The sequence below is a fragment of the Salvelinus namaycush genome, chromosome 9 (genome assembly GCF_016432855.1).
Source record: "Salvelinus namaycush isolate Seneca chromosome 9, SaNama_1.0, whole genome shotgun sequence".
Lineage (NCBI taxonomy): Eukaryota > Metazoa > Chordata > Actinopteri > Salmoniformes > Salmonidae > Salvelinus > Salvelinus namaycush.
In genome coordinates, this window is record NC_052315.1 from 41,282,440 (window position 1) to 41,403,257 (window position 120,818).

The 120,818-nt window shown below is 43.4% G+C and overlaps 3 protein-coding genes and 1 pseudogene across 11 annotated transcripts; all 4 read left to right on the plus strand.

Moving 5' to 3' along the window:
* The first annotated feature begins 5,469 nt into the window (after positions 1-5,469).
* On the plus strand, positions 5,470-14,497 carry trabd (TraB domain containing). Of its 4 annotated transcripts, none has more exons than XM_039001456.1 (10): positions 5,470-5,533; positions 6,414-6,490; positions 6,842-6,911; positions 7,333-7,499; positions 9,539-9,679; positions 12,287-12,397; positions 12,623-12,762; positions 13,068-13,240; positions 13,613-13,709; positions 13,851-14,497. In XM_039001456.1, the coding sequence occupies exons 2-10, from the start codon at positions 6,467-6,469 to the stop codon at positions 14,029-14,031; spliced, it is 1,104 nt and encodes a 367-aa protein (XP_038857384.1). In that variant the 5' UTR covers positions 5,470-5,533; positions 6,414-6,466; the 3' UTR covers positions 14,032-14,497. The 4 variants fall into 4 exon arrangements, with proteins under 4 accessions (XP_038857384.1, XP_038857381.1, XP_038857385.1 ...); XM_039001453.1 differs by having other exon boundaries at positions 5,493-5,557; XM_039001457.1 differs by lacking the exon at positions 5,470-5,533 and adding an exon at positions 5,666-5,851.
* A 5,331-nt stretch (positions 14,498-19,828) lies between these two features.
* On the plus strand, positions 19,829-31,883 carry LOC120053277 (annotated as a pseudogene).
* mapk12a (mitogen-activated protein kinase 12a) lies at positions 31,101-62,525 on the plus strand. 6 transcript variants are annotated; one of them, XM_039001463.1, is made up of 13 exons: positions 31,102-31,241; positions 32,698-32,816; positions 55,813-55,942; positions 56,327-56,385; positions 56,631-56,742; positions 56,867-56,896; positions 56,980-57,027; positions 59,230-59,344; positions 59,674-59,745; positions 60,012-60,091; positions 60,180-60,258; positions 60,453-60,626; positions 61,096-62,520. In XM_039001463.1, exons 3-13 carry the CDS (start codon positions 55,928-55,930, stop codon positions 61,161-61,163), a joined length of 852 nt encoding a protein of 283 aa, XP_038857391.1. In that variant the 5' UTR covers positions 31,102-31,241; positions 32,698-32,816; positions 55,813-55,927; the 3' UTR covers positions 61,164-62,520. The 6 variants fall into 6 exon arrangements, with proteins under 6 accessions (XP_038857390.1, XP_038857391.1, XP_038857387.1 ...); XM_039001462.1 differs by having other exon boundaries at positions 31,101-32,816; XM_039001458.1 differs by lacking the exons at positions 31,102-31,241; positions 32,698-32,816 and adding an exon at positions 33,097-33,448 and having other exon boundaries at positions 61,096-62,523.
* A 9,967-nt stretch (positions 62,526-72,492) lies between these two features.
* LOC120053504 (protein MTSS 2-like) lies at positions 72,493-107,688 on the plus strand. The gene is made up of 14 exons (XM_039000634.1): positions 72,493-72,973; positions 80,019-80,080; positions 80,267-80,340; positions 96,245-96,329; positions 96,442-96,533; positions 96,646-96,720; positions 99,125-99,282; positions 101,241-101,348; positions 101,504-101,734; positions 104,660-104,734; positions 105,047-105,202; positions 105,612-105,785; positions 105,997-106,165; positions 106,308-107,688. The coding sequence occupies exons 1-14, from the start codon at positions 72,905-72,907 to the stop codon at positions 107,225-107,227; spliced, it is 2,448 nt and encodes an 815-aa protein (XP_038856562.1). The 5' UTR covers positions 72,493-72,904; the 3' UTR covers positions 107,228-107,688.
* Positions 107,689-120,818: the final 13,130 nt, after the last annotated feature.

Sequence of the window (120,818 nt, forward strand, 5' to 3'; positions counted from 1 at the left end):
AACTACAAATCTATATTACTATAACGCTCGTCTTCCTCCTCTTCTGAGGAGGAGTAGTAGGAAGGATCGGAGGACCAATGCGCAGCGTGGTAAGTGTCCATATTTTAATAAAGAAATAGAACACTGAACAAAAAAACAACAAAGTGAACGAACGAAAACTAAACAGTCCCGTATGGTGAAAACACAGACACAGGAACAATCACCCACAACACACAATGACAAACAGGCTACCTAAATATGGCTCCTAATCAGAGACAACGACTGACACCTGTCTCTGATTGAGAACCATATTAGGCCAAACACATAGAAACAGAAAAACATAGAAAAAGGAACATAGACTACCCACCCAACTCACGCCCTGACCATACTAAAACAAAGACATAACAACAAAACTAAGGTCAGAACGTGACAATTACCACTAGTGGTGTAAAGTACTTAAGTAAAAATACTTTAAAGTACTACTTAAGTAGTTTTTTAAGGTATCTGTACTTTACTTTACTATTAATATTTTTGACAACTTTTACTTTTACTCCACTACATTCCTAAATAAAATTATGTACTTTTTACTCCAAACATTTTCCCTGACACCCAAAAGTACTTGTTGCATGTTCAATGCTTAGCAGGACGGGAAAATGGTCCAATTCAATTACTTATCAAGAGAACATCCCTGGTCAAATCAAATTGTATTTGTCACATGCGCCGAATACAACAGGTGTAGACTTTACAAGCCCTGAACCAACAATGCAGTTTTAAGAAAAATAAGTGTTAAGTAAAAAATAGATAAGTAAAAACAAAAAAAATGAAAGTAAGTAATTAAAGAGCAGCAGTAAAATAACAATAGCGAGGCTATATACAGGGGGTACTGGTACAGAGTCAATGTGCGGGGGCAGCGGTTTGTCGAGGTAATATGTACATGTAGGTAGAGTTATTAAAGTGACTATGCATAAATGATAAACAGAACAGAGAGTAGCAGCAGCGTAAAAGATGCGGGGTGGCAATGCAAATAGTCTGGGTAGCCACTTGATTAGGTGTTCAGGACTCATATGGTTTGGGAGTAGAAGCTGTTAAGCCTTTTGGACCTAGACTTGGCGCTCTGGTACCGCTTGCCATGCGGTAGCAGAGAGAACAGTCTATGACTAGGGTGGCTGGAGTCTTTGACAATTTTTAGGGCCTTCCTCTGACACCGCCTGGTATAGAGGTCTTGGATGGCAGGAAGCTTGGCCCCAGTGATGTACTGGGCCGTACGCACTACCCTCTGTAATGCCTTGTGGTCGAAGGCCGAGCAGTTGCCATACCAGGCAGTGATGCAACCAGTCAGGATGCTCTCGATGGTGCAGCTGTATAACTTTTTGAGGATCTGAGGACCCATGCCAAATCTTTTCAGTCTCCTGAGGGGGACTAGGCTTTGTCGTGCCCTCTTCACAACTGTCTTGGTGTGTTGGACCATGATAGTTTGTTGGTTATGTGGACTCCAAGGAACTTGAAGATCTCAACCTGCTCAACTACAGTCCCGTCAATGAGAATGGGAGCGTGATCGGTCCTCCTTTTCCTGCAGTCCGCAGCCATCTCCTTTGTCTTGATCACGTTGAGGGAGAAGTTGTTGTCTTGGCACCTCACGGGCCAGGTCTCTGACCTCCCTATAGGCTGTCTCATCGTTGTCGGTGATCAGGCCTACCACTGTTGTGTCATCGGCAAACTTAATGATAGTGTTGGAGTCGTGCCTGGCCATGCAGTCATGAGTGAACAGGGAGTACAGTCGTGGCCAAAAGTGTTGAGAATGACACAAATATACATTTTCACAAAGTTTGATACTTCAGTGTCTTTAGATATTTTTGTCAGATATTACTATGGAATACTGAAGTATAATTACTTGCATTTCATAAGTGTCAAAGGCTTTAATTGACAATTACATGAAGTTGATGCAAAGAGTCAATATTTGCAGTGTTGACCCTTCTTTTTCAAGACCTCTGCAATCCGCCCTGGCATGCTGTCAATTAACTTCTGGGCCGCATCCTGACTGATGGCAGCCCATTCTTGCATAATCAATGCTTGGAGTTTGTCAGAATTTGTGGGTTTTTGTTTGTCCACCCGCCTCTTGAGGATTGACCACAAGTTCTCAATGGGATTAAAAACTTATTCTGGCTGCAAGCCCTAAGTCGGGATCAATATGACAACAGCCACTTCAAGTGCAGGGCGCGAAATTCAAAATATATTTTTTAGAAATATTTAACTTTCACACATTAACAAGTCCAATACAGCAAATGAAAGGTACACATCGTGTGAATCCAGCCAACATGTCCGATTTTTTAAATGTTTTACAGCGAAAACAGCACGTATATTTATGTTAGCTCACCACCAAATACAAAAAAGGACAGACATTTTTCACAGCACAGGTAGCATGCACAAAGCCAACCTAACTAACCAAGAACCAACCAAACTAACCAACAAACAACTTCATCAGATGACAGTCTTATAACATGTTATTCAATAAATCTATGTTTTGTTCGAAAAATGTGCATATTTCAGGTATAAATCATAGTTTACATTGCAGCTACAATCAGAAATTGCACCGAAAGCAGCCATAATAATTACAGACACCAACGTCAAATACCTAAATACTCATCATAAAACATTTCTGAAAAATACATAGTGTACAGCAAATGAAAGACAGGCATCTTGTGATTCCAGCCAATATTTCCGATTTATTAAGTGTTTTACAGCGAAAACACAATATAGCGTTATATTAGCTTACCACAATAGCCAGAAACACAAGCCATTTCCCAGCAGCAAAAGTTAGCGATCGTAACAAACCAGCAAAAGATATATAATTTTTGACTAACCTTGATATGCTTCATCAGATGACAGTCCTATAACATCAGGTTATACATACACTTATGTTTTGTTCGAAAATGTGCATATTTAGAGCTGAAATCAGTGGTTATACATTGTGCTAACGTAGCTACTTTTTCCCACAACGTCCGGATATTTTTCTGACACTTTTTCTGACACACATATTCTGACCAAATAGCTATTCATAAACATAACTAAAAAATACATGTTGTATAGGAAATGATAGATACACTAGTTCTTAATGCAATCGCCGTGTTAGAATTCTAAAAATAACTTCATTACGACATAAGGCTTACGTTATGGCGAGCGAGTGCCCAAAACCTGGGCGCAAAACTAATAGTACACAGTTCGACAGATATATGAAATAGCATCATAAAATGGATCCTACTTTTGATGAGCTTCCATCAGAATGTTGTACAAGAGGTCCTTTGTCAAGAACAATCGTTGTTTGGATTTAGAACGTCCTTTTTCCCTCTTGAATTAGCAAGCGCACTAGCCAAGTGGCGCGAAGCTCTCCTTCCTGAACAAAGGCACACAACGCAACACGCCTAACGTCCCGAATAAATTTCAATAGTCTAATAAAACTATATTGAAAAAACATACTTTACGATGATATTGTCACATGTATCAAATAAAATCAAAGCCGGAGATATTAGTCGTCCATAACGTCAGCTTATCAGAAGGCAAATCCAGGTCCCTCCTCACGCTCTCCAGAAAACAGGAAACTGGTGACACGTCATGCCAAGAGCTATGATTCGAGTCCAGATCAAGTTACACACTCAATTTCTTCTCTCACTGCTTGTCGACATCTAGTGGAAGACGTATGAAGTGCATCTAAACTAATAAATATCAAGGACTTTAATAGGCAGCCCCTAGAACAGTGCATCGATTTCAGATTTTCCACTTCCTGTCAGGAAGTTTACTGCAAAAGGAGTTCTGTTTTACTCACAGATATAATTCAAACGGTTTTAGAAACTAGAGAGTGTTTTCTATCCAATAGTAATAATAATATGCATATTGTACGAGCAAGAATTGAGTACGAGGCCGTTTGAAATGGGCACCTTTTATCTGGCTACTCAATACTGCCCCTGCAGCCCAAACAGGTTAAGGTCTAGGGAGTTTCCTGGCCATGGACCCAAAATATCGATGTTTTGTTCCCCGAGCCCCAGCTCCATCATGCTGGAAAAGGCATTGTTTGTCACCAAACTGTTCCTGGATGGTTGGGAGAAGTTGCTCTCGGAGGATGTGTTGGTACCATTCTTTATTCATGGCTGTGTTCTTAGGCAAAATTGTGAGTGAGCCCACTCCCTTGGCTGAGAAGCAACCCCACACATGAATGGTCTCAGGATGCTTTACTGTTGACATGACACAGGACTGATGGTAGCGCTCACCTTGTCTTCTCCGGACAAGCTTTTTTCCGGATGCCCCAAACAATCGGAAAGGGGATTCATCAGAGAAAATGACTTTACCCCAGTCCTCAGCAGTCCAATCCCTGTACCCTTTGCAGAATATCAGTCTGTCCCTGATGTATTTCCTGGAGAGAAGTGGCTTTTTTGCTGCCCTTCTTGACACCAGGCCATCCTCCAAAAGTCTTCGCCTCACTGTGCGTGCAGATGCACTCACACCTGCCTGCTGTCATTCCTGAGCAAGCTCTGTACTGGTGGTGCCCCGATCCCGCAGCTGAATCAACTATAGGAGACGGTCCTGGCGCTTGCTGGACTTTCTTGGGCGCCCTGAAGCCTTCTTCACAACAATTGAACCGCTCTCCTTGAAGTTCTTGATGATCTGATAAATGGTTGATTTAGGTGCAATCTTACTGGCAGCAATATCTTTGCCTGTGAAGCCGTTTTTGTGCAAAGCAATGATGACGGGATGTGTTTCCTAGCAGGTAACCATGATTGACAGAGGAAGAACAATGATTCCAAGCACCACCCTCCTTTTGAAGCTTCCAGTCTGTCAGCATGACAGAGTGATCTCCAGCCTTGTCCTCGTCAGCACTCACACCTGTGTTAACGAGAGAATCACTGACATGATGTCAGCTGGTCCTTTTGTGGCAGGGTTGAAACGCAGTGGAAATGTTTTTTGGGGATTCAGTTAATTTGCATGGCAAAGAGGGACTTTGCAATTAATTGCAATTCATCTGATCACTCTTCATAACATTCTGGAGTATATGCAAATTGCCATCATACAAACTGAGGCAGCAGACTTTGTGAATATTAATATTTGTGTCCTTCTCAAAACTTTTGGCCACGACTGTACAGTAGGGGACTGAGCACGTCTGCGTGTTATCCCTACTGCCTCTGATCTGGAGGACTCACTAACACAAATGTTTTGTTTGTAAATTAGGTCTGTGATTTGTGGTGTGCCCCAGGCTATATGTAAAAAATATGTCTTGTGCTAATTATAAGCAATTTGAAATAATTTATACTTTTTCTTTTGATACTTAAGTATATTTAAAACCAAATACTTTTAGACTTTTACTCAAGCAATATTTTTCTGGGTGACTTTCACTTTTACTTGAGTCATTTTCTATTAATTAAGGTATCTCTACTTTTAGTCAAGTATGATAATAGGGTGCTTTTTCACCACTGATTACCACAACGCACTCAAATCTCAATTGAACTACAAGTACCAGAAGACAACGTTAACAAACGAGTCGAACACATCATTGGTCGAAGTGCAGGTGAGAGCACAGGTTGGCTAACTTGTAAGTTTTATTTTATTAATGTTTAACATTGTAAGCTGTAGTTATTATATGTTGATTACAAATTGATATGACATTGTTTACCAAGTAGTTAGCAGCAGTTAGCCAGCTAACCGATATGTCAGCTGTTAGCTAGTAGTAAGCTAGCTGCTAGTCGGCGAGTAGTAAGCTAGTTAGCTTGGGCCAACTTGCTAACTTAATGAATAATGTTAGTTCGTTTGTCTAGCTAGCTAGATAATATGTGGAAACGAGGGGACTATCAACTAAGGGTGCCAATGTGTTGTCTCTAACCAGCAGGTTTGACAGCTTTAGCTAGCTAACGTGACTTTGTAGCATGTGGTTAGCTAGCAAAATAGTTAGCTATGTCAACACTCTTGTGTGAAGGTGATGTAATCGTGTTGAAGTACGCAGCTACATGCAGCAGGAGAGCGTTTAGCCATGACCGGGCTCTAAAAAGGGGCCACTAAGCTAACGTTAGGCAGTTTGCTCATGATATTTGTCTATACACTATAACGTTACTGTCACAGTAAAACCTGGCTCACAAATTGTCTTATCTACTAGAATTAGCTACCTGTGACAGGTAACGTTAACTAGCCGGTTTTATTTTCCAACCAACTTTGTCGCTAGTGAGAATGGGTAGTTTATTTATGGTTTGGTACACTGCACATACATCTAGTTAGCAAACGTCAGCAATTGAGGAACTTGAATTGGGGCCTTAGCTTAGTCACAAAATAAGCATCACAGCTGATAGCATTGCAGAGAAAAGCAATTTTGGTCAACAAACTTACTTGATGAATTTGGCTAAATGCATTAATACATTTGACCATACTCTTTTCTCCTGTTTTGCTTTCCTTTTCAGTAAGGAAGGTGGGACATAGCTTTAGTTTTTGCCCAGCTCTCAAAGGCTGAATCATGGACCAAGACAACAACTCTGAGGTAAGTTTGGGGACTGCGGGACATGGGTCACTGCATAATGCTTTGACAGCTGTTATTTTGATCATTTTAAAAAGGCACACAGAGTACAGCTTCCAACACATCTGTTATGGCCCATACAGCTGTGATATTTGAAGCTCTATGCTGATCATAATACATTAAGCAAAACAAACAAACATTCTTAGAATTTTGTCCTGTTCCTGTACTTAACGTTGATGTTAATTGTCTAAGATTCAGTGTCGCAATAAATCTGGCTACTAAGCCTTTGAGCACATTGACAAAATGTTTTCGTTGACATGTACACTTTTAGAATTACTTAATGACTACATATGCTTTTTAACTTCTTTTTTTTAGGATGAGTTGGTAGGTCCCTTTGAAGATGCGTCTGAAGATGAGTCACTGCCTAGTCGTCCCCCTGGACTCTGTGAGTGCCCTTATTTATGTAAAATGTATTTACTTTTCTCTCTGTCTGCTTGTCACCAAAAGCTCATATTGTTTCACAATGCCCATGTGAGAGAAAAAGGGGAACCGTCCTTTACTTTCCAAGCTTTGAAACTAGTATCTATGTTCTCTTTGTCTGTGAAGTCTTCCCACAGCGATGTTATGTTTGAAAGTCTGTTCTAACTCGTTCGTAACCTTTATTTCAGTAGGCTACAACATGCACTGTTCACTCTACCCATATCTGACAATCACATTCCTTTGGCATATCGAAGTATGTTGTATTTCCTGCCAGCCAATTCAGTGATGTAGGAACTAAAGGTTCTTTCCGTTCTTGTCTTTGTCTTTCGCTCTTACTTGCTCTATTTCTCTCCCCTTCCACCTCTCCCTGGCTGGTTCCTTTATAGCGGACTCTGAGGCGGTGGAGCTGCTATGGCAGGTGCGTGCCCAGCGGCGCCAGTCCTCCCCAGAACTCCCTGAAACAGTCACCCGGCTGACTGCCCCAGATGGCAGCCTGCTCTACTTGGTAGGCACCGCCCACTTCAGTGACAGCAGCAAGAAGGACGTGGCCACGGTGAGCACAACAAATCTGACATGCAAGCATTAAGGGCTGTTTTCCTTGACACAGCTTATCCTAGCCAGTTTGGCCGGACAAAGTTCAATTACTACTTAACGGATGCCCCGCCTCACTTTTCTCCACACACTGAAAAAAAGAAAAAAGATTCATATGTTATTTTTTGGGCCAATCTATGTGGCTCTTTGTTTATAATGCACTGTCTGCTCTCCCTTGAGGCTTTCCCAAGTTGATGCCCAAGAGACCAAACAACCTCAGATCACGCGCTCAGATCATTTTCGAGCCTCTGATTGGACAGTGAAATACACACACACTCGCACCTGCAGGAGACATGCAGATGTTTAATTTCTCTCTCATGCAGTCATGGCTGAAGCCAGCATAAATTCCTACTATTTATGTGTCCAGGTTAAACGTGGGATGTCCCTCATTATAAACAAACAGTTGGTTAAATTCATGGTTATTGCATCATTTTCAGATTAATAAGAAGCGATTTAATAGACGAAACAGCAATTTAACTTAACCAATTGAATGGCCAGAGATCAGGGCATTCATCAGCAAAGACAGAGTGCAAGCTGATAGTATTTTGGACAACTAAATTGAAGTCAAAATGATTGCTGAAATCGAAGTGTGTCAGCTGTATGGTGATTTGCGATTCATAACTTACATTTTACCGGTACTACCAGTAGTAGTAGGCCAACCGATAACACCACAACAGAATGCGTTGATGTGATGATGCGCTGCTGACAACAGCTAGCATGTCCAGCAAAATACATTGCCAGTGGCACGCACACACTTTGCAGATCAGCAGATGGGGGCTTTTCGTGGCAGCCAGACGAGACAATTGAAGGAGGATGCGGTGAGCAAAGTTACTGGGCTCGAATTTAGTCATGCTTGATCTATATAGATTGATGCTTCTAATTGTGCATGTTATAAACATTTTTTTTTTGTGATGATGATAGGTTATACTCTATGGCTGGATTTATAAAAATGTTCCCATGCTACATTAATTTGGCAGACTTAACTTGATTGACCCTCTTTCTACAAGGCCTACTAGTGTATGAGAGGCCTAATCATATTTGTATGAATATTTTGTTAATGCCTAGGCTATAGAGATGCATTCAGGTAATTAACTCATTATTATGCATCAACATTTTAATTTGATTACAATTATTTATTGTCAATCTTTCTTGAATTTGTTAGGCTATACAATTAAGTAGATTAATGAACTGATACATTCATACAACTTTTTTTTGAATAATTTTTGAATATGATGAATGAATATTGCATTATATTATACATCCTATGTGAATAATGTTCATTAATGTTGTGTATTATTAATAATCTGAAAATCAGTCTGAAATAGAATATTTATCCTATTGTTCATGTCCATATAGCCTAGGACAATGTGGTAAAGTACTGTTATTCCTTATCCACCTAATTATATAAAAAAATATATAAAAAATGCTTGCTTTTTTGGGGGGAAATCTGTTAAACAGTGAATACATTTTGTCTGGCCTTACTAAAAAGTATGCCGAATGAGGAATCTCCATTCAAATACATTTTTGAACTAGACAGAATCTGTGTCTGGGAAACCGGCCTTAAATGATTGTCATAGGTATCTCCTGGAATGGCCTCTGAGTTTGTTCAAATTCATGGGATTCATACATTTTCTAAATGATTGTCCTTCAGATACACCCTGAAGTAATGATTGAATAAAAAGTATTCTGAAATCTGCCAATCAGAACTATCTATTTAACCTTTTTTCAACCAGGCAAGTCAGTTAAGAACAAATTACTATGACATCCCCCTTATACATGTCCTGGTTTCCCAGACTCCTGTTTGTTTTGTTCCCTCAGGCAAAATCCATTCTATTGTCAGTCTTGTACTTCTACCTTTCTCTCTCTTACCGCCCTTGCTCCCCTTTCTCCCCTTCCTCTCCTTCTACCCCCTTTCCCTGTTTTCCTCCTCTCCTTATCCTCCCACTCTCTCCTCCCCCTTTCTCCCCTGTCCCCTTTGTTTGCCTTCTTCCCCACCCTCAGACGATCCGTGCAGTGCAGCCAGACGTGGTGGTGGTGGAGCTGTGCCAGTACAGGGTGTCCATGCTGAAGATGGATGAGAAGACGCTGCTGAAGGAGGCCAAGGACATTAATCTGGACAAGGTCCAGCAGGCCATCAAACAGGTACCACTATTGGGGGGGGGGGGGGGGGGGTCAGTTTGGCTTTTTTTGGCCCTGGAATGAGTAAAAAAAAAAAAAAAATCTCTAATCCTGTGTCATTTAAATATATCACAACTGATAAATCTACGATAATCGAGAATTTCAATAGGCATTTTTCTAACGCTGGCTAGTGGACCCAAACTGTTAGAAACGTATATCTATCCTACCCTGCCTTTCTAAAGTCTTCAAAAGCCAAGTGAACAAACAGATCACTGCCCATTTTGAATCCCACCGTACCTTCTCCACTATGCAATCTGGTTTCCGAGCGGGTCATGGGTGCACCTCAGCCACGCTCAAGGTCCTAAACGATATCATAACCGCCATCGATAAAAGACAATACTGTGCAGCCGTCTTCATCGACCTGGCCAACGCTTTCGACTCTGTCAATCACCGCATTCTTATCAGCAGACTCAACAGCCTTGGTTTCTCAAATGACTGCCTCACCTGGTTCACTAACTACTTCTCAGATAGAGTTCAGTGTGTCAAATCGGAGGGCCTGTTGTCCGGACCTCTGGCAGTCTCTATGGGGGTGCCACAGGGTTAAATTCTCGGGCCTACTCTTTTCTCTGTATACATCAATGATGTCGCTCTTGCTGCTGGTGATTCTCTGATCCACCTCTACGCAGATGACACCATTCTGTATACTTCTGGATCTTCTTTGGACACTGTGTTAACTAACTTCCAGACGAGCTTCAATGCCATACAACTCTCCTGCCGTAGCCTACAACTACTCTTAAATGCAAGTAAAACTAAATGCATGCTCTTCAACCGATTTGCTTCAACCCGCCCACCTGTTTAGCATCACTACTCTGGACGGTTCTGACTTAGAATATGTGGACAACTACAAATACCTAGGTGTCTGGTTAGACTGTAAACTCTCCTTCCAGACTCACATTAAGCATCTCCAATCCAAAATGAAATCTAGTATCGGCTTCCTATTTCGCAACAAAGCCTCCTTCACTCATGCTGTCATTTACAAAATAGCCTCCAACACTCTACTCAGCAAATTGGATGTAGTCTTTCACAGTGCCATCCGTTTTGTCACCAAAGCCCCATATACTACCCACCACTGCGACCTGTATGCTCTCGTTGGCTGGCCTTCGCTTCATATTCGTTGCCAAACCCACTGGCTCCAGGTCATCTATAAGGCAGGGATTTACCTAGCAAAGACTTATCTCAGGTCACTGGTCACCATAGCAGCACTCACCCGTAGGACGCGCTCCAGCAGGTATATTTCACTGGTCATCCCCAAAGCCAACTCCCCCTTTGGCCGCCTTTCCTTACAGTTGTCTGCTGCCAATGACTGGAACGAATTGCAAACATCACTGAAGCTGGAGACCCATATCTCCCTCACTAACTTTAAGCATCAGCTGTCAGAGCAGCTTACCCATCATTGCACCTGTACACGGCCCATCTGTAAATAGCCCACCCAGCTACCTCATCCCCATATTGTTATTTATTTGTTTGATCCTTTGCACCCCATTATCTACACTTGCACATTCATCTTCTGCGCTATCACTACAGTGTTTAATTGCTAAATTGTAATAATTTCGCCACTATGGCCTATTTATAGCCTTACCTCCCTAATCTTACTACATTTGCACACACTGTATATAGATTGTTCTATTGTGTTATTGACTGTACGTTTGTTTATCCCATGTGTAACTCTGTGTCGCAGTGCTTTGCTTTATCTTGGCCAGGTCGCAGTTGTAAATGAGAGCTTGTTCTCCACTGGCCTACCTGGTTAAATAAAGGTAAAATAAATATTGAACATGTTAACAGTATGTGCCCTATAGAATCAGTTTTGTTGAAATAACGGGCAGTGATATTGTATTTAACCAGGCAAGTCAATTAAGAACAAATTCTTATTTACAATTTTGGCCTGACAAGAAGTGAAATGCCTCCTATGGGGGGGCTGGGATAAAAAAAAAACACACCTCAATGTGAGACAAAATGGACAATGCAGACAGAAGACACTGGCAACAGCACAAATACAACAGCAAACAAACAGTGGGTGTGTGTGCGTACGTGCAGGCATGCGCGTGTGAAGTAACACAGCATGCTTCCTTACATAAGGCAACGCAAACTAGTGACATCGGGTGACTAATGGAAACAACTACGTGTCTCAACAACCGGTTCATCTATTTGTCCTTTGAACTCATCCAGGAACACCAGGTCCTAGACTTAGGTTGGCTTGGAGGGAATTCCAAGACCAGGGGGATGAGTAATGAAAGGACCCCTTTCCATGCTCAGTTCTAATTATCTAGACTGTTAGCATAGAACAAGATATTGAGATCTGAGCTTGTATGTGTTTTAATTGCTCTGCTAGAAGAGAGGATAGATAGGATGTTAACTTACAGTTCACCGTTTTGTCTCTTTGGTATTTTATTAGGATCCCCTTTAGCTGTTGTAAAAGGAGCAGCTACTCTTTCTGGGGTCCACACAAAACATGAAACATAATACAGAATGACATAATACAGAACATCATTAGACAAGAACAGCTCAAGGACAGAACTACATACATCTTTCTCCTCCTATCTGTCCTTCCCCCTTTTTATTATGTCCTCACAGAATGGAGTGATGTCTGGCCTGATGCAGATCCTGCTGCTCAAAGTGTCGGCTCACATCACAGAGCAGCTGGGCATGGCTCCTGGAGGAGAGTTCAGGGAGGCCTTCAAACAGGTGATACATTCACGCACTCACTAAAAATAGTTCATCTTGATAAGGGTCACAGGTTTGTTCTCGCACAAGGTGTCAGGTCAAGGTCATAAATACTTTCAAATACACACTAATGTTCTTATCTCGCACAGCATAACATACTGAACTTAACACCCTCTTACCTGTTACCCACTAGGTACAGTATTAGTAAGGTTGTATGTAAAGACCCTCCCTCTTCTCTCCACCCAGGCGGGCCGAGTGCCCTTCTGCAAGTTCCACCTGGGGGACCGGCCCATCCCGGTGACATTCAAACGGGCCATCGCAGCTCTCAGTCTGTGGCAGAAAGCCAGACTGGCCTGGGGCCTGTGCTTCCTGTCAGACCCCATCAGGTACAATAACCTGACAGTTACTCCTCTCTAGTGTCTAGGTTAAGTCAACAGCTTACTCCGCTATACAATTCCTCTCAGTATTTCCTTTGCTTAGTATGTAGTAAGATTAGAGCAGAAATATTATTAGGGTGGTACTGTATTTAGTAATATCCAATTTAATAATATATTTAATTTATATAGGGCTTAATTTATTTACCTGAATACAAATGATAGCAAGCAATTGGGAATTAATTTGGGGACTTGGTTAAACCCAGTTGGTACAATGCTTTTGTTATTGCAATATATTTGTTGTTGTTGGGTGTCAGTAAGGAGGACGTGGAGAAGTGCAAACAGAAGGACCTCCTGGAGCAGACGATGCTAGAGATGATTGGCGAGTTCCCCGCCCTCCACCAGACCATTGTGGCCGAGCGAGACATCTACCTCACACACACGCTCCGCCAGGCCGCACGCTGTGTGGAGGCGCCCCCCAATGCCCAGAGTGAGTATCACAGCATCTGCATGTTTCACTTTTCACCTGAGGAAGTCCAGACAAGTTTCTCCATTAGTCTGTTCAAACTGCTCATGGGAAAAACACTACCATATCATTGGTTGTAGTCTGCGCAAGATTGCAATTAAACCAATGAAAAGTTCTGGCATAGTTTTCCGTCAGCAGTTTGAATGGACCCTTACTCTGAAAGATGGACGAGCTGGGTTATTGTGTCTGTGTTTTGCACACTGCCTAAGATGCCAATTAAGTTTATTCTCAACTCCTAATGTATCTATGCATAATAGATGGACTGTTACAGACCAATGTTTTTTGGGAACATGGATGCCATTTCAGCTGGATAAATTCGCTTGTTTCTTGTAACAGAAGTGCCTGCTGTGGTGGTGGGAGTGGTGGGGATGGGACACGTCCCTGGCATCGAGAGGAACTGGGAGAAGGAGCTCAACATTCAGGAGATCATGAGGTGTGTGTATCTTTCTTAGCAGTCTAGACCAAGTTATTACTACTTATATTATAGAGCAATAGAATCATTGTATTTCGGCATCTTCTAACTTTTATGAGTTAATATTGACCTCTTTCTTTTGCTTTTCTGTGTGACTGTCAGTGTTGCGCCCCCATCTCGTTTTGGCTGGATGTTGCGCACGGTGCTGAAGGCTGGGGTGATAGGAGTACTGGGATACGCCTGCTACCGTGCAGGAGGGGGCATGGGGAGGGCTCTTCTTTCCCTACCCGCTGTCCAATCACTACTGGACAACCTGCGACCACTGCCCCCAGCAGCGGCTTGACCCCTCTCCTATACCTATGACATGAACGATCCCCTCTAGTACGAAAACAATGCATCTACCACCAATGGCCTTATTGACAGGAGGAGGGGTTAGAGGTCAAGGTTCACCTCCTACCCTATGAACTGACATGGACTTAAGGGGTTCGAGGGCTTGAACTGCCCTCCCTCTCGTTTCCTTCCTTCCTCTCCTCCATGTCCCTGTGGAACACAGAACAGTACTGCCAAAGAAACCATGACAGTACCCTTATTTTATTTTTGTATATTTAAAAAAAGAAATGGCAAAAGAAGGATTTTTGTAAGATTTACAAATGTTTTTCCATTTATATTACATCTGCTATCCCCCACATTCCAATTGATGTTACATTGAAATTTGAGATTTTGGTGCATATGGTCTTTGAAGTTGATATTATTGCCCTAAGTCATTATATATAAAAAATAAACTGGGTGGTTTGAGCCCTGAATGCTGATTGGCTGACAGCCGTGGTATATCAGACCATATACCATGGGTATTACAAAGCATTTCTTTTTACTTCTCTAATTACATTGGTAACCAGTTTTATAATAGCAGTAAGGCACCTCAGGGGTTTGTGGTATGTGGCCGCCGCGTTGCGCTTAAGAACAGCCCTTAGCCGTGGTGTATTGGCCATGTACCACACATCCTCGGGCCTTATTGCTTAAGTGTGTATGTATGTATATATATATATATATATATATGTATATATATATATATATATATATATGCACGCACAAACATATACAGTTGAAGTCGGAAGTTTACATACACGTTAGCCAAATGCATTTAAACTCAGTTTTTCACAATTCCTGTAAAAATGCCCTGTCTTAGGTCAGTTAGGATCACCACTTTATTTTAAGAATGTGAAATGTCAGAATAGTAGTTGAGAGAATAATTTATTTCAGCTTTTATTTCTTTCATCACATTCCCAGTGGGTCAGAAGTTTACATACACTCAATTAGTATTTGGTAGCATTGCCTTTAAATTGTTTAACTTGGGTCAAACGTTTCGTGTAGCCTTCCACAAGTTTCCCACAATAAATTGGGTGAATTTTGGCCCATTCCTCCTGACAGAGCAGGTGTAACTGAGTCAGGTTTGTAGGCCTCCTTGCTCGCACACGCTTTTTCAGTTCTGCCCACAAATCTTCTATAGGATTGAGGTCAAGGCTTTGTGATGACCACTCCAATACCTTGACTTTGTTGTCCTTAAGCCATTTTGCCACAACTTTGGAAGTATGCTTGGCGTCATTGTCCGTTTGGAAGACCCATTTGCAACCAAGCTTTAACTTCCTGACTGATGTCTTGAGATGTTGCTTCAATATACCCACATAATGTTCCATCCTCATGATGCCATCTATTTTGTGAAGTGCACCAGTCCCTCCTGCAGCAAAGCACCCCCACAACATGATGCTGTCACCCCCGTGCTTCACGGTTGGGATGGTGTTCTTTGGCTTGCAAGCCTCCCCCTTTTTCCTCCAAACAGAACGATGGTCATTATGGCCAAACGGTTCTATTTTTGTTTCATCAGACCAGAGGACATTTCTCCAAAAAGTACAATCTTTGTCCCCACGTGCAGTTGCAAAACGTAGTCTGGCTTTTTCTATGGCGGTTTTGGAGCAGTGGCTTCTTCCTGGCTGAGTGGCCTTTCAGGTTATGTCAATATAGGACTCGTTTTACTGTGGATATAGATACTTTTGTACCTGTTTCCTCCAGCATCTTGACAAGGTCCTTTGCTGTTCTGGGATTGATTTGCACTTTTTGCACCAAAGTATGTTCATCTCTAGGAGACAGAACGCGTCTCCTTCCTGAGCGGTATGACGGCTGCGTGGTCCCATGGTGTTTATACTTGCGTACTATTGTTTGTACAGATGAACGTGGTACCTTCAGGCGTTTGGAAATTGATCCCAAGGATGAACCAGACTTGTGGAGGTCTACACATTTTTTTTCTGGGGTCTTGGCTGATTTCTTTTGATTTTCCCATGATGTCAAGCAAAGAGGCACTGAGTTTGAAGGTAGGTCTTGAAATGCATCCACAAGTACACCGCCAATTGACTGAAATGTTGTCAATTAGCCTATCAGAAGCTTCTAAAGCCATGGCATCATTTTTTTGAATTTTCCAAGCTGTTTAAAGGCACAGTCAACTTAGTGTATGTAAACTTCTGACCCACTGGAATTGTGATACTGTGAATTATAAGTGAAATAATCTGTCTAGAAACAATTGTTGGAAAAATTACTTGACTTTGTTATGCACAAAGTAATGTCTTTACCGACTTGCCAAACCCATAGTTTGTTAACAAGACATTTGTGGAGTTGTTACACTTAGGTTGGAGTCATTAAAACTCGTTTATGTAAACTTCTGACTTCAACTGTACATGCATACAGTACATTCAGAAAGTATTCAGACCCCTTGATTTTCCCCCCACATTTTTTTTACGTTACAGCCTTATTCTAAAGTGGATTAAATTGTTTTTTTCCTCAATCTACACACAATACCCCATAATGACAAAGCAAAAACAGTTTTTTTTAAAGTTTTTGCAATATCACATTTATGTAATTATTCAGCCCCTTTATTCAGTACTTTGTTGAAGCACCTTTGGCAGCGATTACAGCCTCGAGTCTGCTTGAGTATGACACTACAAGCTTGGCACACCTGTATTTGGGGAGTTTCTCCCATCCTTCTCTGCAGATCCTCTCAAGCTCTGTCATGTTGGATGGGGAGCGTTGCTGCTCGGCTATTTTCAGGTCTCTCCAGAGATGTTTGATTGGCGCTGAAAAAAATCCCCACCGCATGATGCTGCCACCCCCCTGTTTCACCGTAGGAATGGTGCCAGGTTTCTTCCAGATGTGACACTTTGCATTCAGGCCAAAGACTTCAATCTTGGTTTAATCAGACCAGAGAATCATGTTTCTCATGGTCTGAGATACTTTAGGTGCCTTTTGGAAAACTCCAAGCGGGCTGTCATGTTCATTTTACTAAGGAGTAACTTCTGTCTGGCCACTCTACCATACAGGCCTGTTTGGTGAAGTGCTGCAGAGATGGTTGTCCTTCTGGAAGGTTATCCCATCTCCACAGAGGAACTCTGTCAGAGTTCCTCTGTGTTACCATCGGGTTCTTGGTCACCTCCCCGACCAAGGCCCTTCTGCCCCGATTGCTCAGTTTGACCCGGCAGCCAGCTCTAGGAAGAGTCTTGGTGGTTCCAAACTTCTTCCATTTTAAGAATGATGGCCAGTGTGTTCTTGGGGTCCTTCAATGCTGCATGAATGTTTTGGTACCCTTCCCCAGATCTGTGCCTCGACACAATCCTGTCTCAAAGCTCTATGGACAATTCCTTTTAACCTCATGGCTTGGTTTTTGTTCTGACATGCATTGTCAACTGTGGGACCTTATAAACAGGTGTGTGCCTTTCCAAATCATGTCCAATCAATTGAATTTACCACAGGTGGACTCAATCAAGTTGTAGAAACAGCTCAAGGATGCTTCATGGAAACAGAATGCACCTGAGCTGAATTTCGAGTCTCATAGAAAAAGGTCTGAATACTAAATAATGTACTTCAGTTTTACATTTTTAATACATTTGCAAAAATGTCTAAGCCTGTTTTTGCTTTGTCATTATGGGGTATTGTGTGTAGATTGAGGATTAAAAAAAAATGTAATCCATTTTAGAATAAGGCTGTAATGTAACAAAATGTGGAAAAAGTCAAAGGGTCTGAACTCTTTCCGAATGCGCTGTAATGGACCCCAATAGTTGAAGAATAGAGCTACCGTCCCACTAATGACTTTTCATTCTCATACAGTCTCTTTAATCCTGGATCCAGGACCTACATGGGACCATCTAGGCTTTAACAATGACCATGTTTAATATAGCACTTTATTACATTTTTGGGTACAGATTCCCACCCATGGCTAGTAAGGAATTTAACAAATTAAGTCAAAAAGTACAAATATGACCAAATAACGTATGTAACTGACTACACTGTAGTTTACCACCACAGTGGGGGTTTTGGGGAAAGTTCTCTCCCCAGCCAAGAGACAGAAGGTTTTAGTAACAAATTGTAGTTGCGCTATCCCAACATGGACACCTAAGTTCCTCCATCGCTCATGAGGAAAGTCAACCCAGGGACTAGGCTATGTCTGGTGTTATAGTGACTACCTCTCCTGGTCACACAATATACTGTTCCTCAAGGCAAACTGATCTGTGCTGGTTGGTGTTACACACAACCAACCATACTGATTGATAGACGGTACAACCTAATGCTTCGACGTGTGTTATAAATACCTGTACTCTAAGGCAATGCCCAACTCAAATTTGTACTGGTATTTTGAATTGCATATTTGTTTTTCAAAGAATGCTTCATTCTGGAAGATCAGTTGTGTGTTTTGTATTGGTTGGAGTTGGAAGGGTAAAATACCATGACCACCACACTTATAACATACTTAATTTAACAGAGGGCTAATGTGGGATTTAAAAAATAAAAAAAAGATAAATATGCAGAGGAGGGCGGAGTAAAATTGCCTCAAAGCAAGCAATGTATTTTAAATGGGGGCATTTTGTATATTTGACTGTACTTGCAATGAGGCACCATCAACATGTATGTTGTAAAACATAAACTGCCACTTTCTGCGTGATGGTGGTAGATACTGGACATGATCAGAAAATATGCACTTTGTACTACAAGCCATCAATGAACTCTCTCTTTGTATGGGAACATCTGACATTTCAGACTACATGCTTCTACGACATGCATGATTTTAGTACAGCCGATTGCCAGATTGTTCCCTAATCCCTAGGAATGAATGGGGAATGTTGGGGATTATGTTCGATGGGAGCTGGGAAGGGTTGGTTGGGGTTAACGCCTTATTCTGCTATCGCCTTATTCTGCCTTGGACCTGTAGATTGCCTGCCTCTGCTGCAGCTGTGGCTTGTTCATCTCTCACTGTCCTCCATTGTTTTGTGTCTCCCTATCTCAGTCTGTTCATGCTGTATGTCTGGGTCTGCTGGATAGGACCAGGTTGGGTGACACCCTCAGACAAATAGTTGTGGATTCTGTTTCCCCCAAAATGAAATGTTTATCTGATGTACTTTCGGAAGATAATGCCATGTTGCATTTACATATCTGTCATTGCCCCTTCAAATTTATTTTGAATTTGTAATTGAAATATATTGGGAAATTAGCCTACCGCTGTAGCTCAATCGATCATATCAGCGGGTGTATTTAGGACTTCAGTTTGAGTTTACTCTGAGCCAATAAGGAAACCACTGTCAGAAAATAGTTGGGTCATTTACCACGATAACTTGATATCTATGTTTCCCGACATACTGTAGTTTCTGATGTGTATGTTGGAATAGGGGCATGCAGCGGTCCTATATCACCCGCACCATTCTGTCAGTATTGGTGTAGTTTGTTTTGTGTTTGTATGTTGACAAGAGAAAACGGTGTGTATGAATGACAATCTGTATTCCCATCCTCACTCTATCATTGTAAACAAGCCAAATATTGAAGCCTACATTCTATATTGAACTATACAACTTTTAAATAAAAATGTATATAAATAAAAAAAAGTATTCAATCTATTTTTGTATTACGTCTCTTTGCTGCCATCCTTGGGTGCCATGATCAATGTAGTTCCGTCTTCGTTTCCGGTAGGACCAATAATAGAGTAGCACAATATTTTAGACAAATGTCCGTAGTGCAGTGTTGCGACAACTGACTCGGACAGCGAGAACTACGTCTCTGGTGACTTTGAACAAACAGATATATGGCCTTTAGTTTGATGGCTGCTTTAAAACTTCGTTTGGCACAGTCTAATTTTCTTCGCTCTGGTATTGTCGTCGTTGTTAAATACTTATCCACTGTCAGGATGGACGGCATGGGTCAGTCGTTCATCGCTCGAGCGCCTCGAGTTTGACAATGTCGCACTCAAGAAACTTCCGTTGGATACATCAGAAGAGCCTGGTCCGCGAAGGATGGAAGGAGCCTGTTTCTCCCGAGTAAAGCCGAAGCCAGTGGTCAATTATAGGTTCGTGGCCGTCTCTAATGACGCTTTAGCTCTGCTTGGGCTGAACGCCGAGAAGGTTCTGACCGGCCCGCTTGATCCAGAGTAACTGAGCGGCTCCAAAGTAATGCCAGGGTCCGAGCCTGCCGCGCACTGCTACTGCGGTCACCAGTTCGGCTCGTTCGCCGGACAGCTGAGGGACAGGGCAGCCTGCTATCTGGGTGAAGTAAAAGCTCCAGCTGACTAGAGGCCAGTGCTGCTCCGGGAGAACCCCAGTGTCCGGTGGGAGATTCAGGTCAAGGGAGCTGGTCTGACTCCCTACTCCTGGTCGGGCAGTTTACACAGTATTGCATGATAAGCATGACTAGACAGATGTTTGTTTGTTGTTGACTATTTACCTAAGGAAATCTGTTTTCTCAGTTTTTGGCGAGCATTGTGTCTTTTGGCCTATATATTGTTTTTTTCATATGCAGTGCACATTCTGGAAGCACAGTCTATGGAATTATGAATAATTCTCTCATTCCCAGACAAGCTGACGGCAAGGCTCAGCGCTCCAGCATCAGAGAGTTTCTGTGCAGTGAGGCGGTGTTCGCTCTGGGGGTGCACACTACCAGGGCAGGGTCACTGGTGACATCTGACAGCAAGGTGGTACGAGACGTGTACTACAGCAGGTACCCCACCAAGGGCCCCAGCTACGGCCACGATGAGATCAGAGGTCAGATGATGGATTGTGTCATATAGAGCTTCTACCGAGAGATCCAGCAGAACCACACAGACAGAGTGGAGAGGAATGTGTCATTCTTCAGAGAGGTAATCATGGACACTAGATTCAGTGAAGCATCAATCATTTATACGGAGTACAATAATGCTCTGATATGATTTTTGAAGGAATATGGCTATCCTTTTTGACAGTGAAACTACTTTGTGTCAAAGCAGACTGTAGGCCTACATTGGAGCTCTCTATCCTTTACCTTTTTGTTGTGGAGCCAAGCACACTGCTATCTATCCTCTTATCCTGTTCATGCTGTGACAGGAAGTCTTAATACAGTGTGAGTGTGACTTCCTTAGCGCACACACACTGCTATTAATTCATTATCTTCTTTAATGCTAAATGGTATTAACAAAGTAGTAACATGTAAGATGCTATTGTTTAGCGATTAACTATGCATTGTTATGCACATTCACATCCCTCATGAAGATTATCAAAAGCCCAGCATACGATCCCCAAATATTTTTGCCTAACCCAGCGCCTACGCATGATATGACTGAAACCAGTAGACCCAAATCAACTCTTCTCGTCCAGTCTGACCCTTCTCTGTGTGCATCCATGTTTTAGTGGTAGGTGATGCTGCGTACTGGTGGCCCAGTGGCAGTGTGTGGGCTTCTGCCATGGAGTCCCCCGATTACCTGCCCCTCTACAACACCTTCTACCTGGGCAACATGAGAAGGAAGCTGGGCCTGCTGAGGAAGGAAGAGCCAGAGGATGAGATGTTGATCACTGAGCTCCTACAGACCATGCACAACACAGGTAGGGAGAGAGACTCACTACATACTCAAATCAAATTTGTCACATACAGGTGTTTAGCAGATGTTATTGCGGGTGTAGCAAAATGCTTGTGTTTCTGGCTCCAATAGTGCAGTAATATCTAACAAGTAATATCTAACAATTTCATAACAAAACACACAAATCTAAAGGAATGGAATTAATATATAAGTATAGAATACAGTATATACAGTGGCAAGAAAAAGTATGTGAACCCTTTGGAATTACCTGGGTTTCTGCACAAATTGGTCATAAAATCTGATCTTCTAAGTCACAACAATAGACAAACACAGTCTGCTTAAACTAATAACAAACAATTATATGTTTCCATGTCTTTATTGAACACACTGTGTAAAACATTCACAGTGCAGGGTGGAAAAAATATGTGAACCCTTGGATTTAATAACTGGTTGACTCTCCTCAATAACCTCAATGTCTTCTGTAGTTGCGGATCAGACCTGCACAACAGTCGGGAGGAATTTTGGACCATTCCTCTTTACAAACTGTTTCAGTTCAGCAATATTCTTTGGATGTCTGGTGTGAACCACTCTCGAGGACATGCCACAGCATCTCAATCGGGTTCAAATCAAGTTAATTTATATAGCCCTTCTTACATCAGCTGATATCTCAAAGTGCTGTACATAAACCTAGCCTAAAACCCCAAACAGCAAGCAATGCAGGTGTAGAAGCACGGTGGCTAGGAAAAACGCCCTAGAAAGGCCAAAACCTAGGAAGAAACCTAGAGGAACCAGGCTATGAGGGGTGGCCAGTCCTCTTCTGGCTGTGCCGGGTGAAGATTATAACAGAACATGGCCAAGATGTTCAAATGTTCATAAATGACCAGCATGGTCAAATAATAATAATCACAGTAGTTGTCAAGGGTGCAACAGGTCAGCACCTCAGGAGTAAGTGTCAGTTGGCTTTTCATAGCCGATCATTGAGAGTATCTCTACCGCTCCTGCTGTCTCTAGAGAGTTGAAAACAACAGGTCTGGGACAGGTAGCACGTCCGGTGAACAGGTCAGGGTTCCATAGCCGCAGGCAGAACAGTTGAAACTGGAGCAGCAGCACGGCCAGGTGGACTGGGGACAGCAAGGAGTCATCATGCCAGGTAGTCCTGAGGCATGGTCCTAGGGCTCAGGTCCTCCTCCGAGAGAGAAAGAAAGAGAGAATTAGAGAGAGCATACTTAAATTCACACAGGACACCGGATAAGACAGGAGAAATACTCCAGATATAACAGACTGACCCTAGCCCCCCGACACATAAACTACTGCAGCATAAATACTGGAGGCTGAGACAGGAGGGGTTAGGAGACACTGTGGCCCCATCCGATGATACCCCAGACAGGCCCAAACAGACAGGATATAACCCCACCCACTTTGCCAAAGCACAGCCCCCACACCACTAGAGGGATATCTTCAACCACCAACTTACCATCCTGAGACAAGGCCGAGTATAGCCCACAAAGATTTCCGCCACGGCACAACCCAAGGGGGGCGCTAACCCAGACAAAAAGACCACGTCGGTGACTCAACCCACTCAAGTGACGCACCCCTCCTAGGGACGGCATGGAAGAGCACCAGTAAGCCAGTGACTCAGCCCCTGTAATAGGGTTAGAGGCAGAGAATCCCAGTGGAGAGAGGGGAACCGGCCAGTTCCTTTCTGTTCACCTTCACACTCCTGGGCCAGACTACACTCAATCATAGGACCTACTGAAGAGATGAGTCTTCAATAAAGACTTAAAGGTTGAGACCGAGTCTGCGTCTCTCACATGGGTAGGCAGACCATTCCATAAAAATGGAGCTCAATAGGAGAAAGCCCTGCCTCCAGCTGTTTGCTTAGAAATTCTAGGGACAATTAGGAGGCCTGCGTCTTGTGACCGTAGCGTACGTGTAGGTATGTACAGCAGGACCAAATCGGAAAGATAGGTAGGAGCAAGCCCATGTAATGCTTTGTAGGTCAGCAGTAAAACCTTGAAATCAGCCCTTGCCTTAACAGGATGCCAGTGTAGGGAGGCTAGCATCGGAGTAATATGATCACATTTTTTGGTTCTAGTCAGGATTCTAGCAGCCGTATTTAGCACTAACTGAGGTTTTAGTGCGTTATCCGGGTAGCCGGAAAGTAGAGCATTGCAGTAGTCTAACCTAGAAGTGACAAAAGCATGGATACATTTTTCTGCATCATTTTTGGACAGAACATTTCTGATTTTTGCAATGTTACGTAGATGGAAAAAAGCTGTCCTTGAAACAGTCTTGATATGTTCGTCAAAGAGAGATCAGGGTCCAGAGTAACGCCGAGGTCCTTCACAGTTTTATTTGAAACGACTGTACAACCATCATGATTAATTGTCAGATTCAACAGAAGATCTCTTTGTTTCTTGGGACCTAGAACAAGCATCTCTGTTTTGTCCGAGTTTAAAAGTAGAAAGTTTGCAGCCATCCACTTCCTTATGTCTGAAACACAGGCTTCCAGCGAGGGCAATTTTGGGGCTTCACCATGTTTCATAGAAATGTACAGCTGTGTGTCATCCTCATAGCAGTGAAAGTTAACATTATGTTTTCGAATGACCTCCCCAAGAGGTAAAATATATAGTGAAAACAATAGTGGTCCTAAAACGGAACCTTGAGGAACACCGAAATTTACAGTTGATTTGTCAGAGGACAAACCATCCACAGAAACAAACTGATATCTTTCCGACAGATAAGATCTAAACCAGGCCAGAACTTGTCCGTGTAGACCAATTTGGGTTTCCAATCTCTCCAAAAGAATGTGGTGATCGATGGTATCAAAAGCAGCACTAAGGTCTAGGAGCACGAGGACAGATGCAGAGTCTCGGTCTGACGCCATTAAAAGGTAATTTACCACCTTCACAAGTGCAGTCTCAGTGCTATGATGGGGTCTAAAACCAGACTGAAACATTTCGTATACATTGTTTGTCTTCAGGAAAGCAGTGAGTTGCTGCGCAACAGCTTTTTCTGTTGAGGTCAGGACTCTGACTGGGCGACTCCAGAAGGAGTATTTTCTTCTGTTGAAGCCATTCTGTTGTTGATTTACTACTGTGTTTTGGGTCGTTGTCCTGTTGCATCACCCAACTTCTGTTGAGCTTCAATTGACGGACAGATAGCCTTACATTCTCCTGCAAAATGTCTTGATAAACACGGGAATTCATTTTTCCATTGATGATACCAAGTTGTCCAGGCACTGAGGCAGGAAAGCAGCCCAAACCATGATGCTCCCTCCACCGTACTTTACAGTTGGGATGAGGTTTTGATGTTGGTGTGCTGTGCCTTTTTTTTTCTCCACACAGTGTTGTGTGTGCCTTCCAAACAACTCAACTTTAATCTTTCCACTGAATATTTTGACAGTAGCGCTGTGGAAGATCCAGGTGCTCTTTTGCGAACTTCAGACGTGCAGCAATGTTTTTTTGGACAGCAGTGGCTTCTTCGGTGGTGTCCTCCCATGAACAACATTCTTGTTTAGTGTTTTGCATATCGTAGACTTGTCAACAGAGCCATTAGCATGTTCCAGAGATTTCTGTAAGTCTTCAGCTGACACTCTAGGATTATTCTTAACCTCATTGAGCATTCTGCACTGTGCTCTTGCAGTCATCTTTGCATGACGGACACTGCTAGGGAGAGTAGCAACAGTGCTGAACTTTCTCAATTTATAGACAATTTGTCTTACTGTGGACTGATGAACATCAAGGCTTTTAGAGATACTTTTGTAACCCTTTCCAGCTTTATGCAAGTCAACAATTCTTAATCTTAGGTCTTCTGAGATCTTTTGTTTGAGGCATAGTTCACATCAGGCAATGCTTCATGTGAATAGCAAACTCGCATTGAGTTTTTTTATATTGCAGGGCAGCTCTAACCAACATCTCCAATCTCGTCTCATTGATTGGACTCCAGGTTAGCTGACCCCTGACTCCAATTAGCTTTTGGAGAAGTCATTAGCCTAGGGGTTCACATACGTTTCCCAACCTACACTGGGAATGTTTAAATGATGTATTCAAAATAGACAAGAAAAATACAATTTGTGTGTTATTAGTTTAAGCACACTGTCTGTCTATTGTTATGACTTAGAGGAAGATCAGATCGCATTTTTTGAGCAATTTATGTAGAAATCCAGGTAATGGGCAGCAGGCAGCCTAGTGGTTAGAGCATTGGGCCAGTAACCGAAAGTTTGCTAGCTCGAACCGCCGAGCTGATAAGGTAAAAATCTGTCGTTCTGGTCCTGAACAAGGCAGTTAACCCACTGTTCCTAGGCCGTCATTGTAAATAAGAATTTGTTCTTAACTTACTTGCCTAGTTAAATAAAGGTAAAATACATTTTAAAAATCCAATGTTTTTCTTGCAACTGTACGTATGAGATGAGTAATGCAAAATATGTGAACATTATTAAAGTGACTAGTGTTCCATTATTAAAAGTGGCCAGTGATTAACTTCTTATGGCTGCAATCCCGTTAACGGGATGATATGACACCAGCCAGTGAAAGTGCAGGGCGCCAAATTCAAACAGAAATCTCATAATTAAAATTCCTCAAACATACATATATCTTATACCATTTTAAAGGTGATCTTGTTGTTAATCCCACCAAAGTGTCCGATTTCAAATAGGCTTTACAGCGAAAGCACCACAAACGATTATGTTAGGTCACCGCAAAATCACAGACAAACACAGCTATTTTTCCAGTCAAAGACAGGAGTCACAAAAAGCACAAATAGAGATAAAATGAATCACTAACCTTTGATGGTCTTCAACAGATGACACTCATAGGACTTCATGTTACACAATACATATATGTTTTGTTCGATAAAGTTCATATTTATATCCAAAAACCTCCGTTTACATTGGCGCCATGTTCAGAAATGCCTCCAAAATATCCGGAGAAATTGCAGAGAGCCACGTCAAATAACATAAATACTCATCATAAACTTTGATGAAAGATACATGTTTTACATAGAATTAAAGATACACTTGTTCTTAATGCAACCGCTGTGTCAGATTTCAAAAAGCTTTATGGCAAAAGCACAATATTCAATCATCTGAGAACAGCGTTCAGCCACAAAAGGAAGCCATACAGTTACCCGCCAAATTGTGGAGTCAACAAAACTCATAAATAGTATTATAAATCTTCACTTAGCTTTGCTGATCTTCGTCGGAATGCACTCCCAGGACTCCCACAAGAAATGTTTGTTTTGTTCGGTAATGTCCATCATTTGTCCAAATAGCTATTTTTGTTAGCGTGTTTGGTAAACAAATCCAAAGTCAGGAAGCGCGTTCACTAAAAGCAGACGAAATGTCAAAAAGTTCCGTAACAGTCAGTAGAAACATGTCAAACGATGTATTGAATCAATCTTTAGAATGTTTAACATAAATCTTGAATAACGTTCCAACCGGAGAATACCATTGACTTCAGATAGAAGCTGTTATTCAGTCTCTTGGTCCCAGCTTTGATGCACCTGCCTTCTGGATGATAGCAAGGTGAACAGGCAGTGGCTCAGGTGGTTGTCCTTGATTATATTTTTGGCCTTCCTGTGACATTGTGTGCTGTAGGTGTCCTGGAGGGCAGGTAGTTTGCCCCCGGTGATATGTTGGGCAAACCGCACCACACTCTGGAGAGCCCTGAGGTTGCGGGTGGTGCAGTTGCCGTACCAGGTGATGATCCAGCCCGACAGATGCTCTCAATTGTGCATATGTAAAAGTTTGAGGGTCTTAGAGGCCAAGACAAATTTCTTCAGCCTCCTGAGGTTGAAGAGGTGCTGTTGCGCTGCCTTCACCACACTGTCTGTGTGGGTGGACAATTTCAGTTTGTCAGTGATGTGTACGCCGAGGAACTTGAAGCATTCCACCTTCTCCACTGCGGTCCTGTCGATGTGGATAGGGGGGTGCTCCATTTGCTATTTCCTGAAGTCCACGATCAGCTCCTTTGTTTTGTAGATGTTGGATGAGAGGTTATTTTTCCTCGTACCACACTCCCAGGGTTCTCACCTCCTCCCTATAGGCTGTCACGTCATTGTTGGTAATCAGGCCTACTATTGTTGTGTCATCTGTAAACTTGATGATTGAGTTGGAGGCATGCATGGCCATGCAGTCATGTGAGAACAGGGAGTACAGGAGGGGGCTGAGCACGCACCCTTGTGGGTTCCCTGTATTGAGGATCAGCGAAGTGGAGGTGTTGTTTCCTACCTTCACCACCTGGGGGTGGCCCGTTAGGAAGTCCAGGACCCAGTTGCACAGGGTGGGGTCCAGACCCAGGGACCTCGAGCTTAATGATGAGCTTGGAGGGTACTATGGTGTTAAATGCTGAGCTATAGTCAATGAACAGCATTCTTACATAGGTATTCCTCTTGTCCCGATGGTGATTGTATTGTCTGTGGATCTATTGGGGCGGTAAGCAAATTGAAGTGGGTCTAGGGTGTCAGGTAAGGTGGAGGTGAAATGATCCTTGACTAGTCTCTCAAAGCACTTCATGATGACAGAAGTGAGTGCTACGGGGCAAAAGTCATTTAGTTCAATTACCTTTGCTTTATTGGGTACAAGAACAAAGGTGGATATCTTGAAGCATGTGGGGACAGCAGACTGGGATAGGGAGAGATTGAATATGTCCGTAAACACTCCTGTCAGCTGGTCTGCGCATGCTCTGAGGACGCGGCTAGGGATGCCGTCTGGGCCGGCAGCCTTGTGAGGGTTAACATGCTTAACTGTCTTGCTCACGTCGGCCACGGAGAAGGAGAGCCCACAGTCCTTGGTAGCGGGCTGCATCGGTGGCACTTATCCTCAAAGCAGGTGAGAAAGTGTTTTAGCTTGTCCGGAAGCAAAACGTCATTGTACATAACAAAGCTAAGGGGAATGAGGAGGGACAGAGAGAACTGAGGGATGTGCCGCAGTACACTCAACACAGATGCATAAAAAGGAGACTCACAGTAACACCATTCACATGAAATGCATGTAGCCAATAGAAGACAGCTTTGACACTACACTATGACTAAGCATGACTGATTTAATCTCTGATCATTCCCTTCCTTCCCCATTGTAGGTACAGACTTCACTAACACGTTTCGCTGTCTGAGCCAGATTCCCTTCCCCACTTCGGGCGACGGGGAGGCAGAGGAAGGAGTCATCAAAATGGCCACAGACCTCTTCCTGGAGCAGTGCGCCTCTCTGGAGGAGCTCAAGGCTGCCAACAAGCCCAGCATGGACACAGTGAGAATAGATTGACATGAGCAGTGAGAACACAGTTAATGGTTTGTTTGAAGCTGACTTGAAGTTGGAGTAGGGGGACATTCTCATTGTAGACAAACTATTTGGTCAATAATACAGTAGTGGGAATTAGGGGTGTGAAAGTTAAAATGAAATTGGGATCCTTAACGTTAAGAGAACCTGCTCCAAAGCGGTTAAGGATTTTTCATTGAGGATCTCTGTACTTTGCGCCGTTCATCTTTCCCTCGATCCTGACTAATCTCCCAGTTCCTGCCACTGAAAAACATCCCCACAGCATGATGCTGCCCCTACCATGCCGGGATGGTGCCAGGTTTCCTCCAGACGGGACGCTTGACATTCAGACCAAAGAGTTCAATCTTGGTTTCATCAGGCCAGAGAATCTTGTTTCTCATGGTCTGAGTCCTTGAGGTACCTTTTGGCAAATTCCAAGCAGGCTGTCATGTGCCTTTTACTGAGGAGTGGCTTTAGTCTGGCTGCTCTACCATAAAGGCCTGATTGGTGGTGCTGCAGAGATGGTTGTACTTCTGGAAGGGTCTCCCATCTTCATAGAGTAACTCTGGAGCTCTGTCAGTGACTGTCGGGTTCTTGGTCACCTCCCTGACCAAGGCCCTTCTCCCCTGATTGCTCAGTTTGGTCAGGTGGTGTGCACTAGGAAGAGTCTTGGTGGTTCCAAACTTCTTCCATTTAAGAATGATGGAGGCCACTGTGTTCTTGGGAACATTCAATGCTGCATAATTCTTTTTGGTACCCTTCCCCAGATCTGTGCCTCGACACATCTGTTTCGGAGTTCTAGGGACAATTCCTTTGACCTCATGGCTTGGTTTTTGCTCTGACATGCGCTGTCAACTGTTGGACCTTATATAGACAGGTGTGTGCCTTTCCAAATCATGTCCAATCAATTGAATTTACCACAGGTGGACTCAATCAAGTTGTAGAAACACCTCAAGGATGATCAATGGAAACCGGATGCACCCAAGCTCAATTTTGAGTCTCATAGCAAAGGGTCTGAGTACTTCTGTAAATAGGGTATTTCTGTTTTGTATTTAGTAATTTTGCAAAAAATTCCAAAAACCTGTTTCACTTTGTCATTATGGGGGTATTGTGTGTAGATTGATATTTATTTATTTAATCCATTTTAGAATTAGTCTAAAGTAACAAAATGTGGAAAAAGTCAGGGTCTGAATACTTTCAAATGCATTGTATCTCTTTACTCTGCCTCTTCCTTCTCTTTTTTCATCTTTCTCCTTCCTCTCTGCTTCTCCCTTCTAAAATAAATTTTTATTAACTTTTTGCATTAAGAGACACCACTCGCCGTTCAGTGAGTTGACCATGCTACTGCATTTGGCCCAGAGCAACCCGTCCCTGTTCCAGATGGTCTCGGAACGGAGGACGGTGAGCATGAAGCTGGGTTGGCCGAAGGAGCTGCTGGAGGTCGAGGCCAAGCACAGAGAACTGGGTCACCTCATACAGGTCAGAAATAAGTAATGTAGTCTTAATTACATACTTACCTCTTTCTCATACTCAGTGTTTGACACTAGGCGACTTACTCACCCCTCCACCACCAGTGTGTATATCCCTAGTACTCACCTGCTCTAGAAATATAGCATGAGGAATTAAAGGCATGGAAAAGAGCAGGTTGGTCTAGTGTTTGCAGTAGAGGTGTTTTTAGTCATATTTTTTGTCTGAGTCATCCAGCTCTGTGTTGTGACTGGTGCAGTAAGTGTCTGGCTGGTGAGGTTGAGGGCCAAAGAGACGTCCAGGCACTGCAGGAGGAGAGGGTGAAAGTGATGAACGGCACCAACCCACAATACGTCCTCAGGAACTACATCGCCCAGAATGCAAGAGGCAGCCGAGAACGGAGACTTCTCTGAGGTCAAAGCTCCGATCCATGTTTTCTTCATTATTCCGTAATAGGGACCAAACTTTCAATACCGCTTCCCTCTTGACTTTCATATGTGTTATTCCAAGTAATGATGTCACCATTACAGAAGCATTCTCACAATGAAAAAAACATGCTCTCTTTCCCTTAACTTGCTTCTCTGGATTTCCATCTCATAGTTTGATCTTTCTCCCATCTCTCTGTGCCATAGGTCCAGCGGCTCTTGAAGGTTCTAGAAAAGCCTTTCTCTACCCAGCCGGGTCTGGAGCAACCGAGTTGGCTGAGCCAAGGGGTGGTGGAGGAGCAGGGAGAGATGGAGTGGCAGAAGCGGCAGCATCCCGAATGCGTGTTCCCTATGACAGCAAGCCCCCAAGTTTGGGCCAATGAAATCTGTGTGACCTGATCTTCCCTTCTGATCACCCTTCCCTGACAGTCTACCCACCCATATGTACAATAGAGAATGCCACTGTCTTTTCTTCCTTTGTTTACCTATACCTCTTTCCTTATACTCTCTCTTTACTTGGGTGGGTAATGGCACGGAAGGTACATTTTAATGAGGTAAGATGCTCCTATGTTAACCACTCAGCCTATAGATATGCAATGCAAGGATGTGTTAAGAGTTTTGGCACATTTCACAAAGTACAACCCCAGAAATCTGAAATGACACCTTTTTTGATCCAAGTGATAATTACATTTATGGAAATATCATGTGTTCAGTTGATTTGTAGTCTTTATACAGATGTCTCTGTAGATCTGTGTAGCCTATTGGCTGTCTGGTTATGAATGACAGCCCAGACGTCCAGTCCTACAATGACCCATCTGAGTCCGAGAGAATAGGAGTATCACCTCTATGTACCAAATAATGTGTGTGAAAAGGAATGTACATGATTTACATATCATCTGAATTTTACAGAATGAGTCACATAATGTGACTGACTGAGCCACGAAGGACTTCACACACAAGTATAACATAACATAAATGTCAACATTGTAAATGTCATAGCAACTGTAACACAGTTTGGTGCCTCATTGCACAAATACTACTACACCACATTGCATCGTTTGGTAACATTTTATGTATTGCATACATTTTCCAGGAAGCTTCAAAACTGCAATTGTCAACTAAATATATGCCAAGGAAATCTTGAGCAATGGTTTTGTTTGTTAATTTCTTGGAATAAATGTTTTTTTATCAATTGATATGGAAATGATATGTCATGATGCTGAAGAAATGGCTTTTATAGGGTGTTCCTTGGTAACTTGAATTTCTTTGAAACGTTAATATTGTGGCACAAAGTTGAGCTATTTGTAACTTAAATGTAATGGACTGTTCAATATTCTATTTTTGTAAGTTGGAAGGTTTTACATATGGCAATTTTAGTGAAGGAAAACAATATGCACTACTCAAATGGCTTCTCTTGGGCTCCAGGTAAATTCTCTGAGGTACATATGAATCAAACTCATAAATGAACATTTCAACCACTGTGACCACCACCATATATCTTTGTCATTACCCCCTTCAAAACACGCATACCATAAAGAATAGAGGGACCTCTGTCAGGTGACGGATGAGCAATAATTCTGTTCATATTGATCAGCAAAATATTGCTTATAATAGAATAGACTATCCTAAATTATAACCTGTGTTTTTATTTATTGATTCATGTACATATGAAATGTATTATCTTCTGAGAGCTTCCTCTATATGTGAATTGTAGTTGGTAAACTTATACAAAAATATGTTGTCTTTTTCTGTTTTTTGTGTGCACACCAATGCGTAGGCCTAAACATGCACAACAGTATAGCCTTCATTGACATTACATTCCAGCCTGTCTCTTCATGCCTGGTTTCAGTAACCTTTCATCTGAAGGATTAATGTTGCTCATGTTAAACAGTAAATACTAGAGCCCACCAAACCTACCATAAAAAGTACTTGAGGCCATTTGATTTGACAGTGTTAAGAATTTTGTTGACATGTTTGTGTGAGGATATTGTGTATCTGTGTCTTCCTCAGGCACTAACTGGCCTACACACAGCATTGCGATTCTCCCAAACCAACCTCAGAGCAGTGGGAGGAATGTCTGTACTCCTGGTGCCTCCTTAATGCACAGGTCCTAGCAAGCCCTGAAAACAGTGAGTACTCTACATCTCAACACGCCCAAGGCAGAAAGCCACATAGGAGGCAGTAGCAACAACAAGCTGGCCTGTAACAATTAATCTTACACACAGTCATACTTGTATTCGATCCTTGCTGTATACCATTGATATTCTTATCTTCCAGGTGATCTAATAATAGGAATTGATTAGGGTGCTTTCTTGACAATCTATTCTACGCTGCAGAGTTATTTATCGAAATAGAACTCATACAACACTAATCAGCACTTGTATTGTGCACCCAGCATGGGTCTACATATGCATGTCCTTTTTTAGTTAGTGACTCTTGTCACACCACACTTCATGAGACTCGGGAGTGGCTGTGCTGTGGTTGACCCCGGGCGGCATCTTATAGCTGCGCGGTCGACGCGCTGCGCATTCGGTGACGAGAATGAATTCAAGAACGCATAGGTAGGACAATGGGTGTGTAAACGAAACTGGGGAATCACTTCTTGGAACACGTACTAGATTTGTTAAATCGGGTCAAATAAGATGTCGAGCCGGACCAGACCTGGCTACTGTCGCCAGGACGTGAACAAAACCACCTGGGAGGTACCGGAGCGGTACAGGGATCTAAAACAGGTGGGGACAGGGGCGTACGGTACAGTCTGGTAAGTGTCGTGGCAACTGGGGTGGGAAGAGATGTCAGGCTAACGTTACATGCTTTGTTGCACTTTGACATAGCTTGGTGCAGGGCTCTCCAACACTGTTCTTGGAGAGCTACAGTCATGTTGTTTTTCACTTAAACCCTAATTTAGCGCACCTGATTAAATGAATGTTTAGTTTTTCGCAGTAGAACAAAACGAGAGAAAAGCTATAGCTTCTCTCGAGTTTCACACAAAAGAGCGCCACTTCCTTATTTAAGGGACACGTTTAATTTCTATCATATCAACCCATTTTAAAATTTCACAGCCTCTGGATTACTGACTAGCCTCCCTGGTCTTTGCAATAGACCTACACATGTAATTTATGTCTGTAGAATGACAATCTGTATGATACAACTCAAATAAAGCGTGTATTATTATTACATACTTCAAATGTGTATATAATCAAAAACGAAAGAAACAGATGTGCTTTAAATCAATTGCTTATTGCCGTTGTACTCTAGACACAATACCTTTGTGTGGCTCACAGCATGAGGTCGTTACATTGTTGTTATCAATGATTAACTTTGTGGGCGTATTCAGAGTTGTGTTGGCTGGCTGAATGGTTTTTGCAATCCGGGATCCTTGGGACGCCCTTAGTTACCCCCATTGAAGTTTATATTTACAATTGTAAGGGTAAAATGCGCTGCATGGTAATTCCGACGTCCGCATTTACGGTGATATGGCCTCCGCAGAAGTCAGGGCATTCACACTTCTTGCGCTTCTCGGAGCAGCACAGAGCTGTTGTGTGAAGAAGGTTGTCATGGAGGTGAGTTTGTGTTTATACACTCCCGCCCTCGCCTACATCAATCATGTAATTGCGGAGCTATACTATGGCGCGAGATACCTGCCAAATGTTTGAACATACGTATCGTAAGAAAAGCCATGCGTGAAACAAACCTTTTTAATAAAATATTTAGATATTTATTTATTCTGTCAACATCTTGCCAAATCATGTTTTGTAGGAGGGGTAAATATGAATTTTAAATAATTTGACACAATTTATATGAATCGGGTCATGAACATATGGACTTTGAAATTAACAAGAGAGAGGTTAAACGTAGGCTAAGTCTGACAAACTTATTTCCACACTTTACAATAACTCTGTTGCAGTGGTCTTAGTCTCGTATAGGCTCTTCCCGCCATTGCGACACTGCTGCCCAGTTTATTAATTTTTTTATTTCACCTTTATTTAACCAAGTAGGCCAGTTGAGAAAAGAGGTATAGGCTTTGGGGGTGACCAGTGAAATATACCTGCTGGAGCGTGTGCTACGCGTGGGTGCTGCTATGGTGGCCAGTGAGCTGAGATAAGGCGGAGCTTTACCTAGCAAAGACTTATAGATGACCTGAAGCCAGTGGGTTTGGTGACGAATATGAAGTGGGGGCCAGTATACAGGTCGCAGTGGTGGGTGGTACTGTATATGGGGCTTTGGTGACAAAACAGATGGCACTGTGATATACTGCATCCAATTTGCTGAGTAGAGTATTGGAGGCTATTTTATAAGTGACATTGCTGAAGTCAAGGATCAGTAGGATAGTCAGTTTTACGGAGGGTATGTTTGGCAGCATGAGTGAAGGAGGCTTTGTTGCGAAATAGGAAGTTGATTATAGATTTCATTTTGGATTGGAGATGCTTAATGTGAGTCTGGAAGGAGAGTTTATAGTCTAACCAGACACCTAGGTATTTGTAATTGTCCACATATTCTAAGTCAGAACCGTCCAGAGTAGGGATGCTTGACGAGCGGGCATGTGCGGGCAGCGATCGGTTGAAGAGCATGCATTTAGTTTTACTTGCATTTAAGAGCAGTTGGAGGCCACGGAAGGAGTGTTGTATGGCATTGAAGCTCGTCTGGAGGTTAGCAATCCATAACCTCGTCTGGAGGTTAGCAATCCAAGATGGCGTAGCAGTGTAAGCGTGTTTTGTTTCGTCCTCTCGTGTACTTTTGTATTTTCCGTATTTTTTGTATATATTTAAAAAAAAAAAAAATTCTATCTCTTTTCGATTTTTAATTCGATTATACCTTCCGGTAACCTACCTCACCAATGTGATACGGAATCGCTATTATTTTTTAAAAACTTTTTTAACTTTGGAACACATTCAAGAACCCCCAGTAGCTAACCAGCTAATCAGCTACAAGCTATTTAGTCATTTTTAGCCACTGCTAGCAGCTTTTACCTTCTGCACAGACACCAGCCCTGTTATTAGCCTGGATATTACTCACCAATTTACCAGCATCGGACTGTCTCTCCACAACAACGCCGGATTCCTGCCGTAATCCCTGAGCCACTACTTCTGATCCTCACAGCTAGCTTGCAGCTAGGGCCACTGCCACGAAGCTAGCACCAGTTAGCAAACAAAATTCTACAATACCTCTTTCGCCATCTGGCTTGGATTCTCTGTCGACACGGCGCCCCGCCGCACCACCACCTCTGGTCTGCCGACGAATACCCCATCCGCTGTGCCCTCAACCGGCCTCCGTCTGAGCAGACCCCCTCCGTCTGAGCAGACCACCCCCGGGCTACTAACTTTAAACGCCGCGTGCTAGCGTAGTGGCGGCTTCCCTGCTCCATCTACGGCTGCCCCCCGGACACTATGATCACTTGGCTACATAGCTGATGCCTGCTGGACTGTCCATTAATTCACGGTACTCCATTCTGTTTATTTGTGTTTTATCTGTCGGCTCTGTGTTTTAACTCAGGCTCTGTGTGTAGTTAATCCGACCCTCTCTGCCTAGTCATCGCCATTTTACCTGCTGTTGCTGTGTTAGCTGACTAGCTGCTGTTCTCACCTGTTGTTTTAGCTAGCTTTCCCAATCAAGACCTGCAATTACTTTATGCCTTACTGTATGTCTCTCTCAAATATCAATATGCCTTGTATACTGTTGTTCAGGCTAGTTATCATTGTTTTGGTTTGCAATGGAGCCCGTAGTTCCACTCCCCGTACCTCTGATACCTCCTTTGTCCCACCTCCCACACATGCGGTGACCTCACCCATTGAGACCAGCATGTCCAGAGATACAACCTCTCCTTCGTATCATCTGAGATCCCCACGGATTGGAAAGCTGCCGCGGTCATCCCCCTCTTCAAAGGGGGAGACACCCTGGACCCAAACTGTTACAGACCTATATCCATCCTGCCCTGCCTATCTAAGGTCTTCGAAAGCCAAGTCAACAAACAGATCACTGACCATCTCGAATCCCACCGTACCTTCTCCGCTGTGCAATCCGGTTTCCGAGCCGGTCACGGGTGCACCTCAGCCACGCTCAAGGTACTAAACGATATCATAACCACCATCGATAAAAGACAGTACTGTGCAGCCGTCTTCATCGACCTGGCCAAGGCTTTCGACTCTGTCAATCACCATATTCTTATCGGCAGACTCGGTAGCCTCGGTTTTTCTAATGACTGTCTTGCCTGGTTCACCAACTACTTTGCAGACAGAGTTCAGTGTGTCAAATCGGAGGGCATGTTGTCCGGTCCTCTGGCAGTCTCTATGGGGGTACCACAGGGTTCAATTCTCGGGCCGACTCTTTTCTCTGTATATATCAATGATGTTGCTCTTGCTGCGGGCGATTCCCTGATCCACCTCTACGCAGACGACACCATTCTGTATACTTCTGGCCCTTCCTTGGACACTGTGCTATCTAACCTCCAAACGAGCTTCAATGCCATACAACACTCCTTCCGTGGCCTCCAACTGCTCTTAAACGCTAGTAAAACCAAATGCATGCTTTTCAACCGGTCGCTGCCTGCACCCGCACGCCCGACTAGCATCACCACTCTGGACGGTTCCGACCTAGAATATGTGGACATCTATAAGTACCTAGGTGTCTGGCTAGACTGCAAACTCTCCTTCCAGACTCATATCAAACATCTCCAATCCAAAATCAAATCTAGAGTCGGCTTTCTATTTCGCAACAAAGCCTCCTTCACTCACGCCGCCAAACTTACCCTAGTAAAACTGACTATCCTACCGATCCTCGACTTCGGCGATGTCATCTACAAAATAGCTTCCAATACTCTACTCAGCAAACTGGATGCAGTTTATCACAGTGCCATCCGTTTTGTCACCAAAGCCCCATATACTACCCACCACTGCGACCTGTATGCCCTAGTCGGCTGGCCCTCGCTACATGTTCGTCGTCAGACCCACTGGCTCCAGGTCATCTACAAGGCTATGCTAGGTAAAGTGCCGCCTTATCTCAGTTCACTGGTCACGATGGCTACACCCACCCGTAACACGCGCTCCAGCAGGTGTATCTCACTGATCATCCCTAAAGCCAAAACCTCATTTGGCCGCCTTTCCTTCCAGTTCTCTGCTGCCTGCGACTGGAACGAATTGCAAAAATCTCTGAAGTTGGAGACTTTTATCTCCCTCAACAACTTTAAACATCTGCTATCTGAGCAGCTAACCGATCGCTGCAGCTGTACATAGTCCATCGGTATATAGCCCACCCAATTTACCTACCTCACCCCCATACTGTTTTTATTTATTTACTCTTCTGCTCTTTTGCACACCAGTATCTCTACTTGCACATGATCATCTGATGATTTATCACTCCAGTGTTAATCTGCTAAATTGTAATTATTCGATTTATTGCCTACCTCATGCCTTTTTCACACATTGTATATAGATTCTCTTTTTTTCTACCATGTTATTGACTTGTTTATTGTTTACTCCATGTGTAACTCTGTGTTGTTGTCTGTTCACACTGCTATGCTTTATCTTGGCCAGGTCGCAGTTGCAAATGAGAACTTGTTCTCAACTAGCCTACCTGGTTAAATAAAGGTGAAATAAAAAAACGTTAACACAGTGTCCAAAGAAGTGCCAGATGTATACAGAATGGTGTCGTCTGCGTAGAGGTGGATCAGAGAATCACCAGCAGCAAGAGCAACATCATTGATGTATACAGAGAAAAGAGTCAGCCCGAGAATTGAACCCTGTGGCACCCCCATAGAGACTGCTAGAGGTCCGGACAACAGGCCCTCCAATTTGACACACTGAACTCTGTCTGCAAAGTAGTTGGTGAACCAGGCGAGGCAGTCATTTGAGAAATCAAGGCTGTTGAGTGCCGATAAGAATGTGGTGATTGACAGAGTCGAAAGCCTTGGCCAGGTCGATGAATAAGGCTGCACAGTATTGTCTTTTATCGATGGCGGTTGTGATATCGTTTAGGACCTTGAGCGTGGCCGAGGTGCACCCATGACCAGCTCGGAAACCAGATTGCATAGCGGAAAAGGTACAGTGGGATTCGAAATGGTCGGTGATCCGTTTGTTAACTTGGCTTTCGAAGACCTTAGAAAGGCAGGGTAGGATAGATATAGGTCTATAACAGTTTGGGTCTAGAGTGTCTCCCCCTTTAAAGAGGGGGATGACCGCGGCAGCTTTCCAGTCTTTGGGGATCTCAGACGATACTAAAGAGAGATTGAACAGGCTAGTAATAGGGGTTGCAACAATTTCGGCAGATAATTTTAGAAAGAGAGGGTCCAGATTGTCTATCCGAGCTGATTTGTAGGGGTCCAGATTTTGCAACTCTTTCAGAACATCAGTTATCTGGATTTGGGTGAAGGAGAAATGGGGGCGGTTTGGGCAAGTTGCTGTGGGGTGTGCAGGGCTGTTGACCAGGGTAGGGGTAGCCAGGTGGAAAGCATGGCCAGCCATAGAAAAATGCTTATTGAAATTCTCAATTATCGTGGACTTATCGGTGGTGACAGTGTTTCCTAGCCTCAGTGCAGTGGGCAGCTGGGAGGAGGTGCTCTAATTCTCCATGGACTTTACAGTGTCCCAGAACTTTTTGGAGTTTGTGCTACAGGATGCAAATTTCTGTTTGAAAAAGCTAGCCTTTGCTAACTGCCTGTGTATATTGGTTCCTGACTTCCCTGAAAAGTTGCATATCGCAGTGGCTATTCGATGCTAATGCAGTACGCCACGTTTTTGTGCTGGTCGAGGGCAGTCAGGTCTGGAGTGAACCATGGGCTATATCTGTTCCTGGTTCAATTTTTTTTTAATGGGGCATGCTTATTTATGATAGTGAGGAAAGCACTTTTAAAGATTAACCAGGCATCCTCTACTGACGGAATGAGGTCAATATCCTTCCAGGATACCCAGGCCAGGTCGTTTAGAAAGGCCTGCTATCTGAAGTGTTTTAGGGAGCATTTGACAGTGATGAGGGGTGGTCGTTTGACCGCAGACCCATTACAGACGCAGTCAATGAGGCTGAGATCCTGGTTGAAGACAGCAGAGGTGTATTTAGAGGGCAGGTTGGTCAGGATGATATGTATGACGGTGCCCGTGATTACAGATTTGGGGTTGTACCTGGTAGGTTCATTGATAATTGTGTGAGATTGAGGGCATCTAGCTTAGATTGTAGGACGGCCGGGGTGTTAAGCATGTCCCAGTTTAGGTCACCTAACAGTACAAGCTCTGAAGATAGATGGGAGCCAATCAATTCATATATGGTGTCCAGGGCACAGCTGGGGGCAGAGGGTGGCCTATAACAAGCGGCAACGGTGAGAGACTTGTTTCTGGGAAGGTGGATCTTTAGAAGTAGAAACTCTAATTGTTTGGGCACAGACCGTGATAGTATGACAGACCTCTGCAGGCTGTCTCTGCAGTAGATTGCAACTCCGCCCCCTTTGGCAGTTCTATCTTGTCGGAAAATGTTATAGTTAGGGATGGAAATTCCAGGATTTTTGATGGCCTTCCTAAACCAGGATTCAGACAAGGCTAGGACATCCGGGCTGGCAGAGTGTGCTAAAGCAGTGAGTAAAACATACTTAGGGAGGAGGCTTCTAATGTTAACATGCATGAAACCAAGGTTTTTACAGTTACAGAAGTCAACAAATGAGAGCGCCTGGGGAATGGGAGTGGAGCTAGGCGCTGTAGGGCCTGGATTAACCTCTACATCACCAGAGGAACAGAGGAGTAGGATAAGGGTACGGCTAAAGGCTATAAGAGCTGGTTGTCTAGTGCGTTGGGAACAGAGAGTAAAAGGAACAGGTTTCTGGGTGCGGAAGAATAGATTCAAGGCATAATGTACAGACAAGGTTATGGTAGGATGTGAATACAGTGGAGGTAAACCTTGGCATTGAGTGACGATGAGAGGTTTTGTCTCTGGAGAGGTGTGGGAGGTGCAACAAAAGGGCTAGCTAAGGCATATTGAGCAGGGATGGAGACTATACAGTGAAATAAGACAATAATCTCTAACCAAAACAGCAATGGACAAGACATATTGACATTAGTGAGAGGCATGCGTAGCCGAGTGATCATAGGGACCAGTGGGAGGCGAGCTGGAGACACGGCGATTCAGACAGCTAGCGGGCCGGGGATAGCAGAAGGGCCTTTGGGGGGACGTCGCGATGGAAGTAGTCTGTTGTAGCCCCCTCGGACGGTTACGTTGGCAGACCAGTCGTGTTGGATTGGCAGGGCTCCGTGTAGGCAGTAAAAGGGTCCAGGTCAATTGGCAAAATAGGTATTGTAGCCCAAGAAATTGGCTGATGGTCCTCTTCAGCTAACAGTTCGATATGCTCTAGACAGCTAGCGGGCCACGACTAGCAGGCTAGCGGATGGGTCTTCAGGGGACGTCGCGATGGAGGAGCCTGTTGAAAGCCCTCGGGCGGATTACGTCGGTAGACCAGTCGTGGTGGAATCGGTGGGGCTCCGTGTCGTCAGTAAAAGGGGTCCAAGCCAATTGGCAAAATATGTATTGTAGCCCAAGGAGTGGCTGATGGACCTCTTCAGCTACCCGGGAGATGGGCCTAGCACGAGGCTAGTTCCAGGCTCACTGGTGCTTGCTTCGGGACAGAGACGTTAGCCAGGGGTTTGCCACTCGGATAGCAGCTATCTAGCTGCGATGATCCAGGTGAAAAGGTTCAGAGCTTGCGGTAGAAAACCGGAGATGTGGAGAAAGAGCAGTCCGGTATGCTCTGGGTTTGTTGAAATCCATGTGTGTATTCAAAACTATCGAAATTCTCTAAAGTTCTTTAGCCTATCACTTCAGGTCAATGTTTTATTTAGGCATATCCAAATACAAAATAGGCCATCAACTTGGAGGCATTGCCATTCAGGCTATTATTTTGGGTACTGGTGTCTTGCAGAATAATGTTAGAACTCTATTTGTGTTTTATAACTGTTTTTATTACAGGGCTCCCCTTAACAAGAGACCTTAGCTCACAGGCCTCTAATTATAGCCTCCTAATAGATTTTTAACAAAATACTTGAAGAAGCACATGCAGTGGCTGATAGGGACAACAGATCTAGCAATAAGAATAGGCCATGGATAGTTTTGACCATTTGGGGCCCCTTGGCTATTTCGCTCAGGACAGGTTATAGCCAATACTTAATCAATATTTTGTTTTGTCTCATTTATTGATGTGGTTATAGCCTCTGCGTGATGGGGTTGTGCAATGCAAACGGCTATAACAAGCCTACACACAGAGTGGAATTCACAAATACAACAGTCAAAATGCCTAATATAAGGCCTACAGTCCGTGCTCCCAAATACTGGAAAAAGTGTGATTCATTAGGTTGCATGATCACCACAGTAGGCTATAAAAATGTATTATGCAATTATATGGCTATTAAATAAGACACAACAGCATGACAGAATAAGCCTAGCCTACAACATTAATATTTTCTATTTTGCCGCTCAGGCAGTTATTCTAGACAAGGCTCTTCTGTGTCTTTATCATTCTCAGACAAGTCATTTGCTGAAGGTCCAAGCCTATACTACGCCATCTACTGGTATAACGTTGTTATTTAATGCAGTTCTAAAACAAGCTCAAGACTTTTATTTTGGAAATGAAACCGGAAGCTGCAAAGCATCTCTAACGTCTGGGCGAGAGTTGCTTGATTGACTAGCTAACTTCGACTAGCTACGTTCGGTTCGTCCTTTGCAGATGCCACATAAGTATAAAAAAGATATGTAACCGAGTAAAGGAGACTTAAAATAAGAATTGAACATGTAAATGTTAATTCAGTCATAACATAGGGTTTGTAAGTTTACAGATCTAATTTAACTCTTACATTTCATGTTTCACGCATGGGTTTTCCAAACAATTTCCGTATGGATTTTCTTACAATTCTAATGATACATATATTCAACCTTTTGGCAGCTATCTCGCTCCATACTATATGGAGCCCTCCACATTGTTACAACATTTCAGAGGCGCACGGCGATGTGGTACGGAGCTCAATTTGTCATTTGCACCTCTCCAGAGGATTCGCAATTGCGTCACACCATCCATAAGGCGCCTCCGACCACATTTTCAGATCAAGCATACATTTTCTCTTAGCGTAGGGTATGGACGTCCCAAGGATCGCGGATAGTACTAACTCTGGGTGAATGCCAATTTGTAACACATGATCAACTCAGTGTTCCAAAGGTTGCTTTTACACAGGCAATTCTGATATTTTTATCTACTAATTGTTATTTGGACCAATGACGTCAGAACTTCTCACATCAGATATTTTTCAGATCTGATCTGATTGGTCAAAGACAAATTGGTAAAGAAGATATCCATCCTCTTTCCTACTTTTAAAAAGGTCAAAGTTAATCGAGGAGAGGCGGGGAGGAGAAGGAAAGTGGACGAAAATTTTGTTTTTCGTTTTTTTCGTATATATTTTAATCTCACTTTCCACCTATGATCTAAATATACTTTCCTGCAACCCGCCCCACTCAATGCGATACGGATCTGCTATTTTTATACGTTATAACTGGAACCTCCATCAGATGCTAGCCAGCTACTAGCTACTAGTCACTGTTAGCCACGGCTAGCGGTCTTCACCTTTAGCTCGGTCAATAACTGCCAGTCTGCACAGCGCGATATCGGACTGCTTCTCTCCACCACATCACCGTATTCTGCAAGCTCTGGGCCATTACACCGGATCATCGCAGCTAGCTAGCTGCAATCGAGTGGCTACAACTGGCTAACGCCTCTGTCCCGAAGCAAGCACCAGTTAGACAAGAGGCATGCCTGCTAATTCGTGGGCTACAATACCTCTTTTTCCAATTGGCCTGGACCCTTTATTGCCGACACGAAGCCCTGCAGATCCATCGCGACTGGTCTGCCAACGTAATTCGGTTAGTTATCATTTTATTTCACTGTAGAGCCCCTTGGCCAGCTCAACATGCCGCAGATAGCTCTTTTGTCACACACCCCACACATGGGGAGACCTCATCTGCAAGCTCTCTCATCGTCACTCAATGCCTAGGTTTACCCCCACTGTACTCACATCCTACCATACCTTTGTCTGTACATTATGCACTGAATCTATCCTACCACGCCCAGAAATCTGCCCCTTTTACTCTCTGTTCCCAACGCACTAGACGACCAGCTCTTATAGCCTTTAGCCGTACCCTTATCATACTCCTCATCATACTCCTCCTCTGTTCCTCTGGTGATGTAGAGGTTAACCCTGACCCTGTAGCCCCCAGCATCACACCTATTCCCCAGGTTCTCTCATTTGTTGACTTCTGTAACTGTAAAAACCTTGGTTTCATGCATGTTAACATCAGAAGCCTCCTCCCTAAATTTGTTTTATTCATTGCTTTAGCACACTCCGCCAACCCTGATGTCCTAGCCGTGTCTGAATCCTGGCTTAGGAAGGCCACCAAAAATTCTGAAATTTCCATCCCTAACTTCAACATTTTCCGTCAAGATAGAACTGCCAAAGGGGGTGGAGTTGCAATCTACTGCATAGATAGCCTGCAGAGTTCTGTCATACTATCCAGGTCTGTGCCCAAACAATTCGAGCTTCTACTTCTAAAAATCCACCTTCCCAGAAATAAGTCTCTCACTGTTGCTGCTTGTTATAGACCCCCCTCAGCCCCCAGCTGTGCCCTGGACACCATATGTGAATTGATTGCCCATCTATCTTCAGAGTTCGTACTGTTAGGTGACCTAAACTGGGATATGTTTAGAACCTCGGCCATCCTACAATCTAAGCTAGATGCCCTCAATCTCACACATATTATCAAGGAACCTACCAGGTACAACCCTAAATCAGTAAACATGGACACCCTCATAGATATCATCCTGATCAACTTTCCCTCTAAATACACCTCTGCTGTCTTCAACCAGGATCTCAGCGATCACTGCCTCATTGACTGCGTCCGTAATGGGTCTGCTGTCAAACGACCACCCCTCATCACTGTCAAACGCTCGCTAAAACACTTCAGATAGCAGGCCCTTCTAAACGACCTGGCCTGGGTATCCTGGAAGGATATTGACCTCATCCCGTCAGTAGAGGATCCCTGGTTGTTCTTTAAAAGTATTTCCTCACCATCTTAAATAAGCATGCCCCATTAAAAAAAATTTGAACCAGGAACAGATATAGCCCATGGTTCACTCCAGACTTCACTGCCCTTGACCAGCACAAAAACGTGGCGTACTGCATTAGCATCGAATAGCCCCCGCGATATGCAACTTTTCAGGGAAGTCAGGAACCAATATACACAGTCAGTTAGGAAAGCAAAGGCTAGCTTTTTCAAACAGAAATTTGCATCCTGTAGCACTAATTACAAAAAGTTCTGGGACACAGTAAAGTCCATGGAGAATTAGAGCACCTCCTCCCAGCTGCCCACTGCACTGAGGCTAAGAAATACTGTCACCACCGATAAGTCTGCGATAATTGAGAATTTCAATAAGCATTTTTCTACGGCTGGCCATGCTTTCCACCTGGCTACCCCTACCCCGGGCCAACAGCTCTGCACCCACCCGCTTCTCCTTCACCCAAATCTAGATTGCTGATGTTCCGAAAGAGCTGCAAAATCTGGATCCCTACAAATCAGCTGGACTAGACAATCTGGACCCTCTTTTTTTAAAATGATCTGCCGAAATTGTTGCAACCCCTAATACTAGCCTGTTCAACCTCTCTTTCGTATCTCTTTAGGATCTCCTAAAGATTGGAAAGCTGCCTCGGTCATCCCCCTCTGCAAAGGGGGAAACACTCTAGACCCAAACTGTTACAGACCTATATCCATCCTGCCCTGCCTTTCTAAAGTCTTCAAAAGCTGAGTTAAAAAACTGGTCACCGACCATTTCGAATCCTTATCCACTATGCAATCTGGTTTCTGAGCTGGTCATGGGTGCACCTCGGCCACGCTCAAGGTCCTAAACGATATCATTACCGCCATATATAAAAGACAGTACTGTGCAGCCATTTTCATCGACCTGGCCAAGGCTTTCGACTCTGTCAATCACCACATTCTTATCGGCAGACTCAACAGCCTTGGTTTCTCAAATGACTGCCTCGCCTGGTTCACCAACTACTTCTCAGATAGAGTTCAGTGTATAAAATCGGAGGGCCTGTTGTCCGGACCTCTGGCAGTCTCTATGGGGGTGCCACAGGGTTCAATTCTCGGGCCTACTCTTTTCTCTGTATATATCAATGATGTTGCTCTTGCTGCTGGTGATTCTCTGATCCACCTCTACGCAGACGACACCATTCTGTATACATCTGGCACTTCCTTGGACACTGTGTTAACAAACCACCAAACGATACATACAACAATGCCATACATACAATGCCATACAACACTCCTTCCGTGGCCTCCAACTGCTCTTAAATGCTAGTAAAACTAAATGCATGCTCTTCAACCGATTGCTGCCAGCACCTGCCCGCCCGCCTAGCATCACTACTCTGGACGGTTCTGACTTAGAATATGTGGACAATTACAAATACCTAGGTGTCTGGTTAGACTGTAAACTATCCTTCCAGACTCACATTGAGCATCTTCAATCCAAAATTAAATCTAGAATCGGCTTCCTATTTTGCAACAAAGCCTCCTTCACTCATGGTGCCAAACACACCCTCGTAAAACTGACTATCCTACCGATCCTTGACTTCGGCGATGTCATTTACAAAATAGCCTCCAACACTCTACTCAGCAAATTGGATGTAGTCTATCACAGTGCCATCCGTTTTGTCACCAAAGCCCCATATACTACCCACCACTGCGACCTGTATGCTCTCGTTGGCTGGCCCTCGCTACATATTCGTTGCCAAACCCACTGGCTCCAGGTCATCTATAAGTCTTTGCTAGGTAAAGCCCCACCTTATCTCAGCTCACTGGTCTCCATAGCAACACCCACGCGTAGCACACGCTCCAGCAGGTATATTTCACTGGGCATCCCGAAAGCCAACACCTCTTTGGCCGCCTTTCCTTCCCTTTCTCTGCTGCCAATGACTGGAACGAATTGCAAACATCACTGAAGCTGGAGACCCATATCTCCCTCACTAACTTTAAGCATCAGCTGTCAGAGCAGCTTACCGATCACTGTACCTGTACACAGCTCATCTGTAAATAGCACACCCAACTACCTCATCCCCATATTGTTATTTATTTTTTTAGGCTCTTTTGCACCCAAGTATCTATACTTGCACATCATCTCCTGCACATCCATCACTCCATTGTTAATGCTAAATTGTAATTATTTCGCCACTACGGCCTATTTATTGCCTTACCTCCCTAACCTTACTACATTTGCACACACTGTACGTAGATTTTTCTATTGTGCTTTTGACTGTACGTTTGTTTATCCCATGTGTAACTCTGTGTTGTTGTTTTTGTCGCACTGCTTTTCTTTATCTTGGCCAGGTTGCAGTTGTAAATGGGAACTTGTTCTCAACTGACGAAAGGTGAAATAAATTAAAAAATATATATATGTGTGTACAGTGCATTTGGAAAGTATTCAGACCCTTTGACTTTTTCCACATTTTGTTACGTGATAGCCTTATTCTAAAATGGGTTAAAAATATATATACCCACAGCAATCTATACACAATACCCAATAATAACAAAGCGAAAACAGGTTTTTAGAAATACCTTATTTACCCAAGTATTCAGACCCTTTGCTATGAGACTCGAAATTGAGCTCAGGTCCATTCTGTTTCCATTGATCATCCTTGAGATGTTTCTACAACTTGATTGGAGTCCACCTATTGTACATTCAATTGATTGGACATGATTTGGAAAGACACACACCTGTTTATATAAAGATCCCACAGTTGACAGTGCAGGTCAGAGCAAAAACCAAGCCATGAGATTGAAGGAATTGTCCGTAGAGCTCCGAGACAGGATTGTGTCGAGGCACAGATCTGGGAAAGGGTACCAAAATGTCTGCAGCATTGAAGGCCCCCAAGAACACAGTGGCCTCAATCATTCTTAAATGGAAGAAGTTTGGAACCACCAAGACTCTTCCAAGAGCTGGCTGCCCGGCCAAACTGAGCAATCAGGGGAGAGGGGACTTGGTCAGGGAGGTGACCAAGAACCCGATGGTCACGCTTGACAGAATTCCAGAGTTCCTCTGTGGAGATGGGAGAACCTTCCAGAAGGACAATCATCTCTGAAGCACTCCACCAATGAGGTCTTTATGGTAGAGTAGCCAGACTGAAGCCACTCCTCAGTAAATGGCACATGACAGCCTGCTTGGAGTTTGACAAAAGGCACCTAAAGACTGACACCATGAGAAACAAGATTCTCTGGTCTGATTAAACCAAGATTGAAGTCTTTGGCCTGAATGCCAAGCATCACGTCTGGAGGAAACCTGGCACCATTCCTACAGTGAAGCATGGTGGTGGCAGCATCATGCTGTGGGGATGTTTTTCAGCGGCAGGGATTGGCAGACTAGTCAGGTTCGGAGCAAAGTACAGAAAGATCCTTGATGAAAACCAGCTCCAGAGTGCTCAGGATCTCAGACTTGGGCGAAGGTTCACCTTCAAAGCACACAGCCAAGACAACGCAGGAGTGGCTTCGGGACAAGTCTCTGAATGTCCTTGAGTGGCCCAGCTAGAGCCCGGACTTCAACCCGATCAGACATCTCTGGAGAGACCTGAAAATAGCTGTAGAGCAACGCTCCCCATATAACCTGACAGAGCTTGAGATAATCTGCAGAGAGGAATAAGAGAAACTCCCCAAATACAGATGTGCCAAGCTTGTAGCTTCATACCCAAGAAGACTTGAGGCTGTAATCACCGCCAAAGGTGCTTAAACAAAGTACTGAGTAAAGGGTCTGAATAATTATGTAAATGTGGGGGGGTTGCAAAAAATAATATAAAAACCTGTTTTTGCTTTGTCATTATGGGGTATTGTGTGTAGATTGATAAGGGAATAAATCTTTTTAATCAATTTTAGAATAAGGTAACAAAATGTGGAAAAAGTCAAGGGGTCTGAATACTTTCCAAACACTGTAGATACATACGCACATCAGGACATGTACATAGTGAACTCGTAAACACATTATAAATATGAAAATAGAATACAGTATTTCAGAACGTGTGATTTCCCCCTATCTGCAAGCATGACCAATGGCATAACACTTTATTGACATCTGACTTGAACCAACCAATTAGAATACATAAACATGAAATACATATTTCTGCAGTGTCAAGTGGAAACGTAACCAACCCTGTTTGTTACACATGAAACGTACATGGAAAACATCTCGCACTCAGTCATAGTTATAGAATAATGAATGGATTGGCAAGATTTTGGCACTGTCAACTTTTTTAGAAGGTTAGTAGTTACAATCAATTAAATCACCTAAATATACTCACCTTTACTGAACATTTAGTATTTGAAACACAAACATTCATTTCCCTACTGCTTTACCTATAATCCTACAGGCTCTTTATCATTCTCCATACTTTATATTCCAATGCATTCGATATTATGCATACCCAGCATGGTGTTGGGCTGCTGCTATTTGAGAACTCATCTGGTTTAGAAATCAAACTGGTTATCTTATTGCAGAGCACATTGTACAACTGTTTTTAGAGAATATTGTATTGCAAGGTATGATATATGTGTAGGCTATTCTACATGTATTGGCTAATATGCATATGTCGTTTTTAAACCTCCATTCTAGCATACAGTAACTTATATGACACATCTTTATCTGCATGCTTTTATTTGGGTTTCTATGCAAATTATATGATTGAATGTTTCTTTAAGCCTTCAGCTAGTTACTTGAAATTAGACAGTCATGCCAAAACATTATTCAAAATTTAATTAACTGACAGAGATAACTAGCTTCCTGAACATGCACATTGACGTTTACAGCAAAGATGTTTAGAACTGTGTGTTTACAGCTGGCTAGGCTAGTCAACTGTAACATTGGCTAGCTTTCAATAAATTAGCTAAATGGTCAACGGCGTTACCTCTTCATATGATCAAGACCATTCCTATTGCATGCTGCATATTTAAAGTGTACTCGAAAACAGATATTTATATTTTTTCAGTCTTTGGGAGCTGACAGCAGATCACGATTTCATGTGAGGCTGTTTACATCTTAGAAGCAGGCCATTGGCTGCCTTCATCACGAGGGGTATGTACGGAAGTTCTGATTGGTTTCAAGTGTAGCAGTTCCCAAATTTGAAATATACTATTTTTCTAAGAAAACGTGTAAGAATTAAAGGTGCCAACAAATGTTGTCATATAGTTTAAAAAAATATGCTCCTCCCTCGACGTAGATCGATCAACTTCACTGTTTTCTGCGTCGGCCCACCACCTAATTGAAGCCACGGAAGTTCAAGGCTGACCACAGTTCTGCATGTATTGTTTGCAGAAAACAGAATTCCTCATTATAGTGAATGGAAAATTGTCAATCTTCATGTAAGTAATTGTTTTTTCCGAAGACAATCATGGTACCAATAATTGCTTCTAATACACCAGATGTAGGTCATTGAACCAATTCTAAAAATAAAAAAAATCGCACACATAAGTAGTTATAAGGATAATTTAGTTGCTAATGGCAGCCTGCAGTACTCAGGTTGTCCTTCAACTGGAGTTAGACTGCAACGTCACTTCTTGGAGTAGCTCAAACAGCGCATTAATTTGGCTTCAAAAGAGTATTCACATAGGAATGAATGGTGTCACGTGATCGATGGCTTTGTCTTTCATATATACAGTAACATATTCTATTACAAAGAAGCATTGCCATAGATAGAACAATGAGACATATTTCACTGGATGTATAAATATGAAGCAGCCGCTTGGCGTTTCCACTCACTACCAAATATGGTGGTGAGTGGAATGGAACAAGATGGATTTTGGCCTACATTCTGCAAATTTTCTCATCGATGAAACATTTGATCTCAATGCAGTTTTCTGTTCCCAAAACCAGAATCTATTATGAACAAAGTGGACTAAGTTCTGTAGACTTTAGCCTTTGACAAAAGTTTTAAAAATCGCGTTAAGGAGTGCAAAGTCGAATTTGGCATTGCTTTCTATGTTTGGCTGAGAAATAGTGTATTGTAGCCCTGCTACCGCCAGATGGCGTTATTAATAAGTGTATAGGCGGTGGGAAGGGCATTGAACTACAGACTGCTGGGTTGTTACATTGTGTTAGTCTATTTAAAATCAAATCACATTTTATTCATCACATGCGTAAACCACAGGTGTGGACTAACAGTGAAATGCTTACTTACGTGCCTTTCCCAACAATGCAGAGAGAAAGAAAATGGAGAAATAATAGAAAAGTAAAACACATAATAATAATAAAAAGTAATAATAGATACATAGTGAGTAACAATAACTTTCCTATATACAAGGAGTATTACTACCAAGTCGATGAGCAGGGTTACGAGGTAATTGAAGTAGGTATGTACATATACATACATGTACATACATGTGAATTGTTAGATACTACTGCACTGTTGGAGTTAGGAACACAAGCATTTCGCCACACCTGCAATAACATCTGCTAAATATGTGTATGTGACCAATACAATGATTTGATTTGATAACTATGATTAAAGTGAAAGATGGTAAACAGTAGCAGCAGCGTATTCACTGTAATGAGTCAAAAAAGTGAGTGCAAAAAGGGCCAATGCAGATAGTCCGGGTAGCTATTTGGTAAGCTATTTATCAGTCTTATGGCTTGGAGTTAGAAGCTGTTCATGTTACCTCTTGCCGTGCGGTAGCTGAGAGAACAGTCTATTTTTTATTTTTTTATTTCACCTTTATTTAACCAGGTAAGCTAGTTGAGAACAAGTTCTCATTTGCGACCTGGCCAAGATAAAGCATAGCAACTCGACACATACAACAACACAGAGTTACACATGGAATAAACAAAACATACAGTCAATAATACAGTAGAAAAATAAGTCTATATACAATGTGAGCAAATGAGGTGAGATAAGGGAGGTAAAGGCAAAAAAGGCCATGGTGGCGAGGTAAATACAATATAGCAAGTAAAACACTGGATTGGTAGATTTGCAGTATAAGAATGCGCAAAATAGAAATAATGGGGTGCAAAGGAGCTAGACATTGTTGTCCCCTCTTTACGACTGTGTTGGTGTGTTTGGACCATGATAATTCCTTACTGATGTGGACACTGAGGAACTTGAAGCCCGCGACCCGCTCCACTACAGCCCTGTTGATGTAAATGGGGGAGTGCTCGGCCTTCCATTTCCTGTAGTCCACGATTAGCTCCTTTGTCTTGCTGATGTTGAGGGAGAGGTTGTTGTCCTGGCACCATACTGCCAGGTCTCTGACCTCCATATTGGCTGTCTCATTGTTGTCGGGAATCGGGCCTACCACCGGTGTGTGATCTGCAGCCACGCTTTCGTGGGTGAACAGAAAGTACAGGAGCGGACTAAGCACACACCCGTGAGGGGCCCCTGTGTTAAGGGTCAGCCTAGTGGATGTGTTGTTGCCTACCCTCACCACCTGTGGGCATCCCATCAGGAAGTCCAGGATCAAGTTGCAGAGGGAGATGTTCAGTCCCAGGGTCCTTAGCTTAGTGATGTTTATGAAAACTGAGCTGTAGTCATTGAACAGCATTCTCACGTAGGTGTTCCTTTTGTCCAAGTGGGAAAGGGCAGTGTGGAGTGCAATAGAGATTGCGTCATCTGTGGATCTGTTGGGGCGGTATGCGAATTGGAGTGGGTCCAGGGTTTATGGGATGATGGTGTTGATGTGAGCCATGACCAGCCTTTCAAAACATTTCATGGCTACAGATGCGAGTGCTACGGTGCGATAGACATTTAAACAAGTTACTATGGCTTTCTTGGATACAGGGACTATGGTGGTCTGTTTGAAACATGTAAGACACTTGCCAGCTTGTCGGCGCATGCTCTGAGTATGCGTCCTGGTAATCTGTCTGGTCCTGCGGCCTTGTGAATGGTAACCTGTTTAAAGGTCATACTCACATTGGTTACAGAGAGTATTATCACACAGTCATCCAGAACAGCTGGTTCTCTCACACACAATTCAGTGTTGCTTGGCTCGACACGAGCATAGAAGGCATTTAGCTAGTCTCTTAGGCTCATGTCACTGGGCTGCTCATGGCTGGGGTTCCCTTTGTAACCCGTGATAGTTTGCAAGCCCTGCCACATCCGACGAGCATCAATCAGTGTAGTAGAATTCGATATTAGTCCTGTAATGAAGCTTTGCCTGTTTGAAGGTTCGACGGAGGGCGTAGCAGGATTTCTTATACACGTCCAGGTTAGTGTCTAGCTCCTTGAAAGCGGCAGCTCTAACTCAGTGCGGATGTTGCCTGTAATCAATGGCTTCTGGTTGGCATATGTACGTATAGTCACTGTGTGGACGATGTTGTCAATGGACTTATTAATGAAGCTGGTGACTGATGTGGTAAACTCCTCAATGCCATCGGATGAGTCCCGGAACATATTCCAGTCTGTGCTATAGAAAATGTGCTGTAGCTTATCATCTGCTTCATCTGACCATTTCCGTTTTCAGCTGTTACTTCTTGTTTGAGTGTTTGCTTGTAAGCAGGAATCAGGAGGATAGAGTTATGGTCAGAGGAGGACGAGGGAGAGCTTTGTATGTGTCTCTTTGTGTAGACTAAAGGTGATGTAGAGTTTTTTCACCTCTAGTTGCAAAGGTGACATGCTGGTAGAAATGAGGTAAAATGGTTTTCAGTTTCCCTGCATTAAAATCACCGGCCACTACGACCTTTGCCTCTGAATGAGCATTTTCTTGTTTGCTTATGGCCCTATACAGCTCCTTGAGTGCGGTCTTAGTGCCAGCATCAGTTTGTGATGGTAAATAAAATATAATGGATGAAGACTCTTGGTAAATAGAAGGGTCTAAAGCTTATCATGAGGTATTCTAACTCAGGCGAGCAGAACCTCAAGACTTCCTTAATATTAGAGCTTGCGCACCAGCTGTTGCTAACAAAGAGACACACACCACTCTCCTTGAGCTTACCCGACGCTGCGGTTGGTTCTGTCCTGCCGATGCATAGAAAAACCAGCTAGAATATTATCGATGTCCTTGTTCAGCCAAGTTTCAGAGAAACATAGGATATTACAGTTCTTCAGATCCCGTTGATAGGATAGTCTCGAACGGAGCTTGTGTACATTCACCAATAGAACAGAGGGTAGAGGTGGATTATTTACTCCCCTCCATAGTTTCATCAGGGTACCCGCACGTCGGCCTCTATATCGCTGTCTCTTTCTCTTCAGGTTGTCGGGGATTAGGGCCTGGTCCGGGGCTAACATTATGTCCTGTGCTGCCGACTCATTGAGGTAGAAATCTTCATCCAAATCTAAGTTAGGGCTGAGCTATAGCAGTGTTTGTGAGTCAAGGGCGGATCCCGAAAATGGTTCTTCTTACAAAAATGTCTGCAAAGTCCGAACGGTTTGAGCTACAAACTATTATGACCCATCTATGAAAAGCTGGAACTCTAACGGACATGCACTGTTTTGCTCTATGACGCTCACAAGTCACACGAGTCGTTAGAAGGTAAGAGGTTATTCTACATAGAAGATCATAGGAAATCACAGGACGTAGTGTCTATAATCCTGTAATAAGCTCACATAGTTTCTGTCACAAACTCCAAACTCCACACAATTGTCACTGAAAAGTTGGATATTAATTTCCCACTAAGCAAACAATTTCAGGCTTTTGCTTGACAGACCTGTCACATCTACTCGCGCTCCTCCTCTCTGGCGCGCGTTGTCACCAGGTTACTACTCATCATTACGCACACCTGCCAACATCGTTACGCGCACCTGCGCTTCATGAGACTCACCTGGACTCCATTACCTTCCTGATTTCCTCCCCTATATCTGTCACTCCCTCCCTGGTTCTTTCCCCAGGCGTTATTGATTCTGTTCCTGTGTTTTATGTTGGTACGCTACTCGTGGTTCTTGTTTTGTTCCATGTTTCAGTTATTATTACATTTACTCCCTGTACTTGCTTCCCGACTCCTAGCGTACATGTTACAGAATAACACCTCACCAAAGGGAAGCAAGGGGGATTTTTTTTGTCGATTTTTGTATTATTTTTTACTGGTGACGTCGGGTCCAAGGGCGGCTGCCAAAGCAACTGGGGTTGCCTCAGCACGTCAGGCTTCCATGCCTCAGTTGTCTCGACAGGTTCTCAAGCCTCGGTTGGCTCGTCAGGCTTCCGTTGCTGACTCTACCGGGGATGCCTCAGCTGGCTCGACAGCTTCTCAAGCCTCGTTTGGCTCATCAGGCTTCCATTGCCGACGCTAGCGGGGATGCCTCAGCTAGCTCGTCGGGCTTCCATGCCTCAGCTGGCTCGACAGGTTCTCAAGCCTCAGTTGGCTCGTCAGGCTTCCATGCCTAAGCCGGCTCATCGGACTCCAGCGCTTCAACTGGCTCTACAGGTTCCCTCGCCTCAGCTGGCTCTGCAGGTTCTCACGCCACAGCAGAAGCGATCGGCCCACTCCTGGTCCTCAGGACCGTCCCTCTGGTCTGCGTCCTGCGGCTGGAGCCGCGTGTCAGGGAGGGGGTACTGTCACGTCTACTCTCGCTCCTCCTCTCTGGCTCTCGTTGAGCCAGTTTACTCATCATTACGCACACCTGCCACCATTACGAGCACCTGCGCTTCATGAGACTCACCTGGACTCCATTACCTTCCTGATTTCCTCCCCTATATGTCACTCCCTCCCTGGTTCTTTCCCCAGGCGTTATTGATTCTGTTCCTGTGTTTTTATGTTGGTATGCTACTCGTGGTTCAGTTATTATTAAATTCACTCCCTGTACTTGCTTCCCGACTCCTAGCATACACGTTACAAGACCTTTTTTGTTTATTGACATTTGTCAATAAAATCCATTAATTTAAATGTTTGTCAAATTCTTTTGTGTTCTACTTGTATCCCTGGTTGTCCGCAAAAGTAAATGATAAAACAGAAAGTAGAGAATTCCAGCTTTTTCACTGTGGGAGGCCTGGGACCAATGGAGTTAAAACAGAAATAACCTGATTCCGCGTTTGTATAGGACTCAAAGCTAAAATGTATGTTTTAAATAACTATTTGAGAACCAGAGGACCTTGTACCTCTCTTCCTCTCTCCTTCCATCTCACCCTCATCCCCATCTCCATGTCCGTCTCTAGCTCTGCGGTGGACTTCAGGACAGGGACCAAGGTGGCCATCAAGAAGCTCCACAGGCCCTTCCAGTCTGAGCTCTTTGCTAAGAGGGCCTATCGGGAGCTGAGGCTGCTCAAACACATGAAACATGAAAATGTAAGACTTGCAAGCCAAAAGTCCGAAATCAACCCTTATCCAATTTAATTGCACTACTTTAGTTCTTAACGGTTGCAGTCCTCAAGGTTTTTTTGCACCCTGAGTGACACTTAGTAATTGCAAGCAAGTAGCCTAAGTGATTGCCTTGGGTAATCCACTCCACACACAGTCTCTGATTAATTGGCAAGATGAAAACCAGAGGCTCCCGAAGACCAGAGTTATGCGAACTTGCCCTAAAAACACTAGGCTTATTAGCAATATACTGTAAGCTAGGCCTATAGGGTGTTTGTTTCTTACTGTATCTCCCCTCCAACTGCTATGTAACAACCTGATCAAAACCTAATATAAGTTGTTTATTTTCCCTTGTTCTCTCCCTGGGGTTAGGTGATTGGCCTTGTGGATGTATTCACTGCTGACCTCTCCTTAGACAGATTCCATGATTTGTGAGTACACTTTTGTTTTTGTTTTCATATTTGGTCACGAACTTCAAGTAAACAAAAAATGGAAGTTGGAGACACAATATCCACATTCCATACCACTGGATGTTTAGCAAAGTCAAAGTTCCATCTTTCCTCTACATGTTGGTTGGTCATTGCGAAGATATATAGACATTTAATCTCTCTCTGACTCTCTCTCTCTCTCTCTCTCTCTCTCTCTCTCTCTCTCTCTCTCTCTTGCTCTCGCTCAGCTATCTGGTGATGCCTTTCATGGGAACGGATCTGGGGAAGTTGATGAAGTTACAGCAGCTCTCAGAGGACAAAGTACAGTTCCTGGTCTATCAGATGCTGAAAGGACTCAAGGTGTGTCTCAGTCACACACAATCTCATAAATACTTCTATACAGTACATGCATGTATATAAATATGTGTACACCCTGATATTGTATGTTATTGATGGAAATGCCTGTTGTATTCTTTTATGACAGTATATCCATTCTGCTGGCATAATTCATAGGGTAAGTGAATCTCCTTTTTCCTGTGTGTGTGTTTGTGTGTGTGTGGCTCCTCAAAATGACCCACTGGATGTTTGTATCTGCAGGACCTCAAACCAGGGAATCTGGCCGTTAATCAGGAATGTGAGCTCAAGGTACCCAGTCACACACCCAGTGCTCTGATATCCTATAACGTATCATATGAATTGGATTCGTAAAACATATCATATGAATTGTTTTCTTAACATATCATATGAATTGGATTCGTAGCATATCACACGAATTGCACACAAAAAAACAGGGACAATCTTTGGCTCGTGAGCACCACTTTCAAAACTACTGGCTGAAAGAGGGCATCTTTAATAGCCTTTGCACAGACCAACAGACAACATTTCTCTCCATTGACTTTGTTGTCATGGTTTGATGCATGAGCACAGTTTTTCAGCAATAATGACTTCCATAGTATTTTGTAGTGTTATAGCTGGTATGATGTAGGTACAACGGTATGGTGCAGTCATGAACTGTCCCACTGATGTGCAATTGATTACTTTGACTGACAGTGGCTATTTTACTTATGATTGTGACACAGTTGAAGTTGGAAGTTTACATACACCTAAGCCAAATGCATTTAAACTCAGTTTTTCACAATTCCTGACATTTAATCCTAGTAAAATGTCCTTGTCTTAGGTCAGTTAGGATCACCACTTTATTTTAAGAATGTGAAATGTCAGAATAATAGTAGAGAGAGTGATTTATTTCATCTTTAATTTCTTTCATCACATTCCTAAGGGGTCAGAAGTTTACATACACTCAATTAGTATTTGGTAGCATTGCCTTTAAATTGTTTAACTTGGGTCAAACGTTTCAGGCAGCCTTCCACAAGCTTCCCACAATAAGTTGGGTGAATTTTGGACCATTCCTCCTGACAGAGCTGGTGTAACTGAGTCCGGTTTGTAGGCCTCCTTGCTCGCACACGCTTTTTCAGTTCTGCCCACAAATGTTCTATAGGATTGAGGTCAGGACTTTGTGATGGCCACTCTAATACCTTGACTTTGTTTTCCTTAAGCCATTTTTCCACAACTTTGGAAGTATGCTTGGGGTCATTGTCCATTTGGAAGACCCATTTGCGACCAAGCTTTAACTTCCTGACTGATGTCTTGCTTCAATACACCCACATAATTTTCCATCCTCATGATGCCATCTATTTTGTGAAGTGCACCAGTCCCTCCTGCAGCAAAGCACCCCCACAACATGATGCTGCCACCGTCGTGCTTCACGGTTGGGATGGTGTTCTTCTGCTTGCAAGCCTCCCCCTTTTTCCTCCAAACATAACGATGGTCATTATGGCCAAACAGTTCTATTTTTGTTTCATCAGACCAGAGGACATTTCTCCAAAAAGTATGATCTTTGTCCCCATGTGCAGTTGCAAACCGTACTCTGGCTTTTTTATGGCGGTTTTGGAGCAGTGTTTTCTTCCTTGCTGAGCGGCCTTTCAGGTTATGTCGATATAGGACTCGCTTTACTGTGAATATAGATACTTTTGTGCCTGTTTCCTCCAGCATCTTCACAAGGTCCTTTGCTGTTGTTTTGGGATTGATTTGCACTTTTTGCACCAAAGTATGTTCATCTCTAGGATACAGAACGCGTCTCCTTCCTGAGCGGTATGACGGCTGCGTGGTCCCATGGTGTTTATAATTGCATACTATTGTTTGTACAGATGAACGTGGTACCTTCAGGCGTTTTGAAATTGCTCCCAAGGATGAACCAGACTTGTGGAGGTTTTAAATTCTTTTTTTTTTTTTTTTTTTAAATCTGAGGTCTTGGCTGATTTCTTTTGATTTTCCCATGATGTCAAGCAAAGAGGCACTGAGTTTGAAGGTAGGACTTGAAATACATCCACAGGTACACCTCCAATTTACTAAAATTATGTCAATTAGCCTATCAGAAGCTTCTAAAGCCATGACATAATTTTCGGGAATTTCCCAAGCTGTTTAAAGGCACAGTCAACTTAGTGTATGTAAACTTCTGACCCACTGGAATTGTGATACAGTGAATTATAAATTAAATAATCTGTCTGTAAACAATTGTTGGAAAAATTACTTGTGTCATGCACAAAGTAGATGTCCTAACCGACTTGCCAAAACTATAGTTTGTTAACAAGAAATTTGTGTAGTGGTTGAAAAACAAGTTTTAATGACTCTAATCTAAGTGTATGACTCTAATCTAAGTGTAACTTCCGACTTCAACTGTATGTGGTTGTTTTACCTACATTGGTTGAATGCAGAGAGCATCAGCAGAATGACTAAAATGCTAATGTAATGTCCAGTAATAATAAGAGTGTGTTGTGTCTGTGTCAGATCCTGGACTTTGGGTTGGCGCGGCAGGCGGACAGTGAGATGACAGGCTACGTGGTGACCCGCTGGTACAGAGCCCCAGAGGTCATCCTCAGCTGGATGCACTACACCCAGACTGGTCAGCAGCACACCACCCTAACACTCTTATCTGGTCCAGGATCAGATGTGTTGTTAAGTCGCTGATGGTTAAGGCTAATACTGGAATACAGACAACAGATCCTGGATCAGCTTTTTAACAAGGCTGTAAATTCATCTGAGTGGTCTACATAGATGACAGAGTCAACTGAATGCGTTAAAGCCTATGGAGAATGGTAGTGCTCAAGCTTGTATTTTCTGCCTAGTGATGATTGCCCTTCAACATGCTTCTACCAGATTTAAACACCAACCATGTTAATGGAGGTCCTTTCTATCAGTTAACAGTATTCGCTCCCTTTCCTCTCTTCTCAGTGGACATCTGGTCTGTGGGCTGCATCATGGCAGAGATGCTGTCAGGGAAACCACTGTTCAAAGGCAATGACCGTATCCTGATCTGACCTGCCCATGAGCCCTACTATCCACTGTTGCACAAAACACATATGAAACTCTATTACTGTGGTTAATGTTGTTTATGTTGGAATCATACTTGCTTCCATTCTTACTTTTCGGTTTGACTGACTAGAACTAGATTATAACCTTATCATGGCCAGGTGGTTTTGTTTCACTTTCACACTAGACGCGATGTGTTTCCCGATGAGGATGTGTTCAGTATGTAGTTTCACCTTTGAACCTTGACCTGTGGAGCACAGACCTGGATCAGCTGACTGAGATCATGAAGATCACAGGGACACCCACTCAGGAGTTCATCACCAAACTGCAGTCTCAGGATGTGAGTCATGTACTTACATGCCAAACACATACTATAGGTCTACATGCACACAGGCCTTGATTAAATAGGTTGACGTTCTCTTTCTCAGGCTAAAAACTATGTCAAAAGCCTTACCAAAGTGCAAAAGAAAGACCTTCAGGCACTCTTTTCCACAGTCAACCCACAGGGTAAGACCATCACCATGTCATGTATAGTGAATCTGCAGTATCCCATCGTCATGACTACTGTTCCTATGTCTGCTGTCTGTATCTCTCTGTTTAGATGTGTCCATTCCCTCTTAGGTGTATTGAGACTCTGATGATGCACTTTAAATGAAATTTGACTTGATTTTATTCTATATCTCCCTTCCCTTCATCCCCAGCGGTGACAGTTATAGAGCGCATGCTGCTGCTGGACCCAGAGAGCAGGGTGACGGCAGCGGCGGCCCTCGCCCTGCCATACTTCTCAGAGTTCAGGGAGCCAGAAGAGGAGACCGAGGCCCAGCCATACGACCACTCTGTAGACAACTCTGACCTGCCTCTGGAGCAGTGGAAACGTAAGGAGGGGAAGGCTGGGACAGAACCCAGGGTGTATTCAATAGGCTCCAAATGGAAGATTATGTACTGAAACAGGGAGGGTTACCTGGACTTGTCCATTAGAAGCGCTCGTTTTCTGTTGCAAAACGTTTTGCTACTGTGTGTCCTAATGAATATGATCCCAGGACAGAGGTGAGGAGGTGTCAACAGGGACCTGTTTGTTTTCATTGGTTAACATAACATTAAACTACTATTTAAGGCATTTTTGAAAGATATCCAGACAAGTTCTGGGGTGGTATGACAGAGTCAGGCCTCTCTGGAATAGGGACTTACTTTTGATGTGCTGCTGATGGATTTTACAATGAGCTACTACAATATGCATATTTTCAGAATTACATTCTCTTCCATGAATTTCAATGATAACCTTCTCTATGTAAACACTGTTGTGTTATGTATCTGTCTTCTCTTTCTCCTTCTGTTTGTTTACAGGTCACACGTTCACAGAGATCCTGTCTTTCCAGCCCATAGTGGTAGAGTCCAGGGAAACCGCACTGTAAGATGAAGCGTCACACATGGGAAACCCCCCCCCCCCCCCACCACCATTTTTACAAGTGTGTCATCCTCTGTTCAATCAACATTCTCAGTCCATCGTGTGTGTGTGTGGGGGGGGGGGTCCTCCCCTTGTGTGTAGTTTTTCAGCCATTTTCACACCAATGTGTTGTTGCCTCCTGTATAAAGCCCATATTCAACTGAAATTCTAGGATGTTTCCTTGTGTGTGTGTGTGGGTGTAGCTGTGTAGTCTAAACATTTGTCTGTAACCACTACTGATCTTTCCTAAACCTTGTAATTCCCTCTTATTGCCTTAATGAAAGAACAATAGCATACAGCCAAACAACATCTGAAAACCATTTACTAAAGTGTAAGCACAGAAGCAGTTTTCTGCCAAGGAATGAACACACATAAAAATTATTGGTAGCCTGTAAAATGTTGCGCAAAAGAATCTATTTGTTTATTTGCCATTTACTGTAATTTTTCCTTACACTGGTTGTATTTTTTATTAACCCAGTTGTTAAAAAAAAAAATCCAGATATGACTCTATGCAAATATTATGCCATTAGGCTACTTTTTTTTTATTTTTTAGATGTATGTAAAATTTTAAAAAGTATGTTTTATGATGAACATGCAGTGAATGCTCTGCCTATAATAAAACAAGGCAACAGTAAACATGTCGTCCCCCATGAATGATGCAGCGCACACCCAATTGCGATATTGCGTGTACCCACAGATTATCCATTATTATTGACCAGATACTCAAGTGGCTGCTCTAACAATGCAAATAAATGTCTTCAAAAAGGGAAGGCAGTTAGCCTGGGTACCAGGCCAGGGCTTGACATTCATCTAAATTTGCCAGTGGCACACCGGGCCAAGATCACAGGAAAGCAAGTTATATTCAATTGTGGGTGATTTCATGTTTAATTTGGAGTCTGGGCAAGTATCTTATATTATAGCCAACCATAAAATCTGATATTTACACTGTTTGGAGAAGAAAATATAAAACCATCCCCCCCTCAATGATGACATGTAGCCTATATTAAACCGTTTAAGATGTAATATTACCCAGAAATGAGTGCAATAACAAATTGATGAAAAGCAATATCTTTAGGTACATAGTCCATATTAATCAGGCAGGTGTGCAATTTTAGCAATAAGCCTTATCACCTGTCTGATGCAGCATCGTGACTACATGGCTAAAGCATGGGGTTGCTCCTCTGCATCGTTTACCACAATGGGCTAATCATTAGCTAGATCGCAGACTCTAAATATCATTTTGTTGCTTGTTTAATGTCCTAAAAATAACTCCCACTGGCACTAATAAAATCATTGGATTTTTACAGTGTTTAACACGGTGTAATTGTGTGAATTTTACAGTGACTAATAGGTCTACCATTTATGCATTGGAATGGCTGACGCACTTCCTGTGGTTACGGGAGGCCTAAAGGCTAGAGCTACCTCTTACAAGGAACGGGACATGGACGCATACAAGAAAGCCCGCTATGACTTCCGCTGAGACATCAAACATGCAACAGGAATACAGGAGGAAGGTGGAATCGTATTACACCGGCTCCAACGCTCGTCGTATGTGGCAGGGCTTGCAGATGGATTACAAAGGGAAACCCGTGAGATGCCCAGTGATGCAGAACTCCAAAATGAACTAAATGCCTTTTATGCTTGCTTTGAGTAATACGACACTGAGTCTTGCATGAAAGCCTCGTTTGTTTCCGGATGACCGTGTGATCTCGCTCTCCGTGGCCGATGTGAGTAAAACTTTTAAAAAGGTTAATACTCGCAAAGCTGCCAGGCCAGACGGAATACCAGGGCGCGTTCTCAGAGCATGCGCAGGCCAGCTGGCAAGTGTCTTCACGGACATTTTCATCTCCTTGTCCCAGTCTGTAATCCCAACATGTTTCAAGGTGACTATTATTGTCCCTGTTCCCAAGAACTCCAAGGTAAATGACTATCGCCCTGTAGCACTCACATCTGTAATTATCAAGTTCTTTGAAAGGCTGGTCATGACACACATCAACATGATCATCCCAGACACCCTGGACCCACTCCAAACACCAACCACTCCACCACCGACCACCCCTCCTCTCTGATTAAATAGGATCCCAAATATCCAGAAATGTCATCAGTGCTATTAAAGTTGATGACACTGCTCTTAAAATAGCGTGTTCTCTCATCTGTAAAATAAATATCCAGAACTGATTAGTGTTATTAGTGGTCCAAAGTTTGGATGGCTGCCCTACACTGTGTATGCCTGACTCTATCTGTATATGTGTGTACTGTAACTCTATACTGTATATTTAATCTCTCACAGGAGCAACAAACAGCCTGTTATTTGTCTATTTGATATACACCATGTGACTATGTGCTTGGTTCCAGATGTTTGAGCCTATCTGGGATCCAGAGCGAGGCGTTCTGTGGCTAGTTTACAGCAGCCTGCATTTCCTCATACATGACAACATGTGTTGTGTACAGTACTGTAATATAAAGGCAGAGTGATTGGTGTCTGTAAGGAGATGTATACTGAAATGACAGAGTAAAGTCGTAAGCTGCATTGCCATGTACACAAACTGGGCATTTACTGTAGTAGTGCTCTGTAAATATGAAATATTAGGGTTGCTACACTCTTAGTAAAAAAAGTTCCAAAAGGGTTCTTCACTGTCCCCATAGGAGAACTCTTTTAAGTTTGAGGTAGAACCCTTTTGGGTTCCAGGAAAGGGTTTTACATGGCTCACATCAATACCAGCCAGTGGAAAGGCTGGTCATGGCTCACATCAACACCATCATGCCGGAAACTATAGACCCACTCCAATTCGCATACCACCCCAACAGATCCACAGATGACTCAATCGCACTCAACACTGCCCTTTCCCACCTGGACAAAAGGAACACCTATGTGAGAATGCTGTTGATTGACTACAGCTCAGCGTTTAACACCATAGTGCCCTCAAATCTCATCACTAAGCTAACTGCAACTGGATCCTGGACTTCCTGACAGGCCGCCCCCAGGTGGTAAGGGTAGGTAACAACACATCTGCCATGCAGATCCTCAACACTGGGGCCCCTTAGGTGTGTGCTTAGTGCCCTCCTGTACTCCCTGTTCACACATGACTGCGTGGCCACACAACTCCAACACCATCATTAAGTTTGCTGACAACACATCAGTGGTAGGCCTGATCACCGACAACTATGAGACAGCCTATAGGGAGGAGGACAGGGACCTGGCAGTGTGGTGCTAGGACAACAACCTCTCCCTCATTGTGAGCAGGACAAAGGAGCTGATTGTGGACTATAGGAAGAGGAAGGCCGTACAGGCCCCCATTAACATCGACGGGGGTGAAGAGGAGCGGGTCGAGAGTTTCTTGGTGTCCACATCACCAACGAAATATCATGGTCCAAACACACCAAGACACTTGTGAAGAGGGCACGACAACACCTTTTCCCCCTCAGGAGAATGAAAAGATTTGGCATGGGTCCCCAGATTCTCAAAACGTTCTACAGCTGCACCATCGAGAGCATCCTGACCTGTTGCATCACTGCCTGGTATGGCAATTGCTCGGCATCTGGCCGTAAGGCGCTACAGAGGGTAGTGTGCATGGCCCAGTACATCACTGGGGCCAAGCTTCCTGACATCCAAAAAGACTCCAGTCACCCAAGTCATAGACTGTTCTCTCTGCTACCGCACAGCAAGCGGTACCGGAACGCCAAGTCTAGGACCAAAAGGCTCCTTAACACCTTTCTACCCCCAAGCCATAAGTCTGCTGAACAATTAATCAAATTGCCCCCCGGACTATTTCGACTGCTGCTACTCGCTGTTTATAATCTATGCATAGTGACATTACAAATGACCTCGACTAACCTGTTCCCCCGCACATTGACTCGGTACCGGTACCCCCTGTATATGGCCTCGTTATTGTCATTTTATTGTGTTACTTTTTTACTTTAGTTTATGTATTAAATACATTTTCTTAACTATATTTTCATGAAACTGCATTGTTGGTTGAGGGCTTGTAAGTAAACATTTCAAGGTAAGGCTTACCTGTTGTATTCAGCGCATGTGACAAATAAAAATGTATTTGATTGGACATGGAACCAAAAGAGTTCTTTAAATGGTTCTCCTATGGGGACAGCTGAAGAACCCTTTTAGGTTCTAGATAGCACCTTTTTTTCTAATCGTGTATATGCTGTGATGCACAGTTATTTTTCAGAAATATCTGTCCAACAGAGCCCAGGAATGCACAATGTTCCAACATCGCGTAACCATTTCCCAGGACTGTATTTGTGTTTTCTGGGTATTTGTTTGGGAGTGAATATGCCTGTGTTTATTGTCCGTGAGGGTTTATTTTCCCATTTGCAGTATTACTGTGCATTTGTGCGTGCGTGTGTGTATAAGTGTGTGCGTCTGTATTTGTCAAGTAAATCTCACTCTGAAATTCTCCTGGTGTAATGTGGCTTCTCTCTCTCTCTCTCTCTCTCTCTCTCTGAGATATACCGGGGGAAGCACACTTGTCTGTGGCCCCTTTGAACGAATCACTGGGCTAGCCAGGCAGGCGGAACGGGGGGGGGGGAATTCCACAGGCTCACATGTTCCATGTCAACCTAACCCGCCAGTTTGGCTCTGGGGATCTTCTCCAGCTCCCCTGACCTTAGTGGAGGTGTCAGGGTTGCGTAGAGGGGGTACTATAGGGGTACAGATGGAGGAAGTTGGGGTAAGAAGAGGTGGGAGAGAAGGGAATTATGGGGGAAGTAGAGACAAGCGAGAAGGGAAAGTGCAGAGAAATATAGGGGGAGAAGAGGAAATATGGGGAAGAGGGAAAAGATGGGGGGGGGAAGGGAGATGGAGGGAGAGGAAGGGAAGTATGGAGAGACCGAGAGAGGGAGGTCAAAGAGAAGGCCCCGCAGACCCAGGACAAGGCTCCAGGGAGGGCCTATGGTACCTCCACTCTACAGGGAGTTGTTTCATTTACATCAGCTCATTCATTAGCTGGCCTCCCTCTGTTTGAAGGCTTCTGTCAAACACTCAATAGTGCAGCATGCCACTGTGTCTGATTGTGTTCACATGGAACCATTAATTAGGAAGAAGCTCTATGGACATAGAAGTATCTGCTAGATGTTGTTGATGTATGGACTTGTATAGTGTGTCCCAAATGGCACTCTATTCTCTATATAGACCAAAAGTAGTGCCCTACATATGGAACAGGGTGCCATTTGGGACGCATCCATGATGGAGGTACAGTATGTGCTGGTGAAGAGCACTCAAACCCCACCCCCACGCACCCCACAGAGCGGTCACTTTCATGGGGCCTTCAGTTTATGGAGTGGGATAACGTTCCACTTTTAGCCAAAGATCACGTTTAGAGTCAAGGTCAACACCGAGTCTCATATTGCAGTTGGCTTGCCACAGAGAAGGGCAAATGTTGGGCCTGCTTCTTTTCGTCCTGGTGTGAGGTGAGGATTTTGGATATCCTGCATCTGTTTCTCACTGAGAGCATTGAATACAGCTGTCAGGAAGAGCAGAATATTCGTCTAACTCAGTCAAGCAACTGTGGCGTTTTTGCAGCTATTGTGGAGGGCATTTCCTTTGGTTTTTGCAGTTTTTCTGGATGATATTATATTCACTCAGTTCCTACTATAGTTTAGAATGTAAGTGTAAGATGTGTATTGTTGAGATCTACAGGTAACTGCCAAAAATAATGGAAACACTTGAGTAAATGAGGGATAACATTTTATTGAAAGCAGGTGCTTCCACACAGGTATGGTTCCTGAGTTAATTAAGCAATCAACATCCCATCATGCTTAGGGTCATGCATAAAAATGCTGGGCATGTCATTTATTTATTTTGGCTATGCTCCAGTAGGATGGCAGTGCACCCATCCACAGGGCACGAGTGGTCACTGAATGGTTTGATGAGCATGAAAACGATGTAAACCATATGCCATGGCCGTCTGTCACCAAAACTCAACCCAATTGAACACTTATGGGAGATTCTGGAGCGGCACCTGAGACAGCGTTTTCCTCCACCATCATCAACAAAACACTAAATGATGGAATTTATTGTGGAAGAATGGTGTCACGTCCCTCCAATAGAGTTCCAGACACTTGCAGAATCTATGCCAAGGGACATTGATGCTGTTATGGCTCAAGGTGGCCCACGCCTATTAGGAAGCGTTATGTTGGTGTTTCCTTTATTGTGGCAGGTACCTGTATGTGTGTGGCCCAATCGTTATGGTACACAATTTGATTCAGACTATCACAGGGCAATGCCTCCTGCCTCAATTCATCAGCTTATGCAATATCAGATTCACCAAACACATTGGAACCTTTTTCTTTATTGTATACTGCCAAATATTAGATGGTGTGAAATTGGATTACAAGGTATTAACACACATTCCAACTTCTGTGTAATTGCACATTATGGACACCAATAGTTCAGCCTAGCTGAGTCCAATCATCTGCCAAGATGAGACCCCCCTTGTGGGCCTGGCGAAGACCTTCGTGTCGAAACGTTGGGAGCAATGAACAGTGTGCAGGCATTTACAGGTGTATTCATTTAGCAGACACTCTAATTCAGAGCGACTTAAAGTTAGTGCATTCATCTTAAGATAGTTAGGTGGGACAACCACATATCACAATCATAGTAAGTAAAAATGTTCTCAAAGTAGCTATCAGCAAAGTCAGAGCTAGTAAGGGGGGAAAGTTTGAGTTACAGTAAGCCCCAAAAGTATCATCAGTTTACTTCTTGTACCCTGCACCTGCATGTTACTGGATTAGCATACTTTAAAACGTATTTAGTGAACATATTTACTTAACTTGGGATGACATACAGGGATTACTTACGTAACAGCCGTGGCTAGTATTTGGAGGAACAATAGTAAATCATGATTGATTTTATGGTCAAGTGGACATATGGCCAGCTGACCCCGGAGCAGACCCCAGCCGTCCCTATGTTATCCCTCACCAAGGGTAACCTAATGCAGCAGACGTAAAATAAATGCCTGAAACTAGATCCCCTACATACTGGTCTTGACGAGAGGAAACAAAAAACTGTCTGGGGAGGTTCTCTTCTGCGCTATTCAATCAATCCAGTAAATGTGGAGGAGAAGTTAAGATGGAATGTAACCTTGTTAACGTCCAAAAGCAAAGTCGAGTCACAGGCTCTCTTTCCATTTCCCTGAAAACGGGAACATCCGGCTGTTTGGGACTTGGCAGAGGGTACAGAAAGGGTGATAAACCCAAGAGACAGGGGGGCCCAAGGAATCATGGGTAAGGACTTGCTAGGGGTCAAAGGTCACAGTCAATCATGGTGGGCATCTTTCTCTTTTTAGAACGGGTGTGGAGAGGGGCTCTCTCGTGTGATCAGGTCAAGGTTGACAGAACTGCATGTTCCAAATGGAGTAGTCTGTTAGGAGTAGCTAGGACTGTTTCTGGTACCAGGCCAGCCAGGTTCATGCTCTGTTAATGGAATGCTAAGACAACAGTTTGACTTAGATTTAAATGCGATGATGATTTTATGCAGTTATCACATTTTAAAATGAACATCACATGGTTTATATTGGTTTTTCGGCTATTTGGAAAGATAAACTGTTCTTTCACTCCCACACCTAATGCAATGGTAAATCCAAGCACTGGCCATATTACAATAGGTATTACAAGTTCTGAAAGTTAAAGGTCTTTGCATTGTCATCAACTCCAATTCGGCTGAGGGCACAGAATATTCTCATCCTGGTATTGATAGCCTAATACAGTTTATTAAATAGCGTAGGACACAGTAATGCGTGATAGCAACAGTAAAACAACATCCAGTGTTTGCGCAATAGCCTATGCTTGGAGTGTTGGCAGTCAACATTGTTGTAACTGGCTTCAACGAGCCTAGCCTACATGTCTTTACGCATTGCACTTCTCCTAAAAAAAAAAAACACCAGACCCCCGTAAATTGTATTATATGTGTGATGCACATTCGCAAGAAGCAAAATATAGCCTAGGCCTACCATTGGTACTGTATTATAGAACTGAATCATTTAAATACGTTTGGAGGAGCGCAGCTTTGGTAACCGGATGAGAGGCGCTCTTTGGAGATGGGGATGGATACTTGAACAAGCTAAATGAAGTATGCAGGTAGGCATATGTGTGTGTATGTTTTAGGATGTGCAGTATATTTTCAATTCAAGGCACTATGACGAATAAACCACTTAAACACCTTTTATCGATAGACTACTTTGCAAGGCCAGAATAAAAAAGACACAGCACATTACTGTTGTACCAGACAGTATACAGTGCCTTCAGAAAGTATTCATACCCCATGACTTATTCCACATTTTGTTGTGTTACAGCCTGAATTCAAAAAATGGATTGAATCTATTTTTTGTCTACACACAATACCCCATAATGACAAAGTGAAAACATGGTTTTAGAAATTATCGCAAATACAAAAGTACCTTTGGCAGTGATTACAGCTGTCAGTCTTTCTGGGTAAGTCTCTAAGAGCTTTCCACACCAGGATTGTGCAACATTTGCACATGATTATTTTCAAAATTCTTCAAGCTCTGTCAAATTGGTTGTTTATCATTGCTAGACAACCATTTTAAGGTATTGCCATAGATTTTCAAGTAGATTTAAGTCAAACTCAGGAACATTCACTGTTTTAAAGTCACCATTGGCCTCATGGTGAAATCCCTGAGTGGTTTCCTTCCTCTCGGGCAACTGAGTTAGGAAGGACGGCTGTATCTTTGTAGTGAATGGGTGTATTGATACACCATCCAAAGTGTAATTAATAACTTCCCCATTCTCAAAGGGATATTCAATGTCATCTTTTTTATTTTTACCCATCTACCAATAAGTGCCCTTTACAAGGCATTGGAAAACCTGTCTGGTCTTTGTGGTTGAAACTGTGTTTGAAATTCACTGCTTGACTGAGGGACTTTACAGATAATTGTATGTGTGGGGTACAGAGATTAGGTTGTCATTCAAAAATAATGTTAAAACACTATTATTGCACACAGAGTCGATGCAACTTATTATGTGGCTTGTTAAGCATATTTTTACTCCTGAACTTATTTAGGCTTGCCATAACAAATGGGTTGAATACTTATTGTTCCAAGACAAATGTTCAGCTTTTCATTTTTTATTAATTTGTAAACATTTTGAAAAACATAACTCCACTTTTACATTATATGGTATTGTGTGTAGGCCAGTAACAAAACAATCTCAATTGACTCCATGTTAAATTCAGGATGTAGCACAACAAAATGTGGAAAAAGTCTAGGGGTGTGAATACTTTCTGAAGGCACTGTAGGTATGGGTAAGGGTAGCCTATGGAGGGCTTCATATAAAATTAATAATCATATCATAAATCGCCTCTCTCGGTCCATGGCACTGTATGTACACTTGGGCCTAAATGTATTTACGAATAACATTTGCGCGTCTATACAAATGCTAGACTTCTGTAAATTGTATCATTGCTTTTTGTGGGTCTTAAAACTTCCCATTAGCACTGCATGAAATTGTCACTTTTGCGCTTGTTTTTAAAGACACGTCAAGTACTGCCAACCCTCCGACCGCAGCGCAAGCGCACTGCTGTTAGAACGGTAAATAGCCGAGCCAGACATTATTTTGCTGTGCATAGAATGGAGTAATGAGTGCATTCAGATGCGTGGTCTGTGCCAAATTTTCTTCACAATACAATAAACATAGGCTCATTCTGTTCTGGACAACCCAAAGTATCGCGCCATGTCATCTTGTAACTGTACATCAAGCATAGTGATCATAAACGTTGACATTGTATGTTATTTGAGTTTTATGATATGGAAATGAGAAGTGCACATTTGGACTCAAGGGTGTTCGGCTTGCTTGTTTGACATCAAAATGCTATTTATTATAATCATCAACGTTTCATCTTTTACAATACATTGAGTTCTCGTAATTTCCAGAATTTCCCTCACTCGGACAACAAAATATTTGCAAAAGTTGGCCAATTAGCGGGAGGGATGGAGGCAACTTTTTTCACGCGCGGTGTTCAAGTTTAGAACGGCTGTCAGTCAAAACCCATACAGTCAAAACCCATACAGCGCCGTGAAGCAGACAGTGCTCTGACGTCATGTAGTACAGCGTGTTACTGTCCAGCCACTGCGTTCCAATTTAGCCGCTTATCAGTCTCCGATGTTCAACTCGTATACGGGTAGAAGTGTAAAGGGCTACACTTAAGTTACGTAAGCTCTCAAGATCTTCAAAGTCTCAAGCTTGACACATTGAGAGTGGATAATTGATTTCAGTCATACAGCCTTACGGAAAGTGAGTATAAACAGAAGAGTTGGCGTTTTCCCCCCTTACTAAAGCCATCATTCACTGAATTAGGTAACAAGGGAAACTCGTGCAGACACGCATGCAGTGGTGGGTTGGTGGTGGAGGAGGGAGGTGGTTTCAGTGTCGGGATATTTTCTTTTTTTTGTTGCTGAGGATGCCAGCGAGGCAGAGCGAGGTCTGTGGTTCAGACTGACTGGGCTGCAGGCCCACAGACAGGCCTCTGACAGACTCATCATGGCTGCCCACGTGGTTGGGGAAACACTGAACAAGAATCTGGCTTTAGAGGAGACGGTGATATGGCGATTCTCCTTTAAGCCCAAGAAGCAGTCATTCAACATGCCATTTACTAGCTTTTCAAGTTTAATCGTGTCAAAATATGTTCGTTACTCACCAATGAGCAACTATCGTCATTTACTGCCGTTATGGCCGGTATGGACTTCCAAAAAAATTCTAAATAAAAAGTTACATGCAACTGAAAAAAAATCCTCTTCTACACAGCAGACAATTTACAAAAAAATGTTGGGGAATCAGATACCTTTTATTGTTATCACACAGGTGGGATAAAGAACCGTTCTTATTTCAAACAACAACGGGCAACTTTGTTGCTATGCAATGTAATTAATGCCGCTAGTGTATGTACTAAAGAAAAACATTAAGGTTCCTTTAACTTGAAATAACATGTTTGCTTAAAATAACATATTCAGCAGCATATTTGCATGGTGGGGTCTAGATGTTGTTTTGAATCCATTGTTGCTTGCAACAAAAACTCGGGATTGATACAGTCAATGATGAACAGGCGCGTACATGCTGAAAGCACATTTGGAGCTGGGGATATCCTTTGTTTTTCTCTTCAGAGTATGCTTGAATGAGAAGACGGACTCACTTTTGTTTGAATCAGGGGTGTCCCTCCCTCCACGCTGCATGTGACAAAAACACTGACCGGCCCCCTTCAATTCCTATGGATCGAACTACAGAACCTCCGCTTCAAGACATCTGTTCCTTTCTAACAGAGCGCGCCCCCGTTTCCAGAGCTGTGACTGAACGACTGACTCTCGTGGTCCCCGGACTGGTGATTTCCACATTTGCCCGTGATATCAACCAAAGATGAAGATCGACGTTGACTCAAACTCACCCTGCTCTTCTTTTCGCAGTTTGTAGATCGGAGGGAATTGCAACGAGGATTTTGCTTCCTCTCCATCACTCTCGTCCGAGCAGAGAGAGTCACCACCGAGCGTCAAAAGCCCGGTGCCATTGAGTAGCCGATTTCTTTTTGTCTGCCCTCTAGCCGGGGGTTTCGCATCCTCTGCGTCTGGCTTGGATGGGAAAGGACAACGAAGGGCGAGTGAAAAGATCGGGGTTCTGATGTTTGAATATTTTGCGCTTCTGGACATTTAATTTATCGTATTCAGTCATCGTTGAGAGACTACTGTGATTATGGAGTCGGTAGAAAAGGAGTGCGGAGCGTTGGGTGGATTATTCCAAGCTATCGTCAACGACATGAAGGTACCAGAGCTCGATTAATGTCGACAGGTTTTACCGAGCTATTGCATTGATGAACAGAAGCAATTTACTGCCTTTGTTTCCTCTCCTATTCCCTATTCCCTACCCCCTCACTGGCTATGCATTAGGATACATTGTGATAAATATTTTTCCTTTGTGTTATTTGCCTAGAGTGGGCAGGTTTGTAGGGGGGCAGCTATTCTGGTGACGACCAACAGTATGTCCTTGAATAGAATCAGGCTGTTGATTTTTTTTTGAGGTAATATTTGTAGGCTATAGGCTATACTTTGTTATGCAAAATGTATGTTATACTATTGTTATCTTTAACTAAATAATAACAGAATAATGTCTGAATAAAAAAGCCTGGGTTCCCATTGACCCACCTCTTAATCAGTCATTGTTACAACCACAGTTATTACGGATGTCTTGATGGATGTATGACAGCTCACTAACCTAATCCGACAAACATGACAAACAACCTTTATATCACCTCAACAGCTGGGATGTGGACATATAAAGCATGATGCATACATTGATCACATAACCCATAACATGTTTTTAGTGTGTGCCTGTGTGCTTACACATTTTCCTGTGTCTAACGTCAGGCCAATGATGGAGAGAGGGGTTGATTGATCAAATTTGGCAACCCCTTCTCATCCAGGAAGGCACCTCTTTGACAAAGTCATTTGACCATTTTGGCCACTAGGCCCTGGTCCCTATTGGCTGTGGTCTGGCTCACGGACACCATATGGCCACTGGGCCCTGGTCCCTATTGGCCGTGGTCTGGCTCACGGACACCATATGGCCACTGGGCCCTGGTCACTATTGGCCGTGGTCTGGCTAAAGGACACCATATGGCCACTAGGCCCTGGTCCCTATTGGCCGTGGTCTGGCTCACAGACACCATATGGCCGCCACTGGGCCCTGGTCCCTATTGGCCGTGGTTTGGCTCACGGACACCATATGGACACTAGGCCCTGGTCCCTATTGGTCGTGGTCTGGCTCACAGACACCATATGGCCACTAGGCCCTGGTCCCTATTGGCCGTGGTCTGGCTCACGGACACCATATGGCCACTAGGCCCTGGTCCCTATTGGCCGAGGTCTGGCTCACGGACACCATATGGCCACTAGGCCCTGGTCCCTATTGGCCGTGGTCTGGCTCACGGACACCATATGGCCACTAGGCCCTGGTCTCTATTGGCTGTGGTCTGGCTCATGGACACCATATGGCCACTAGGCCCTGGTCCCTATTGGCCGTTGTCTGGCTCACGGACACCTTATGCCCACTGGCCAGTGTCCACCACCAAAGATTGTGATGTCTCTCTTTATATTTAGATGATGGAGGTTTGGGGGAATGGGCAGCCAAGCTGGACAAGTGCACATAGGTTGAGGCCGTGGCCTGGTTTGGTCTGTTGTACAAAAGATGGAAAGTATGAACAGGCATGGTCATCAGCCGTGGAGGAAGACTAGTTGGGTCGCTGCCAAGAATTGTCGGGTTACATTGTTCTACGAGGATAGACTAGGGGAAAACCAGGACAAAGGTAACATTTGTAGCTTTTTCCCTAATTACTCAGAGATCGATAGAGCTAGAGACTCCATATTTTATGACAAACAGCTTATATATGTCCTCTATCATTAGCAACTGTAATTTCATTTCTAGGATAAATTAGTTGCAATGAAATAGACAGAGAACATAACTACTGCGCCGTTATTTATGTACCTGTTGGTAGGGCGGGAGTAACAGAGCATTGGGACGAAAGTAACAGCTGGCGAGTGCACAATATCTGTCTTATCTCCATGTTTATGGTTTGTAATGCTTATTACGTTCAACAAATGTACTGTCGGCCATAATTTCATGTTTGTGTCGATTTGAATAATTTATGCTATAGGTTTATAATTTATGAAAATGAACCATGCGTCAACATCACAATGTTGCGCAACCACAATATTTTGCCGTACAATATTAGTCAGACTAAAATGGATGACATAATAGCTGTATTAACCATCATTTTGTCATCTTACCTGAATGGGGATGTAGTAGGAGGTGTTTTTCACAATTTTCACTGACTATTCATGCTTAGCCCTTCCAATCAGGTGCGCTCCAGCTGTTCTTGTCATACGTGATAGAATACATGTCTGTATGCCCTTCACAAACGGCAAACTCATCATGCTCATCACATTTCCATGTAATTGACCCCCAGAATCATGAAGATATACAAATCAAATCAACATGTGATTTGTCACATACACATAATTAGCAGATTTAAATGCAAGTGTAGCAAAATACTTGTGCTTCTATTTCCAACAGTGCAGTAATATCTAACAAGTATTCTAACAATTCCCCAACAACTACCTGATACACACAAATCTAAAGGGATGGAATAAGAATATGTACATATAAATATATGGATGAGCGATGGCCGATCATCTCCTTTGTTTTGTTGACGTTGAGTGAGAGGTTGTTTTCCTGACACCACACTCCGAGTGCCCTGACCTCCTCCCTGTAGACTGTCTCGTTGTTGTTGGTAATCAGGCCCACTACTGCTGTGTCGTCTGCAAACTTGATGATTGAGTGGTAGGTGTGCATTGCCACGCAGTCATGGGTGAACAGGGAGTACAGGAGGGGGCTGAGCACGCACCCTTGTTGGGCCCCAGTTTTGAGAGTCAGCGAAATGGAGATGTTGTTTCCTACCTTCACCATCTTGGGGGTGGCCCATCAGGAAGTCAAGGACCCAATTGCACAGGGCGGGGTTGAGACCCAAAAGTATGTGGACACCTGCTTATCGAACATATCATTCCAAAATTATGGGCATTAATATGGAGTTGGTCCCGCCTTTGCTGCTATAACAGCCTCCACTCTTCTGGGAAGGATTTCCACTAGATGTTGGAACATTGCTGCGGGAACTTGCTTCCATTCCGCAACAAGAGCATTTGTGAGGTCGGGCACTGATGTTGGACAATTAGGCCTGGCTAGCAGTCGGTGTTCCAATTCATCCCAGAGGTGTTAGATGGGGTTGAGGTCAGGGCTCTGTTCAGGCCAGTCAAGTTCTTACACACTGATCTCAACAAACAATTTCTGTATGCCCCCTCGCTTTGTGCATGGGGGCATTGTCATGCTTAAACAGGAAAGGGAATTCCCCAAACCGTTGCCACAAATTTGGAAGCACAGAATTGTCTAGAATGTCATTGTATACTGTAGCGCTAAGATTTCCTTCACTGGAAATAAGGAGCCTCGCCCAAACCAATAAAAACAGCCGTTGTTCCTCCTCGACGTTTCCACTTCACAATAGCAGCACTTACAGCTTACCGGGACAGCTCCAGCAGGGCAGACATTTGACGAACTGACTTGTTGGAAAGGTGGTAAGCTATGACTGTGCCACGTTGAAAGTCACTGAGCTCTTAAGTAGGGCCATTCTACTGCCAATGTGTGTCTATGGAGATTTCATGGCTGTGTGCTCGATTTTATACACCTGTCAGCAACGGCTGTAGCTGAAATAGCCGAATCCACAAATTTTAAGGGCTGTCCACATACATTTGTATATATAGTGGATATTTAACTATTAACCTGTCGATAAAACCTTATGTGAGCTGATCCATCAAGTCAATTGATTAAGGCGTAATTCTAATTATGTCATATCATTTTCAAACATTCAGTCACTTGTTGATATTTTGATGACAATATAAAAGCAATATGAACTAGAAGAGACAATGGCCTGTGCTTAAATGTTTTATTTTATTCCATGTCATCAATTTACATTGTTACTTTCATCCCACCCATCTCTCCTGTAACTTCTCCCAGGCTAACACCCAAGACTAGCTAGCATGATACTTGGAACCTATGCTGTCATTTAGTCACTAGATGGGTTCAGAAAATGACATATGTTCGGAACCTTAACAACTAAACACAACTCTACAACCAACAAATATTTCCGGGTCTGTTTTTTTACTTACGTCGCTCAAAACCACTTTTTGTTGATTACTCGGCAAAGCACGGTCATACTGGGCTGTTTTTTGTTGCAGGGAGGGTCGTCCTCCTTATTAGGAATGTGCTGACTTCACTACAGCATTCTAGCTTCTGTGTTATCTGAGAAAACGGGCGTGTTACTTTCACCCGTGTTACATTCGTCCCGGCTCTGCCCTACTCGCCATAAATAGGACTAGGAGTTTCCTGACCACATAATCTGATCAACTCTGGGCCCTAGTTATAAACTATATAAATATAGAAAGTGTCATATGATCTGACCAGGAAGAACTCTGGGCCCTAGTTATAAACTAGATCTAAACTGTATATATAGAAAGTGTGAGGATATAAAGAATGATTATGTCCTTCCTCTCTAGGCTTGGAGCTCTGCTTCTATAAAGTCTTGTTCAAACTTCAGGCCTTAATGCTCATATCATTTTTTGAATACTGAATGTCCAAACAGTAAGTTACAAGTGACCAAATCAGATTTCTGTGTGTTCGGACAGCTTGTCATTTGTCATAGTAATGACGGGTGTGTGCACGGTGGTGTAGGCTGATTGGTGGTGGCGCTCGTGCTTCCTAAGCTCAAAAGTCATGAAGCAAGCTGACAACAATGCCCGTCATGGACGTTTCCCAGTTCTTTCCTAATGTCCTAAATCATAGTGTAAGAAAATGTTTAGCGCCTCAAAAGATAAGATGTGATTTTTGGCTAGCCAAAGCGCTCAACTAGCCAGCTGGTTAGCGTTATAGCACATTCACTCATTTGTTTGTTAACAATTAACATGCTAGTTAGCTAGCACATGTTCTTGTCCAAACTGTCAACAGAGTAGCTACAGTAGCAACAAGATATGCCAAATAACAGTCTAAAAACCACCAAGGTCCCCCCCTTGTCCATTCATTATAATCTAAAAGGCAAAACTGATCCTATATCAGCACTCCTACCCTGAGCCCTGGTATTGATCATCTACTCACAGTGGCTAACTGGCCATGGCCACTCGACACCATCTATTTATGGGGCGTCATTTGTCAAACACTGTAAGACGCTCAATGAGATCAGCACTTAATATCGGCATTTCCTACATTTTTTTGTTGTCGTGTCTACGGGAGCAAAATGAGGCTTGGAGAAAGGGACATATTGATAAACAGCTGGAATCAATTGGTCAGGATTCATAAAACTTTACTCAGCAGTCAGCACAACTGGGTCGTATTCACTAGGGCCTTCAAATTCAAATCTGGACCTTGAAGCCAGTTCCACTGTATTTTTTCATTCTTTCCTTCTAATCAGGGACTGATTTAAACCTTGGACACCAGGTGGGTGCAATTCATTATCAGGTAGAACAGAAAACCAGCAGTAATCCGGACCTCGTAGGGTAAGATTTGAATACCCCTGCGCTAGGGCATGCAATCGAAAACGTTTTCAAGTGCTGCAATGGAAAAATGGAAATTAGCCTTTCTTATTGGAAAAGTCCAAGTAATCCCTCCCGGTTTCAGTCAGTTTTCTTCCATTTGGTACCTAATGTATATTACCCAGGTGCCTAGTGCTTAGTCTCCTTCCTGGCAAGCCAAGGAGAGAATTAGCCCCATGTCTCTATGACTAACCCAGCTATTTAGGCTAGGTACACACTGTCAGTGTTGCAGCCTGTTGAGAGCTCTGCGTGTATCACTAACTCCTCTATATCTAACAGCGCAACATGACACAGACCAGCCAGCATCTGATGCAGTTATATAACAGCCATCCCTGCTCTCTTCCGATGAATTCATTAACTGAGGAAGGAAGGGTCTGCCTGGATTTTAGGAGCTCTGTATGTGTGTGTCTTCCTTCGCTGCACTGCATGGATCTCTTAACCCTGCATTCCCCCTGCTCCCTCAGCTGTCCTGGCTCAACCTCCTCTCAGCCTCTTCTCAGCCTCCTCTGTTGTCGCCTGGAGGCGCAGGGCTGAAAAGCTGATTAGCCACCTGTTGCAGCCCAGTGAAGACAGACAGGGAGAATGGTGAAGCATGGGGGAAACATTTTAACAGTGAATGTGATAGCCTTTATAGTGAAACCAGATCACTTTGTGAGCAGTTAATTCTCTCATAGAAAGATCTGGAAAACATGGAATCTCTTCTTTTTATTTTTGTTTAACCTTTATTTCTTGGGAGGATATGAGGAGAGAAATAGAATGAGAGTGAATGATCTGGGAGTTTTTTTTGCCTATTTTCTCATTTCTCTGCTGTCTTCTCACTTCGCTGCAAGAGAAGATTGTGAATATGCAGTCAGTGTCCCCCTCTCTCTGGGGAAAACTGAAAACTAGCTGTTATTGGCAGAGAGGTTTGGAACTCTTTCCTATTGGTCTATTAGCTAATTTACTGCCTGCCAGGCAGGCCAAAACTCCATCCCACCAAACAACTCTTACACTAAAAGGGCATTATCACAATTTCACAGTATTATTCCAACCCCATAGTTTGGAAATGTATATAAAACACAGACAAATCACATTTTTGACTGCATTGGGCCGTTAAAGAGCCGGCATGCAACCTGCTCTGTCCCCCCCAATTTTCCCCTTCCCCCCTCCACATACACCCAGCCCGCCCTGCAGCACCCCACAGGAGCAGAGACGCTATTAGATAGTCACACAGTCTGGGAACATTGTAGCAACGTAGTTAAATGCCCTTTTAAAATACATGTATCAGCAGAAGTTTGTTCTTTAGGCATGCTGTGTTGACTTCAAGACTTACCCTTAGGGGAGAAGCTACCTTTCAGAGTTATGCATCCATGTTGGGCACATGTTTCATTTTCACAGTCAACTGTGTTTTCAGCTTGGTTAGGTAAGAGAGAATATGCAAGCTTGATAGGACGATAATGTATTATGTTGTTCTGAGTCGTACAAATGAGTCATATCAAAATGCTGAGCACAGAAAGTGCTACCAAGTGCTGGTCAACTGGAACAAAGCATGATGTGTGTGTGTGTGCGAGTGTGTGTGTGTGTGTGCGAGTGTGTGTGTGTGTGTGTGTGTGTGTGTGTGTGTGTGTGTGTGTGTGTGTGTGTGTGTGTGTGTGTGGTGTAAAAGGTTTTAACTAACATTTGCTTCCTTTTTCATCCAGAGTTCCTATCCCGTGTGGGAAGACTTCAGTGCCAAGGCTACTAAACTGCACTCCCAACTCAGGTGAGACCTTCATTTCTTTAGTATTTATGTCTATGAGACTGACTATAATTGAATGTCCTATCCAATCCCTCTTCAGTAGACTGGTAACTCCAACTGTCCTGTGTTGACATTCTGGACTGTTGATGGTTTCTAGTCAATGTAGATGTTGAATACTGACTGCTGTTTCCTCCTCCTGTCCACATGTAGGACCACAGTTCTGGCAACAGTGGCATTTCTAGATGCCTTTCAGAAGGTGGCAGACATGGCGACCAACTCAAGAGGTAAGGAGACTTTCTAATATCCTTGTTTCCTCATCCTTGACTCAACCAATCTGAAAACATTGTATAGGTGAAACTAATATCCTACAGTGATTTTGTTATTGCTTTCACTTATCTAGTATTTTTCACATCAGTGTGGCTCAGGAAAAAGAAGAGAGGAAGGAAAAAGAAGAGCGGGAAGCCACTTAAACAGATTGAATGGGATCTTACGCACTTACAAATTCAAAACATATCGTACGAATTGGAATTCGTAACATATCATCCGAATTGCAGGAAATTTGTCAGGACGTAACCTATTTCGAAATGTACGACGTTCTACACAATCGTGCACAAATTTCTAATAATATCTGTCTGCGGACTGCGATTACTAGAAGAAAAGTTGCAAGCATTGGGCTGGTAACCAAAAGGTCACTGGTTCAAATACCTGAGCCGACAAGGTGAGAAATCTGTCGATGTGCCCTTGAGCAAGGCACTTAACCCTAATTTGCTTCAGGGACGCTGTACTACAATGGCTGACCCTGTAAAACAACACATTTCACTGCATCTATCCGGTCTATGTGCCAATAAATTACATTACTGCCTTCGGGAAACACAAATACAAGGCTCGTGAGCGCTACTTTTAAAACTACTGGCTGAAATGATACAAAACCTTTATAACGCATCTTTAAGACTACTGGGAAGCGCAGTGTCTGCTATCAGCAGTATACAGGCTCTATGGTCCTGTTCAAATGCAGCCTTCCTTGGTAGAGGTAGTCAATGAGATGACTTGATTGAAGGGAGGATGCATTTGAAGAGTATTTGAACAGGTCTCATGTCCAGATTCAGTACTGTATCGTAATTTAAGATCTGAAAGGAGGGGTGAATCTGCATGGAAACAACCCACCAAAGTGTAAAGCTGAGCTTATTGTATGTAGGGCTGGTGATGAGGTCGTGTTTTGATCTTGCTTTGTCACTGTATGGAGCGGCAGACAGATCCGATGTAGGACAATGATTAAAACAGATTTCCACCCAGTTGATCATCGAGTGCAGTGTTTAGGTCAAAAACCTACACACACAGTCATATGCACGCACGCACGCACGCACGCACGCACGCACGCACGCACGCACGCACGCACGCACGCACGCACGCACGCACGCACGCACGCACGCACGCACGCACGCACACACAACAGCTGGTGCTCAGCCACCTGACCTTAGACCTCATGCTGACACACACGAAGCAGTCTGTAGAATCTAGTAGTGTGCTATGTATACTTTACATGTGTACCGTCCTATAGAGAATAATCTATACCTCCACATAACCACCTCTGAGTCTGTATAGTCTGCAACAGCCCATCCGCTGTTCTATAGTCGCCCATTCGTTGCAAATGAACTGATGAATAGTGTAGCACGTTATTTGGAGAGTCCATTTGTAGATGCTCTACAAAACGTCTGTCTCAGTAACATGTCAACAGCATCGTCTAATGATAGTTTACTAAGCATCTACAGATAGGGCTATCCTAATAAAGTGTTACCATGAATAGGGATACACCAGCTAATTGCCAAACGGGACTGCATCACTGATGAGGCTGCATCACATAACCTAGAGTGAGGTCAGATGCTGTAACAGTGGGCCGCCAGGTGTGATGAGGCTGTCCGATGGCCTAGACATAAGAAGGTCCAATATGTCAGTCATCCTCACAGCATGGGAGCTCTCAGAGGGGCTGGATCCTGGCAACATCTGGCAACCTGAACCTATTCTCACTAGTAATGTTATGACCGTGCCAGGGCAACTCTTCAAAGGAGTTTGTGGATGGAGTGAGAGCAAGGAGGGAAGGGGGGGAGAGAGAAAGAGAGCGAGAGAGACAGAGAGAGAGGCAGGAGAAAGAAGAGCAGAATTATTTGAAATGCTTAGAGAGGACATGATGTAAATCTATGTCACTCATACGCCCGCTCACACTCCCACCCCATCAGTCTCCCAGTGACATTAGCTTTAGGATTAAAGACAGACATCATTGCATCCACGGCTGCAGCATCAGAAAGATGCATATGCACACAGTATGGAGAGAGATGTTCTAAAACTAATGATTAAAGAAGAATTGCCTCCATTGCACCAGGCAAGAGCCTTCAAGCCCAGATCAAATATTTGAATTGATTTCAAGTGGTATTTGAACCCAGGTCTGTGGAAGACACACAGCATCCCAGGTTATAGACCGTAAACAGTAATAACTGATCCCTGTGTCTATGTAAAAAGATGGAGATTCTGAATGTTCTGCTCTGAATCATTAGCGATTTGTCAGTGACACCAATTCCATTCCGTTTGTCCTCTGGGAGCCCTTTGGTGCTCAGTGCCAGTCAGTGGACTCTACAACCGCAGCCATTCTTTTTGCTGGAGGAATGTCAATATTTATGGTAACCGGCTGGTGCTGGAGAACGATGACCCCTGAACTCTCACTGCAGGCTGGGTAGTTTGGGCCATTTCACCTCCCTGATTTGTGGTACAGCATGGTTCGCTGGGATCTCTACAAGTGTTTAAATAGCTGGTTCAAGTGAGGGAGATAAGCTAGAGTAGCAATAGTGTTATAACACGGTGTTGTAGAGAGAGACAGAGAGACACAGAAAGAGTGTGTGTATGTCTATTAGTCTGTATGTGTGCGTTAATGAGTCTGTGTGTGTGTGTCTTTGTGTCTGTGTGTGTGTTTATTAGTCTGTGTGTGTGTCTGTGTGTGTCCGTGTAGGGGTTATTGCGCTACAGGGGTCTGCTCTGTGCCCTGATTCTCTCTCAGCATCAGGGGATGAACCCCAGCTGCTGGCACAGCTGGAGATTTCATCACGTTCTTCCCCTTTAATCTAGCCCCCGACACACTTACCCATCACCCTATTAACCCACCACCCATCTCACACACTTACCCATCACCCCATTAATTTACCACCCATCTCAAACCCATCACCCCATTAACTCACCACCCATTTCATACACTTACCCGATCACCCCATTAACTCACCACCCATCTCTCACACTCAGCCCATCACCCCATTAACTCACCACCCATTTCTCACACTCACACCATCACCACATTAACTCACCACCCATCTCACACACTCACCCCATTAACTCACCACCCATCTCACACACTCATCCCATCACCCCATTAGCTCACCACCCATCTCACACACTCACCACCCATCTCACACACTCACCCTATCACCCCATTAATTCACCACCCATCTCACACACTCACCACATTAACTCACCACCCATCTCACACACTTTCCCCATCACCCCACTAACTCACCACCCATCTCACCCCATCACCCCACTAACTCACCACCCATCTCACACACTGTCCCCATCACCCCATTAACTCACCACCCATCTCAAACACTCACCCCATCACCCCACTAACTCACCACCCATATCACACACTCACCACATTAACTCACCACCCATCTCACACACTTTACCCATCACCCCACTAACTCACCACCCATCTCACACACTGTCCCCATCACCCCACTAACTCACTACCCATCTCACACACTGTCCCCATCACCCCATTAACTCACCACCCATATCACACACTCACCACATTAACTCACCACCCATCTCACACACTTTACCCATCACCCCACTAACTCACCACCCATCTCACACACTTTACCCATCACCCCACTAACTCACCACCCATCTCACACACTTTACCCATCACCCCACTAACTCACCACCCATCTCACACACTGTCCCCATCACCCCATTAACTCATCCTGTTTTCTACCTCTCCTTCTGCACTCGAGCAAACATCCATCTGTCCTGTCACTGTTCTCCCACTCACAAGCTGAGAGAGGGAATGAGAGGAGAGCAAAGCATGAGGAGAGGAAGTACTGCTGTGGAAATGGACACTGGGTATTAATGGGGAATGGTCGAACTCAGCCTAGCATCTGTCTTCAATAAGTTTGTCCTTAACTGCACAGTATATTTGCTGATTGAGTTAAAGAGTCGTTTTCTCTTAAAGAGGCAAATGTAACATCTTGTAAATGTAAGATGTTTCCTCACTCTTTTTGCTGTTTGACTCGGTTTATGCTTGAAGTCCTACTGTGTGTGTGTCTTCAGTGGAGGTCTTTGCCTCTGGATGGCTGTTTGGGACTTCTGACAAGGATGTGGAAGTGTGTGTTGGTTAATATTATTGGGATAAGAGAGGGTAAGTTCTCCATATTTGGATAAGAGAGGGTAAGTTCTCCATATTTGGATAAGAGAGGGTAAGTTCTCCATATTTGGATAAGAGAGGGTAAGTTCTCCATATTTGGATAAGAGAGGGTAAGTTCTCCATATTTGGATACGAGAGGGTATGTTCTCCATATTTGGATAAGAGAGGGTAAGTTCTCCATATTTAGGTAAGTGAGGGAGGAGGGGTACGTGGCAGTGGATGAGGTTGGATGGAATGGGGGATGTGTTGGGATTTTCACAGCTCTCTGTAGCCAGGAGAGAGACAGAGAGAGAGAGGCATAGAGTTAATCCTCTTATAGCTTCACTCCAACACACATAACAGACTGGGTTTCCTCTCCTCACATCACCAGGGCCATAGCTTTAACACTATCACACTCAGATGTCCTGCAGATCACTCTGTGATGGGAGGTGTGTGTACGTGAAGACACTGTAGGTGTCCTGTATGCTAGATCTTACTCACATAGTTTCAAGTTTTATTAGTCGTATGTACAGGATACACATGGTATACACCGTCCAATGAAATCCTTCTCGATAATGCAATACATAGACACTCACACTCACAGACACTTTCCAAGATGTTTGATCCTTCAGCTCTCTCTCTCTCTCTCTCTCTCTCTCTCTCTCTCTCTCTCTCTCTCTCTCCCTCTCTCTCTCCCTCTCTTTCTCTCTCCCTCTCTTTCTCTCTCTCTCTCACACACACTCACACCCACACACACACACTGGGGGGGGGGGGGTTGTACTAGATCAGTGTGCCAGTGAGGCAGTAATCCTGCCTGGCCGCTGTGCTTCTCTGGGTTGGCAGATGGCACGGATATCGCTGTCAGCGAGATACAGCCCTGCCCCACGCCACACAGTACAGCCCTGGAGATGACTGTCAGCTCCACCATCATAGCAGCGGAGCTATTTATATGAACATGTCACAAAACCAGAGTGGGCCCATGTAATATGGTAATACAGGCCTAGTTTTATTTGGGAAGATGTAGGAGTGTGTACTAGCCTGGTTCCAGATCTGTTTGTGCTGTCTTGTCTCCTATGGTCATTGTTGACCAGAGAGCACAAACAGATCTGGGACCAGGCTATGGGTGTGCTGTATATGGGCTGATTTGTGTATAGGCTAGATGCTATATGATGTACGTGTGGATTAGAATATGTATGGGCCATATGTATGTGGACATGATTGTGTGTTGAGTATTTGTTATTGAATACATAGTTGTTGCGTGATGCTCTTTTCACCATGACATGCTATTCCTACCGGTTGTTTTGTGTTTTATTACATTGTAATTCTGGAGTGAGTCTTGAATGACCACCATCGTTACAGCAGTCTGTCCGTCCGCCTATCCGCCTTCTTGCCTGTCATGGCTGTGGTGGCTCTGAGTTCCCATGTGCTTTTCAGGAGCATTAACCTCAGGGCCTGCGGTCACTCCCTAAACCCCCAAATGAACGTTTCCAATAATGATTATTACTACAGAGAATGGGATGTACTTAGTGTTTTATTAGGATTCCTATAAGCTACTGCTACAGCAGCAGCTATTCTTCCTGGTGTCCACACAGAACATAAAGCATGACATAATACATAACATTAATAGATAAGTACATCACAAGGACACAACTACTTAAACACTTTCATACATTTATGCCTTCATAATCATATGATTCCTAATCGCTACTGAATGCAAATGCAACACACGAAAAACAAAAGTGCAATAACAAGGGAGTACGTTGCAAATAGGCTGACACTTTTTGCTAAATTCCTCCGACGTGAATAAAGCTGCCTTGTTTTTTTACTGCCCGTTTCCTGGGGCAAAGTATAGCCTTTTTACAGTTAACACCTGCGATCGGTTTCCTGGGGTAACATGCAATTTCTTAAACTTGTAGGCCTTTTGTTGCAGTTACCACCCGCTACTGGGTTTCATTAGGAAAATGCAACATTCATGAACATGCAAATAACCAGGACAGTGTTTCAGATGGAGTTCATCTTAAGTCCTTCACTTCATTCATAGAATGAACAGAACTTTCATCATACAGCCCTTTCCTGCAGTCAAATTACCCAATGCCCCCATGGGAGGAATGCTGTTATTATTTTTCATAATTAATAAAGCCAAGAGGGTTCTACCTGCAACCAAAAACAGTTCTTCAAATGGTTCTATGGGGACAGGCGAAGAACCCCGTAGCTCTTTCCTGCAGCCAATGACCAAAAGCGCCATCTTGGAATGTTTAATAATTCATTAATTAAGATTTTTCCCAAAACCCGCCGATAATCCGGTGTTTCTATGTCAAACGGTTTTGTTATATTTCAGTCTTCTGTGATGTATATAAATACATTTCCACTCTATATCTGACATGGTGCAGGTGTCTTCTTTTTTTAAGCCCATAACCATGTGTGTGAGGTGGATACTTCTTTTTCAAAGTAGATTTGTTTAAGACTACCAAGAAACACTCTGTGTGACCATGATTTTGCCCACTGCAGTAAAAGGTTAACATCCTTCACCCCATTCAGCTCATAAAATAAAATGAACTAAACTATCAGACATATAGGCTTCACTTTGCTTCCTCCACGCCTGCTTGTAAAAATGAGCAAAATTCCTTGAATCTTGAGGAATGGAGGGAAGGAGAGAATAATACGAGAGAAGGAGAGAAAAACAAGTCTTTCTTGGCTCTGTGTAAGGAACACTCTGCAGGCAAATACCAAGCTAAGAAGACAAACATTAGAGTTGAGGAGAACACTGTGTTCAGCTATATCCTGTAAGGACACGGGTGGATGGGGAGCAAGGGATACGAGGAGGGGAAAACAGAAGGAGAGAGGAAGAGGGACTGAGATGAAGGAATGCAAACTAAGGCGATGTGGGAAGGGAGTGACAGAGTAAAGATACGGCTGGGATCATGCAACGAGGTAGGTTGAGAAAAAGTGGAGTTTTCCATGGAGCTAAGACAGTGTTTCCCAGATGGTTTAGCAGGACCCATTGGAGATCCCATTGGCTGACCCCTTAAGGGAAAGGGAGAAATACTGTCTCTTCATGGGTAACATCTACAGTGTTACTCAATCTCATCACGGTGAAATGGCAGCCAGGTCACCCGTAATACAAGTCAGTATTCGACGTCCAGCCATGTCTGAGGACGTCGGGAGATGATGTGGAAACCAGCCACTAGGGGCAACATTAAGCGCTGTTACCTTCAACTAGGTTTCGGTTTTGCTAGGGCGTTGAGGACGGGGATGGCGATTGAAAGTTAACCTTAGAAGCTTACTTTAACCATTCAGAGTTAATGCCTAACCATAAGATTTCGGAGTTAATGCCTAAACTTAAACCTAACCTTCAAAATTCTGAGTTAATGCCTAGACTTAAACCTTCAAAATTCTGAGTTAATGCCTAAACTTAACCTTAAACACTTTGACATTTTACATTTGTAACAACTTCTAAATTTGACGTTTGAGAAACATGTATGAACGTCTAATTCTGAAGTGAGACTGTGAGAGCTAGTTGGAAATGGACCTTGAAAACAAGACAGTAGAGGAAGGGCACACAGAGAGAGTCAAACTGGTAGGCTACTTGTTATTCTAGACTAGAGTGAGGAACATTCAAGAGTCAACTAGAATGATACATAAGACATACATCAGTTTCTCACAAACGTGGAAAACAATGAGAACCTCCAGTGCTATACACAATGTGGTGCATCACATCTGATTGTTGTTTATCCGATATGCCTGTGAGGTGACTGTCCAGCATCATTCCCTCAGGCTCCTTTTCTCTCTCCTTTTCACTTTCTGATCCTCTCTCTCTCTCTCTCTCTCTCTCTCTCTCTCTCTCTCTCTCTCTCTCTCGGTGTCTCTCTCTCTCTTCCTTTCTTTCTTGTTCCTTCTCTCTCTCTCTCTCTCAACTCTCTCTCTCTCTCTCTCTTTCTGTCTTCCTCGCTGTCTGTCTCGTAAAACGTGTTGTTTTTCTCCTGCGTAGCTCCTTAATGAAAAGCATATTTGGAGTGGAGCGGGACAGGCAGGCAGGCAGGCAGGCAGGCAGGCAGGCAGGCAGGCAGGCAGGCAGGCAGGCAGGCAGGCAGGCAGGCAGGCAGGCAGGCAGGCAGGCAGGCAGGCAGGCAGGCAGGCAGGCAGGCAGGCAGGCAGGCAGGCAGGCAGGCAGGCAGGCAGGCAGGCAGGCAGGCAGGCAGGCAGGCAGGCAGGCAGGCAGGCAGGCAGGCAGGCAGGCAGGCAGGCAGGCAGGCAGGCAGGCAGGCAGGCAGGCAGGCAGGCAGGCAGGCAGGCAGGCAGGCGTATTTGTAGCAACACTTCTGTCCCAATGCAAGAAGCTCCTTCAGTAGTAAATATTTCTACCTCCTCCCTTTTCTCCTCCTCCTCTTTCTCCTCCTGTCCATCATCCTAATACAGAGTGTGGTGTTGACAGCACAGTCCACACCACACTATGTCACGTGGTGGTTGTGAAACCTGACTGTATGTTCTGTTAAAGATGCACTATGGAGAAATCATTCCGCCATTTCCTGGTTACAAAAATTCTAATAGTTTGCCTAATTTCAGTTTATGTGACAAAACAGACAAGTGTAGTGTAGAGAATCACTGTACCATCTAAACTGCTGTGAAATATATTTTCCATAACCAAAAATATTGTGTTTTCAGCTGTTTGAAGCTGGTGTACAAAATCGAAAGTAAAAGATGCAAAATCGAAACTTAAGAACGGGAATCATAGAAATAGTGCACATAGATCTACCGCTTCTTATACTTGTTTTCAATGAGAATGACAGATCTACAACACACATTTCTATGTGAATTTGGTCAGGTCACCCAAAAGTTACATATTGCAGCTTTAATAACAATGTGATTTCTCCATATGTTTTCTCACTGAACCTGGGTCATAAGGAGGCCTGAGTTTCACACAGACAGACAGACAGACAGGCAGACAGACGCTCGCGCACACACACAAAAACCTGGCTTCCACGGCTGCACCTGCAGTGGTCAACCAGTTCCGTTGTCCACTTATCCCCTCACTCATCAGCCCCACCTAAGTCTTATCACTTTTTTCATCCTCTCTTCTTCTCCATCCCCCTCTTCGTTCATCTATCATTGGCCTCCACCGCCTCTACCGGCTTGCTCTCTGAACCTCTTAAAATGGGTGAGAGAGGGTGAAGGGAAGAGCTTGTGTTAAGATCCGGCTGATCAGCGTCAGCGTCACTGCATGGCTACGGTGCCAACGTGAGGTGTATGATGTAATCCTTTGGAGTTTGGTTAACTGTTATCCTTAGGACTAAGAGATTTCTCTAGCTAACCAGCTGGATAAGATTCCAATTTTGTGACATTCCTGGAAACATAAAAGTGAGGATGTTCTGTTCGTTAGCAACCTCTGACCAGCCTCTATAAACATTTTGATGTTTAACACAGGAAGGACATAGCACAGTCAGCACTCTCAAAAACAATCAAGCTGTTTTAACTAGCTTCCAACCTAGTTTTAGCATCTTTGGCAGGTAGAACAGTTTGAAGGTGTTCCAATGGGAAGCTAAATCCATTCAGACTCCACTCCACCCCCCACACACACCATGTTGAAGGCATCAGTGAGGGAGGCCCCAGGCTCTAGTCCTGGAGCTACTGGCAGGCGGATGGCGGGACCAGTGCGGCCTCTATAAAGCCAGCTTGTTAAATTCCTCCCCCGAGGATCACTGGAGAATGGGGATAATCAGGACCAGAGGTCTGGAACCACTCACCAGTCAATGGGTCTGGTCTGCTCAAAAATACTGTACACAACAACTTTAACCATGAGCAGACTTGGTCGTATAGATCTATGTAGCTACCTGTGAAGTGTCAGTATCTGGCACATACAGTCATCCACCTCTGACTTATGACTGTGTACCATATGTAGTCATATATATATCTACAATAACATTGTGGGACATTTACCTCAGCCTGAATGAATATAATATGGCTCCATTGCCCTGCCCATATGTTATTTATCTTATTTTATAATACACAGCTTCACACTTGTTGAGAACATGCATCAAGGCAACTCCTGTCAATGTGGATATGCGTGCATCCGTATGTACTAGATGGATCCCTCTGGATTCCAGTGAGCGAATGGAGCGTTGGAGGCTATCCCAGTCAGATAGGCTACAGTGAATGGAGCGTTGGAGGCTATCCCAGTCAGATAGGCTACAGTGAATGGAGCGTTTGAGGCTATCCCAGTCAGATAGGCTACAGTGAATGGAGCGTTGGAGGCTATCCCAGTCAGATAGGCTACAGTGAATGGAGCGTTGGAGGCTATCCCAGTCAGATAGGCTACAGTGAATGGAGCGTTGGAGGCTATCCCAGTCAGATAGGCTACAGTGAATGGAGCGTTGGAGGCTATCCCAGTCAGATAGGCTACAGTGAATGGAGCGTTGGAGGCTATCCCAGTCAGATAGGCTACAGTGAATGGAGCGTTTGAGGCTATCCCAGTCAGATAGGCTACAGTGAATGGAGCGTTGGAGGCTATCCCAGTCAGATAGGCTACAGTGAATGGAGCGTTGGAGGCTATCCCAGTCAGATAGGCTACAGTGAATGGAGCGTTTGAGGCTATCCCAGTCAGATAGGCTACAGTGAATGGAGCGTTGGAGGCTATCCCAGTCAGATAGGCTACAGTGAATGGAGCGTTTGAGGCTATCCCAGTCAGATAGGCTATATTGAATGGAGCTTTTGAGGCTATCCCAGTCAGATAGGCTATAGTGAATGGAGCGTCTGAGGCTATCCTAGTCAGACAGGCTATATTGAATGGAGAGTTTGAGGCTATCCCAGCATCGGCTCCAGCCATGCCTGTGGTGTGGGCTAGCCTGTGGGCTGTGGGACTCCAGGCTGTGGAGCGTGTCCGGTCAGGGCCAGAGGCCAGTGCTCCTGGATGTAGAAAGCCTGTTGGTCAGGACGTCTCCAGGATGTCACTTTCAGCCAATCCTTCGGAGGGGAAGTAAGGGGAAACCTGGCAGGTGTGGATGGGAATGGGGGCAAGGTGGAGAGGATATGGGGGTAGTGTGTGTGTGTGTGTGGAGGGAGGCTGGCTGACTGTGACATTGGGAAGGTCTGTTATATAGATAAAAGGCCCATTACTCCCCTCCATCCTCCTCTTCTTCCCTCTTCTCCCCTCTTCCTGCCAAGCCAGCCTCTTTAGAGTTGATCTGCAGCTGTGGACGCCTCCTGTAGTGGAAAGAGGAACACTGTGTGTGTGTGTGTGTGTGTGTGTGTGTGTGTGTGTGTGTGTGTGTGTGTGTGTGTGTGTGTGTGTTTCCATGTGCAATACTGTAAGTGCATTTTCTATATGTCTATGTATATATGTTATACAAGCATATTCACATTGATTTGAAGGCCAAACAGCCTTCAATTACCTATTCAGTTGATCAAGAGTTGTGACGAGAACAGACTGAGTGGAGAGAAGAGTCTCCAATCCATAGTTTCAGTGACATTTTTATGCAAAATGAATATCATACAGAGAGAGAGGGCCATTGTGTTACAAATCACATCACAAACACACTGTGGGTGACAGAGGACTTCTTTCCGGAGAAAGAAAGACGGAAGGGGGGTTAAGGGCCCCACATGGGGAGAATCTCAATTGCATACTCCTCGTGTCCTTTCCAATGTTCCCTCTAAGCTGCGGTTGTGCGCGGGCGTGCAGCTCCCCTGGGACTGCCGCGCAGAAGAAATATCAGCCCCCGCAGAGATTGAACTTCACTCAACTTTCTAGAGTTTTCCTCGTTAGTTAACACTATCAATGGTTCCCTTTACTGTGGGAGTTGTGATCGAATCAATGTAATATTAGCCACTTTCAATGTAACATACCGTAACAAAACAAACTATGAAAGACTTAGTATGCAAAAACAACTATGCAAGAGATTTTGTTGTAGGCAGAACTCATCGGAGTAGGATTCTATTGCATTGACAGGCAAGACTCAGGCCCGTACTACACAGACCTGTGCGGCATAACCAATCAGAGCTGCAGTAGGCCTGTATGCAAATAGACCATTGCCATATATGGAGCTGAGCCATTCACTTTGACCTGGACTGTGTTTACAGCATGAGCGGTCATGAGTAGATTCGCTTGTTTTGAAATCAAAGCGAAAGCTACATGTAGCCACGTGTGCACATTTGTTCATATCCTTTGCTAGTTAGTGAGTTATTAACCCAGTTATAGATCATTTGTAGTCAGTAATGGGGGAGTGATTGCTGACAGTGGGGTGATGTGGGGCGGTAGATAGGCAGAGGGTAGCATAATTTGTCTGACTTTGTAATAATGGTATGACAATAATTATGCATTTTATTTTGTAAAGTGGTGTCTTGCATCAAACAACACAACAACATTTTCGGTCACAAGGACAAGTGGATCAACAGGTTAATGTCAAGCCCTGCATGTTTTTTTTTTAAAGTCTGGAATATAGGCCTACATTGAAGACTACACATTGGCTGCTACTGTAGGCTAAACGATAGAACAGCTATTTCCATGTTAAAATGTTATGGGATGCATTTTCTCCATTGTTTTTGATGGTAGGCTACTCTGGTAGGCCTACATTATGATCAAATAGCCACAGTAGTCTACTTGACCACTGTTAAAATGAACTTAAAGCGGGCACAGCCTCAGTGTTCACAGTAAATGCGCACCGGAGTTGCACAGAATTTTCACAACGTTCAAGTTTGCGCTCCTCAGACCTGAAATTTGCTCTGTGACGCAAAAAATGAGAGGGAATATTGATCCTCTCTCCTCGACTCCTCAAAACCCTTTGGAGGAGGTCAGAGGGGAGGGACCTCTGGCTTTCTCATTCAATTTGTTTTGAGAAGGAGATGAGGAGAGAGAGGACGCGAGAGATCTTCCCATGGTCCCTATATCACTTCCTGCGTTATCATAGTGGGTGGGATTCAGCTGGGTAACCTCTGACCTCTTACCTGTACACATTTCAGTCACTTGGAAAGGAAATACAGCTGTATGACAACATGACTAAACTTCCACCACACATCATCCCATCCACACATGGTTGTCAGTGGATTCATCCATCCCCCAAATCCATCCAGCATCTGGCCCTGATGCCTCTGGGAGATGGAGTTCTGTGAGGTGGAATGCTTTTGACGTAATCCCCAGAGCATTGAAGCCAATAGTGAAGGGAATACTAGCTACTGTATATGTGAACGGTGCTTTGTCTTATGATGAGTTTCACCAGGGAATTAGTTTAGTCTCTAGGTATATAAATGAAATAGATTATTCTTCATTGTATACATCCATCTTCAGTAGGGATGTGCATATTTTCCTTTCAAGATGATTCGATATGTATCTAGATACATTGGATCCGATATGATACAGGATTAATACATTTCAGTTTGAAACGATTTTTTTCGATTAGAGATTGAATCGATGCGATCCGGTTCGATGCGATACTATTCGATGCACTGGGCCTCTGAGCTGGATCTGTCTGAGCTGACTGTGTGTATGTAGGCCCCTGAGCTAAACCATAAGGGAAGCTGGACATCTACCACCACACTGTCAGATTGGGGGGGGCGTTGTTTGCTTTTTGTCCCTCCCCACTTTTGATAAAAAAAAAAAAAACATCACCCACTATGAATTTGTTATTTTTGCAGATTAAAAGTGTTAGAGCTAGTAATGTATCCATATGTATCTTAAAAATGTGCTATGACATAGCTAATGAATGTACTGTATGTAGCACAACTTTGAATTTCACCCCCGTCTCATAATCTAATGGTTTAGACCGCTAGGAAATTTTGACAGAGTTGGAGTGAGCTTCTCTTCTTCTCTGCTTCAACCATGCAGTGTGGGTAGCAAAAACGATTGCTGTCCTCATTATGAAATTAGCAACTTTACCCTGAATATCTAAAACTGACCATACTGATTGTTTCAAGCAAAACTACCAAAACGATTGCTGATGGTGAACCTGAACAATCAAAATTAAAATCTAATGTAATCCCTGATCAGCATGTAGCCTACCTATAGCCAGATGAGAGTGGTACCACCGCAGACGGTGGTAATTTAGGCTACTTTTATTCAACAGCACATTTGATAAAAATAGCCTCGCAAATGACATTGTTTAACATAAAATGTAATATTGCGCAATCCATTTGACAAACATTTGAATGCTGAAGGTGACCCGCAGACGTGCCAGATTAGGAATAGGCCTACCTCTCGTTGGTCAGCGCGCGAAGCTACGCACAGTGTGCAATTTGACTAGGCTACTGATACTGTATTGCCTGGGCTTGTTCGGCATGAAAAATGACTTGTATATTTATTTTTTTACTTTTATTTAACTAGGCAAGTCAGTTAAGAACAAATTCTTATTTACAATGACGGCCTTCTTTGTTCAGGGCCAGAACGACAGACATTTTACCTTGTCAGCTCGGGGAATCGATCTAGAACCCTTCCGGTTACTAGTCCAACGCTCTAACCACTAGGCTACCTGCCACCCCGTATATCACTGATTGTCAACACAATTACATGCTTAGTTCGACACTGAAGGAGAGAACGCAATTGTCACACAGATAAGAGGTATTTTCAGAAGGTAGAAAGAAAGTCATTTGAGAAAAATATATTTGTAACGTTTGAATCTATTGCCTGACCGGTGGATGCTACATTTGAATCGAGTTTGGGCCGATGCACTCATATCTTACACATTTGAACCAGGGACCGATGCATATCAGTCAGTTGTAACAACCCTAATCTTCAGTATTCTACAGTCAGAGGATGTTTGATTTGATCCAGTTAGATCAGCAGCTTCCTCTCTCTCTTCTCCCTCTAATATCTTTTTCACTCTACTGAGCTGAGCTGTGCTGCACTGGCCTGGCTACACATCCACCATAGTTGCTGAAGCCAGCACAGTTCGGGTTGGCACAATAGTGTGGAAAGGGCTTAACTGTGTGCAGGCCCAGGCTTGGTAGATTGAGCCTTCCTCGTGGACAGACAGGTTCAAGCCGGTCTTTCCTCGCACCCCTGTAAGAATGGTGTTTAGGAAACCCAGAGAACAGGAAAGGCAGAGCAGGCCAGGGAAGAATAGAGGGATATCCCCTTACAGGGTACCCACCTTTTTCCTTCAGGATAGAGTTGGGAAGAGGGGGTATGTAAATCACACCACCTGTCTACACACACGGACTAACACACACGCGTGCGAGCGCATGCGTGCACTCATGCACATGTGTGTGTGTGTGTGTGTGTGTGTCTGCCTGCGAATGTGTGTGGTGGTGTGAGACCCTCCCGACCATCCCCCGATTAGGCCTCGTTGGCCCAGTGGATTAGAGCAGGATCAATCCTGGCCGATGTTTCTGCGGTACCCTAAGAATGAGCCCTGTAGCCGGCGGAGCATGTAGCTTGGGGCCAGCCTGGGCTTTAAGGCTTAACACCCCATTTTAATTACGCTTGACTAGAGAGGAAAAGTAGTACAGCAACTCAGACAAGCTGTGATTTCCTGGGATGTGGGGTGGGGTGGGTAAATCACTGAATGCAATTACATTTCATTGGTGTAGTTGGTGTCCAGACCAGGGTAGTAGATGCAAGATAATGTTGAGGATGAATGGGCTGCAGCCTCTAGATGTTGTGTTAGATTGATTACTTTTGACATTTTCCTCTAAGATTTTGGTTGGAGAAAATAACTGTGCTAGCTGAGCTGACTGGTGTCCCTTGTTGTGATATGCAATGCCGCCCCCCAGTGGTTGTGTAAACCCACACTACTAGAACCAATCTCTCCCTCTCTCTCCAGGAGGCACCAGGGACATAGGTTCAGCTCTGACCAGGATGTGCATGAGACACCGCAGCATTGAGACTAAACTACGCCACTTCACCAAGTAAGTGGTCCACCTTCAACCCTGCCTGATTCCTCTCCCTAGATCTCTGTGCATTGCTAATGGTGCTACAAGTCCTGTCCTTACCCTCCCTCTTCTTTCCTCTCCTCCCCAGTGCTCTTATGGAAGGCCTAGTCACTCCTCTCCAGGACAGGATAGAGGAATGGAAAAAGACAGCTAACCTGCTGGACAAAGACCACGCCAAAGGTGAGGGTTTATGTTAAAAGGGCTATATATTATATTGAATTTGATTGATTGAACAAATCAATCAACAAATGACGCTTAACTCCAGGGTGACCGCTCCTTCTCTCCTCATCAGAATACAAGCGGTCTCGCCAGGAGATCAAGAGGAAGTCCTCAGACACCATGAAGCTCCAGAAGAAGGCCAGGAAAGGTAACATCGAACCGCACCCTGTGACATGATCTGATTGGCTACTGCTAAAAATGACTGGTTACTGATTGGCTACTGTTAAAAACTCTGTCCAAAACAGGATGTAGACTAGATAGAGTTTTGTTGTACTGTAGGCTAGTTACCAGCACCTAACTGGGAAATGCCACTACCTAGTGCCCTGAATGAGAAATACATTGTCATGGGTTTCCAATGAGGGATAAATCAGAAATGAAGGCTATCATCCAAAAGGTTTGGAGAGTTTGGAGGTAAAAAATAAGAGGTTTATGTGTACAACTTTGATCTATTTCAATGCTTATAACGATGACCGTGCCAACTCTAATATTGGGCTTTCTGTCTATGCTTCCCCCCCCCCCCTTCCTTCTTCCACCCATGCTACCTATCTGTCTACTCCTCTGCCTCCTCACTTGGCAATTCCCCTGCTGTAGAGCTTCTAGGTATGTGTGTTATGCTTTCCCCACATTTCCCCGCGTTGCATGAGGCATTTCATGATAATGCTATAGTTAATATCTGGTGTGTGTGTTTCTGTGTGTGTGTGTCCTGCATCATCACGTCATTGTGTCTGACCATCTCACCTGGAGTGTTGTAGTCTGTCTGATACTGGTGTGTCCTATCAGTATTAACATACCCTCGTCTGTGTTGGGGAGTCGTGACCTATATGTAGTTCAGATAGTAATTGGACTACATTTGACAGTAGCTTGGTGGTAGTTCATCTACATTCAAATCCACTAGTGTTTTCAGTAGATAATTACTTTTTTTTTTGCCATGTAGCGTTGTAGCTAACTACAGGAACCACGCACTACATAGACATATGGGAGAAGTAAGCAAGACATTCCTTTATTTTTTGCCATCAGATCTGCCAAATTCTCACTTGAAGTTGAGTTTTTAATAGGCTAAATTACACATTCTGTTAACATCTGACTCCAGTCCAGAGTGATCGGTTTGTAGCAATTTGTAGTCTATGACGTTTCAGATTTACATATGATTAATCACTAAGTACTTTGGATGTAGTGAACTACTTTTTCAAAGTAACTTTAGTTACGTCAACGATATTTCTCTTAAGGGTAGCTGTAGTGTAGCTTAACTTAATTAGCAGCTTGGTAAACTATATGTTAGCTTCCCCAACACGGCCTCCTCTACACACCCCTCTTGGTCATCATGTCACCATGTTTCATCATTTGGGTCCAAAACTTTTTTGTTACAGTTTCTTGAGTTGAACGGTACTAGTCACTGGTAATTATCCACAGTCACTGGTCATTTTCCACAGTCACTGGTCATTTTCCACAGTTGTTCAGTAACCTCTTTACATACCGAACAGAGGAGTGAATTATTACTTTTATTATTATCTCATTATCTATAGGGCACTAAAAGCAATGCGGAAATCTAGTTTCCTCTGGTTTTAAAGATCCTAGAACTCCTCTATCTTAGACATATAGGCTGTGAGAACTGGTTAGAACCTGTTCTCGTTTGTAATATGTTTCTAAGGAAGTGGAGCCAATTACCCCTTATCTATTTTCCTAGCTTGCCTCCACCTTGAAGGGGGATTTAGCTCTTTGTGTAGATGAAGTATATAAAGACTGTGTCATTTGTAAATGAACAAGATCCTCTCCAGGTTCATCCTGAGAGAGTGATTTCCCTTGCAATTGCTCAAATAAACCTCTTATTACTGATAAATGGGTTCTGCCTGATTCCTTGTAATGAGTTTTCCTCAACAATAAGGCTGTCTCATACATGGCGGCTGAATATGTCATCAGTATTGTATTTACCTGTGCTAGTAAACCATGTTCATTTCAGGATCTCCAGCCTTATAATCTGTTGTTTTTGGTCACATACACCAGATAGATGCAGTGAAATGTGTTGTTTTACAGCGTCAGCCATAGTAGTACAGCACCCATGGAGCAAATTAGGGTTGTGCCTTGCTCAAGGACACCAACAGATTTTTCACCTTGTCTGCTCGGGTATTCAAACCAGCATCCTTTTCCTGACTGGCCCAACGCTCTAACCCAGGCTACCTGCGGAGTTGTTGGTGCTAGCCTCGTTTGAGATATGTGCTGTAGTTTCGTCCCATTCTCATTGAACGCGTATCATTTCAGTGCAGTGTTGTTTGTCAACGGTTGTCTGTCCTACGGTACACCGGCAGGCCCAAACCTGGCAGAGGGTTCTAATCACCACTCTTTTCTTCTCCTCCTCCTCTCTCATTTCATCCTCATCCTCTAACCGTCTTACCCAATGCCCCTCATCCCCGGGTACCCTGGTCCTCCTTCTTTCACTTTTGATCCCTCCCTCCACTATCCCCTTCCCCTTTCTCTCGTCTTCCTCTTTTATCTTCCCTCCTCTATGTACTCTTCTCTCTTTACCCCCCCCCCCCCCCCCCCCCCCTCCTCCCCAGGCCGGGGTAACCTGCGTCCTCAGCTGGACAGTGCCATGCAGGACGTCAGTGACCTCTACCTGCTGATGGGGGAGACAGAGAAGCAGGCGGTGCGCCGGGCCCTCCTAGAGGAGAGGGGGCGCTACTGCTTCTTCATCAACCTGCTGAAGCCTGTGGTGGTGAGCACAGATCTAGGATCAGCCTATCCAAATCCTTAGCTATTATAGGGAAAACTTCACTCACTTTAGATCAGTCTGTGGTTGTGAGAGGGTAGGATGATGATAGAGTTGGCTGGGGTGGGCGCTGGGGCATAGATCTAGGATAAGATTACCCTCCCTAAATCTTAACCTTAACCAGTATGTGGGAAAAACCTGCCTGACTGTAGATCAGCGATGGTGGTGAGAGAGGAGGATTGCTGAGATACCAGGGTGGGGTGGGCTCCCGGGAGAAGTTGCCTTGGCTTTAGGCTAGAGTTGAGGGTTGAAGTCAATTCCACAAATCATATTATAATTCTATTCTCTCTCCCTGTTAATTACATTTAATTCAATTCAAATTCCAGATCAGTCTTTGAATTCAGAGATAATTGAATTCCTCTGAATTCCAGTGTTAGTTCAATTCCAAGAATTCAATTCCCAATTCAATATTATCCCCAAAGATTCCAAATAATAATTCTCTGCAACCTGAGCCACCCCCATAGAATTGTTCCGAGAGCCGATTCGTGACCCGCCAATTAACATCAATTTATTAATATTTTTTATGAGTCCAGAGCAGTACGTTATTCCCCATCCCTGCATTAATTAATTTGTCTGCATGTCTACATTTGGATAAAAGGAAACCATGCCATGAATGAATAAGAATGATAGGCCGATCTTCTTATTTTCACAATGCTGTGTGGCACATTGACAACTCAAATCGCTTTGAGAAAGAGCCATATAATTAGCATTCTTTTAATAAAACCTATACTGATATAACAAAACAATACTTATACAATCAATATTATATTTAGATAATCAAATAGTTTCATTGAGACTTAAATAAACAATTCCCAGAATTGAATAGGCTACAGGCTGCAAAAATAAATTTATTTAGTAGGCAATTGGCTTATCAAACTGTTACCGACCACACAGGTTTAAACTTTATATGGCCTGCATATGGTCTAAATGAATGAATTTACAGTGTGTAATAATTAACTGATAATTTCTCCTGTTACATTAGCCATTTTCGCGTGAGCTAGGAGTCAGGGAAAATAAACTTGGCAACTTATTGTCGCGTGGCAGACGGGAACATAAGATCTGCACATGGACAAATTATGAATGTTTCAGCACCACAGAAACAATGGACAGTTCCCTGCTCCAGTCTCTTGCTGCGTGGCTGGTAGCCTAGTCCTAGGCTATATCTGCCTCACTGCTCACATAATGGATTTCGCAACACATTTCAACACAACAAGCTCCTGGGCTTGTACAATTTTTTTCAAATCTTGATTTAATTCAAACGTTTCCAACCCGCAATATAATTGTTCTGAACCGCCAGCCGACCACTGGTTGAAAGAATGTTTTCATTCCACCCGCCAGCGGATTTTTTTGCATGTCAACCACAGGGAACTGTGGGTATCTGACCCAATGCAGGACTGTACTTTAGGCACAGATCTAGAACCTGATTATCCTACCCAAATCTGAACTATTATAAGGAAAATATTTACAGACCATACTTAGATCAGAGTCTAGGTACAACTGCATCCTTCTGTCCACAGTGGAGTTGTTTGGTGGTCTTAACTCTCATGTTAAAGTTGTTTGGTGGTCTTAACGCTCATGTTAAAGTTGTTTGGTGGTCTTAACTCTCATGTTAAAGTTGTTTGGTGGTCTTAACTCTCATGTTAAAGTTGTTTGGTGGTCTTAACTCTCATGTTAAAGTTGTTGTTTGGTGGTCTTAACTCTCATGTTAAAGTTGTTTGGTGGTCTTAACTCTCATGTTAAAGTTGTTTGGTGGTCTTAACTCTCATGTTAAAGTTGTTTGGTGGTCTTAACTCTCATGTTAAAGTTGTTTGTTTGTCACAGTTATTTCAGTTAGTCTTAAATAATGCACATGTTATGTCTTTGTGTGTTGCTGAGCGAAAGGTCTTGTTGTTGCTCCTCTTCAGAATGGAGAGATAGCCATGCTGGGAGAGATCACTCACCTGCAGGCCATCGTTGATGACCTCACTGTGCTCACTGAAGACCCACACAAACTGCCCCCGGCTAGTGAGCAGGTAATCTCCAACATATACACAAAAGAACAAGACTTTCCTGACACAAGAAATCAGTCTTGCAAGCACACATGCTTAACCAGTAGCACAACATGTCAAACAGTGAATGCACTTAGTGTAGGTATTGCTTGCGTAAACTCCCTCTTCTCTCTCTCCAGGTGATCGGGGACCTGAAGGGTTCAGACTACAGTTGGTCCTACCAGACCCCTCCCTCCTCTCCCAGCAGTGCTGCCTCCAGGAAGAGCAGTATGTGCAGTATCCTCCAGATGCCAACTGTCGGTGCCCATCGTCTCAGTAGTGTCTCCTCCCATGATTCAGGGTTCATCTCTCAGGATGCCAACACCCACTCCAAGCCCCCCTCACCCATGCCCTCTGACATCACCAGCCAGGTAGACACTCCTCTGAGTCAGTCAGTCTCTCGGCTCCACTCCAGGTTCTCTGTCTTGTTCTTGATTATCAAAACTTTGGAGTATGATAATGCACAGACCTGGGTTGAAATACATGTGTATTTGATTATTTGTTATTTAAATACGTATGTTCTGTGTATTTCACTATTCAAATATGGCCCGAGTCTAATACTTCTATTTATTAGTATTTATTTTCAAATAATTTCTGTGAGCGGACCAAGTAATTGGGCGTCACTCTAAAGCGGGAAGGTGGAACAAACGAGTCAGGAGTAGGTTTTCTTGATTGAACAAAGTTCTATATTGAGGGCATTTGGTCAACACAAACAATCCAACATAATCAATGAAAATCTCCAAAGGAAAAAACATACATCTTCTTCTCCAGATCAAACAGGAACACAATACGATTGTCTTTAAACTACAACAAAAGTCACGGGATTGTCACCGTCCTAATGGTTCTTCATAGATCGCTCCTCTGTCTCGGTGGCCATCTTCCAGAGATAGTTCTTCCCCCCTCTTCTGCTGGTTCCATACTCTCTCTTATAGGGGAAGGAGAATATCTCATTAGTAGTGTCAGCTGTGCTCAATTGCCTCTGGTTACCTTGTCTCCCATGCCTTGTTGGGCTACCATCCGTGAGCCCAGCCTGCCCTCTGGTGGTCCTTCCACATTTCCTAAATACTTACAGTTGAAGTCGGAAGTTTACATACACTTAGGTTGGAGTCATTAAAACTTGTTTTTCAACCACTCCACAAATTTCTTGTTAACAAACTATAGTTTTTTAAGAAAGTCGGTTAGGACATCTACTTTGTGCATGACACAAGTCATTTTTCCAACAATTGTTTACAGACAGATTATTTCACTTATAATTCACTGTATTACAATTCCAGTGGGTCAGAAGTTTACATACACTAAGTTGACTGTGCCTTTAAACAGCTTGGAAAATTCCAGAAAATGATATCATGGCTTTAGAAGCTTCTGATAGGCTAATTGACACCATTTGAGTCAATTGGAGGTGTACCTGGATGTATTTCAAGGCCTACCTTCAAATTCAGTGCCTCTTTGCTTGACATCATGGGCAAATCAAAAGAAATCAGCCAAGACCTCAGAAAGAAAATTGTAGACCTCCACAAGTCTGGTTCATCCTTAGGAGCAATTTCCAAACACCTGAAGGTACCACGTTCATCTGTACAAACAATAGTACGCAAGTATAAACACCATTGGACCACGCAGCCGTTATTCCGCTCAGGAAGGAGACGCGTTCTGTCTCCTAGAGATGAACGCACTTTGGTGCGAAAAGTTCAAATCAATCCCAGAACAACAGCAAAGGACGTGGTGAAGATGCTGGAGGAAACAGGCACAAAAGTATTTATATCCACAGTAAAACGAGTCCTATATCAACATAACCTGAAAGGCCGCTCAGCAAGTAAGAAGCCACTGCTCCAAAACTGCCATAAAAAAGCCAGACTACGGTTTGCAACTGCACATGGGGACAAAGTTCATACTTTTTGGAGAAATGTCCTCTGGTCTGAGGAAACAAAAATAGAACTGTTTGGCCATAATGAACATCATTATGTTTGGAGGAAAAATGGGGAGGCTTGCAAGCCGAAGAACACCATCCCAACCGTGAAGCACAGGGGTGACAGCATCATGTTGTGGGGGTGCTTTGCTGCAGGAGGGACTGGTGCACTTCACAAAATAGATGGCATCATGAGGATGGAAAATTATGTGGATATATTGAAGCAACATCTCAAGACATCAGTCAGGAAGTTAATGCTTGGTCACAAATGGGTCTTCCAAATGGACAATGACCCCAAGCATACTTCCAAAGTTGTGGCAAAATTACTTAAGGACAACAAAGTCAAGGTATTGGAGTGGCCATCACAAAGCCCTGACCTCAATCCTATAGAAATTTTGTGGGCAGAACTGAAAAGGCATGTGCGAGCAAGGATGCCTACAAATCTGACTCAGTTACACCAGCTCTGTCAGGAGGAATGGGCCAAAATTCACCCAACTTATTGTGGGAAGCTTGCGGAAGGCTACCCGAAACGTTTGACCCAAGTTAAGCAGTTTAAAGGCAATGCTACCAAATACTAATTGAGTGTATGTAAACTTCTGACCCACTGGGAATGTGATAAAAGAAATAAAAGCTGAAATAAATCATTCTCTCAAATATTATTCTGACATTTCACATTCTTAAAATAAAGTGGTGATCCTAACTGACCTAAGACAGGGAATTTTTACTAGGATTAAATGTCAGAGATTGTGAAAAACTGAGTTTAAATGTATTTGGCTAAGGTGTATGTGAACTTCCGACTTCAACTGTATTTCAAATACTATTTTCAAATGCATGGGAGTGCATTTTAATCAGTGTACTTTCAAATACTTTCATGTGCATTTCCAAATACATTACAATATTCAACTACTTGTCTTTTCAAGTAAAAAATATGTAAATTCATACTTCCAAATGTCTTTAAAAGTAATTGAAATATCCTAAATAGTATTTGAACCCAGGTTTGGTAACGTGAGAATCCTATTTTTATCCTCTTTCTGGCTGGTATGTGTTATTACTTATACCATCAAGCCTGTAAGATGATGCTAGAGTTTTTCTCCTTGATATAGTATGAATTATTGTGGCGGATGGCTGTTAAAATTTCTCTGTAAATAGAATGGGCGTCAGGGAGGCAATCTGATGCAATCTTCCATAGCAAAAGAGCAATATTGTGTGATGGTTTGTTGTGGAAGAGTAAATAGTTCCTTGAGTCATATTCTTTCCCCTCTTTCCCATTATTTCCCCCCCCCCTCTCAATCTCACTCACTTCTTGTCACCTTTCTCCATCTCTCCCACTCCTCTTCTCTCTCCATCTCCTTACTCCTCTTCTCTCTCTCCGTCTCTCTGATTCCATCTACAGAAGTCCACCAGCTCAGCCTCCTCTGAGGCATCAGAAACCTGCCAATCTGTCAGTGAATGCAACTCTCCCACCGCGGTTAGTAGACAGACAGACAGACAGACAGACAGACAGACAGACAGACAGACAGACAGACAGACAGACAGACAGACAGACAGACAGACAGACAGACAGACAGACAGACAGACATTCTTAAAATAAAGTGGTGATCCTAACTGACCTAAGACCGACCGACCGACACCGACCGACCGACCGACCGACCGACCGACCGACCAGACCAGACCAGACCAGACAAGCTGTGTGACATATCTATGGCTTAAGAGGCCCAGAGGGATCTTGCTATAGTATGTGATGAACACGATGACTCAGACATGTCTGTCCATTCCGCAGTTTGGCTCGGGCTCATCCTTCGGTACCTTCCGCCCCGCTCTCTCACACACTGGCTCCATCAGGCCTCTCTCTGTCATACTTCCTGGGTCCCCCACATGTAACCGCTCTCCTGGATCCAAAACCCCCTCACCCATCTCAAAGGTTCCTAGCTGGAAGGTTTGTTTTAATTTGCTGCTTTTCCGTTTTAATCTTTAATTTGCTTAACTGCTTTTTTCTTGGCTTTAACAACTCATTTGCATAACTCATGATGCATAATATCTTCAGGATCCATTCTGTTGTCGAATTCCGCTTTCAAATCTCTCATGCCAAAGATTTGCTAAGCTGAGCAGACTTTGCTAAACTCATTGTAATAAAATATTCATGCTTAGGGCTGAGATCTATTTGTGTAGACAGCACAAGCAGATTTGGTACCATGCTGTTAGAATTTAACCTCTTCATGGACCCTCATACTGCTTCCATTGTACCACAATGGAAAAGACTTCTGAACTGCTGAATGATAGACATGTCCAATCCAAGGGTACATTGTTTAGTTAATTTCCTCATTGCCTCAATAATACTGCCACAGGATTGGTCTAAAACCAGTACCTACGAGCCCTCATTGACTACCACTCTGCAGCAAAGGAGAGAGTCATTGGACAGGATGAGGGAGCAGGAGGTTCCTTCCAGTCCTAAAGGGTTCTCTGGGATGCACCCAGACACTCATAGGTCCAGGATGGCCCAAGCTACTATAGCAGCCAAGGTAATGATGAGCACACATTGGATGCAGTAACAGTACTCAACAATCAGCATGAGTTGTTGAGATGTAGATTTTAATGTTTGCCACTACTACTATTGTACGGTAATGTGAGTCTCCTCTCTCTTCTCTCTTTTTCTTTCTTTCTCATTCTGTTTTCTCGCTCTCTCTCTGCGTGTGTGTGACCATGTGTGTGTGTTTGTGTGTGTGCGCACAGCACGGCGGTGAGGCCATGTCCCCAGCAGCCAGTACACTAGCCATGGTACTAACCCGTGGTCTCAGTATAGAGCAGCAGAAGAATAGCAGGGAATCTCTGCAGTACTCCAGTGGCTACAGCACCCAGACCAACACACCGTGCTGCTCAGAGGACACCATCCCCTCACAGGGTAACATACTCTGATCAACACCAGATAACCACACGTATCCCTTCAAACAGTAGTACCTGAAATTGTATAGAAAATCCAATAGGATCCGGCTGTCTCATGCATACGGCCTGATCAGTTTGAATTCATTCTCTGCTGTTCTCAGGGTCTGACTATGAGTGCTACTCTCTGAACGGGGACGCTGATCCTGGCAGGGAGGCTGACTTCGACAAGTCCTCCACCATCCCCCGCCACAGCAACATCGCACAGAACTACCGCCGCATGATCCAGACCAAGAGGCCGGCCAGCACCGCCGGGTTACCCGCCGGAGTGAGCCCTCCTGGTGGTATGCATGGAGTGATTTATGGGGGTGATGGAGGGCGTGATGGAGGGCGTGACGGGAGGCACGGAGCCATCACCTCTGGAACAGCCACCATCCGCCGGACCCCCTCCTCCAAAACGGGGGTGAGACGCACCCCGTCCACCTCAGGCCCCATCGCCATCTGCCCCCCCATCGTTCCAGTCAAGACCCCCACGGTGCCAGACTCTCCTGTCTACTCCCCCGGTTACTCCCCCAGCTACTCTCCCAGCCTTACCCAGAGCATGGGCAGCGAAGAGTACCTGTATGGGGACGAGACTCCATCCAGTGCCCTGGAATACATGAAGGCCTCCCCCAAGCGGCTGAGCCTACCTGACACCACCGCCTGGAGCTCCGGAGGGGGGCTGGACCAAAGTGTCTATGCCCAGCAGCCCCCTGGCATGACAGGCCTCAGTCTAGAGGAGGACCCCCAGCTGGCAGCCAACCGCCACAGCCTGGTGGAGAAGATAGGAGAGCTCGCGGCCAGCGCCCACGCCCTGGGCGAGGGTCAGTTCCCCTTCTCCTCTCTGGACCCTCTGCCAGCGGACCCAATGGGTACCAAATCTGTAACCCAACACCCACAACAACCACCACACAGGCCCCAGGAGGGCGTGGACATGCTGGTGTCCATACGGAGAGGTGTGAGGCTCCGCAAGGCGGTCTCCAACGACAGATCAGCCCCCAGGATACTGCAGGATACTGCAGCAGCATCCAGGATACTGCGGTAGTATCTACTGGTACTGACCACAGAACTGTGGTGCCACTGCAAGCTCTAGTAGTGAAATGAATGAACACTCATCCTGTACAGGAAAAGACTGCATGAAATGAAAGGGAAAACGAGTGTCAATGTGTAAAGATTCAATGAATGGCCATGGGTGGCCAATGGACAAATGTCATGTAATGAATTGCGTACAAATATATTTTTATGTCGTATTCCTATTTCCCTTGATGTCTGTGGGCTTAGTGGCTGTGGTTGTCTATTCCCTCTCCTGTCTCCTGATGAATCAGCTCAGGCACCTTTCCTTTAGACTCAGTGATCAGGGCCTGTATTCACAAAGTGTCTCAGAGTAGGTGTTGTGATTATAATGAATCTATAATACAATTATATGGACAATGGTGCTGAGAGATTAGTGTATTTTGAGGTCTGTTTGGTTTGGTTTCGATTATATATACAGTACGAGTCAAAAGTTTGGACACACCTACTCATTCAAGGGTTTTTCTTTATTTTTACTGTTTTCTACATTGTAGAATAATAGTGAAGACATCAAAACTATGAAATAACACATATGGAATCATGTAGTAACCAAAAAAGTGTTAAACAAATCAATATATATATTAGATTTTAGATTCTTCAAAGTAGCCACCCGTTGCCTTGATGACAGCTTTGCACACTCTTGGCATTCTCTCAACCAGCTTCATGAGGTACAGTAGTCACCTGGAATGCATTTCAATTAACAGGTGTGCCTTGTTAAAAATACATTTGTGGAATTTCTTTCCTTCTTAATGTGTTTGAGCCAATCAGTTGTGTTGTGACAAGGCAGAGGTGGCATACAGAAGATAGCCTTATTTGGTAAAAGACCAAGTCTATATTATGGGAAGAACAACTCAAATAAGCAAAGAGAAATGACAGTCCATAATGTCTTTAAGACATGAAGGTCAGTCAATCCAGAAAATTTAAAGAACCAGAAAGCGCTATGAGGAAACTGGCTCTCATGAGGACCGCCACTGGAAAGGAAGACCCAGAGTTACCTCTGCTATAGAGGATAAGTTCATTAGAGTTAACTGCACCTCAGATTGCAGCCCAAATAAATGCTTCACAGAGTTCAAGTAACAGACACATCTCAACATAAACTGTTCAGAGGAGACTGCATGAAACAGGCCTTCGTGGTCGAATTTCTGCAAAGAAACCACTACTAAACGACACCAATAAGAAGAAGAGACTTGCTTGGGCCAAGAAACACGAGCAATGGACATTAGACCGGTGGAAATCTGTCCTTTGGTCTGATGAGTCCAAATTTTAGATTTTTGGCTCCAACCACCGTGTCTTTGTGAGACGCAGAGTAGGTGAACGGATGATCTCTGCATGTGTGGTTCCCACCGTGAAGCATGGAGGCATTGTGATGGTGTGGGAGTGCTTTGCGGGTAACACTGTGACTTATTTAGAATTCAAGGCACACGTAACCAGCATGGCTACCACAGCATTCTGCAGCGATACGCCATCCCATCTGGTTTGTGCTTAGTGGGACTATCATTTGTTTTTCAACAGAACAATGACCCATCACACCTCCAGGCTGTGTAAGGGCTATTTCACCAAGAAGGAGCATGATGGAGTGCTGCATCAGATGACCTGTCCTCCACAATCACCCGACCTCAACCCAATTGAGATGGTTTGGGATGAGTTAGACCGCAGAGTGTGGAAAAGCAGCCAACAAGTGCTCAGCATATGTGGGAACTCCTTCAAGACTGTTGGAAAATCATTCCTCATGAAGCTGGTTGAGAGAATGCCAAGAGTGTGCAAAGCTGTCATCAAGGCAAAGGGTGGCAACTTTGAAGATTCTGAAATATATATTGATTTGTTTAACACTTTTTTGGTTACTACATGATTCCATATGTGTTATTTCTTAGTTTTGATGTCTTCACTATTATTCTACAATGTAGAAAATAGTAAAAATATAGAAAAACCCTTGAATGAGTAGTTGTGTCCAAACTTTTGACTGGTAACGTATATATATTTTTTAACATTAAATGCACTATGCATTATGTGGGTTGAATGCTGTATCAACTCAGAATAAAACAATTCATCAAAGTCCCATGATGGTATTGACTGCCCATTACTGCTTATATTAACCATCGTTTATTCATATTATTTTACTTTAATAAAATATTTCAGTTGTTGTGTATATAAACATGTTTTATTTGATTACTTTATTATTTAATTCCAAGTCATCATCTCATCTCCATAGTGCTGCTGCCTATGCTGTCTGACTAAATCACTATTTTAGTAGTTCTTCAAAGTAAATAAGGCATACTTTTATGACTGCTGAATACCAACTATCAAACACTTAAATTATGTATTTTCAAGAAAAAATACCGCATGAAGCGAGAGGTCTCTCGATCGCACATTCATCTGTCTCTTACGTAGTAGGCGTAAAAGAAACAAACCGGATCAGTAGGCGCGCAATGGATTGTGGTCATTGTAGTTCATGTTTTCTGAGCTTAACAATGTAGAATATTGGCCTGTTGGAAACTACTACAACATCACAGAGTTCGAGATTGATCTGATTGTTCTTTAGAGAAACTGCATAATGTGTGCATTGAGCTTACAGAAAACTGAACAAAATGGACTTCAAATAATTGAACCAACGTCTGTCAATGAGTTGTTAAAATACGGAAGCATATCTGAAATGTCAGTTAATCACTCCACTAATGGACAAGGCTGCTTTTATCCTAGATCAGCACTCCTACTCTTAAATGCTATATGAATATGGGCCCAGGAGGTCATTTCAAAATGGCAGTTGAATGCTGTGTCTTATTGTGTGTGTACTAACACAGCCATCTGTTGTCTGAAAGTGATGGGGCTAAGTTGCTCTGTGAGCCTGTCTGTATGTTATGTTGTGTATTATTATACTGATGTATGTATTGCCGGTTGTATCATAAGCTGAACACCAATGTATGTTACATATCGGAGAAATGTAAAAGTCATGTAAATTAGGAGCAATGTGGCAGTGTTTTTATTGCTGTACTGTACTATCAATTTATTCTGCAATTAAACCAACCTTTTCCTGTAGAGGGATGTTGCCCTTTATTTTGAGTCTGAGATTTTATATGATGCACAAAAATGGATTGAGGTTTTACAGTTTTTATGACAGCCTATAGGCTAATTGAAAATCCAAGCAAGTGTAGTTTTCTTATGGAATTGTTATTAGGCTATGTAGTAGTTTTAGATGAAGGAGCAAAGGGTGAAAAGAGCACATGGTTATCAGGACAGGTGGAGTAAGAGCCATTTCAGCCTGGTCTCATAGACTAGGCATAACACACTAATTGTAAATCTGGGACATTCAAAGTACTGTAGTATGATATGATACATTTGGTATGGTTATACTAGACGGTTACTTAAGGAAAAAACATAAAGATGGCCTGTCCGAATCTCATCAGGGACAACTTTAGCATATGAGCTAATAAGCAACTTTTCAACTACTTACTACGTTTTAGCTACTTTGTAACTACTTAGCATGTTAGCTAACCCTTCCACTAACCCTAACCTTAACCATTTTAGCTAACCCTAACCTTAACCCTTTAACCTAACTCCTAACCTTAACCCTAACTCCTAACCCCTAGCTTAGCTAACGTTAGCCAGCTAGCTAAATGAGTGTTAGCCACCTAGTTAACGTTAGCCACACCAAATTGGAATTCGTAACATACCGTACCAGTCAAAAGTTGGGACACACCTACTAATTTTTCTTTAGTTTTACTATTTTCTACATTGTAGAATAATAGTGAAGACATCAAAACTGTGAAATAACACATATGGAATCATGTAGTAAGCAATTTTTTTTTAAACAAATCAAAATATATTTTATATTTCAGATTCTTCAAAGTAGCCACTCTTTGCCTTGATGACAGCTTTGCACACTCTTGGCATTCTCTCAACCAGCTTCATGAGGAATGATTTTCCAACAGTTTTGAAGGAGTTCCCACATATGCTGAGCACTTGTTGGCTGCTTTCTTTCACTCTGCGGTCCAACTCATCCCAAACCATCTCAATTGGTTTGAGGTCGGGTGATTGTGGAGGCCAGGTCATCTGATGCAGAACTCCATCACTCTCCTTCTTGGTCAAATAGCCCTTACACAGCCTGGAGGTGTGTTTTGGGTCATTGTCCTGTTGAAAAACAAATGATAGTCCCACTAAGCGCAAACCAGATGGGATGGCATATCGCTGCAGAATGCTGTGGTAGCCATGCTGGTTAAGTGTGTCTTGAATTGTAAATAACTCACAGAAAGTGTCACCAGCAAAGCACCCCCACCTCCTACTCCTCCATCCTTCATGGTGGGAACCACATATGCAGAGATCATCCGTTCACTGACTCTGCGTCTCACAAAGACACGGCAGTTGGAACCAAAAATCTCAAATTTGGAATCATCAGACCAAAGGACAGATTTCCACTGGTCTAATGTCCATTTCTCGTGTTTCTTTGCACAAGCAAGTCTCTTCTTATTATTGGTGTCCTTTAGTAGTGGTTTATTTGCATAAATTCGACCATGCAGGCCTGATTCACGCAGTCTCATCTGAACAGTTTATGTTGAGATGTGTCTGTTACTTGAACTCTGTGAAGCATTTATTTGGCCTGCAATTTCTCAGGCTGGTAACTCTAATGAATTTATCCTCTGCAGCATAGGTAACTCTGGGTCTTCCTTCCAGTGGCGGTCCGTATGAGAGCCAGTTTCATCATAGCGCTTGATGGTTTTTACGACTGCACTTGAAGAAACTTTAAACGTTCTTGAAATGTTCCGCATTGACTGACCTTCCTGTCTTAAAGAAAAGCTGTTCTTGCCATAATATGGACTTGGTATCTTAACAAATAGGGCTATCTTCTGTATACCACCCCTACCTTGTCACAGCACAACTGATTGGCTTAAACGCATTAAGAAGGAAAGAAATTCCACAAATTAACATTTAACAAGGTTAAATTGAAATGCATTCCAGGTGACTGCCTCATGAAGCTGGTTGAGAGAATGCCAAGAGTGTGCAAAGCTGTCATCAAGGCAAGGAGTGGCTACTTTGAAGAATCTCAAATATAAAATATATTTTGATTTGTTGAACACTTTTTTGGTTACTACATGATTCCATATGAGTTATTTCATAGTTGTGATGTCTTCACTATTATTCTACAATGTAGAAAATAGTAAAAAAATAAAAAAATAAAAAAATTGAATATGTAGGTGTGTCCAAACTTTTGACTAGTACTGTTTACGTTTTGTAAATTAGTAACATATGGTATATTTAGCAAATTCTTAACATAACATACAAATTATAATTCATAACATATCCGAAATGGATGATGGACATCCATACCATACAAATTGTAACATATCATGCTAATTGGAGTGTCTCGGCTGTACATACAGAATGATACGAAATGCGCTGAGATCAAGTTGGCCATTTTGATAGGATCTATGATAGGATCTATGATAGGATCAAGTTGTTTCTCTTGAGCTGTAATTTCTTACAACTAAAGAGCAGTCTCACTTGTCAGGTGGTGCATGTGTATAAGGTCACAGGTAAACAGGTAGCAATCATGCATGGGTAAACAGGAGATACATTTTGCTGCTACTCACAAGATTACTCTACTACAAACCATCACCACAAAAAAAAAAAAAACAACTCTGACATTTGAAATAGCCAATAAAGGTGGGCTCACCCTGACAGGACACTATGAGACTGAGCACTTAATAATAACCAGAGAGGCTGCGATATGTTGACTGGACTGAAGGTGGCGACAGACACCTTTCATCTGCTTTTTGAAGCTTGGCCGAGTGGGCGAGATTTTAAAGCCACAAGAAGAGGACATCCAGTGCGACAGGCGTGGACGGTGGACTTTCCCGAAACTTGGCAATCTATATTCCTATATGGCTTAACAAATGTATAAAAAATTATTAGTACGTTTCCCCCACCTTCATCCAGAGAATGAATTATACAATAGAATTATACAATAGAACATATTCTAATGATCTCGCCTTCATATGATGAATGGGACATTCTGTAAAGTATTTCATCTGTTTGTATACGCATCAATTCTTTTTAGTCTGAATAGTACATCATTATCTAATTCCCACATCTACCATCTCTCTCGGATAAATACAATATCTGAGATATCTGAGAGAGACATCTAGTACTGATTATCTTTTCAGTTCATTTTTAATGACATAATTATCTCCCAGCTCCTCTCATAGTAGAGGAATTCATTTAGTGAACTAGTAGGATAGCATGATTCTGTCAGAGCGGCAACAAGGTCTCCTTTTAATCAATTATTATTTGTGAGTGTAATCACTTGGCTTGGACTCAAGCTCTTCTAATCAGTATGGCCATAAGAGAGCCTCTCCGCTGAGCTTCACAAGAGACCCTGTTGGCGCAAGGCCTTGTGTGTGTTTGTTAGTTAGAACCAGCCTATTAGGGAGACAATGTTGTTACTATCATTTACAATGACATAGGCCTATGCTATTCTCTGTGCTTCCTTCGTGACTAATTGTCTTTGAGATGGAGGAATGTGAAGAATATATTCTCTCACACACACACATTGGAAAACCAACCAACAATAAAACTTTCACTCATCTCAGTCTGTTCTTTGATCCTTCGTTGCAGAAGATGATACTGTATATGACGACCCCCCCCCCCCCCCCCATGATAATTGACAAACGTAAAAGACTAAACTTGATTTTGAATGTGATGCTCTGTTCATAACTAATGAGTATCTTATTAACCGTTCATTAATGCACAATGATCACTTCTATGCCGTTACAGTGTAGCTGAAGTAGTTCACTAGATGGTCCCTTGAGGGAGGCTTACAGCTCTAGGCCAATTAGCAATAGTTGAAATATCTTTATTTATATAGATTCTTTCTGGCTACAGTAGTTTCCCAAGGCTTTTATTGAGGACTAATAGCCTGAAGAGCTACAAGCAGAGGAATACTACTTAGTGTGCGTGTGTGTAGAGTCAGTATGAATGTGTGTGCATGGAATGTGTGTGTGAGCAAATTAAGTGTGTGTGTGTGTGTGTGTGTGTGTGTGTGTGTGTGTGTGTGTGTGTGTGTGTGTGTGTGTGTGTGTGTGTGTGTGTGTGTGTGTGTGTGTGTGTGTGTGTGTGTGTGTGTGTGCATACATGGACCTGTGTGTCAAGATTTTGATCGTATGACTTCATTTGCCCTTTTTTTATTTAACAATTATTATTATTATTAAGTCATACAATCAAAATCTTGACAGACAGGTCCATGTATGCACACACACACACACACACACACACAACATGCACACACATTCCTACTTACTCTACACACACGCACACCCACTCATGTAAAATCATCATGTACACTGCTACTACTCTGTTAATCATACACTGAGTGTACAACAGTAGCGGTGCGTGGGCAAAATCACTGGTGAAGCCAAGCCAGGGATAAAAGCCATATTACAACCTATTTGTTGTGATAATTGTGTTGTTTGCCCTATAAGCTGTTAGTTCATATGCCTTGTCACCGTGATATACAGTGGGGAGAACAAGTATTTGATACACTGCCGATTTTGCAGGTTTTCTTACTTACAAAGCATGTAGAGGTCTGTAATTTTTTATCATAGGTACACTTCAACTGTGAGAAACGGAATCTAAAACAAAAATCCAGAAAATCACATTGTATGATTTTTAAGTAATTAATTTGCATTTTATTGCATGACATAAGTATTTGATACATCAGAAAAGCAGGACTTAATATTTGGTACAGAAACCTTTGTTTGCAATTACAGAGATCATACATTTCCTGTAGTTCTTGACCAGGTTTGCACACACTGCAGCAGGGATTTTGGCCCACTCCTCCATACAGACCTTCTCCAGATCCTTCAGGTTTCGGGGATGTTGCTGGGCAATACGGACTTTCAGCTCCCTCCAAAGATTTTCTATTGGGTTCAGGTCTGGGGACTGGCTAGGCCACTCCAGGACCTTGAGATGCTTCTTACGGAGCCACTCCTTAGTTGCCCTGGCTGTGTGTTTCGGGTCGTTGTCATGCTGGAAGACCAGCCACGACCCATCTTCAATGCTCTTACTGAGGGAAGGAGGTTGTTGGCCAAGATCACGCGATACATGGCCCCATCCATCCTCCCCTCAATACAGTGCAGTCGTCCTGTCCCCTTTGCAGAAAAGCATCCCCAAAGAATGATGTTTCCACCTCCATGCTTCACGGTTGGGATGGTGTTCTTGGGGTTGTACTCATCCTTCTTCTTCCTCCAAACACGGCGAGTGGAGTTTAGACCCAAAGCTCTATTTTTGTCTCATCAGACCACATGACCTTCTCCCATTCCTCCTCTGGATCATCCAGATGGTCATTGGCAAACTTCAGACGGGCCTGGACATGCGCTGGCTTGAGCAAGGGGACCTTGCGTGCGCTGCAGGATTTTAATCCATGACGGCGTAGTGTGTTACTAATGGTTTTCTTTGAGACTGTGGTCCCAGCTCTCTTCAGGTCATTGAACAGGTCCTGCCGTGTAGTTCTGGGCTGATCCCTCACCTTCCTCATGATCATTGATGCCCCACGAGGTGAGATCTTGCGTGGAGCCCCAGACCGAGGGTGATTGACCGTCATCTTGAACTTCTTCCATTTTCTAATAATTGCGCCAAGAGTTGTTGCCTTCTCACCAAGCTGCTTGCCTATTGTCCTGTAGCCCATCCCAGCCTTGTGCAGGTCTACAATTTTATCCCTGATGTCCTTACACAGCTCTCTGGTCTTGGCCATTGTGGAGAGGTTGGAGTCTGTTTGATTGAGTGTGTGGACAGGTGTCTTTTATACAGGTAACGAGTTCAAACAGGTGCAGTTAATACAGGTAATGAGTGGAGAACAGGAGGGCTTCTTAAAGAAAAACTAACAGGTCTGTGAGAGCCGGAATTCTTACTGGTTGGTAGGTGATCAAATACTTATGCAATAAAATGCAAATTAATTACTTAAAAATCATACAATGTGATTTTCTGGATTTTTGTTTTAGATTCCGTCTCTCACAGTTGAAGTGTACCTATGATAAAAATTACAGACCTCTACATGCTTTGTAAGTAGGAAAACCTGCAAAATCAGCAGTGTATCAAATAATTGTTCTCCCCACTGTATAGGCCGGGGTGAAAGTAAATGTCAAGAAAACTGTAGGCTTCTACACCACTTTTTACCATTACCGCATGTCAGAGGCATAAAAATTAGAGAATGGACTTGAAAATGGGTGGTATTTCCTATACTCCAAAATGCAATGTGGTTAGACGTGAACACAGAAAAAGGCTGAGATGAGTGGCCGACACCGTACAAAACATTAAGAACACCTTCCTAAGATTGAGTTTCACTTCCTGTTTTGCCCTCAGAACAGCCTCAATTTGTCTACAAGGTGTTGATAGAATTCCACAGGGATGCTGGCCCATGACTCCAATGCTTCCCACAGTTGTGTCAAGTTGGCTGAATGTCCTTTGGGTGGTGGACCATTCTTGATACACACGGGAAACTGTTGATTGTGAAAAACCCAGCAGCGTTGGAGTTCTTGACAAAAAGCGGTGCACCTGGCACCTACTACCATACCCCATTCAAAGGCACTTACTGTAAGTATTTTGTCTTGCCCATTCACCCTCTGAATGGCACACATACACAATCCATATCTCAATTGTCTCAAGGCTTAAAAATCCTTCTTTAACCTGTCTCCTCCCCTTCATCTACATGGATCGAAGTGGATTTCACAAGTGACATCCATAAGGGATCATTGCTTTCACCTGGATCCACCTGGTCAGTTTATGTCATGGAATGTGCAGGTGTTCATAATGTTTTGTACACTCAGTGTATATGCTGATGCCTAGTCACCCTACCCTTATACATATCTAACCCTACCACGCCACTATCCCTGCACATTGTAAATATGGTATTGGCACTGACCCTGGAACTGACCTTGTATATAGGCTACTTACTTTCTCCTGTTCTTCTTATTTCTATTTCTTGTGTGTTTTTGTTCTACTTGCCGTATAGTAGTACTGATATAAATTACTGCATTTTTGGGAAAGCGCAAGCAAGAAAGGCATTTCACTGTACTAATGCACGTGACAATAAAAACCCGAAACTTTTCCTTTGAGGAGTGCAACAGGGAATCTATAAATGTAGAACTGAACTACAATAATAGTTCTGATGCCTAGTCATTCACTTAGGGTTTCATTCATTCCTTGGTTCATTGCTTCGATCATTGTTTTGTCCATCCGTCTGTCTGGCCATCCATCCATCAGTGTATTCATTCATTTGTTTTATTTTTATGAAGGCAGTTAACCTTCAGAACACAATGCAAGGCCATGGCTATCGTCCCTCTCCTTCCTTATTGTTCAACTCATCCAAGCAAGGTGGACATTCCGGAGTTCAGGGGCATCCCCTCACTCCATCCCTTGCTGTCTCTCTCTCCATCTCTCTCTCTCTCTCTCTAAGGCACAGACAGAGCACAGACACAGGTAAATGTGCTACATCAGTTACAGTAAGTACAGTAAGTCAGTTACAGTAAGTAACACACTTCAACCATTGCCTTTAAGAAGCTAAAGCTGCTTCTACTTGAGTGAAGGGAATGGATTTGGTCAATTATTCATTAAGGGGGAATTCAGACATGAGTTAGTGCAGAGTGGGGTAAGTTGAGCCATGTTCAGTATCCCTCAGTCAAGGGAAATATAAAATGATTTCTAACAAGGATATCTACATATAGTTCAGGATGTTGTGTATCCCTGGAAATAGTTATAATGAATGTAAACATTACAGTCTCTTGGCACAACTTACCCTGGGTATGGGGTAAATTAAATCTTTATTTCCCAAACACAATTCAACACAATCACTTTTTTGTCTTAATCATTTAAAACTTATTTTAAAACAGGCTTAACACCTAACAAACACTTTGTACTTTAAAAAAATCACTTTTAACATAGACCAGGCCCTGGTGTTACCACATAGCCCTGCGACAATGCCTTGCATTATGCCTGGGAAGAGTACACTTAAATTTGCTCAACTTGCCATTGGCTCAACTTACCCCATGGCAAATATTTTGACTATATTAGCCCACACTGCTACAAGGATGCAGTTGCATGCTAGGTTCAGGACCTCATATTGAAGCTTATAGAGACCCCAACTGATGCATAGAACAATCTTTAAATTATCTACTTTGGTTTAGATCCAAGCATCATGAAACCTCTAACACAACAAATTAAATTTGTCTTGGTGAAAACCTAACTTGCTTACGACTTTTTCCATGTTGTTTCTTCCTTCAGAGACTCCATGAAATTACCTCTTCCTAAATATTTGATAAAATTATTAATATTGTATATGGTTTCCAAGCGCTTTGCTCAAATTACCCCACTCTCCCCTACGCGTGCATAAAAATTACTTCATTCCCTTTTAATGCACTTTCCTCTCTACATATTCTGACCTTGAATTTATGCATGGGGAAAATCCAGTGCCAGCAAGGTACGCGTTTGGGGTGGAGATCAAATAATTGGAGGTGTAGCGGGTGTGTGTCTACAGATACGCCATATTCTGACCTTGACTTAATTCTCTCATAGTTCCGCCAGCTTTACGTGCGAGGAAACGATGAATAAGGTCGACCAACCTGTTGGTTGCAAGTGGAAAAACATCACGTGTTTTTTGCCCGATAGAAATAAGACCATTCTCGCAGGAGGCAAATGTGAAACCAGTCATATGGCAGCAAACTGAATCAAATCAACATGACTGGTGTGCCGCTTCCTACAGTGAAGTATATGAAATGCTGTGCCGTTACGCAGAATTGAAATTGTATGGCCTTTTAAATAATTTGCAGGGATGACTCTTTGACGCAACCCAAATGAGATGACAAGCCAAATTCGTGCAGTGACAGTCGGGCCAAATGTAACCTCTGTGTGCACTACAATGTTTTAATTTCAGCCTGGACTTTTCTTCATTTTTTGTAATATTTTTTTTTTTAACAGATATTAGCCATCAAACGTTATAAACTGTCACTTTAATGGGCTTTTTTTTGTTTTTGTTTTCTCTCAATATTTAGCCTACATTTGGCATCATTCCATTACATCATTAGTTTTCCTTTTCCTCTGTCATGTCCGTGTGGTTGATCCTGTGGGTTCCTAGCAATAGTGCATCATATTTAACGTACTACAAGTTGTTCCATAATTTGGGACATGTAGCTCACTTTATGGAATCATAATGGATTGCAGACCAAGCATGGCAGTTTAAACCTGGAGCCTGGCGCCAGATTTTTCCGCCGAGTTGGGCCTATTTCTTTACCTCTTCCTCTCTGGCTGTAGTTGGTCTCCGCCGCCTAGCTCATGCAGCAAAGCTGCTCTATGAACAAGGGAATGTTTGGTGGGAAAGGGGCCAAAACGGAGAGTTATGCTAATTGTCGCCATCTACATGGGAGGTGTGAATTGCAGGCTATTACCATGTGCTATGTAATCAGGTAGAATAATAATAATGAATGCCATTTAGCGGATGCTTTTATCCAAAGCGACTAACAGTCATGCATGCATACATTTTACGTATGGGTAGTCCCTGGAAGCAAACCCAATACCCTGACATTACACACGCCATGCTCTACCAACTGAGCTACAAAGGACCACATTAGCCTAGCCATTAGCCTAAACATGATACATGTGCATCCAGGTCAGTAGAGGCTGGTGGGAGGAGCTGGAAGAGGATGGGCTCATTGTAATGGCTGGAATGGAAAATCGGAACGGAGTCAAACATGTGGTTTCCATATCTGTGATGTGTTTGATACCGTTCCATTGATTCCATTCCAGCCATTACAATGAGCCCATCCTCCTATAGCTCCTCCCACCAGCCTCCACTGATCCAGGTATACTTATGTGGGTGAGTCAACTTATTTGAATTACATTTCATATGATTGAATACTGTACATATCCTGATGTACATACAGTATTGTACCTGTTAGATATTTGGGGCTTCCTGGGATGAGCGAGTTAGCCAGCATGCTGTTATTTTAATGGTTGCATTAACTCCCTGCTGATTTACAGTTATTTCAATGCTAACAGACAAATCACGAATCTATAGCCATCAACATACTGTTTTCCTGCACATTTAATGTGCTTCCTTGTGTATATTATCAGTTACTTACATTTACTGTATTTTGTACAACACTGAACAAAAATATTAACGCAACATGTATTGTGTTGGTCCCATGTTTCATGAGCTGAAAAAAAATTACCAGAAATATTCCATATGCACAAAAAGTTTATTTCTCTCAAATGTTGGACACAAATATGTTTACATCCCTGTTAGTGAGCATTTCTCCTTTGCCAAGATAATCCATCCACCTGACAGGTGTGGCATATCAAGAAGCTTATTAAACAGCATGATTATTACACAGGTGCACCTGGTGCTGGGTACAATAAAAGGCCACTTTAAAATGTGCAGTTTTGTCACACAACACAATGCCACAGATGTCTCAAGTTTTGAGGGAGTGTGCAATTGGCATGCTGACTGTAGGAATGACCACTAGAGCTGTTGCCAGAGAATTTAATTATAATTTCTCTACCATAAATCACCTCCAACGCCGTAGAGA

What these genes read in the sequence shown, in the direction of transcription:
- trabd (XM_039001456.1), top strand. Translation starts at nt 6,467, where the DNA reads ATGGACCAAGACAACAACTCTGAG. An exon ending in TTCCTGTCAGACCCCATCAG is followed by an intron (nt 12,763 to 13,067) that starts GTACAATAACCT and finishes GTTGGGTGTCAG; the next exon opens with TAAGGAGGACGTGGAGAAGT. An exon ending in GGCGCCCCCCAATGCCCAGA is followed by an intron (nt 13,241 to 13,612) that starts GTGAGTATCACA and finishes TTCTTGTAACAG; the next exon opens with AAGTGCCTGCTGTGGTGGTG.
- mapk12a (XM_039001458.1), top strand. Translation starts at nt 33,330, where the DNA reads ATGTCGAGCCGGACCAGACCTGGCTACTGTCGCCAGGACGTGAACAAA. An exon ending in CTGCTGGCATAATTCATAGG is followed by an intron (nt 56,897 to 56,979) that starts GTAAGTGAATCT and finishes TTGTATCTGCAG; the next exon opens with GACCTCAAACCAGGGAATCT. An exon ending in ACTGTTCAAAGGCAATGACC is followed by an intron (nt 59,746 to 60,011) that starts GTATCCTGATCT and finishes TGTGGAGCACAG; the next exon opens with ACCTGGATCAGCTGACTGAG.
- LOC120053504 (XM_039000634.1), top strand. Translation starts at nt 72,905, where the DNA reads ATGGAGTCGGTAGAAAAGGAGTGCGGAGCGTTGGGTGGATTATTCCAA. An exon ending in AAGCTACTATAGCAGCCAAG is followed by an intron (nt 105,786 to 105,996) that starts GTAATGATGAGC and finishes GTGTGCGCACAG; the next exon opens with CACGGCGGTGAGGCCATGTC. An exon ending in GGACACCATCCCCTCACAGG is followed by an intron (nt 106,166 to 106,307) that starts GTAACATACTCT and finishes TGCTGTTCTCAG; the next exon opens with GGTCTGACTATGAGTGCTAC.